Source organism: Sminthopsis crassicaudata, chromosome 3 (assembly GCF_048593235.1).
Source record: "Sminthopsis crassicaudata isolate SCR6 chromosome 3, ASM4859323v1, whole genome shotgun sequence".
NCBI classification, from domain to species: Eukaryota; Metazoa; Chordata; class Mammalia; order Dasyuromorphia; family Dasyuridae; genus Sminthopsis; species Sminthopsis crassicaudata.
The window spans coordinates 615690877-615833640 of record NC_133619.1 but is presented as its reverse complement, the minus strand read 5'-3'; the positions used below and the strand labels follow the sequence as shown (position 1 = coordinate 615833640).

General features: G+C 46.9%; 1 protein-coding gene and 1 long non-coding RNA gene across 2 annotated transcripts; one reads left to right on the top strand and one right to left on the bottom strand.

Moving 5' to 3' along the window:
* Nucleotides 1-46843: 46843 nt before the first annotated feature.
* EPHA2 (EPH receptor A2) lies at nucleotides 46844-88094 on the bottom strand. Its single transcript, XM_074306160.1, has 17 exons — nucleotides 87840-88094; nucleotides 79951-80018; nucleotides 77008-77677; nucleotides 64882-65037; nucleotides 64311-64643; nucleotides 63909-64024; nucleotides 62644-62797; nucleotides 62214-62313; nucleotides 61396-61451; nucleotides 61066-61191; nucleotides 59709-59894; nucleotides 58676-58737; nucleotides 58353-58562; nucleotides 56522-56671; nucleotides 55283-55476; nucleotides 54415-54570; nucleotides 46844-48044 (listed from the first exon to the last, which is right to left on the bottom strand). Exons 1-17 carry the CDS (start codon nucleotides 87937-87939, stop codon nucleotides 47939-47941), a joined length of 2943 nt encoding a protein of 980 aa, XP_074162261.1. The 5' UTR covers nucleotides 87940-88094; the 3' UTR covers nucleotides 46844-47938.
* On the top strand, nucleotides 87215-126807 carry LOC141564096 (uncharacterized). The gene is made up of 3 exons (XR_012488574.1): nucleotides 87215-87400; nucleotides 88678-88789; nucleotides 126691-126807. It is a non-coding gene; the product is annotated as an uncharacterized LOC141564096 (long non-coding RNA).
* The last annotated feature ends 15957 nt before the right edge of the window (nucleotides 126808-142764 follow it).

The following is a 142764-nucleotide window of genomic DNA, read 5'->3' as shown; positions in this document are numbered from 1 at the left end:
TTGTCCAGGGTCACCTAGCTGGTGGTTTGCCATTTCTTGCTCCAGCTCATTTTACAAATGAGTAAACTGAGGCAAACAGAATTAAGTTACTTGTGGGAAACAGGCTCAAAGAGCAAATATTAGGGCTGGGATTTAAACCAAGGTCTCCTTGATCGGAGTCTGGCATTTCTTCCACTAAAACACTGTTATGTTTATGTGAGACCCCTTTGAGGGGGCACCACTTGGAAACTAGATCTGGTCTTTTGGGGCCTATTTGCAGTTTTTGGACACAGTACCCCCTTTCCTATCTCAACGCTTCTGCATTTGCTATCTCCAGCACCTGGATCCCCCTTTTTCCTCACTTGTGCCTGTTAGAATCTCTGACTGACTTCCTACAGGGAACAACTCAAAGCCCCCACATTCTCCATAAGGGGTGGGCTGCTGTCCCTAGATGCTAAGGGCTTCCTCCTCTGAGGTTTGTTCCCACCTGTCTCTCTTATCTCTGACTCTCCCTCTATGTGTATGTGCATCTTGTACATAACTAGTCATTTACACGGTGTCTCCCCAGAGTGATGCTTCTCAAGGACAGGGGCGTAACCTGACACACAGTGCCTCCTAAATGCTCCATCAGATGGCAGAGAACATGCTCTGACTCTGCAGTCCTGACACATTCTGCTTGTGATACAAATCAAGTCACTTGGTCTTGTGGACCCTCGGATTCCACATCTTTAAAATGAAAACTAGATGAAGACTGAGGTATCAACTCAAAGCCTGATGATCTCTGTCTACCTATCTCTGCCTAATGGGGTGGGTGGGAGAGAATAAATACATATGAAATCTTTTTAAATGCTGTTGTTTGGTACTTTGTGACCTCATTTGGGGTTTTCTTGGCAGAGACATTGGAGAGGTTTACCATTTCCTTCTCTAGCTCATTTTACAGAGGGGTAAACTGAGGCAGACAGGGTGAAATGACTTGCCCAGTTACGATTTGAACACAATTACAAAACATTCTTCACACAAAGTCAGAGCTAATAATTGGTTATTGTTCAGTAATTTCAGGCACATCCTATTCTTCCTGACCCCATTTGGGGTTTCCTTGGCAAAGATTATGGAATGGTTTGCCAATTTTTTCCCTCAGCTCATTTTACAGAGGGGGAAACTGAGGCAAACAGGATGAAATGACTTGCCCAGTAACTATTTGAACACAATTACAAAACACTCTTTACACAAAGTCAGAGCTAAATAGTTGGTTGTTGTTCAGTAGTTTCAGTCACGTCCTACTCTTCTTGACTCCATTTGGTGTTTTCTTGGCAAAGATAATGGAATAGTTTGCCATTTTCTTCTCTAGCTCATTTTATAAATAAGGAAACTGAGGCAAACAGGATTAAATGATTTCCCAAGGTCACACAGCAAATGTCTGAGATCCGATCTGAACTCAGGTTTTCCTGACTTCAAGCTGAACTGCACTACCTAGCAGCCCTAAAAACTCTGCTGTTTCTCAACTTTACACAATGACATTATACACATCCACAAAGATAGCCAGCTTCTCAGGAGAGGCTAGGCTCTGGGGCAGGCCATCCAGTGCCCAGACCCAGAAGGAGACATTCCCCTTCCTTATGCTTTCTTTCCAAAGCATATGGGGCAGTAGCCACCCAGGCAACCACCAACATGACTGTGCTGTTTATTAGTAAAGTGAGTTAATTGGTTTTTTTCCTCAATAGTATTTTATTTTTCCAAATTCATGTAAAGATAGTTTTCAACATTCATTTTTGGAAGTCTTTGTGTTTTAAATTTCTCTCCCTTCCTTCCTTACCTTCCCTTTTCCCAAGCAGCAAGCAATCTGATATAGGTCAGACATATACAATACTTTAAAATATATTTCCATATTTGTCATTGTTCAAGAAAAATCAGATCAAAAGGGAAAAAAACCACGAGAAAGCAAAAGCAAAGAAACAAACAAAAAAGATAAGAATATAATGTTTGATCCACTTTCAATCTCCATGCTTCTCTCTCTGGATGAGGGTGGCATTTTCCATTCCACGTCCATTGGAACTGTCTTGAATCACTGCATTGCTAAAAAGAGCCAAGTCTATCACAACTGATCATATATTCTTGCTGTTACTATGTACAATGTTCTCTTCATTCTATTCACCTCAAAGTATGTTAACTGTCAACTGTTAACACCTTTGGGTAGCTAGGTGGTACAAGGAATAAAGTGCTGGGCCTGGAGTAAGGGAGACTCATCTTCCTGAGTTCAAACCCAGCCTCAGATACTTACTAGCTGTGTGACCCTTGGCAAGCCTCAGTTTTCTCATCTGTAAAATGAACACAAGGAAATGCTTGTACTAAGAAAACCCTAAATGGGCCCATAAAAAATTGGAAACAAGCAACAAAATCCCTTGTCTACTGGCATTTCCCTTTCTCTTTGTGTCAGATGCCCCAGGAAGGAGAGTCCATCTCAAAGGAAATTTATAAAAGGAATATCTAATTCAAAATATTCAAAAGGTAGTTGGCAATATGGTACCAGAGCTCAAGAGGGATACTAGTGATGGATAGATAGACAGATAGATAGATAGATAGATAGATAGATAGATAGATAGATAGATAGATAGATAGATCTGGGAATCATTTATCTAAGGAAGATACTCTGAACCCATGGAGCAGGATGAGATCACTAAGCAAAAAAGGAGAAAAGAAGAGCATTAGGAAAGAGTCTTAGGGATATCATAGGCATGGCCTGGATCAAGATCTTGGGCATGTCCCTTGATTTCTGGACTCAGTTTTCTTATCTGTAAAATGTGGATAATATTCATGCTACCTTCCTCACAGGACTGTTATGAGGACAGAATTTTGTGGACCTTAAACCACCTCCAAAATATAAATGACTATATTGCCCACTTGTCCACTTGGCAGTTTTTTACCATCTCCAGAGTTTTCTATGCTAGGGAGGGAAAGAGGAATTTCTGGGAGGTGGGGGAAGAGGCATGGCTAGGAACACGTGGATGAAGGAGACCAGAGAACAGAAAGAAGCATTTTCCTTATTTCCCATCTCCAAAGGAAAGGGTCACAGGATTAGGAGATGTCTTTGGGAAGTAGGAGATAAAAGGTCATCTACCCCCAATGGGCTGGCATATCAAACAGAACTTGTTATTTTCCCATCCTTCTCTCTTTCAAACTTCCTTATTATTGCCAAGGACACCATCTTCCTCCCTGTTTCATAATATCTTTGGTGGAGACCCCTTCTCTACTCACATAGCCCCCACCCAGATCTAGGCTTTCACCTTCTCATGTCTGCACTGCTGGAGCTGCCTCCTAAACAGTCTCCCTATTTTTCCCTATTGCAGTCTATGTCCAGACAGCCTCCAAAGGAATCCTACTAAAGTATAAGTCTGACCAAAACAGCCCTCTTCTTAATAAACTCCAGTGACTCCCCATTACCTCTAGGAATAAACACAAAGTCTCAGTATATAAAGCTGCTGGCTCTTTCCTCCCTTCTCAGTCTTCTTGCATTTAACTCCCTGCTTCATGTTCTACCTCCAGATATTCTTAATGTTCTGTGAAACTAAGCACAATCTTCCTTCTTCTGTTTCTTTGCATCAGAGGTTCTTTATATCTTTCATGCTCTCTTTTTTCCACTTATGACCCATTTTTGCCAGAGAAATTTTTATCTAATCCCGGATATATAGGTATATGAAATAGGAGCACAAATCAAGTATTTACTGACAATAAGTAAATTATAATTTCAGGACCCCCACATTCAGTTGTGAGACTCCATTTTGGGTCACAAGCCACAGTTTACGAAGCTAGGTTCTAGAAGTTCTTATGTCTTTCAAGATTCAACTCAAATGCTATCTCTATAAAAGATCATCTCTGGTCCCTGCTCTGTGACCCTAGGCAGGTCCCTTTGCTTCAATTTTTTCATCTGTAAAATAATCTGGAGAAGGAAATAACAAACTACTACTCTGTCTTTGCCAAGAAAATCCCAAATGGGGTCAGGACAAGTTAACCATGACTGAAAATGACTGAACAACAATGAATTCTGAATGTATCTTATTTGTACCTAGTTATATATCTGTCTTTCCATTAGACTGGGAACTCTTTGAGGGCAAGGACTGTTTCACTGCTTTTTATTTCCCCAGCACTAAACAGAGAGCTTGACATAAAATAAACGATTGATAAAATAAATGCTTGTTAATTGATCAGTTCATGGCAAATAACAAGATCAGGATTTGAATCCCTGTCTCCCAATGTTTTTCCCACTATCTCATGCTTTCCCAGCTGCCTGGATCTAAATTTGGGAGGAAAAGCAGAGAACTGAGCTCAACCTTACAGGAGCCCTACCCTTCCCCTCAACACACCTGGGCAGGTGAGTGAGCACTTAAGCCAAGAGCCACCTCATCATCTGGGTGTGAACAGCAGCTTAGTGAGAAGCTGGCAGATTCTCCCCTCCCCCTCCCCACAGCAGACTCTGCCAGGGAGAGAGGCAGGTGCCCTGGCTTGTTAGAGGAGTTTCTGAAGCCGTCCCCTCTCCCAGCCCATCCCTCAGCTGTGCCCCCCATCAAGCAGGGTGGAGACGGAGGACTGTCGGCAAGGAAGAAGGCTCCAGGCTCGCTTACATACAGGGACACTATCACCCAAAGCCACCCATGACAGGAAGGGCATGCTGGGATTAAAGGAGGAGGGGTCTATAGAGGTGTCATTTTAGTACCCCCTCCTGCCAACCCCAGAGGAAGGGTGATGGAAACCATTAAAAAAAATGATGAGAGGGACAGAGGGTTACATACCTGGAACTGTCTACTAGCCAAGGGCCTCCTGATATGACATCTTAGCCAGGCCACTGCAGGCCCTGAATGACCACCCTCAAATCTCTTTAAACCCATAATAACCCATAATCCCATAGGTTTATGGAATATAAACCTGGGAGGTCCTTAGAACACAGGAGGTCAGAGCTGGGGGGCCCTTAGAACCCAGAATGTCAGAGCTGGGAAGGCCCTTAGAACACAGGATGTCAGAACATAGACTTCTAGTTGAAAGAGACCTTAGAATATCAGAACTGGTGGAATGGGGTAGGGTGGAGAACTTTAGAGCATAGTGAATTATGACATAAAGGTTTGACTTAGAAGGGAACCCTATTCCAAGCTCTGTGTCATAAAGTTCTTTCTAGGGAAGGAAACAGAACCAAAAAGGAAAGATGAGTTCCTTAAGCTATATCTTGAATAGAAGAACTGGGATTTGAAGTCAGGTCTCCTGATCCTAATCTTGTAATTTTTTACCACCACAACCTGTACAAAGCTGACTTGTCGCTTTTCCTCCAAAGTCCTGAGCCCCTCCCCCCCATCCTGAAACAAAGGGGAGAACTCAAAGATTTCTTCCCGTTCTTAGTCCTCTGATCCAGGCCCAGGACTTTGCACACTGTTGCTGCCTAGGTAAGTCAGCCTTGGGGTTGCCTATAGTGAAGTGTCAGGGGCTGTCCTGGGTCAGGTTGTATCCCTGCAAAGCAGAGGCCATGAGGAGGCCAGGGTGACTGCAGTGGATTAAAGGTCACCTCAGGGCTCCCTGGAGCCTAAGTGAGAATGAAGGTGGGACAGAAAGGTCTGGGGTGGGGCCAGAAGGGAGTAGGAATCAGCAACTGGTGTCTAGGCCAGGGTTACACACACACACACTCTCTCTCTCTCTCTCTCTCTCTCTCTCTCTCTCTCTCTCTCTCTCTCTCTCTCTCTCTCCTCTCTCTTCTTTCTCTCTCTCTCTCCTCTCTCTCCTTTCTCTTTCTCTCTCCTCTCTCTCTTCTTTCTCTCTCTCTCTCTCTCTCTCTCTCTCTCTCTCTCTCTCTCTCTCTCTCTCTCTCTCTCTCAAACACACACACACACACACACACACACACACACCATGTTTACCTGTATCTCCTCCACCCACACTTCCATAGCTACCCCCCTCCCCAACCCTTTTCCCTCCAACAGGACCTTACAAGTCCTGCACCCACCCCCATACGGAGCAAACAAGCACAGACACATATATCTCCACAGGATCACATTGGGGTTCCCTGCTACAGAGGCTCCTGGGCACACCTCCATGCCCAAAGGGAGCCTGGGACAATCTGGAGGCTCAGAGGAAAGCCAGGTCCCAGGAGAAGAAGCCCCTCAGAACAAGATCAGGAAAGCTGAGGGAGGCTGGACCAACACCGGGGCCTTGGAGCTGGTTGATGCTGGCATCTCACCTCACAGCTGAAACTGCTTCAAAGCAATCAGCCCGTGGGGCAGTTTGGGAACCCACAGGCCTGCTGGGGTCATGTTAACAGCTTGGTGTGGGAAAAACCTATGAGTGACAGGACTCCTGGGTCCTCTTCTCTTCTCATTCAGGCCCAAGAATTCAGAGCATTCCAGGTACACAGCTGAAAAGACCAGAAGTTCTTTTTAGAGAAGGAAACTAAAGTCCAAGGGAGTTAAATGACTTATCTAGAGTCACTTGGGCAATAAGAATCAGAGGCAGTATTTGAACCCAATTCCTTTGACCCTGGTACCATCATTCTTTCCTTTGTAATGGACTGCCTCAACCCACATTTATAGGACACCTCCTCAGGCCTGATGCTAACCATAGGAGCCACTGCCCACTTTCCTAAAAAAACCTAAGCTTTACAGATAAGGAAACTGAGTCCTAGAATTTAATTTTGAATACCAATATTCTGGCTCTAAATCCAGGGCTCTTGATACTTTAGCCTTCTGCAAATCCCCCTCCCAGGAGGCCACAGATTCCCTTTTCTCTATTCCATTTCCCCCAAGAAAAGTGCCCCGGTGAGACTCATGGACTTTGTGAGAAAGCTTCATCTGGGGACATCAGGGATGGGACCCACGGGTCCTTGCATCCTGCATCCAGACCTCAGGTGACTTTCAAAGGTTGGGCCGAAGTCCAAGATCTCTTTCCGGAACAGCCCCCCTCTCCCCCCACTTTTTCCATCTCTTCCTTGGATTAATTCAGTATCCTCAATCCCCTGAGGACCCAAAGGTACTTGGCTGGGCTCTCAGCCTGTGATAAGTGACAGAAAAGGGGGGTGGAAGGACAGAGAAAATACACATGCAAACTTCTCCCTCCCTCTCCCCCCAGGAAGCAGAGGAAGAGCTTGATAATGGTCCTGTGTGTGCAGAGAGACACCTCATTTCCTAGGAGCCCTGAGGGACGGGTACAACCGTTAACTCCTTCCCAGCCCCTGGGCCCCAGGAAAAGAAGCAGCCAGCCAGACCCCTTCAGGCTCTCCCAGGTTGCAGATGGGGCCCCAAGGAAGCCTGCTTCTAGGCAAGCTCTCCTAGCCTTGTGTGGCAGGAATGGCCAGCTGGCTGAACCAGCATCAGAAAGAAAAGAGAGAGACAGACACAGAGAGACAGTGACAGACAGAGACAGAGACAGAAAGAGACAGAAACAGAGACAGACAAAAGCAGAGGAAGAGACAGAGAAAGAGAGACACAGAAAAACACAGAGAGATAGAGACAGGGACAGACACACAGAGAGACAGAGACAGGGACAGATAGAGACAGAGACAGAGATAGAGAGACAGAGAAAGGAAAAGAGAGAAGAGAGGAAGGAAGGAAGGAAGGAAGGAAGGAAGGAAGGAAGGAAGGAAGGAAGGAAGGAAGGAAGGAAGGAAGGAAGGAAGGAAGGAAGGAAGAAAAAAGAAAGAAAGAAAGAAAGAAAGGAATGGAGGGAGGGAGGAAAGAAGGAAGAAGTCTATGCTGGTTTTCTGATCAAGGAGTCTAGGGACTACCACTCATGGACAAAAGGAACAAATCCCCTCCCTCTCAGTCACTTTGCCTCTGTGTTAAATGGTCGGATTGGATCTGCTCATTTCTTAACTCCTTCTCCCAGACCCCCCATCACAATTGCTTAGATTTCCCATTCACTGATGCCAAATGCAGAAAGCAGGCAGGGTAATCCCATATGATAGATGAGGAAACTGAGAACCAGGAAGAAATGCTTCCTCTAGGTCTCAGAGCAAGCTGTTAGAAAAACCCCAATTATTCATTATAATGAACATCCATTCATTTCTTGCCATGTGCATACCCTGAGCCAAGACAGGAACAGAATAATCCCTGCCTCTGTCCCACAATAGCTAGGTCTCCTATATTGCTTTCCCTAATTATCTTATTTTATCTCCAGAACAATCTTATATGAAATAAATGCTAGCATTATAATTATACGCTCAGACAAGTTAAGTGAACAGGATTGCTCCCATGAATTCCATGGGATTCTAATCCAGGCCTTTACAACTTCAGGTCCAACCCTCTACCCATTATCTAAGCATCTAGGTAATAATGCATTGTACCTGGAGTTAAGACCTGAATTAAAATCCAGCTCCAGACATTTATTAATTGTGTGATCCTGGATAAGTCACTTCACTCTCTTTGCCTCAGTTTCCTCATCTGTAAAATGAGCCAGAGAAGGAAATGGTAAACCACTCCAGTATCTCTGCCAAGAAAACCTCAATGGGGTCACAGTCTGATAAGACTAAAAAAATAAAACCAACTGAACAATGTTATTGTAATCTACAATAACCCAGGTAATCATGGATAATAATCTCTAGGACCCCATACCCATATAGCCAACTGTCCACTTAATGTTCCAAGGAGCTCTCCCAGGTAGTGTGCTCCTGCCCCTCCCTCTTGATTCCATGACCCACATGGTTACCAGTTACTTAACAAAGGACAGGCTCAGTCTTTCTGCCTAAGCCCGTTCATACCCATTTCTTGTGGCTGGTGATTACAGCACAGGCAGTTAATATCTCTAAAGAGATATTGGTTTTCCCACCTTCTGTTAGTAGTCTTTCTCAGTACCTCCCCCTTGTAGTGCCTTCCCTTCTTTGATTGCCTCCCATCTATTCTGAATATGATTGTATGTTAGTCATTTAAGTGTCCTTTCCCTCATTCAAAGGGAAGCCTTTTGAGGGCAGAGACTATTTTTTCTTTAAATCTTTAGTACTTAGCCTAGTGCCTGGCACAGAGCAAGGGCTTAATAAATGCTCTTTGACTTGATATGACTAAGGAGAATTAGGAGGATGGAGACGTCAGAGATGCTAGTGAAGAGCGTTTTTGTGATGGAGAGGAGGAGATGGAAGGGTTCCAACAGAAGAGAAGCGGCGAGGGCAGGATCTGAGCACTGTTTGTTTCTGGGTCCCCCAATGTGTGGTGGCAGCCATTTTAAAAAAACTGGATCAATGTCACTGCAGGAAATTTCTGGCCAAGTCCTCCTCCCAGTGCAAGCAGGGGCCTTCTAGGCCGGAGAACAACCTCCTGCGCTGAGACGTCACCTGAGTGTTCCAGGATCACATAGATAGCTTGGGTCGGAGGCAGAGCTCCCAAATTAGGATCTCCCTGTGCTAGGCTGGCTCAACTTAGACACACAGGCACTTAATGAAAGCTTGTTAAAGGATGCTTATGATGGGGAGGGGGAGAGGAAGAGGAAGAGGAACAGAAGAGAAAGAGGAGGGAAAAAAGGGGGAGGAGGGAAGAAGAGGAGGAGAAGGGGAAGAGGAGAAAGAGGGGGCAGGAGGAGAAGGTAGAGAAGGAGGAGGAGCAGGAAGGAGAAGGAGGAGGAGGAGAAAGAGGATGAGGAGGGGAGGAGGAGGGAGGAGAAGGAAGAAGAAGAGAGAGAAAGAGAAGAAAGAGGAAGGAGAGGAGAAAGAGGAGAGAGAGAAAGAAGAGGAGAAGAAGAGGAGGGGAAAAGGAGAAGGAGGAAGAAGAGGAGGAGAAAGAAAGAAAAGGAGTAGAAGAGAAGGAGGAGGAAGAAGAGGAGGAGGAAAAGGAGGGGAAAAGGAGAAGGAGGAAGAAGAGGAGGAGAAGGAAGATGAGGGAGGAGGAAAGAAGAAAGAGGAGAAAGAGGGGGCAGGAGGAGAAAGAAAGAAGAATAGAAGAGGAGGAGGAAGAAGAGGAGAAATAGAAAAGAAGGAGGAGGAGGAAGAAGAGGAAGAGAAAAAAGAGGAGGAGGAGGAAGAGGAAGAGAAAGAAAAGGGTTAAACTAGTCCCTCCTTCAAACTTCCTCATTTATGTTCCAGCACTGCTATCTTTCCCGTGACTCACAACTTGGTGTGGTCCTCAAGAATTCATTCTCTTCTCTCATCTCCCGTGGCCAAATCTTGTCAATTCTACCTCCACAATCTCCCAAATATCTGTCCCCTTCTCTTAACTACCCCCCCATTTCATCCCTCTCCCCCTGCCATCTACTGGATCGTGCTGGAGCAAGCTCTAATTGGTTCTGGGGAGCCGATTGTTAACATTTAAGTTTCAGCATTTACCTGATAGAAATTGGCAAATGCTACAAACCAAGACTTAATTTATTTTTTGTTAATTGATTAATTTTTTTAAAAAATGTTAATGGTACAGAATAACCTTAAAAGTGTGTCCTGAATACATCCTACCTTCCCCAGATGGTTGTTAAATATTTACCTATATATTTCTCATTACCACCCTAACCCAGGTCTTGAACACTCCTTGCAGTCCCTATGTATTCCTCCTCCTGTCCATCCTGGGTACAGGTCCCAAATCCACACACCTAAAATACAAATCTAACTGTGTCATTACCCAGCTCAAGAAGCTTCAGTGGTTCCCATTTCCTTTTAGGATAAAATATTAACTCTTCTTTTTGGTGTATAGAGTCTCTCTGGCTCAAATTTTGTCTTTTCAGGTTTATATCATCACTGGGAGGGAGCAATAAAGAGGCTGTGGAAAGTTCCCATTGAACTTGGAGTCCTGGAATTCAGATTCTTGCCCTCTCTGCTTCTCAGTATTAGTGTGATCTTGGTCAAGTCATTATACTGCTATGAACCTTAATTTCCCCAAGTGTAAAATGAGAGGTTGGACTAAATGACCCTTCAGTTCCCTTCCATCTTTCAGTCTATGCTCCTTCAATCTCTGCTTCCTTGATTTAAGTTGTTTCAATCACACTAATCTCTACCTGCTGCTGCTTGTCTGGAGGGCTCCACCTTCTGCCTTTCTGCCTCCAATTCTGGCTCTGCTGATTTCTGCCCATGTGACCTTCGACAAATCATGTTTGCCTCTCTGAACCTCAGTTTCCTCATCTGTAAAATGTGATAGAAGGTCAACTAGACCTACAACTCTACTTCTGTAATTCCATAATAAGTGATAGAACACCAATTAACAATAAACAAGCATTTGTTTTCCATTTTTAAATAGTATTTTTTCCATGTGCATGTAAAGACTTTTTAACATTCATTTAAAAAAATTTTAGTTCCAAATTTTCCCCCTCCTTCTCCCTGAAAAGATAAGAAGAATAAATAGGTTATATATGTACAAACATGGAAAACATTTCCATATTAGTCATGTTGTGAAAGAAAAAAAAATGCAAAAAAAGATAAATTAATCAAGCTTTTTTTTTTTTTTTTTTTTTTTAAGAAAAACATTTTACTTAACGAAAATTTCTTCTACTTCCTCCCCCCTTGGAAAAAAAAGAAATGTGAAAAACAAAATCCTTACAGTAAAGATGCATAGTTAAATAAAACAAATCCTCTTTCTCTCCCTACTGGTCTCTTTCTCTGCCTCCCTCCTTCCCTCCTCTCCCTCCTTTCCTCTCTCTCTTTCTCTCTGTCTTTATCTCTCTGTCTCCCTCTCTCTCCCTCCTCTTCCTCCTCCTTCTCCTTCTGTCTCTCTCTGTCTCTGTCTGTCTTCCCCCCCCTCCTTTTTCTCTCTCCTTCCCAGTCACTCTCTCCCTCCCAATTTCTCTCTGCCTCTGTCTCTCTCTGGGTGTTTCTCTCTGTCTCTGTCTCTCTCTCTCTTCCCCCTTCCCTCTCTTTTTCTCTTTAATCCAGAGGAGTTGCTTTTGGAGAGTGGGACTCAGAAATTCCCAAGAAAATCCAAGGTGGCTGCATAGGGATCTCCCCAGACAATTTAGATTTTGAAAAGAGTTGAATGCATGACAGAAGTCAATGCAGATAATAGGACAAATACAATTGTGTGGCAGGTTTAGGGTTAGGGTTTCATTCAGAAAAGTGTTGAGTTCCAACCCTCAGAATGATCTGATGTTGGTTAGGAGAGAAAAGAAATGTTCTTTTTTTTTTTAAAAGCATGTTGGGAAAAGGGGATAGAATGCATGGGATGATAATTACTGTTACCAGAGAGAAGGGTACCCTGCTCAGTCATTATTTTGCTTCTATTTTCTCTGCTAAGAATGATCTTTTTTCCAATAATATATTATTTTTCCAAAAAAATTTAAAGATAGTGTTTGTTCAACGTTCACCTCTGCAAAATCTTGTGTTCTAAATTTTTCTCCCTCTCCACCTCCTCTCCCTCCCTCAGACAGTAAACAATCATGTTCAATTCTTCTAAACATATTTCCACACTCTTCACACTGCACAGGAAAAATCAGATCAAGAGGGAAAAAGCCACAAGAAAGAAAAAAACAAACAATCAAACAAGCAAACAACAACAGAGAGAGAGAGAGAGAGAGAGAGAGAGAGAGAGAGAGAGAGAGAGAGAGAGAGAGAGAGACAGAGACAGAGACAGAGAGAGACAGAGACAGAGAGAGACAGAGACAGAGAGACAGAGACAGAGAGACACAGAGAGAGAGAGAGAGAGAGAGAGAGAGAGAGAGAGAGAGAGAGAGAGAGAGAGAGATGAAAATACTATACTATTCAGCCTCCATAAATCTTTCTCTGAATGTAGATGGCATTTTCTATCCCAAGTCTATTGGAATTGCCTCGAATCACCTCATTGTTGAAAACACCCAAGTTCATCAGACTTGTTCATCACATAATCTTGTTATTGTGTACAATGTTTCTCTTGGTTCTGTTCACCTCACTCAGCATCAATTTATGTTAAATCTTCCCAGGCTTTTCTGAAATCAGCCTGCTCATCGTTTCTTATAGAACAATAATATGCCATTACACCATATACCATAACTTATTCAGCCATTCTCCAACTGGTGGACATCCACCCAATTTCCAGTTCTTCACTACCACAAAAAGGGTTGCTATAACACTTTTGCAGATGAGGGTCCTTTTCCCTCCTTTATGATTTCTTATGTTACAGACACAATAATGGCACTGCTGGGTCAATGGGTATACACAGTTTAACAGCCCTTTGGGCATAGTTCCAGATTGCTTGGATCATTTCACAACTCCACCAACAATGAATCAATGCCCCAGTTTTTCCATATCCTCTCCAACATTTATCATTATTTTTTCCTGTCATCTAAGAATGATCTTTAGACTGGAAAGGACTGGGGGGAAAATGGCTTAAAGGGAGGGGGGCAGCGAGGTGGCACAGTAGATAGAGCACCAACCCTGTAGACAGGAGGAGGATCTGAGTTCAAATGTGACCTCAGACATTTAACACTTCCTAGCTGTGTGATCCTGGGCAAATCACTTAGCCCCAATTGCTTCAGGAAAAAAAAAAAAAAAAAAAAAAAAAGCTAATAACCAAGCTAAAATAAGATAAGATTTTAAGGATTGCAAAGTAATTTGCAAGTATTATCTCATTTTGATCATCATGACAATTCAGGGAGGAAGGTGCTATTATCATCCCCGTTTTATAAGTGAGGAAACTGAAACAGAGACACTGAGTGAGTTGCCTAGGGCTACACAATGAGTGTCAGAATCCAGATTTGAACCCAGTTCTTCCTGACTCCAGGACCAGTGCTCTATCTAATGTAACATCTAATTGCTTTCCTAAAAAGCTTTCCAGTGCCCTTGATGTTTTCAGTTCACCTGGTTCAGGTAAATTGCATCCTAAGATCCATAAAGAATTGTTCTTGTGATAACTGAATCACTGTTAGTGATCTTTGAAAGAGCAGTAAGCACATAAAAGATATGTATGAAGTATTATAGAAGTATGAAGTATTATAGAAGAGTAAACATATTCTGAAAACATCTGAAAAATGGAAGAGAATAGTATCTTCCAAAGAGCTTGAATTTGGTTTCTAGGAAAATTCCAAAATATAGTTTTAAAAGGATGGATTGTAAGCATCTAGAAAAGGAAGATGTTATCACTAGGGGCCAGCATGGCCCCAAGGGAAAAAAAACAAACAAGGAAAACTGGACCAACCCCTATTTCCTTTTTCAATTCGGTGATTAGACCAAAGGAGAGTTTTGGGGAAACCAAAGAAAAGTTTCCAAATAAGTTGTCTTCAAGTTTAACATTTGGCAAAACCTCTCATTATTTTTGTGAGTGATATGCAGAGATGGGTTAGATCCCAGCTTCTTAAAATGTGCTTCATGACCCCATATGGAGTCTCATAATTAAATATGGGGATGGTGAAATTAAGTAAATGTTTGGTTTGTTTACCTCTTTTATAAACTTATTTGAAGTCATATAAACATTTCTTGGATGGAAAAAGGTCATGAGTGGGAAAAGTTTGAGAAGCCCAGGGATAGATAGTAGTACAGTTAGATGGTTTTAAAATTGGTTGAGTGCCCAAATCCAAAGAATATCTATTAATGAGCTTATTCAACTTGGAAGGAGGTCTCTGTTGGAGTACTTCAGGAATCTGTGTTCTTAAACATTCTTTACTAATGACTTGAGTGAAAACATGGACAGAACCCTTATCTACTTTGTAGGAGACAAAAACCTGAGGAAAACCAGAGGGGATAGATAGATAGTGCCGTGACAATTCAAAAATCTCTCTACAGCTTAGAACAATGGGTTAAATAGAATAAGATGAAATTTAATTGGGAGAAATGTCATCTTAAAATGGGATACCAAAAAAAGTCAATTTTTAAAGGTCAAGATGGGAAAAACATGACTACAGTTGTCTAAACTATTTGTCTAAAAACCATCTGGGGATCTAAGTGGACTTCAAGCTCAATAGGTTATCACTAGAATTATCTGATAGGGGGGAAAGACTTTTTTTAAAGAGTCTGGTGATGCATTAAGAATGCAAGGACTCCCAAATTAGGGAAATGATGCTTCTCCTATACTCTGCTTTGATCTGAGAACATCTGAAATATGAACAGCAAAGTATTTAGGAAGTTTGGAGATCTGCTCAAAGGCTTGAGAATATTTAGTCTACGGGAGAGAATTCTTAAGGAAAGAAGCATAGTTATCTCTAAGTATTTGAAGAATTGTCATAGAAAGAAAGGATTACACTTATCTGATGGCCCCAGAGAACAGAATAAGGAGCCACAGGAGAAGAAAGTTGCAGAGAGGCAGATTTAGGCTTGAGGTCAGGAAAGATTTGAAGTTCTCAAGGGAATAAATTCCCTCTGATAATGGTAGGTTCCCACCTTCCCTAGGTCTTGTAGCAAAGTCTGAATCTAAAAGGCCTGTTATAGTAGTCATTTCTAGTCATTTCCAGTCTAGGTGACCTGAGAAGAAAATTACAACTCTGAGATTCTGGGATATTCTCATTTCACTCTGGAAATCTGGAGTTACTTTTATAAAAATCAAATTGGAAGGAGAAGCAACAATGGTGAATTAAGAGTGGCCACCGAGTTGAACTCTCCCAATATCCTCAGCAAGCAACTTTAAAATAATGTCTCAACAGAATTAAGAGAACATTATACATAATTGCAAAATGATGTGATGAATAGTTGTGATGGATTTGGCTCTTCTCAGCAATGTAGTGATTCAAAACAATTCCAGTTGACTCAGGATAGAAAATGTCATCCAATCTAAAGAGAGAAGTATGGAGACTATGGATTGAAGCATAGTATTCTCACCTTTTTTGGATTGTTCTTTTGTTTGCTTTTTCTTTCTTGTGGTTTTTTTTCCCTTTTGGTCCAATTTTTCCCCACATGACAAATATGGAAATATGTTTAAAAGAAAATTCTACAGATTTAATCTATATCAGATTACTTGCTGTCTTGGGGAGGGAGGGAGAAAAATTTGGAACACAAAAATCTTACAAAAATAAATGTTGGAAACTATCTTTATGTGTCTTTGGAAAAATAAAATACTATTGAGGGGAAAATGCCTCAAATCAAATTTTGGAGCAGCGGAGCCAGTTAAAGGTTGGGGTGAGACATTTTTCTGGTCTATGGAAATTTAGGAGATCAGCAGGAGGAAATCAATGGCACTGGGGGTAAAAGCCTGTTCAGAGCCTCACACATTATCACAGCAACAGGGACTATAATAGCAGCAACTTTAAAAGCTTTCAGTCCAAAGATAGTAAGAAGGTCAGGCAACTGGGCAGAAAGACATTAGAGGAGATCTTTTGCTACTACTGGGTAGAGCTGGTTCTGATTGGCAATTCTATAGCTCACACACAGTTCTGGGTCACAGTTAAAAGTGGAGAGGAGCACCAGTAGTCAGTCACCAAGGAACAGGGACCCTGGTTGCAATTCTAAGGCAGAGAGGAGCTCTAGTGCTTGTGGGCCTGGAGTCCTTCCTTGGTAAAGGCCAGAGTGCAAACTGGGAGAACAGTGACCACACTTCTCCCAGGATCACACCATCTTGAAAGCACCCAAAATTTGCAGACTTCTCAGAACTAATTCTGAAAAGAAAAAAAAAAAAAAAAAAAGCAGCATGGAAAAGCCTGAAGTTTGAGTCAGTGCTTGCCCTTCCCCAGGTGAGCAGAACCTAACTTTAACATAAAGCTCAAAATCAATAAATAGGCTAAACAATGAACAAACAACAAGAGCTAATTAGACCATAAAAACTGCTATAGTGGCAAAACTCAGAAGAAAATAGTGTCAAAACAGCTACAAAAAAGCCTCAAAGAAAAAATGTTAATCAGACCAAAATCCAACAAGAATTTCTGGAAGCTTTAAAGAAAGACATAAATTAGAAAAAGAAATTAAAGTATGTAGGAAAATTGTGAAAAGAGAATTAAAAGCTTGGAAAAAGAGTGACAACAAATACTGAACAAAAGAACTACTTAAAAAGCAAAACTGGCCAAGAAGAAAAAGTGGTAGAAAATGTCATTGAAGAAAATAATTCCTTAAAAATTAGAATTGGGTGAGTGGAACCTAATGACTTCATGAAGACATCAAGAAACAAGAAAACACAGTTAAAATAAAAAAGGAAGAAAGTGTAAATTCTCTCACTGAAAAATAAATGACCTGGAAAATAGGCAGACATTTAATTTAAGAATAATTGAACCACCTGAAAGCCATGATCAAAGAAAGTACTTAGACATATTTCAAGAAATTATTAAGGAAAACTGCCTCAATATATTTGATCAAGATGATTAAATAGAAAAAGAACAAATCTTATCTATCATTTCCTGCAAGAGATCTCCAAATGAAAAGCCACAGGAATATTATAATTAAATTTTAGAGCTCCCAAGTTGAAGAGAAAATATTTCAGGCAGAAAAAAAAACAATTCAAATGCTGTGGAGCTACAGTCAGTACCACACAAGATTTAGTGTCTTCCATATTAAAGGAGCAGAGGGCTTGGAATATGATATTCCAGAAGGCAAAGGAGCTAGAATTACAGTCAAGAATTACCTGCCCAGCATATTTAATGAAATAGAAAACTTTCAAGAATTTCTGATGAAATTCAGAATTAAATAGAAATTTGATATTTATATAGAAGACTCAAGAGATACATAAAAACATAAACATGAAAGAGTAACCATAAGGGATTCAATGACGTTACACTGTTTAAACTCCTATCTAGGAAGATGATACATGTAACTCCTAAGAACATTGTTATTATCAAGACAGTTAAAAAGAGTTTACAAAGACAAAGGACTGGGGTGTGAGTCGATTATTTTGGGATTATCTTTCCCAAAAATCAAGTGATAAGAAAGAGAGATACACATGGAGAAGGTGCTAGGGATAGATAGAAACAGGAAATTTGTTTTTTAAAAAAGGCACACAGGGAAGGCACTTTTACAATGGAGAAGATAATGGGGGAAATAGCAGGCAATACTTGTACCTCACTCTCATTGGAATTGGTCCAAAAAGGGAAGACTACACACACACACACACACACACACACACACACACACACACACACACACTCAGTTGTGTATAGAAATGCAACTTACCCAGTAGGAAGGGAAGGGAAGAGAAAAATGTGGCGTCGGGAATGGGAGAAGAGGAGAATGATCAAAAGGATTAAGGGAAGCTTGGGTTAGAAATAAAATAGATTGTTGAGGAAGACAGGAGAGAGAGAGAGAGAGAGAGAGAGAGAGAGAGAGAGAGAGAGAGAGAGAGAGAGAGAGAGAGAGAGAGAAAGTAGGATAGAGGAAAATACACAGTATTCATGACTGAAATTGAATGGGATGAGCTCACTCATAAAATAGAAGCAGAGCAAATTGGATTAGAAATCAGAATTCAAAAATATAGTGTTTATAAAAGACACACTTGAAACAGAAAAACACACATAAAGTTAAAATTAAGGGCTAGAGCAAAATCTAATATGTTTTATTGAAGTAAAAAAAAAAAAAAAGGCAGGGATGGAAATCATGATCTCAGACAAAGCAAAAAAAAAAAAAAAAAGATTTTTTTTCTTTTTTTGCACGGCAATTGACTTTAAGTGACTTACCCAGGGTTATGCTGAGGCTGGATTTAAACTCAAGCTCTCCTGACTCCAGAGTCAGTGGTCTCTCCATTATATCATCTAGCTGCCCCTAAAAATAATTAGGTCTAATCAGTTGTTGTTATTTGTTTATTCATTTTTAGCCAATTTATTGATTTATATTAAAGTTAGGTTCTGCTCACCTGGGGATGGGCAATTATCTCAATTAAAAGAGATAATTAGGGAAACTGCATTATGCTAAAAGGTACCACACATAATAAAGTAATAGCAAAAAAATTTAAAGCAAATTTCTATGACAAAAATCTCACTTCTCAAATATATACTGATTATAGAGCTGAGTCAAATTTATAAAATTTAAGTCATTCCCCAATTGATAAATTGTTAAAGAATATGAACCTGAATTTTTCAGAAGAAATTGAGCGCTATATATAGCCATATGAAAAAATGCTCTGAATTACCATTGATCAGAGAAATGCAAATTAAAACAAGTCTGAGCTACCACTTCATACATATTTAAAATGACAAATATAAAGGAGAGAGAGAGAAAAAAAAAAAGACATTCTGGAAAAGATGAGGGAAAAATAGGTACACTAAAGATATGTTCGTGGAGTTGTGAATTGGTTCAACCATTCTAGAAAACACTTTGGAACCAAGTCCATAGGGCTGTAACAGTGTGCATGTCTGTGGACTCAGCAATTACCACTATTAGGTCTATTTCCTAAAGAAATAGGACCTTTATATATAGAAAATATTTATAGCAATTTCTTTTATTGTGGCAAAGAATAGGAAATCAAGGCGAAATGGCCAGACAAGTTCTGGTATGTTAAAACAATGGAGCATTATTATGTTGGGACAGCTGGGTAGTGCGGTATATAGAGTACATCAAGTGCCAGGCCTGAATTTAGGAAAACCTGAATTCAAATCTGGCCTCCAACACTTACTATGTGACCCTGGACAAGTCACTTCACCCTGTTTGTCTCAATTTCCTCAAATTTAAAATGAACTGGAGAAGTAAATGGCAAACTACTCTAGTGTCTCTGCCAAGAAAACCCTAAATGGGGTCATAGAGAGTCAGACGTGACTAAGAACAACTGAACACTATTTTGTTGTAAGAAATGATGAAGGGATGGTTTCAGAAAAAAAAAACATGGTGATACCTATATGAACTGATGCAAAGTGAAGTGAGAAGAACTGGGAGATCATTTTGCACAGTAACAGCAATGATGATCAACTGGGAAAAAATTTGGCTTTAAAAAAAATTAAAGCCTTTTATTCATAAAGCATATGCAGGGTAATTTTTCCAACAGGATTGTGTAATCCCCTGATGCAAAATTTCCCCTTCTTCCACCCCTTCCCTCTCCCATCCAGCAGGCAGTCCAATACATGCAAAATATGCTGAAATACATGTCAGATCCAATATGTGTATACATTTTCACACAGCCATTCAGTTTCACAAGAAATATCAGATCAAGAAGGAAGAAAAAGAAAAACTGAGAAAAAATAAACAAAATGCAAGCAAATAATAACAGAGTGAGAATGCTATGCTATGTTCCACACTCTGTTCCCATGGTTCTCTCTCTGGGTGCAGATGGCTCTCTTCATCACTGCATAAGTGGAACTGGTCCAAATCATCTCATTGTTGAAGAGAGTTACATCTGTCAGAATTGATCACAGTATAGTCTTCTTGTTGCTATGTATAATGTTCTCTTGGCACTCATTATACTCAGCATCAGCTCATGTAAGTCTCATCAGGACTCTCTGAAATCATCCTGATGATTGTTTTTTATAGAACAATAATCTTCCATCACATTCAGATACCATACCTTATTCAGCCATTCTCCAACTGAGGGGCATCCATTCAATTTCCAATTTCTTGCCACTACAAAAAGGGCTGCCACAAACATTTTTGCACATGTGGGTCCCTTTCCCTCCTTTAGGATCTCTTTGGGATATAATCCCAGGAGAAACATTGCTGGGACAAAAAGTATACACAGTTTGATAACTTTCTGAGCATTGTTCCAAACTGCTCTCCAGAATAGTTGGATCTGTTCACAGTTCTATGAACAATTTATCAGTGTCCCAGTTTTCCCCATCCCTTCCAACATTCATCATTATTTGTTCCTGTCATCTTAGCCAATCTGAAAGGTGTGTAGTGGTATCTCTGAGTTGTCTTGATTTGCATTTCTCTGATTAATAATGACTTGGAGCATCTTTTCATATGGCTAGAAATAGTTTCAATTTCTTCATCTGAAAAGTGCCTGTTCATATCCTTTGACCATTTATCAATTAGAGAATGGCTTGAACTATTACAAATTTAAGTCGGTTTTCTCTATATTTTAGAAATGAGGCCTTTATCAGATCCTTTGTATATAAAAATATTTTCCCATTTTATTGCTTCCCTTCTAATCTTGTCTGCATTAGTTTTGTTTGTACAAAACTTTTTTTAATTTAATATAATCAAAATTATCTATTTTATTATCAATAATCTCTAATTCTTCTTTGGTCACAAATTCCTCCCTCCTCCACAGATCTGAGAGGTAGGTAAACTATCCTATTTTCTAATTTGTTTATAATATCATTCTTTATGTCTAGATCATGAACCCATTTTCACCTTATCTTGGTATACGGTGTTAGGTGTGGGTGTATTCCTACTTTCTGCCATACTAAAAATTTGGCTTTTCTAATTAATACAGTGATCCGAGACAATTTTGAAAATTCATGATAAATATGTGTATATGTGTGTATTTTTATATTATTCACCTCCAGAGAGACAACCTATGAACTCTGAGTGCAGATTGAAATATAATTTTCTCACTTTATTTTTCTTTCTTGTAAAAAATATGGCTAATATGGAAAGAAGTTTTGTGTGATTTCACACGTTTAAATTGATAGCATATTGCTTACCTTCTTAGTGGGTGGGGGAAGAGGTGAGAAGGAGGGAGAAAATTTAGAATTCAAAATTTAAGAGAATATTAAATAATAAGATGAGATGTTAAAAATAGAATTTCAAAAAAGACAAAAATTAAGGTGGTAGGAAGAATGTTGAGCTGCATTAGGATTCCTGTTTGGAATCTTAACAATACCAACAACTTGCTAAGTTGGCCAATTGCTCTCTCGTTGTAAATCTTATTTTCCTTCCAGCTCAAAAATTCTATAATGTCCCTCCCACACTTGGCATTAGGTGTACTAAAGACCCTCCTAGCTCTGACATCCTGTGTTCTAAGACCCCTTCCAACTCTGATATTCTGTGTTCTAAGGACCCTCCCAGTTCTGACATCCTTGGTTCTAAGGCCCTTTCTAACTCTGACATCCTGTGTTCTAAGTAAGGTCCTTTCCAACTCTGATATTCTGTGTTCTAAGGGCTCTCCAAGTTTTGACATTCTATGTTCTAAGGACTTTCCCAGCTCTGATATTGTATTCTAAGGCCTTTTCCAGCTGTGATATTCTGGGTTCTAAGGGTTCTTCCAGAACTAACATTCTGTTATTTAAGGTTAGGGCCATCTCTGATTTTCTATTCTATGGTACCCTATCTGTGCCTACTCCATCATTCTGTGAGTTTGGATTCAGTTAGAGAGGCATAGAGACCAGCTCCACCCATCCTTATTCCTACCCCTCTGCAAGATCCTCCCATTCCACCACCATCAGGACCACTCCCTACTCCAGACCTTTACTAGCCCCCAAACAGCATTCCTACACCTTACAGTTACCCTCCTCCCCACCCCCTTCTAGCCTCCTATCAAGTGGGTCCACCCCAGCCTTTGTTCTGAGTTTCAGGAGGGAAAGGCAAGGGGGCCTGTTATCATGGATAGAGCCCAGAGTGGTTGGAAGAATCAACAATGAGTCAGAGAAGGTGGTTTCGACCCCAATTCGATGACTAATCCAATGGCTTTAAAACTAGGCTTGAAGATCCTAGGTGGGGAAACCCAGAGGTTCCATCATCTCCAGCTCTTTGAACTCCAGGAACTTGGCCAGGGAGCGGCCAGGGAGCATCTTATCTCTACCTTGAACTTAGTCTTGAAGGTCACTTCTTTCTTTCTGGAAGTCTGACTTATACTTGGAAAAGGTGGAACAGGTCACTTGAAAAACAGCCATTTACATTCTTTACTTGCCAAAGAAAGGCAGCCCCTCCCTCCCCTGGTAAGTTAATGACTCTGTGTCTCTAAATGCTGGGCCCGAGAGGACCTGGAATTCTCCAAGTATGGCTAGCAATGAGACTGAAAAAGGTCAGCACGTTAGAGGACCATTTGTTGCTTGGAAAAGGTCTTAAAACACAGAATGCTGACCTGATATGGACAGAAGCACCCAATTTTGGAGCTCAAAGGAACCTCAGAGGTCATCTAGTTTAACCCTTTCTTAGCCAGCATCTTCTCCACAATGTAATTAAAGATCTCCTCACTCAGTGTGTTCCACTTTGGGAGCGTTCTCCTCGTTAGGCAATTTTCTGATATAGATAGATGGATGGATGAATGGATAAATAGATAGCAAGAGAGATGGATCAATTAACAGAAATAGAGAGCTAAATAGATGAGTATATAGATTAATGGATGTATAAATATATGAATAGATAGATAAGATAGGTAGGTGGATGGATGAGTAGATACATGAATAGATGGATGGACATATAGAGAGATGAATGAATGAATACATAGAAAGACAGATGAACCAATGAACAGAAAAAGCCAGAGAAATAGATGGAACAACAAATAAGAGAGAGAAATAGATATATGGCTGGTTGAGTGGATAGACAGACCAACAGACAGTGATAAATAAATGAATAGACAGATAAATGAATAGATGGACAGATGAACCAACAAACAGAAAGATAGATGGATAGATTGATGGATGGATGACCATATATATGAATGGATGAATGGAAATATAGATGGATGGATGGGTGAGTGGAAAGATAGATAGATAAACAGATGGACCAACAAATAGAAAAAGCTTTGATAGATGGGCCAACAATGAGAGGGAGAGAGGGTGAGAGAGAGACAGAGACAGACAGAAAGAGACAGAGAGAAATGGAGAGATACATAGATATATGGCTAGTTGGGTAAATAGATAGATGGATAAACAAAGATAGATGGATCAAAAAACAGAAAGATATAGATAAATGGATGGATAGATGGATTGACACATAATTAGATGGAGGAGAGAAAGAGGAGAAAGAGGGGGAGAGAGGAGAAAGGAAAGAGAAAGAGGGAGAGAGATAGAGACAGAGACAAAGACAGAGACAGAAAGAAGGCATCAGAAGGGGCTAGGCTTCCATGCTGGATGCCAACTCTCCGTAGCCCTAGCTCTCTACAAATAAAATTTAATTAGCTACTTGGCAGCATGAAACAATAATGAACCCTGGTTTGGGAGCTGAGAGACCCATATCTCTGTTAGCTTTATCACTCATTGCTTCTGTGACTTTGAGAAACTCATTGCACCTCCCGGACCTGTTTCCTCAACTTAAAAATGAATGAGTAGATTTTCACCTTTGTTTTCTTGTGGGTTTCCCCCTTTTGTTCTTATTTTTCTTTTCCTAGATGACTCATATGGAAATATGTTGAAAATAGATTGTACATGTATAACCTATATCAGTTTGCTTGCTGTCTCAGGAAGGGGGGAGGTAAAGGAGGGAGGAAGAAAAAATTTGGAACTCAAAATCTTACAAAAATGACTGTTGAAAACCATCTTTACTTGTAGTTTAATATAGTATACTATTAAATTTTAAACTTAAATTTAAAATAAATGAATGAATAGAAGGAACTATTGTGTTCAGTACCTTTGATTTTGTCCGACTTTTCCTGACTCTCTCAGGATTTTTTTTGATTAAGTTGGACCAGTTGCCATTTCTCCAGCTCATTTTATAGATGAGAAAATCGAGCCAAACAGGTTGAGTGATTTGCCCAAGGTCACACAGCTAGTAGGAATCTGAGGCCGGATTTGAACTCAAGAAGGTGAATCTTCCTGACTTCAAGCCTGCCATTTTACTCACTTCAACACTTAGCTACCCTAACATAACCTTTAGATGTCCTCCCAGCTCTGACATTCTCATTCTAAGGACCTCCCAATTCTCATATACAGTGTTCTAAGTTCCTTTTCAACTGTGGCATCCTATGTTCTAAGGATCTCCCATCTCTAACATTATGTGTTTTAAGGACCTTCCAACTCTGACATTCTATGTTCTAAGGACCTCCCAGCTCTAACATTCTGTATTCTAAGGGTCTTTGAGCCTTGACATTCTAGAATTTTCTTATTTTTTCTCAGTTCTAGTTCCATTTCCAGCCTCTGATTCATGGAAATCACCAGGATTATTCCCCATGTCCCTTCATTTCTCTGAGTTTTTCCCTCTATTTCTCTGTCTTTCAGTCATGTGTGTCCCATTTATTCCATGTGTCCGTCAGTCTTTCAGTCTCTTTCTCTGTCCCCCCCTGGACGACTTCTCTCTGTCTCTCTCCCCTGCAGTCTCTTTCTCTTGAAAAGACTGTTTTCATCCCTTTTCCTCCAAGGTTCTGACTGCTTAACCAGAGTACAATCCAGTGGTTTGGATGGTCCCCTAATAATGACCTAACTTCCCCTCTCTTCCTCCTACTCTTCTCCTCCTCTCCCTTCCCCCTCCCTCAGACTGGCCTGAATTTCCCTTAGACTTTGAAATTCTTATAAATCTGGAGTCACCCCCCGCCTTTCATCCATGGCAGACATTCATTGCGGGGTCTGGCCTGTTGGAAAGGCTTTGCTCCAACTCCAGAGAGCCTTGGGAAATGGAGAGGACCTACAGGGAGCTAATGGACATATTGAGGCCCCTGGGAACGAGCTGCCAGCCAGGCATTCTGACTCCCAGTGCTGAGGCCAGGAACAAAAAATTGCTGCCATTTATATCAGGTTTCATGTCCATTAACTCATTTATCCCTCACAGCAACCATAGAGCAGGCGGTTTCAGAGTACTTAAGACTGTTCCAGTGAATTGGCTAGAAGGCTGGCCCACAAGAGCTTGGAGCTCTGAAGCCCCAACAACCATGGTTTGCTTGAAAGAAATCCACACTAAAGAAAAGAGGATGGGATCCATGAGTCCTTTTTAAAAAGGGAAAGAAGGGAACAGAAAGAAGCACAGATCGGCAGGACAGCTCTGAAAACTACAATTGAACTTTGTACTTTTAAAAGGAAAAGAGACCTGCAATTTCATAAACAACCCCCTTTTTAGTTCTATATTGTACATGGAAATGTCCAGTTTATTTGTTGTTTGGAAGGGATGATAGAACACAGAATGTCAGATTTTTTAGAGATCTTAGAACTCAGGATGTCAGAGCTCAGAGGACGCTTAGAACCCAGGATGTAAGAGCTGGGAGGGCCCTTAGAACCCAGGAGGTCAGAGCTGGGAGGGCCCTAGAACCCAGGAGGTCCGAGCTGGGAGGGCCCTTAGAACCCAGGAGGTCAGAGCTGGGAGGGCCCTTAGAACCCAGGAGATCAGAGCTGGGAGGGCCCTTAGAACCCAGGAGGTCAGAGCTGGGAGGGCTCTTAGAACCCGGGAGGTCTGAGCTGGGAGGGCCCTTAGAACCCAGGAGGTCAGAGCTGGGAGGGCCCTTAGAACCCGGGAGGTCAGAGCTGGGAGGGCCCTTAGAACCCAGGAGGTCAGTGCTGGGAGGGCCCTTAGAACCCGGGAGGTAAGGGCTGGGAGGGCCCTTAGAACCCAGGAGGTCAGAGCTGGGAGGGTCCTTAGAACCCAGGATGTCAGAGCTGGGAGGGCCCTTAGAACCCAGGATGTCAGAGCTGGGAGGGCCCTTAGAACCCAGGAAGCCAGAGCTATTCTCTTAGACAGAAAGTCACAGAATTTCACCATTGAATAGAACATCAGAAGCCATCTAATTTAACTACCATCTGAATGAGAATCCTATCTGGGACCCATTAAAGGCCAGGGGACTTGAAGATTTGCAAAGTGCTTTATGTAGAGCATCTCATTCACAATGATCTTATGAGAGGCCAGATGATTAGCTCCAATTTATAGGGGAGGAAACTGAGGACTTGAGGGATTGTATAATTTATTTGTATAACTATTAAGTGATTGGGGCAGGATTAGAACTCAAGGTCTTCTTGATTCTCGGTTCCTCTATTCCCGCTCGGAGCATGAGGCCTCCAAGCTCAGACTGGGTCATTCGGGGGCTCCATGAAGAAGCCCCCCCCACTGCCCCTTTGCCCACCGCTGTCCCCCATGTCGACACTGTCCATCCTAGCCCCCAGCTCTAGGTGGACTCCAGAGACCTCTCCACATCCAATCTCGGCAAGGGGGCAGTGGGGGGGTGAAGCGCCCCCAGATTTGGGGGGGATGGGGGCAGGCCCTCTGCCTTCTAATTTAGATTCCTGGGTTTATGGCAGGAAGCTGAATGTGGAGGCCAACGCTGTAATTAACCCAACTACAGAGGCTGTGGGGAAGGAAGCCTCATGGCTCACTGGGGGAGGAGAGCGGGCTGGCCAGGGATGGGGTATGCTATAATCTCTGGGGAATGCAGGGCCCTCACTGCGGGGTCTCCCCTCCCCCTCCCCGAACCATCACTCCTTTCAACCCAGGCCTAGCGCCCCAAGTCCTGCCCGCATCGCCCACTGGCTTGCCCTCTGCCCCTCCCCCTACATGAAGAAGGGAAGACAAAGGGGGCCCCACATGCCTCTGTGCAATCCACTGAAGAGTGGGGGGATTCCCAGCATGGGGGAGGAAGCTCGCAGAGGTGATGTCTCCCACACCATTGCCCTCCCCTGCCCTCTTGGCCCACCTCCCCTTCCCACTCCCTACTGAGACCCAGATGGAGAGCCCCTCCCCCCATGACTTTTCGCTCTCCTCCATTCAGCAAGAATTAGCAAAGTGCCTACTATGTGCCAGACACCGTCTGTTCCCTCCAGCCTTACTTGGACCCCCATGCTCTCTGTCAGTTTGGACGAGGGGACCCCTGAGGTGTGGCTGCCACTGGGACACATCTTCTCAGCAGCCCTCCCCTCCCCCTTCATTCCTGAGGTGGCTGTCCTGGCCGGCAGCCCATGGCCACAGAGGGCAGGGCCAGCCCCAAGGTCAAGACCAGGTCAGTCAGGCCCAGGCCGGCCTGATCCTGGGGCATCTCCTGTGCTTGCTGTCATCCCAGCTTTGGAGGGTCCGGGTCAGAGCACCCTCCCCCCAAATAAAGAAGGATCCTAGAGCACCTGCAGGGAGCCTGAGAGATCCTCTATGGGGGAGCCGGGAGAGCCAAGTTCAAACCCCCACTGCACCACTGACTCCCTCCCTGGGACTTAGTTTCTTCATCTGTAAAACGACAATCTGAGGTCCCTCCCAGGCCTAAATCTTCTCCCCTCACGAAGCCCCACCTGAGCCAGGAATGTCTTCTTCTAATCTAGCCCTCAATTAAAAGCCTCCAGTGCCGAGAACCGCCTGCCTGCCCTGGCAGACCAAACCACACTGAGGGAGGCTCCATTAGGCCATCGTGACAAACTCCAGGGCGCCCAGAACCTCCCGCCCCCTCTGCCAGAGCAAATGCCCGCCAGTGCCAGGCTCTAGGCTTCCCCGCCAAGCCTTCCTCTCCACAAACAGCCTGCTGTGTGCAGAGGGCAGAACTCCTGACCCATCCAAACGGGCCCCCTCTTCCTCCTCCCATCCCAAGTTAAAGATTGTGGGCCATTCCTAAGATTCCTCCTCATCAGGATTTCAGTTCTATTTTATCATATCCTCCCCAAAGAGATGGCAGATTCCACTCTCATTCCCCTACCCCCACTCAGGCTGAGATGGAAGATTCCAGGGCCCTTTGTCCACTACCCTGCCCAGCCCCAAATTCTAGTCCTCCTTCCCTCTTCCAAGAGATGGACAATTCCAGTCCTTGCTTCCCTCTCCCTCCCTAAGAGATGGACAATTCCAATCCTTCTTCCCCCCCCCCACAAAAGATGGACAATTCCAGTCTTTCCTTCCCCTTCAGGCAGCCCCAAATTCCATTCTTCCCCCCAAGAGGTGGGAGATTCCAGCCCCAGCATTCCAAAATGCCTTAGTCTCTCCAGTTGGCCACCATATCATTGATTTTATTTTTGGATTAGGGGACCAAGGTTTCTCTAGGCATCCCCAACTTATCTTCTCCCAGTGTTAGGCCATTCTAAACCATATCGCCCATACCTTTTAGTGTCCCAACTTTCTGGCCATGGTGGGGTCCCCAGCATCAGAAGAAGCTAATGGGATAAGGGCATTTGCCAAATTCAGGGCATGTAATAGGGAGTGCCTGCGACATTGCTTGAGATGTGGGTCCTCACCTGGAATATCTTGCTCTTTCCCTCCTTGACAGGCTAAGAAGGAAAGGCTTGGAGTGGGGCGCTTCCCAGGGAATATGTGACAAAATTGGGAGTAAGGGCATGAAAGGTTTCTAAATCTCCTGATGGAAGGGATCTTTGGGCCCCATTTTATGCATAGTCCTTGAGCCTGGGAAATGCCCCATGAGCAAGAATGACTGAGAGCTGGCCATCCCTGACACCTGGGATGGAGGCTTTCCAGTTGGGGGTGAATGACATCAAGAGGGAGATCGGAGCCAGAGCAGTCTAGCCCCTGGTCCCCTCCTTTTCCCCATCCTGGCCTGCCAAGTGCTACTTAACTTCCTCCCCCCCAAAAGGCAGGGCTTTGGTATGAATTTCACTTTCCCTGGCAGGGTGCCTGGCCCCATTGGGGGAGCCTGGGCAGGAGGGGTGGGGGGCTGCTCAATTACAGATATAACAAAGCTTCTTTTCTCCCACACCCTGGAATGCAGGGCACCCTCCTCCTGCCCACTCCCCAACCTACCCCCAACCAATCTGATCCTATCTGCTCCCCTGGGGGCAGAGGGACCTATTATTAACCCACTGGGGCCCAGGCTAGGTTCAGCCGGGTGCCATAGAGACCCGGTACCCCAGCAGGAATCTTTTCAGAGTTAACTGTGGCCTCCCTGCCCCCAGCATCACAACTTTATACCTGCTTCTTGGAAGCTCTTGGTTCCCCCCAGCTAATTACTTATCCCCCCCTCCACATGCACACATAAACACACGCCCCTCAAAACCCCTTATTATAGTCACCACCAGCCAGCTCAGCATCCTCCCTGCCGGGAGAGAGTCTTGGAGCTCACGAAAGCTGAGGCATCTTTCATTTTTACTGAACAGAACAATTGGGTCCCAAGAGGGAAAGTTATTTCCCTAAAACCCATATCTTAAGGAACCCCTTCATTTTATAGGCAAGGAAACTGAGGTTTAAGTGACCAAGAGCATACAGGTGGTGAGCATCAAAGGCAGGATTTGAATTCGCTTCCTTTGACTTTATGCCATATCATACCATTGGCCATTAGGAAAGCAAGGAGTAGAATTTCTGCCTCTGGGAGGTACAGTGGATTGAACATTGGCCCTGGAGTCATAGGCCCTGAGTTCAAATATTACCTCATTTTTACTAGCTAAGTGACCCTGAACAAGTGTCTTTTAAAATTTGAATCACAGACACTGGGCTTCTATCTCTGCCTCTTTTCTCATAAAGAACCTAACAGGGAAGAGAAGGCTGAGACAGAGGGGGAAATGAGGTCACTGGGATTGGGTTTGACCCACTCTGGGACAGAGGAATATTTTAAGTCAGAGTTTTAGCCCCATTTAGACGATTTTGCCTGGAGGGGAGACAATGAGCCTCCCCCCAAAACACCAGAAATCCCCCCAAATGCCACCCAGGTATCTGAACCCAAGATGCTCAAATCCTCATCCTATCCCAGCAATCAGTCAGCAGATATTTATCAAATGCCTGTTTGGACCAAGGGAATAAAGCCAGAAGCATCCAGGCAGTGTGGGAGGGGCTCTGCCTTGGAAGTCAGGCCTTCTTCAGTCTCGGTTCTTGAAACCAGCTACTCACCCTTTCCTTGACTCAGTTTCCCCTCCTGGCCCTTTACACTCTAAGGTCCCTTTGAGCTCAGGGATATCTCCCTCTCCCCTCACCTTCCCAATCTTGGCACTTTAAAACCAAGCGCCCTCCCGCCCTAGGGTCCCAGCTCTTCCACACTAGGGCTCCTGGCCAGCAATAGGTCCTGTTCCCAAGATCCCAGCCACACTAAGGCTGCTCTTCCTCTCCTGGGTTTTGGCTCCAAACCCAGAGAAGGGAGGAAGGGAAAGACCGTGGCGTGTCAAGGGAACAGGCTGTGCCTCTGGTGTTTGGACAGGGAGCTGAGTATTTGGGCTTGGAGATGCTCCTGTTGTCATAACTCCCCAGGGAGCAGGCAGGAATCTGACGGCCCCAGGAACTGGGCAAAGGAGACACCGGGGAGGGTTGTTATCTTCCCATCAGGAGGGAGGCAGACCGGAGAATTCCACGAGACCCAGAGGTCCGCCAGCAATGTGGGCAGAGGCAGGCGATGGAGAGGATGGAGGTCTGGGCGACCGAAAGAACAGGCCGACCATATGTTACCAATGGGGAAAACTGGGCAGAATAGCTCAGGGGAGGGCCCACTTCCCAGCTCCCACCCCATTTGGGGATTCAGTGCATAGTCATAGGACTTGCCTCTGATGAGGAAGATCCAAAACCCTGCCCTCTGAGCAGTGGCCCTGAGAATGATCCAGGAGACAGACCCTGGCCTCCAGAGAGCTCCAGGTCCTAGGCTTGGAGGAGCAGCACATACAGAAATATCAGCAATATCTTGGGGGAAGCTAGATGGCACTGGGTTTGAAGTCAGGAGGGACTCAGGTCCGAATCTAGCCTCAGACACTTAACTCTTACTAGCAGTGTGACCCAGGGCAATTGTCTGACACCCCAGTTGTATCAGGAAGGAAGGAAGGAAGGAAGGAAGGAAGGAAGGAAGGAAGGAAGGAAGGAAGGAAGGAAGGAAGGAAGGAAGGAAGGAAGGAAGGAAGGAAGGAAGAAGGAAAAAGAAGGCAATGAAGGGAAGGGGAAAAAAGAAATGAAGGGAGGGAGGGAGGGAGGTAGAAAAGGAGGGACAGAGGGAGGAAAGAACAAAGAAGGAAGGAAGGGAGGGAGGGAGGGAAGGAGAGAGGAAAACAAAATAGAAGAAAGAAAGAAAGAAAGAAAGAAAGAAAGAAAGAAAGAAAGAAAGAAAGAAAGAAAGAAAGAAAGAAAGAAAGAAAGAAAGAAAGAAAGAAAGAAAGAAAGAAAGAAAGATAAAGGAAGAAAGGAAAGAAAGAAGGAAAGAGAAAGAAAGAAAGAAGGAAAGAGAGAGAAAGAAAGAGAGAGAAAGAAAAGGAAGGGAGAAAGAAAGAAAGAGAGAAAGAAAAAAGAAAGAGAGAAAAAAGAAGAAAAAAAGAAAGGAAGGAAGGAAAGAAAGAAAGAAAGAAAGAAAGAAAGAAAGAAAGAAAGAAAGAAAGAAAGAAAGAAAGAGAAAGAAAAAAAGAAAGAGAAAGAAAGAAAGAAAGAAAAGGAAAAAGAAAGAGAAAAAAGAAAGGAAGAAAGAGAGAGACAGACAGACATACAGACAGAGACAGAGACAGAGACAGAGAGACAGAGAGAGACAGAAAGAGAGAGAATGAGAATATTTTTAAGGATAACGAATTACAATACCAGTTAGGAGTTTATCATGGGTGAAGCCTGGGAAGTGACTAGTCCACAACATCTATTTGGAGGTGAATCAGACAATCTTTGTGACCTTAAAATGTCATGTTAAGACATTCCTAGCCAGGCCACTGGGCAACAAAAAGCAGCAGTGGAGTTAAGGACAGAGTCCTTATTAAGCCTCTCCTATGGGCTAACTACCATACAAATATTATTGCAACAGATTCTTACAACAAACCTTGGAAGTCGGTGCTATTATTCTCAACCCCATTTTACCTTTGAGGAAACTGAGGCAAAAATGACTTGTCCAAAGTGACAACTAGGAAGTTTCTGAGGCTGAATTTGACTCAGGTTTTTCTGACTCTACACCCAGTGCTTTATTCATTGCACACCTAGCTGCCAGAGGCTAAGGGAAATCATTTTTAAATGGCTTTGCTGAATCCATAATACATTAAAAAGGGTATGCTTGTGGTCATTAAATCCCAGGTTCTGATTCTAGTTCTGCTAGTAACTTTGACAAGACAGGTCATCCCTTTAGACCTCAGTCTACAAAATGAGGGGAAATTAGGCTATATTCTATGTTCTAAGCTCTCCCCTCCCTGTCCCCAACTCAGACACTCCCTGTTCTGATATTCTGATATTCTCTGTCCTGAGTTTTTTTTTTTTTTTTCCAGTTTTGCCTTCTCTGTTCCAAAGGCCCTCAGAATTTCCCTTTTTCTGGAACCCAGACATTATCTGTCCTACCATTTCTGCCCAGAAAAGGCAAAGGGGGGACATGAACAGCACTTGAAGTTCTTCAGCTGCACTGCTGGGGAAAAAAAGCAGCTGACTCTGGGAGCTCCAAAGACATCTGGGGGGCTGCCGCTGCCCCTGGTTCAACCCATCTTCTGCTAGAAAGACCTGAGCCCCAGGATCCCCTCCCATTCTGCATCCCCTGGGCCTCCTCTCCCCCTCGCAGGGACAATAGTCCAGTCTAGCACGCTCTCATGGGGGCTTTTGCTCAAGTCCACCTTGCTTGGACAGCAGTTCTGCTTCTTGGGAAAAAAAGCAGGTGTCCTGGGGTCCCAGTCGGGCTGCTGGGTCTGCTCATCCCATAAGACACCGCAGCCAGTTCTGAGGCAGAGAGGAGCAGGGGGAGGCAGGGGCCCCTCATTGTGCCTTTCTCCAGCCTGACTGGCTGTTTATGACATCACAGCAGGGGGCACAGTGACGTCATGGGGGTTGCCCATTGTGGCTGCCCAGGGGGAGACTGGAGGCCCAGCTGCCCCTCAGCCCCCAGCCAGAGGCCCCCCACCCCACCCCCACCCCAATCCTATTAACAGTCCGCCTCAGGGACAAAGGGACCCAAGGGCTGGGGACAAAGGGGAAGGAGGTTTATGTTTTAACAGTGTCTGCCCTGAGTCACGCTGGCTGCGGGAGGAGGGGCTCTGGGCCATAGGGGAGAGGCCGAGGGACCGCTCCGAGGTCTTGCATTCCTGAGCCCCAGTCACTCGGCAGAGGCTTTTTATGAGCCAGCCACCAGGGGCTCAACAGCACGCCCACACTTCCAGGGGTGGGGGCGGGGAGCTGGGGCTGAGCCTGGGACCCGGCAAGGGAGGGACCAGCCCCGCTCTCTGCCTCTGTTGGATTAACTAGAGCAACCTTAAAACTATCAGAACAGGATGTCAGAGCTGGGGGGCCCTTAGAACTCAGGAGTCAGAGCTGGGAGAGTTCTTAGAACCCAGGAGGTCAGAGCTGGGGGGCCCTTAGAACCCAGGAGTCAGAGCTGGGAGAGTTCTTAGAACCCAGGATGTCAGAGCTGGGAGGGCCCTTAGAACCCAGGAGTCAGAGCTGGGAGAGTTCTTAGAACCCAGGAGTCAGAGCTGGGAGAGTTCTTAGAACCCAGGAGGTCAGAGCTGGGAGGGCCCTTAGAACCCAGGAGTCAGAGCTGGGAGAGTTCTTAGAACCCAGGAGGTCAGAGCTGGGAGGGTTCTTAGAACCCAGGATGTCAGAGCTGGGAGGGCCCTTAGAACCCAGGAGTCAGAGCTGGGAGAGTTCTTAGAACCCAGGAGGTCAGAGCTGGGAGAGTTCTTAGAACCCAGGATGTCAGAGCTGGGGGGCCCTTAGAACCCAGGAGTCAGAGCTGGGAGAGTTCTTAGAACCCGGGATGTCAGAGCTGGGAGGGTTCTTAGAACCCAGGAGGTCAGAGCTGGGAGAGTTCTTAGAACCCAGGATGTCAGAGCTGGGGGGCCCTTAGAACCCAGGAGTCAGAGCTGGGAGAGTTCTTAGAACCCGGGATGTCAGAGCTGGGAGAGTTCTTAGAACCCAGGAGGTCAGAGCTGGGAGGGTTCTTAGAACCCAGGAGTCAGAGCTGGGAGAGTTCTTAGAACCCAGGATGTCAGAGCTGGGAGGGTTCTTAGAACCCAGGAGGTCAGAGCTGGGAGGGCCCTTAGAACATAGGATTTCAGAGCTGGGAGGGCCCTTAGAACTTGGGATATCAGAGCTGGGAGGGCCCTTAGAACCCAGGAGTCAGAGCTGGGAGAGTTCTTAGAACCCAGGATGTCAGAGCTGGGAGGGTTCTTAGAACCCAGGAGGTCAGAGCTGGGAGGGCCCTTAGAACATAGGATTTCAGAGCTGGGAGGGCCCTTAGAACTTGGGATGTCAGAGCTGGGAGGGCCCTTAGAACCCAGGAGGTCAGAGCTGGGAGGGCCTTTAGAACCCAGGAGGTCAGAGCTGGGAGGGCCTTTAGAACCCAGGAGGTCAGAGCTGGGAGGGCCCTTAGAACCCAGGAGGTCAGAGCTGGGAGGGAGCTTAGAACCCAGGAGGTCAGAGCTGGGAGGATCTTAAGTGTGAGAACTCTCCTTCAGGCCCATCTCCACTGGTCCTGCTCTCCCTCTGGCCCCACTGGCTCTGGAGGGGAAGGTGAGACAGGTGACCTTGCACAGCCTCCCTCACATCAATGCAATCCATGTCCTAGCGTCAGCTCCCTGACGTCACGGTCACTCAGGTTGGAGAACACCTTAGGGACCATCCAACTCTCTCTCTCACTTCCCAGATGTGACAAGTCTAGGCCAGGGAGTCAGCTGGGCCAAGAAGGACGGGAATCCCAGTTCCGACTTCCCCCCAAGCAAGAGCACTCTTCCCACTGCTGGGCCTGCCCCTCCCAGCTCCCTCGGACCCCCCCCCCCCCCTGTCACTTGATCTCCTGAATCTCCCCAGCGCCTGCTCCCACAAATATAAACAAGCGAGCCCTGACCCATCAGCCTTGGGGGCCCTCCCCTCCATCCCCGTGCTCTCGGATTCTTCCTGACAGCGCCCCCCACCCAGCCTCCCCCCGGGGCCCCTCCCGGCCTGCAATCAGCCATTTCCAGGAGCCAGATCAATTTCCTGGTCTGCCTGCACTCACCCCCCCCCCATCTCCCCCCATCCCCAACACGCTCCCAGGGCGGAGATAAGGCTGCTTTTGGGTGCAGGCCTCAGGGAAAAGTGATGAGGGCGGGAAACCTGAGAGCCAGAATAGCAGCTCCTCTCAGGCGTCCCAGCCCCGACGGGCTCCTCCTGCCGAAGGTGATTAGCGCCGATGGCTGGGCCACAGAAAGCCGTCTGCTGGGAGACTCCGTCCCAGGGAGAGGCTCTGGCCCTCTGGGGCTTAAGGTGGAGCGGGCTCCCACCTGCAACTTAAGGTGGAATGCACCGAGCCCTGCGGCCGTGGGCAGGGCTGGAGGCAACTGCACAGTCTAGAACACTAGAACTTGGAGGGACTAAAGCTTAGGCTTGGACAGTTAGAATACAGGGCTAGCATGGGAAAGGCCCTCAGAACACAGGATGGTAGAACTGGAAGGAACGAGAAGGTGAGAACTAGAGAGGAAGCCCCCCGAAGTGGGGGCGGCAGAGCTGGAGGGGCCTTGGAAGGTGCCGCCGCTCTCCGACTCCCTCACGCTCTGGAGAGTTAGTGAGGTCCCTCCCAGGGACTTTCTTGTGCCCAGTGATGGTTTGCTACCTTCCAAATTAGAATAGTAGTGATGGCGGTGGAGGAAGAGCAGCTGTTTGTTGTTCACGCTGAAAGGGAATCGATCACATCCCAACGTTGGGCCAGGGCACGGAGAGACTGTGGCCGAACAGTCTCAGAGCTCAGAAGGCCCCGCCTCAGGTTGGACGTGGCCCATGTGGACATCTGGGATGGAGAGAGCTCTAGATCCGAGCTTTTCACGCTTCCCTCATGCTAATAGTAACATTGCCAGAGCCAAAGAATATGATATTTATAAAGCACTAAGCACAGAGTTACAACACAGTAGGCATTTAATACGTGTTCCTTCCTTCCTTCTTTCCATCCACCCTTTTCTCCCTCCTGCCCTCCCTCCATCTCTTCTTTCCTTTGATTATCCTTTCCCCTTCCTTCCTTCCTTCCTTCCTTCCTTCCTTCCTTCCTTCCTTCCTTCCTTCCTTCCTTCCTTCCTTCCTTCCTTCCTTCCTTCCTTCCTTCCTTCCTTCCTTCCTTCCTTCCTCCTTTTCTCCCTTCCTCCCTTCCTCCTGCCCTCTCTCCTTTCTTTCCTTCCTCCAATCCTTTCTTCTGTTCTTTTTTCCTCCCCGTCTTCCTTCTTTCCTTTCTGTGAAAATAGTTTGGACCTCATAGACCCACTTAAAAGGTATTAGGGAATCCCAGTCAGTCAGTCAATCAATAAACATTTATTGTGTGCCAGGCACTGTCCTAAGTGCTAGGGATAAATGCAAAGACAGGAAAAAGATGGAGTTTATAGTTTATCTAATGGGAGGAGACAATGTGTAAACAACTATATACAAACAAGCTGTATCCGGACAAATTGGAGATATCACTAGAAGGAAGATGATAGCATTCACTGGAATGAGGAAAGACTTCCCATAAAAGATGGAATTCTAGGTGAGACTTGAAGGAAGCCAGCAATTCCAAGAGGGGGAAAGGGGGGAGAATTTCAGCATGGAGGACAGCTAGTGAAATTGCCCAGAGGTATAAGAAGAGGGTGATAAGCAAAGGATGATGGGATGTGGTCTATGAGGGACTTTACAAGCCAAACAGGGGAATTTGGATTGATTTTGGAGGTGATAGGATGTCCTTGGTTTATTGAGTGGGAATGGTGTGAGTGACATCATTACATTGTGCTTTTGGAAGATCAATTTTATCAACTGAGAGGGGAAACCTTCTGACAGCCAGACCAGGACTGGCCAGAAAGTTGTTAAAATAAGTCTGGAGTATAGGATGGCAGTGTGAGGGGAGAAGAGACATGTTTCAAAGTAAAATCAACAAGCCTTAGCAGCAGCTTGGATATTGGGGGGAAGGGGCCCTGAATACTCCAACCCAGAAGTCTAGGCAGGACTTTCCCTTGGGCATTGTGATCCTCTGAAAAGGGTGAGAGTGAGGAGAGTGAGGAGTCCATGATGACTCCTTGGTTTTGAACCTGGATAACTGGGACGGTGGTCATATCCTTTTTTTTTTTTTAATTAAAGATTTTTATTTTTCAAAACATGAGTGTACAATTCTTTAACATTAACCCTTGCAAAGCCTGTGTTCCAATTCCTCCTCCTTCCCCTATACCCTCCCCTAGATGGCAAGTGATCCAATATATGTTAAACATGAAAAAATATATGTTAAGTCCAATATATGGATACATATTTATACACCTATTGGGCTGCACAAGAAAAAAAGAGAAGCAAAATAAAACGCAAGTGAACAGTAACAAAAAGAGTGATAATGCTATGCTGTGAACCACACTCAGTTCCCACAGTCCTCTCTCTGGGTGTAGATGTGGCCATACACTTGATTGAAATAGAGAAATTAGGAAGAGAAGAAGGTTTGGGGGAAAAGACAACAGATTCAGTTGTTGAATTTAAGATGTCCTATTGAGATGCCCAATAAGTAATTGGAAATAAGAGACTGGAGGTTAGCAGAGAGATTAGGTGGGCAGAGTAGATTTGAGAATCATTAGCATAGAGAATAATTGAACTCTGGGAGCTGATGAGATCACCAAGCGAATTAGTATAGAGGGCGCAGAGAAGAGAGAAAAAGAGAGGGAAGGAAAAAAGGAGAGGAGAGAAAGAAGAAAAAAAGAAGAAAAGAGAAAGAAGAGGAAAGGAAAAAAGGAGGGGAGAGAAAGAAGAAAAAAGAAAAGAGAAAGAAGAGGAAAGGAAAAAAGGAGGGGAGAGAAAGAAGAAAAAAAGAAGAAAAGAGAAAGAAGAGGAAAGGAAAAAAGGAGGGGAGAGAAAGAAGAAAAGAGAAAGAAGAGGAAAGGAAAAAGGAGGGGAGAGAAAGAAGAAAAGAGAAAGAAGAGGAAAGGAAAAAAGGAGGGGAGAGAAAGAAGAAGAAAAGAGAAGAGGAAAGGAAAAAAGGAGGGGAGAGAAAGAAGAGGGAAAAAAAGAAAAAAAAGAAAGAAGAGGAAAGGAAAAAAGGAGGGGAGAGAAAGAAGAAAAAAGAAAAGAGAAAGAAGAGGAAAGGAAAAAAGGAGGGGAGAGAAAGAAGAAAAGAGAAAGAAGAGGAAAGGAAAAAAGGAGGGGAGAGAAAGAAGAAAAAAAGAAGAAAAGAGAAAGAAGAGGAAAGGAAAAAAGGAGGGGAGAGAAAGAAGAAAAAAGAAAAGAGAAAGAAGAGGAAAGGAAAAAAGGAGGGGAGAGAAAGAAGAAAAAAAGAAGAAAAGAGAAAGAAGAGGAAAGGGAAAAGGAGGGGAGAGAAAGAAGAAAAGAGAAAGAAGAGGAAAGGAAAAAAGGAGGGGAGAGAAAGAAGAAAAAAAGAAGAAAAGAGAAAGAAGAGGAAAGGAAAAAAGGAGGGGAGAGAAAGAAGAAAAAAGAAAAGAGAAAGAAGAGGAAAGGAAAAAAGGAGGGGAGAGAAAGAAGAAAAAAAGAAGAAAAGAGAAAGAAGAGGAAAGGAAAAAGGAGGGGAGAGAAAGAAGAAAAGAGAAAGAAGAGGAAAGGAAAAAAGGAGGGGAGAGAAAGAAGAAGAAAAGAGAAGAGGAAAGGAAAAAAGGAGGGGAGAGAAAGAAGAGGGAAAAAAAGAAAAAAAAGAAAGAAGAGGAAAGGAAAAAAGGAGGGGAGAGAAAGAAGAGGGGAAAAAAGAAAAAAAAGAAAGAAGAGGAAAGGAGAGAGGAAGAGAAGAAAGAAAGAAAAGGTCGCCTACTACAGGCAGCCTTGTCAAGGACTTAAGCCACAAATGCATGGAGATCTAAGGGAAGATAGCTAATGGAAGTGAATGGATCCAGTGAAGTTTATTTTGCAGATGGAGAATCAAGGGCACACATGTTGGCAATTGGGAAGCAGCCAGTAGACCGGGAGAGACATGAAGACAAATGATGGGGGGAATGGTAGAAGGGCAATTTGCTGGAGGAAACGGGATGGAACGGGATCATTTGTTCAGGTAGAGGGTTCTCCTTCGGATGTGGAATGCCAAGCTGGAAGGACACTAGGAACACAAAACACCATGACTAGAGCGATCTTTAGACCATCGAGCATCAGACCTTCCTAGGATCTCAGAGTAGGAGGGATCCCTGGACATCATCTAATTCCAGCTGCCTCGTTTGGCAGGTGAGGAAGTGCAGGCCCAGGCCCTTTTCCAAGGCTGTGTGGTGGGTCAGTGGTCGAGTCAAGGCTAAAGCACCCTTTTCAGCGGATCACGATGCTCAAGGGAAACTCCTGCCCAGACTTCCAGGTTGGGGCATTCAGGGCCCACATTCCTCTGAGCCCTCTGCTCAGAGATCCCCTTGGGCACCCTGGTGCCAATTCCAGACTAATGCAAGGCGTGGAGCCCATATTCACTTAAAGTATCACTTAACTTCTCTCCAGCCCCCACTCCCTTCATTGATTCAGATTCACTAATTAATTAAAAAAAGAATAATAACACAGTGCCTAATGGGATTGTATTTTAATTGCCAGATCAGGTCCAGAACCGCTGGAGGAGGGAGGGAAGAAGGGAGGGAGGCTGCTAGGAGGACCAGGTTAATTAGCACCTTGGTCTGTAGCAGAAACTTTCATCTGAGGCCATCAAAGGCCCACTGCAGCCCTGAAGCAGAGAGAGGTAGGCAAAGGGTGGGGAGGGGGAGGGGAAGGCTACACCCCATTTTGCAGATGAAGAAACCAAGCTTATGATGAAGAATTCTGCACACCCTGAGCCTTGGCTCCCATGCCTCCCACAGGGGCCTTCCTGCCCTGTGCCATAGAATGGCTTCTCCTCCTGTCAAGATGGCTGGAAAGGCCATTCTGCCCATAGGCCTGTTCCACTTGGCCTTTGATCTAACACATGAATCTCTCTGTTGCCCTCCATTCTTGGGGAGTCCCCCCTTCCTCGGGGCTCAGCACTCTCAGGCCCATGATCCCCTAGATCTGAAGGCAAAGGCCTGAGTTCTTACTCACGCGATCTTGGGCAGGCCTTCCTCAGTTTCCTTCTCTGTAAAAAGAAGGAGTCATAGTAAATGGACTCTAAGGTCCTTAAATCTGTTCCTCCTGGACTCTAATTCTGAGATCATAGATGTAGAGCTGATTTATTTGTTTGTTTGTTTGTTTCTTTACTTATTTGCCTATTTATTTATTTACTTTTATCATTTATTTATTCACTGATTCTATTTATTTTTCACTTATTTATTATTCTATGCCAGGAATTGTGCTAAGTGGGAGAGAGAAGAATCAAAAACAGATCCTGCTCTCAAGGAGCATACGCTCTAGTGGAAAGCTGTAACATGCACATTAATAAATAGGATGCCTACAAGATACAAACTGAGTAGAGGGGAAACTCCTACAAGTCGCTCATCGATCTCCACCAACTTCTCGGTTTACAGTGGAGAAGCTTTAGGTAGGGCGACTTAAACAAGGTCACCCGGTTGATCAGTACCTAGCAGAGCTGGTCAGAACTCTGCTCCCTCATTGCTTTAGGGAGCATTGGCTAAGTCTTTTCCCTTTTGGGTCTGAAGAAGAGGATGTTGGGCCAGATGCTGACTGAGATCCCTCGGTGCTTTGAAGACCGTGACCTGAAGAGAACGTTGGAGGAGGGCCCCATCACTAGCAGCCCCCCCCAGTTCTCTATCTCCCCCCCTCCCCCAGGGCCTGGCTGCTGCCTGTCTCTGGGACCAGCCATGTCAGCAGCAGCAGGCTCCGGTCCTGGCCTCCCGGTGCCCTCTTGGCCCAGATTCCTGTGGGAAGCCGGGCTGGTTGTACAAGTGGTCTGCGCTAATCCCCAGGCCCCAGCCCGCTGATAGGAAACACAGGCTGTCACCCCGGAAGGCCACCAGGGCCCAGCTTAGCAAGCAGGGCCTGGCTTCCCACTAACGGAGAGCCCTGAATCCCGGGCCAGCAGAGCAGGTTTGGAAGCCGTGCCCGAGCTCCCAGCTCCACCCAACTCTACCTCGTGTACACTTGGTTTGACGCCTAATTGGGCTGTGGGCCAAAGCCGGGTTCTGCCAGGCCTGCCCGGTCACACCCTAGCCTGCCGCAGTGACAGGCAAGCCGTGGGGGGCGGAGAAGGCCAGACTGTCTCCCTCCGGCCCCTCTAGTCACTTGGCCATGTGGCAATAACCAAGCTACTCTGTGCCTCAGTTTCCCCACATAAAATGAGAACCACACTTGCTTAGCTTTTGGTAAAAGTGACATTTGAGTTGTCATTAAATTTACAACATAAACCCCAATGCTGTGAAAATAAAGGCAGGCGGGGGTTGGGCTAGGGAGTAACTCAGGTCCCTTCTAACTGCTAGCCTCCTATGACTCATAAGACCATGGAAATAGAGCTGGAAGGTGCCCTCTTCTAGAATCCCGAGTCCAATCGACAGCAGAGGAAACTGGAAAACAGATGGGGTCCTGGTGACCCCCCTTAATGGCCCCATCTCCTGCCATCCTCACCTCCATTCAGAGAGTGGACACCTTGTGGTCTGGGATCAGAGACCCAGCAACTCGCCCAACATGGAACTGTAGATCATTCCAACTTTGTGGGGCACTGTAAGTGATGTCTCCAAGCTGGGCCACGCCAGGTCCCCAGAATCCAGGTCCCAATCCGGCTGAGTATTCAGGGCTTCTGGTCACTGCTGTCCCATCACCCTTAGAGACAGGTCAACAAGGCCCATTGGGAAATGATACAGAGAGAAAGAACGTGACCTTTGGTCCAGTCCTGGTTCCCTCTCTGGGTCTCAGTTTCCCTATCTGTCAAATGAGGAGGTCTCTAAGGCCCCTTCCACTTCTAACAATACTTGTTCACAGGGTAACCCTGCTTTTGAGCGGGTCTAACATGACCCTACTATCTCCTTTATGATATGATAGCAGCGGGCTTCCTTTTAGGTAAACCTTCTCAGAAGCCAGTCAGAAGGCTGGATTTGGGGTCAGAGCATCTGGATTCAGATCCCCATTCTCTATCTGTGTTCGGCCATTTTTCAGTCATCTCCTACTCCTCATGATCCCAGTTGGGGTTTTCTTGGCAGACACAGTAGAGAGGCCTGCCATCCCCTTCTCCAGCTCATTTTACAGATGAGGAAACTGAGGCAGACAGTGTGGCGTGACCAGCACAAGGTCACCCAGCTAGTAAGTGTCTGAGGCTGGATTTGAACTCAGGAAGAGAAATATGCCTAACTCCAAGCCCTGTTTGTTCTATCCTAGTTAACTGTGCGATTTTAGGCATATCATTCAACTTCAAAGAATGGTAAAAGGCACCCTGGTTCTCTGGATTCTCTCAGGAGAATGGGGGAGTCAACCTGCAAGTAACTATGTTTTAAAAAAACACAAACAAAAGCTATAGACAGGATAAATTGGAAATAATCCACAGAAAGAAGCAGTGGAGTTAATGAGGATGGGGAAGGCCTCCTGTAAAAGCAGGATTTTAACTGGGACTTGAAGGAAGCCAGGGAAGTTGGGAAGTAGAAATGAGAAGATGCTAATAATTTTTTTTTTGTAAGAGAAAAAAAGCAAAAAGACCTTCCAAAATTCTGGAGCTTGCTTCTCTTCATGGTTGTGTCAAGTCAACAAGCATTTATTAAGTGTTCGTGCTGGGCTAGGAAAGGTGAAGGGAGCCCTGGTGCATCCCAGAGCATCCCTCTTTTATTTCCCAACAAGAGATCCCCAAAGACCTAGCTATCAGAGACCATGCAACAAGATCAAAGGTCGGAGGCTGCCCTGTCTGGCCCTCAGCTGCCCACTCCCATCACTGGCCTACAATGGGATCAGAATCAAGCCTGAAACCTGCAGCTCTGGGAGCTGGACAAGATCATCCCCTAGGACAAAATGCTAACAACTCTAGCATGGAAAAATCCTTCCCCAGCTGGCTCTCCATTCTGCTCAAATTAACCTAATTTCTCTCTTTATGCAAGAATGCTATCTTCCAGCTCCTTACTTTTGCCCAGGTTGTGCACCCTATTCTTCGAATGCTCTCCAAACTCATCCCACTTGCCAGAATTCCTTAAGGCTCATCCCCCAGAAAAGTAGTTGTTAGGGCTCCATTCCTGGACCTCCTCCCTTGCCCTTCTCAAAACACACATCAAAAATGACTCTACTTATTTTGTATTTAATTGTGGGCAAATTATCTCTTCCCATAGAATGTAAAGACCAAGGTCTCCCACTGCATCCAAGGCCATCTCTAGTTCTGATTTAAATCTGGCCACTGGCCCCAGAAGGTTCTGGAGGGGAAAGTGAGCCCTCCCTCACTTAAGTCCAATTCACTTTCAAGTCAACATTACTTTCCCAATATCATGACCCTCTTTGAGAATGAAGACAAACAACAATTACAGCAGCAAGTCCTTTGTACTGTATTGTTCAGCATTTCATCTGGCCTATAGTAGGTACTTAATAAACATTTTTTAATTGAATTGATTCTCTTCTAAGGAGCCTCAGTTGACCACAGAGAGATGTGTCTATGAATAAGAAGCTGGAAGGAACTTTTAAATGAGGAAAGGGCCTAAGGAGGTGAAGTGACAGGATAACACAGTATCATGGTCAGAATTTGAACCCATATCCTCTGACTCCTGAACCCTTTTTCTTGTTTCTTTTTTATTTTAAAAAAAATTTAAATAATAATATTATTAAATTTTTAATCATTTTATTTTTCCAAACTGATGCAAAGATAGTTTTCAACCTCCATCCTTGCAAAATCTTAGGTTCCAAATTTTTCTCCCCCTTTTCCCCTCCCTAAGACAGCAGTCAGTCCAATATTAAACATATGCAATTCCTCTAAACATATTTCCATATTTGTCATGCTTCACAAGAAAAACCAGATCAAAAGGGAAAAAAAGAGGAGAAAGAAAAAAAAAACCAAGAAAATAACAACAACAACAAAATAGAAAATACTATGTTTTGATCCACATTCAGTCTCCATAGTTCTCTCCCTGGATGAAGGTGGCTCTTTCCAACCCAAATCTATTGGAATGTTTTGAATCATCTCCTTGTTGAAAAGAGCCAAGCCCGTCACAGTTGAACATCACATAATCTTGTTACTGCGTGCAATATTCACTTTCCAGAACCACTTTTGTTTCCACTGTACCATCACCACAGTTTCTTGTTATAAAACACTTATAACACCCTAATGAAGAAGATAGTACTAAGCATTTTCTTTTTTTTCTCTCTATTTTCTTTCTTTAAAATGTTTTTTCTAATTACATGGAAAGATAATTTTTAACATTTACTTACAAAATTTTTTGAGTTGCAAATTCTCTCTCTTCTTCCCCCCTTTTTTATCTATGTCCCTGAGATGGTAAGCAATTTGATGTAGCAAACATTCACTTAAATTTTTTTTCTTTAAAATTATTTAAATTACATGTAAAGACAAATTTTAACATTTATTTGAAAAAAATTTTTGAGTTGTAAATTCTCTCCTTCCTTCTCTCCTTTTCCTCCCACCTCCCTGAGAAGGTAAAGAATTTGATATGGTAAGCATTCACTTTTTGAGGTGGAGTGAACTGAGGCCCCGAGAATGGTGGGAATGCTCCGTGGGATGCCCCTGTGTGGGTGGTGATGGGAACCAATGGAGATGGGATCAAACACAGCCTGTAAAGAAACAACTCCATTTCTCGTGTTAAGAAGGTTATGAAAAAAATCCCACACGGGATGGGTCGGGGAGTAGGCGCCCTGCCCGCCCGGGGCTCTCTCTTTACTTACTTGTACTGGCAGCAATGAGATCATAGCAACACCCATTTTTAGAACCGATTCTGATGTTTACAAAGCACCCTCCTCCTTACCATCCAGCGAGGGGTGATTAAGAAATATTGACCCATTTTACATTGAAGGAAGACTGAGACCCAGAGAACATAGCAGCAAGCAGCACATGCTTGTTATGTGTCAAGACCCTGCAAGAAAAGTGCTTTGGAAAGAAAAAAATACAGGATTTAGAAATGATTATAGGATCATAGAGTTAGGAACTTTGGAAACATTCTAAGTTCATCCTTCTACCTCATTTTACAGATGAAGACTCAGAGAAAAGTAATTTGTCCAAAGTCCCCCAAGTAATGAAATGAACCTAGGACCCCTAACTCTAAATCTCTAACCAAATTGAATTGCATTCACTTGGACTGAGGGGGTTGGATTGGAGGATTCTCACACCGTCTAAATTCCTTGAGCTGAGAGGAGAGAATGGAAGCTGGGAGCTGGTCCCAGTCCCTCTTGGCTTAATGTAGGAGTTTCCCCAAGGGCAGAGACTCCCCAGCATGGGGGAATCAAACAGCTGCCCACAGCTCTCTCTCCTGCCCGCCCTCCATCAAACCGTTCTGGGAATTTGGGCAGCAAGGGGGAACCTGATATAGCACGGAGGGGCTGGTGAGTCTCAGCCAGTCTTAGGGAAGAGTATGGATCGTGTCTCAGAGTAACAAGGACGTTTCGAGGGGTCCTCCCTCAAAACTTTAGGGTTGTAGGGAATGGGACGAAGGGCTTAAGGAGGCTGGGGCCCAAGTGCTAGAGAAAGTCCTTATGAGATCATAAGGTCAAAGCTGGGAGAGATCTCCCATCTGTCCTCCTTTCTTTCTTAATTCGCCAGTTTCCTACTTCAGACCGTTAGCATCTCTAGCCTGTAGCAATGGCTTTTTGTGGGGGGTGGCAGTCAGGTTAAACGGTGTGCCCAGAGTCACACAGCTAATAAATATCTGAGGCTGGATTAACTCGGGTCCTGCTGACTTCCGTGCCCCCAGTGCTCTATCTCCTGTCCCTAGCAATTGCCTTCCTTAGAATCCCCTCCTTCCTTCCATCTATTCTCCACACAACTGCCAAATTAATATCCCTAAAGCCCTGCTTTGGTCCTTCTTGGGCTAAAGAAACCCTCCTGTTTGTAGCATAAAATGCAGACTCCTCCATCTGGCCTTCAAAGCCTCTGGCAGTCTAGCTCGCATCTTACTCTCCTACATGTACTCCTATGATCCAGGTAAACTGGTTCACTTGATGTTTCCACACACGTTATTTCCTGCCTCCAAGCCTTTGCCCGCATGGTTCCCCAAACTTGGAATGCACTCCCTCCTTCCTGTCACCTCTTAAGAGCCCTATCTTTCTTCCAAGATTAGCTCATGTTTCCTCTTACAGGAAACCTATTCTGATCTCCCAAATTGCTGGTATTCTCCACCAGGAAATTACTTAGTATATATCTATATCTATATATAGATCTATGCAAATATATCCCTAGATCTCTCTCTTTTTATAGATATATAGATATTTGTGATTCAGCTTTCCAGCTCCTATTCCCCTTCTCCCCCCAGCTTCTTGAGGACAAGAATTATTTTATCTCTGTATTTTGATCCTCAAGGAAAAGTAGGTGCTTTATAAATTCTTATCAAATGAATGAATGAATTTAGCTCAACACTTCATTTTATGGACAAGGAAGCAGAGACCCAGAGGGATACAACTTGTTCACTTAGGTAACAAAGGGTAGATCAGAGATTGGAACCCAGACTTCCTGAATCCCAAACCACTACTCTCACCCCCCCCCATTCTACTGCCTCCTTGTCTGAGGAGACCCATTTCCAATTTAGATTCCTAGCTAACAAAGACGCCACAGACATATTTGGAAACCAATCGCAACTTTAATCTGATGTAGAAATAATTAATTTCTAACAATAAATATAAAAAATAATAAATTAATGTCACAAAAAAATAACCCATAAAACACCAATCTTTGCAAGATTAACACTGACAGACTAGTGACCATCATTGGGAGGAATGAGGCAGGAGGCCGGAATAAACGGAGAGGGAGGAAGAGGAAGACCCTCCCTCAGAAGTTCATAATGTATGACTGTGCGGGCTGGCCAGGCTGTTTCCTCCCAGACTCAGGAATGTTAGATACAGGACCCCTCCCATCCCACCACTGTCTCACCCCCAGCAGGGTCCCACACGAACACACTCTCTACAAAATACAAAATATATAAAATAAAAATACAACCCAATAAAACCCTCAGAGTCCACGGCCAAACAGTACTTTGGGCTGGAGGATGGGAAAGGGCGGAGTGGGAAGGGATGGTGGAGAAAATGGTGGAGAAACAAGCCGAGGGCGGTTCGGGCCCCCGAGGTGATCTGTCCATCAGACTGGGGTCTGGTCTCCATGGTGTCGTCTGGGTTTTTAATTTTTCAGTCTGGTTCAGGCTCTTTTCTCTTATAAAGAGTGAACAGGAAGAGGGTTCTCTTTTCCCATGGGGATGGTTCCGCCTGGACCAGCAGTTTGAGAAATGCCACATAAGCCGAGGGAATTCTTTCCCCGGAAGGTACGGTTAAGTGCTGGATGCCCATCGTGGATTATGGGACGAGGAGAAGCTTCACCAGGCTGTCAGCCCAGCAGCCATCCGGCCCGGGGTAAGGGCACCATACACCCCCAAGCAAGGGCTGGGGAGGCCCCCCGGGGGCAGCGTCAATGCGGGACTTCAGCTGAGGAAGAGAGCACCGGGGACAAGGTAAGAATGACGCAGGGGCCGGGCCGATGGCTATGGCCTCCCCTTACTTAGCAGCCGGTTTTCCTCCGGGAGGGAGGAGGCCATGGTTTGTTTTAATTCTGAGTTTCTTCAAGTATTTCCCATTTGTCCCATCAGCTGTGGAGGAGAGAAGGGAGCAGAACATCATTCTTCTCGGTCTGGACCCATCCTCCTGTCCCACAACGGGCGGCTCTGCTCAGATGGGGATCCCCACGGCGTTCACCTGCTCCTTAAGACCCAGGAGGCTGTAGGCAATGCGCTTCTGGTGGCCAGGCAGGCGGACCCCGATCCTCTTGATGTCGCTGTGCAGGAGGGAGGGAGAGAGGGAGAGTTAGGGACTGGAGGGAGGGAAGGAGGGAAGGAAGGTTTGGAAGAGAAGGAGAAGAGGGAACTGGAGAGCAAGACGGGGATTCGGGGAGCTGTGGAAGGGAGGCAGAAGTCGGGAGGAGAGGGAGGGAGAGAGGCAGGAGGAGGGACCTGTGGGAGGGAGAGAGGGAGTGTTACGGCACCACCGAGAACCCCAGACCTGTAGAATCAGAGAGACTTTAGAACCCATAATGTCCAAACTGGAAGAGATCTTAGAAGAAAGAATCAAAGTTGGAAAGAATCCTAAAAGAAAGAGTATTTGGAGGTGAAAGGGAACTTAGAACATAGGAGATTAGAGTCAGGAGAGACCTGAGACCATAGAATAGCAGAACTCGGGGTAGGGGTAAGGGTACCTCAAAAAAGAGAATGTCAAAGCTTAGAGGAATTTTGCAATTTAGAATGGAAGAATATGGAAGGGATCTTCGAAATCATATCTTGGAGAGACCTTAGAACATAGAATGATTCATTGGTAAACACCTTAGAACGTGAAATGTCAGAGCTCAGAAGGACCTTACAATTTTAGAATGTTCAATATGGAAGGAACCTTAGAACATAGAATGTTTAACAGGGTAGGGACCTTAGAACATGAAATGTCAGAGCTTAGAGGAACCTTAAATTTAGAATGTTCAATATGAAGGAAATGTAGAACACAGAAAGTCACATTGTGAAGAGACCTTAGAACATAGAACTGGGGAAGGACCTTAGAACATGATATGTCAAAGCTTAGAGGAACCTTAAATTTAGAATGTTCAATATGGAAGGGGACTTAGAACATAGTCAAATCTAGAACATAACATTCTAAGTGGGTGGGACCTTAGGACACAGGCTTCGAAGGATCACTCTTCTATTAGGAAACAGAACTTCAGAGCTTGAAGGGACTGGGGAGCACAGAATATTAGAGATGGACAGGGTTTTCGAATATAAAATGTCAGAACTGGAAGGAAACTTAGAATACCCATTATTCTGTGGTTAGGAAACAGCCCCAGACGGAGGGGCTGGGCTACTTCTACTGTATAACAAATCCAGAGAAACTTGAGGGTGACGGGAGAATCCTTGAGTGGCTGGGATGATTCGTGGCCCAAAGTAGGGGATGCCCATGACTTCAAGGGAGTCGTCCAAGCCCCTTCACCCATCACCGTTCAAGGTGTGGTTTCCCAGAATGAGTCTCCATGTCTCCCCAACTGCCCTCCTTCAATCCAGTGATCTCAGAGCACTTAACAGGAAGAACCAACCTTCCTGGCTTCTCCCCCAGGGTATTTCCTTCTCTTCACTATGCAGGCAGACAGAAGACATAAAGAAATGATTCTCTCTTCCTTCTGTGGAAGATAGCCCAGACTCCCAGAGATACTCAGACTCCCAGGTCTCAGTCTGGAAAACCTAACCTTTCAGGGCAGGTATTCACAAATGATCAAATACTCTACTTGAAAGAGTTTTGCCTTCTCCCAGTGCCCCCCTCTCCCTGTTCCTGCTTCTCCTCTCCCCCATCCTTGTACAAACCTGCCCATGCTCCCCCAAAGGCCCAGAGAGGATTTTTTATTATGGTCTTTGTTACTCTCCCCTGCCGCCACCATCACCCACCAGACCCAAACAGATGAAAACACCCAAGTTTTTATGGGCCCAGTCTCTGGGTTGTTAAAAGAGCTAATTATATGATATTTGCTTCTATTTGCATCTCTTGAGACATGATTTTCCCACAGGCTTTGGGGTGTGCTGAGCGGGGAAAGGCAGAGCCAGACCTCAGGAGTAAAGGTCTGGGGAAAAGGACGGCCTGTCCCCGGAGACTCAATCTCTGCCCTGTCCAGGACTACTGTTGCCCTCCCAGAGACCTCAGAACACTCCTGTCCCGGCTGCAATCATGGCTATTAGAAAGAAATCTGGATAGTGTTCTTTACAGAACCTGGGTCTGGAGGGGGTCCCCACACACAAGGAAATTGATATAAAGGGAGGTCAATTAAGCACTGGAGGTGGGATTTGAACCCCGGTCCTCTGGCTTCAGAGTCAATATACCATACTGACATGCATCAGGTAAGGGGAGCCCGCTTTATCTAACTACAGTGTCTCCCAGTGCCCAGAACAGTGCTTTCTGCACACAATAGGGACTTAATAAGTGCTTGTCTAATTGAATTGAACTTTCTGTTAATGAAATTATAGCATCAGAAACTTAGAACTGGAAGTGACCAAAAGGTCATCTCATCTACCACCCAGAGGGATGTGTGCCTTTGGTCACATAATTGTTCCCTTCCAGACCTCTCCTTCTGTACAATGGACTCTAGATTTTCACCATTAGCTGCCATTCTGGGTTCTAAGATCCCTTCCAGTGCTGCAATTCTTTGTTCTAAGGCCCCTCCCAGCTCTGACCTCCCGGGTTCTAAGGACCCTCCCAGCTCTGACCTCCTGGGTTCTAAGGGCCCTCCCGGCTCTGACCTCCCGGGTTCTAAGGGCTCTCCCCGCTCTGACCTCCTGGGTTCTAAGGCCATATTTTTTTTTAGCTTTGCTATTCTCTGAGAGGATTGTGTGGTGGAGACCAGTAACTATATCTAGATTTTTCTTCCAGAGTGCTCCCCTTCCCCAGCCCACTACACCCACCAATATCCTAAGCACCTCAATACATTTCCTTACATGAAAGCTACTCCTGATTCTCATCCCCATCTTTTTTCAGAGGTAAAAGTGTTCCTGTGGTTAGGCCTCCAACCCAGTTCTAGGAGTCTATCCATCTCTAGGCCCCATCCAGTACTTCCCAGGGAATTAGGTGCCCAATCTAAGTCTACGCCTGCCTCAGTTTCCCTATCCAGAATCTAGATAAGTTTCTGCCTTGTCTTGGCTTGTTATGAAAGAGCTCTTTGATAGGAAGGAAGGAGAATCAAGGGGCTCAGGACTTGCTCAGTTCCCAGTACACTCAGAAGTAGGGAGAAGAGAGCTTGGAAAAATTTCCTGAATTTAATCTAATACTTTCATTTAAAATGATCCCAACCTCATCTAGCCAAGAGATGCTGCCCATGGGAAATCAATGAGCAAAGGGAATCCAGAGCTATTTTGAGATTCTTCACGGAGGGTCCGTTTCCTGTAAACCTTTTTCTGCTGACCCTTGGGATTTTTCCCCTGGGAGGAGGGCCTTGAGGAAGTTTCTCCCTCTCTCACAAACAGGATTTGGAGCGGAAAAAAGAAGGCCCCTGGCGAACATCAGGAGGAAGATACGTACAGAAGGTTGGATCTCAGAGAGTATAGAATAACGGAGCTGGGAGAGATCTTAAAGCATAGAATTTCAGGGCCAGCAGGGGCAGGGGCAGCGGTCTTAGATGTCATTTAATCCAAATCTCTTATTTTAAAATTGCCAGCTCTACCTCATCCAGAGCTCCCTCTCCTTGATCTAATTCTTTGCAATCTCTTTAGCTTGTCTCCTCCCTAGCCCTTCCCCCCAGGCTGTTTCCCACCACAGGCAATCCCTGGGGAAAGAGAGATGAGACCCAAGGAGGGTCTACTTCTAGCTGCCTAGCCAAGATGTCTTAAGTGGCTTTGCTGGGAGTCCCCAGAGAAACCCACAGACCAGCCCAGGTCTAGGGTCCAAGGCTCCACTTCTCCCCTCTGACCTCATCAGCTGGTTCCCAAATCCCTCGTGGGGCCTGTTTTCCAGGCAAGGGGCCTATTCTCACAGAGACCTCTGACCTCCCAGAAATTGGGCTGCTCATATAGTCATTTATTTTTAGAGACACAAAAGGCCTCTAAGGGTGATTTCCCCCCTTCTGGGTGGGTTAGTAGAATTCTCCCCTTACACAGGTCCCACCCTTCAAAGGAAGCTGGCCCCAGGGGGAAGGAGTCTATGCATGGCCCTGTTCCCAAATGCTGGGCCGTGCCATGCCGGGAAAGGTCCCCAATCCTAAAACCAGAGAGAAGGAGGCAGCTCTTCCAAGAGGTCCTGTCAGGGATCCAAACCCTGAAGCTGTCAGGAACCTGGCCAGGGGCTGGTTGGGAAGCTCAGAGGGAAAAGGATCAGAGGATTTAATTTAGAAATGGGACTAGGTAGAGAGAATAAAAGATACAGAGAGACAGAGAGGGACAGAAACAGAGGAGAGAAAGACAGAGAGACAGAGAGACAGAGGGAGGAAAGAGACAGAAAGAGAGAGAGAAAAGGAGAGAAAGAGAGAGAGACACAGAGAGAGAGAGAGAGAGACAGAGGGAGGAAAGAGACAGAAAGAGAGAGAGAAAAGGAGAGAAAGAGAGAGAGAGACACAGAGAGAGAGAGAGACAGAGGGAGGAAAGAGACAGAGAGACACAGAGAGAGAGAGAGAGAGACAGAGGGAGGAAAGAGACAGAAAGAGAGAGAGAAAAGGAGAGAAAGAGAGAGAGAGACAGAGAGAGAGAGACAGAGACAGAGAGAGAGAGCGAGACAGAGACAGAAAGAGAGAGAAAAAAGGAGAGAAAGAGAGAGACAGAGACACAGAGACAGAGAGAGAGACAGAGAGAGAGAGAGAGACAGAGACAGAGACAGAGCGAGACAGAGGGGGTATCTTAATTTTCTAAGAATAAGCTGTGGGCCATTTCAGCTCTAAATCAAAGGGCCAAATATAAAATTTGTGTTTCATAGATTTTGGGAATCTTCTAGTCCAACAAATTCCCATTTTACAGATGAGGAACTCAAGGTGCAGAGAGGACACTTTGCCTAAGAACAGTATCAGTATCAAGGGCAGGATTGGAACCCGAGTCTTATGCTCCCAATTTCAAGATGCAGCCAGTGTGCCCAGCAGACCCAGCCGCCCTCCTCCTCCCTGGTCCCTCTGAGGGGGCAGAAGCCAAGGAAAGAAATGGGGGAGAAGGAAGCCTTTGTTTCCCTGGATGCTCGGAGGGGGCAGGAAGGCAGGGAGGGGCCCGGGATGGGGAGCAGGCATGAAGCCCAGCCTCAAACAACGCAGAAACCAGATGAAGCCGGTTTCCCCAGTCACTGCCTCTGCTCATGGCTCTCCTCCAAGGCTCCTTCGCCTGAACCACTTCCCCTGTGGGCTTGGGCAGCTCTGAGAGGCAGACCGGAGCAGCAGCGGGGAAGAACGCAGGCTTGGAAAGGGGGCAGCTGGGGCTGCACGATTGATCGGCCCCGTGACTGTGGGCAAATGACTTCCCCTCTGGGCTCCTTGGCTTCCTCCTCTGGAAACTACTTGAAAAGCTCTAACCTTCCTTCATGGCCAATATTCCATGTTTTAAGCTCCCTCCCAATCCTGACACCCTGGGTTCTAAGGGCCCTCCCAGCTCTGACCTCCTGGGTTCTAAGGGCCCTCCCAGCTTTGACCTCCTGGGTTCTAAGGGTCCTCCCAGCTCTGACCTCCCGGGTTCTAAGGGCCCTCCCAGCTCTGACATCCTGGGTTCTAGACCCCTCCCAGCTCCAACATCCCGGGTTCTAAGGGCCCTCCCAGCTCTGACCTCCTGGGTTCTAAGGGCCCTCCCAGCTCTGACCTCCTGGGTTCTAAGGGCCCTCCCAGCCCTGACCTCCTGGGTTCTAAGGGCCCTCCCAGCTTTGACCTCCTGGGTTCTAAGGGTCCTCCCAGCTCTGACCTCCTGGGTTCTAAGGGCCCTCCCAGCTCTGACCTCCTGGGTTCTAAGGGCCCTCCCAGCTCTGACATCCTGGGTTCTAGACCCCTCCCAGCTCCAACATCCCGGGTTCTAAGGGCCCTCCCAGCTCTGACCTCCTGGGTTCTAAGGGCCCTCCCAGCTCTGACCTCCCGGGTTCTAAGGGCCCTCCCAGCTCTGACATCCCGAGTTCTAAGGGCCCTCCCAGCTCTGACATCCCAAGTTCTAAGGGCCCTCCCGGCTCTGACATCCCAAGTTCTAAGGGCCCTCCCAGCGCTGACCTCCTGGGTTCTAAGGGCCCTCCCAGCTCTGACCTCCCGGGTTCTAAGGGCCCTCCCAGCTCTGACCTCCCGGGTTCTAAGGGCCCTCCCAGCTCTGACCTCCTGAGTTCTAAGGGCCCTCCCAGCGCTGACCTCCTGGGTTCTAAGACCCCTCCCAGCTCTGACCTCCTGGGTTCTAAGGCCCTCCCAGCTCTGACCTCCTGGGTTCTAAGGTTCCTCCCAGCTCTGACCTCCTGGGTTCTAAGGGCCCTCCCAGCTCTAACATCCTGTGTTCTCAGGGCCCTCCCAGCTCTGACATCCCGGGTTCTAAGGGCCCTCCCAGCTCTGACATCCCGGGTTCCTCCACCCCTCCCAGCTCTCCTATTACATGAGCCTGGAAGCTTCTGTTGGGGTGCCAGGTAACTGGGGCTCCCCCAAAGTTGCCCCTTGATCTCTCCTTCAGGACCCTCGCAGGGGGAGGGACACTCACTCGTTGGTCATCTGCACCACCTTCTCGATGGCGTTGTAGCCCGACGACATGAAGTGCTCTGTGTACTGGTGCATCTTGATGGACTCCAGCCACTCCGACACGGTGCGGAAGGGAATGCCCTCGGAGCCGCTGGTGCTGGGCAGCCGGATGGAGACCCTGGAAGAAATGGCTGTCTGAGGCTGGGGGGCAGAACTGGGGGGGGCAACGGCTTAGGAGGACCGGGGGGACCGCCCCACTGACCATCCTCGGCCGGGCCCTTTGGGGTCGCGGGTCCTCCGCTGGAATGGGGGCTCCTGGAGGACGGGAGCCGTCTCACTTTGAGCTTGGCATCTCCAGCATCGAGCCCAGCACCAAGCATACAGCAGATGCTTTTTGATGAACTGGCAGGGAGTCAGAAGATTTTTCTAGTCCAGACTCCGATATTAATTAACCTGCCTGATGACTTTCTTCTCTCTGAGCCACAGGTGAGTCTATGGTCTAGGGGGTCTGTGAGGTGCCCCTCAGCCCACCCTCCCCCTCCCAGTCTATGGCTGGCACAGGCCTCAGCCCAGCTGGTCTTCAGTGGGAATCCTCATGCCTGCTTGGGCCGCCGGGGATGCCCGCCTTGGGCCCTGTTGTGCGGGCAGCTCCCTGCCATTGCCTTCCCCCGGGAGTTGCTACCCTCCTTGGCACAAGCTGCCCTGGCACAGTCTCTGAGCTCTCACCCTGCTTCCTCCTGCTTGGGAGGAGGGTGCCATAACTCCTTCCTGAGAAGGGGGGCTCGTGGGCCAGGCCCCAAGACCGGCTCATGCCAGCTGCTGGGCAGGGAGTTGGGCAGCCTCTGTGCCCAGGCCACCCTGAGAGTCCTCAGGATCTCCCAGAAGCTCACCTGGGGTCAAAGTCCGCCAGGGTCTTGAGAGACTCGGGGGCCCGGATGAGCTTGTCCAAAATGCTGACGATGTCGGGGAACTTGGGTCTCCGTGCCCGCTCCTGCAGCCAGCACTGCATCATGAGCTGGTAGATGGCTGAGGGGCAGTCCATGGGAGCCGGCAGCCTGAAGCCCTCGTTGATGGCCTTCATGACCTACGGATGATGTCGGCGGGGGGGAGAGGGCACGGCGTGTAAGGGCTTGGTGAGAAACGAGCAAGGCCCAAAGGGGGATCTCCTCCCAGCACAGGTGCAATCCCGTCTCTGGCAACCACTACCTGGTGCCATTGGGTAAAGAATCCCATCTCTCTGGGCCCAGCTTCCTTGGCTGAAAACTGAGAGGCTTAAAACTGAGTGAACACTCCATGTATGTCAGCATTTATGAAGCCCCTGCGGCATGGAAGTCTCTGTACAAAGTCCAAGTTCTGTTCCTCAGCACTGAGAATATGAAGACTAAAGACTGGCCTCGCTCCTTCCCTTAAGGAACTTACAGTCCAAAAGGAAGGATAAGACCCGTGCTCTTTATTACTATAAGCATACATTAAGTGCTTGTTGTATTCAAGACTCCATTCCTTAGTACTAGTGAAGAACAGCCATGAAGAAGCCTCCAGAAGTCAAGGACTATTTCTCTTTTTACCTATAATCTATATCCCTAGTTCTTAAACACACTGCCTGGGACACAGCAAGCACTTAATAAATGCTTGTTGGTTTAATATTTCTTGACTGGAAGGAATGGGATAGAAAAAAAGGTAGAAATAAGGCTGAAAAGGAAAGTTGGAAGAGATTAGGAAGGGCCTCGAACGCCAAGCTGAGCAGTTTTTATTTTGTCTTGCAGACAATAGGGAGCTAGTCAAGATGCTCTTCAAGGTCCTGCTGAATTCAGCAGAGGCTGAGTGGCCGAGTCACACAGACGTTTACTCTAAGACTGATGGGAGGAAGGGATCGCCGCGTGTGGAAAGCACACCTGGCTGGCACTTCGGAGCACTCAGGTTTGAATCGGACCCTGCTCCTCCTCCCTGGAGCCTTCAGACGAAGCAGCCTTCGTTCTCTAGAGCTGTTTCCTCCTCTGGGAGATGAGGAGGCCGGACTAGGTGAGCTGCCTGATCTCTCAATTCCGCATGAACCCCAGAACTTCTCCCAGAGCCTCGGCGGTTGCACCAGGACGCGCTCCCACACTAGCCCCGGGTGTCCGGACACCTACCTCATGGTTGGACAGCTCCCAGTAGGGTCTCTCTCCGTAGCTCATCACCTCCCACATGACGATACCGTAGCTCCACACGTCGCTGGCGGAGGTGAACTTGCGGTAGGAGATGGCCTCCGGGGCTGTCCATCGGATGGGGATCTTCCCTCCCTGCAGAAGAGTCCCAGGGCTCTGTTACCGGACATGGTCACGCCCTCCGCTGAGGAGGGGGCGCGGGTGGGCTGGGAGCAGGGGAGTCAGTTCCCCTTTTGATTTATTTTTCAGTATCCTTTGCCTGGCCCATTTCTACTTCACACATCCATGAATGGGAATGAGAAGTTATAACCCCTTTGCTGCCAAAAGTCGTGTCATATTATGTGTCCTTCAACTCTTGACTCCTCTAGGTTCCAACTGTGAGATAAATGAGTTGGATTCGGTGCCTCTGAGGTTCCTGTTCCATTTCTGACATTCCCCGTGTCCTAAGGGCCCTCCCAGCTCTGACATCCCGGGTTCTAAGGGCCCTCCCAGCTCTGACCTCCCGGGTTCTAAGGGCCCTCCCAGCTCTGACCTCCTGGGTTCTAAGGGCCCTCCCAGCTCTGACATCCCAGGTTCTAAGGACCCTCCCAGCTCTGACATCCCAGGTTCTAAGGGCCCTCCCAGCTCTGACCTCCTGAGTTCTAAGGGCCCTCCCAGCTCTGACCTCCCGGGTTCTAAGGGCCCTCCCAGCTCTGACCTCCTGGGTTCTAAGGGCCCTCCCAGCTCTGACCTCCTGGGTTCTAAGGGCCCTCCCAGCTCTGACATCCCAGGTTCTAAGGACCCTCCCAGCTCTGACATCCCAGGTTCTAAGGGCCCTCCCAGCTCTGACCTCCTGAGTTCTAAGGGCCCTCCCAGCTCTGACATCCCAGGTTCTAAGGGCCCTCCCAGCTCTGACCTCCCGGGTTCTAAGGGCCCTCCTGGGTTCTAAGGGCCCTCCCAGCTCTGACCTCCTGGGTTCTAGGGCCCTCCCAGCTCTGACCTCCTGGGTTCTAAGGGCCCTCCCAGCTCTGACCTACCGGGTTCTAAGGACCCTCCCAGCTCTGACCTCCTGGGTTATAAGGCCTCTCCCAGCTCTGACCTTCTGGGTTCTAAGGGCCCTCCCAGCTCTGACCTACCGGGTTCTAAGGGCCCTCCCAGCTCTGACATCCCGGGTTCTAAGGGCCCTCCCAGCTCTGACCTCCTGGGTTCTAAGGGCCCTCCCAGCTCTGACCTCCTGGGTTCTAAGGGCCCTCCCAGCTCTGACATCCCGGGTTCTAAGGGCCCTCCCAGCTCTGACCTCCTGGGTTCTAAGGGCCCTCCCAGCTCTGGCCTCCTGGGTTCTAAGGGCCCTCCCAGCTCTGACCTCCTGGGTTCTAAGGCCCTCCCAGCTCTGACCTCCTGGGTTCTAAGGCCCCTCCCAGCTCTGACCTCCTGGGTTCTAAGGGCCCTCCCAGCTCTGACCTCCTGGGTTCTAAGGCCCTCCCAGCTCTGACCTCCTGGGTTCTAAGGCCCTCCCAGCTCTTTTTTCCCTTTTATTTATTCCCTTATATTCCCTACATCTCATGGCTTACAGTCAGAAAGATGCAGATTCTAGTTTGTGTCTGAACATCAGTTAACACCTCCCCGTGCCTCAGTTTCTCTGCCCGGCACATCTTCCTCCCAGAAACAGTGTGAGCACAGCACGCGTGGGAAGTTCTTTGAAACCCACACTTTATCCAGCGAGCTGTGCTGTGACGGGCAAACGGCTGCCTGGGCTTTTTGTGACGCGCGCGCTCCGTTAGCCCAGACTGCACGGGCTCCCTCCCACAGAACACCCGGGACTCCCACGCTCACTCACGCTGGTCGTGTAGGTGGCTTCGGGGTCGTCCTCCAGGACCCGGGAGAGCCCGAAGTCGGACACCTTGCACACCAGCTGGCTGTTGACGAGGATGTTGCGGGCGGCCAGGTCGCGGTGCACGTAGTTCATGCTGGCGAGGTACTTCATGCCCGATGCAATGCCCCGTAGCATGCCCACCAGCTGGATGACACAGAACTCGCCGTCCTTCTCCTAGAAGTCCGGAGGTGAGGGTTAGTGTGGAAGGAGGCAAGCGGAGCAGCCCGACCTCCCCCTGCCCTGAACCCGGTATCCTCCCTGACTGTCACCAGGACCCCGCTGCTCACCCGCAGGAATTTGTCCAGTGCACCGTTCTCCATGTATTCTGTTATGATCATCATGGGCTTATCTGTGGCAAAGAAGCAGAGCATCCGCATCGGGATGGGAAAATGGTTAGAGACGTTGAGGCTGAAGTCGGGAAAACCTGAATTTAAATTCAGCCTCGGATGCTTACTTACCCCGTATCCCTCAGTGTCCTTAACTGTCTATTTCCAGTCACATGGGGCTAATTGCCGTCCCTTGGACCCAGGCAACCCCTTCTTGTCTCTTACTATCCTGTACCCAGAATACACCTTTTTTCTGCCCCTTTTCTTCACCTGCCAAATTTTTACCCATCCCTCCAGGCTCATTTCATTCATTCATTTAGGAAACTGAAAAATGTTTACTAAGAACTGATCCTTATTGTCTAAGGGTTAAAGTTCACAAGGTGAGTTTCTGCCATCACAGAGCTGAAAAGCTTCTAAATGGTACAAGGGATAGAATGTTAGACCCGGTATCAGGAAGACTCGAGTTCTAATCTTGCCTTAGACGTTGTCACCTTGTGACTTGGGTAAATCACTTCCCTTTTCTGTGACTCAGTTTCCTCAACTGTAAAATGAATGTTTGGACTTTTGGCCTCTAAGCTCACACGTGATAAATTATCTTTTCTTTGGCCCTTGTGCAGTATTTGGTATCATTTATTTACCATCCATCACAGTCTCTTCCGTTTTATCACTATTTTTAGTGCACATGCATATTTGTGTGGACCACATGCCTTCCGCTAGGTTCTACACCCGTGGGGGCTCCAAGCGAGCTATATTTATGTTTGTATTTTCTTCCAGAAATGTGAGTGAATGAAAAGCAGTTTGGGATTTCAGGGGGGAAAATCCACTGCCTTTGGAGTCAGGGGGCCCGGGTGCGAATTTCTTCCTGGTGAATTATTCTCCGTAGACCCTTCAGCAAGCCCCTCGTCCTCCCTGGGCCTTAGGTCTCTCACACTCCTGAGAGTGAGTGAACGTAGGCATTATTCCCATCCCCCCAGCGAGGCAAGGGGGTACTTACATTTGGAGACCACCCCCTCCAGATGGATGATGTTGTGATGGTTAAACTGGCCCATGATGCTGGCTTCGCTCAGGAAGTCCACACGCTGCTTCTCCGTGTAGCCCGCCTTGAGGGTCTTGATGGCCACAGGAACTTCCTTCTTCCCTGAAGCCTTCAGCGACCCCTTAAAAACCTCCCCAAATTCGCCTGTTGGGGGAAGAGGGGAGGAGAGAACACTGAGTATCCGCAAGCTCTGAGCTGCCCAGAGACGGCCCCCTGGCAGCTGGAACTCTGGATCTAGTACCACCCCCCACCCTTTCTGTCTCTCACTACCTTGTTCAGCCAGATGGAGAAGTAATTAGAGCACTGGATCTGGAGTGAGAAAGAGCCGAGTTCAAATCTCACTTCAGATATTTGCTAGCTATGAGACTGGAAAGTCACTTCACAGCTTTCTTAGTTTGCTCATCTGTAAAATGGGGATAATAACAGCACCTCTTTCTAAGAGTAGTGTGAGATAATATTTGTAAGGCGTTTAGCATGGTGTCAGGCACACAGAAGGTACTATATAAATGTTTATTATTAGCTCGATTATTTTTACTTCTCATCTTTCTGCCTCAGTTTCCTCCTATGTAAAATGGAGATAAAATACATCTCTTTCACAAGTTTATAGCTGTTGCTGTTCTTATTATTATTATTACTATCCCCACTGGGAGAATGGATGGCAGAGTGGAGAAAGCACTGGACCAAGAGTCAAAAGTCCTATGTTCAAGTCCACCTCTGCCATTAACTAAGTTGTATGACTTTTCTGAGCCTCAGTTTCCTAATCTTTAAAATGGGAGGGAGGTAGCCTAGGTGATTTCCAAGGTTCTTTCTAACTCTAAATTCTATAATTATGAAAAGAAAGAGGGAACAGAACAAAGGACATCGCATCAGGAGTAAGAGGAAGAGGTTCAGTTTTCGGCTTCACTATTTGTGAGCAATTTGCATGACCTCCCTGGTCATATGTCAAATGAAAATGTTGATGGAGAATTTCTACGGTCCTTTCACCTCTAGATTTACGATCCTATGAATTTATGAAAATCCTTTCCTATCCCTATGTCCTCCCAGCTTTGATATTCCATGTTCTAAGAGCTCTTCCAGCTCTGACCTCCTGGGTTCTAAGGGCCCTCCTGGCTCTAACATCCTGGGTTCTAAGGGCCCTCCTGGCTCTGACCTCTGGGGTTCTATGTTCTAAGGCCCCTCCCAGCTCTGACCTCCGGGGTTCTAAGGCCCCTCCCAGCTCTGACATCCTGTGCTCCTCCCACTGAGGAGGGTCTCTGGTTAAGGTGGGAGAGAAGGGAGAGCATAAAACAGGACAGAAGGGAGGAGCGTCTTTCACCTGCGCCGATCACTTTCTGCCGAGTGACGCAGGAGGGGTGGATCTCTGTGGTGAATTTCAGCACGGCCTGGTTGGGGTCCTCATAGGTGTGGGGGTCCACATAGGTTTTCAGGGGCTTCAGTTGTTCTGGGGAGGAGAGGAGAGGTACGAATGACTTGATGCTGGGGGGAGATTTCTCTGGCTTGATTCAATGAGGGTCAATCTCATTGGCGAGGGCGCAGGAGGAGGGCAATGGGTGGGTAGGAGGAAGTTGGCCAGAGGAGGCTGGAACTAGAGCGGGCTTTGGGGAAAAGAGCAGAGGGGGATCACAGAAAGGGAGACCTCGCTCACCCGATTTGGAGAAGTACACGTCCTCAGATGACTGCCGGGCTCTCATGTTCCTCCTCCTGAAATTGCAACATTGGCCATTGATGCGGTGTGGCCTAGGGCCCGGCTCAGGGTCCCACCCCCTCCCACCCCCTGCCCTTGGGAGAAGTAGGAGCACGGGGAACCGCCACGTGCCCATTTGGATGCTCAGCACCTTCACTCCTTATGACCCTTTCTTCCTCGCTAAGTGGCCATAATTAAACGCAGAATCATTAGTCCTAATTAGCCTTTCCGGCCCAGGTGAAATGTCCACACGCAGACACTTCAGAAATGATGATGATAAGTTTAATTAACAAGTAGGACGAGCCCTCAGCAGGGCCTCCCTCGCTGGGGAGGCTTCCGTGGCCACCTTGCTCTGGGCACCTCCGGCTTGCTGAGTCATACAGGGGCCTGGGCAGAGGAGGGAAGGAAACTTGTGCCCAAGGTTGGCCGGAGGAGCAAAAAGAAGTGGGAAGGAAGGGGTCCTTAGTACAACCCTTTCATTTTACAGGTGGGGAAACTGAGGCACGGGGCGATTGAGACTTCCCCAAAAGTCACGTAGACTAGAGTAGGATTTGAATCCAGATAATGCTGACTCTACCCTTAGTGCTCTCCCCACTCTACCACACGCTCTCACTCCTGAGCTGTGTGGCCCTGGAAAATAAAACATTTTATGACTAAATCCCCAATTTTTTCTTCTGTCAAATAGGTTTGATAACCCTTGATTACTCCCACAGTAGTACTGGGAAAGAAGTTCTTTGTTAGCCTGGAAACACGGTGTTATTTATCAACATTATCATTACCTTCGGTGAACGAAAAGTCCAGCCAGGGCCAAAGCCAGGAGCAAGATTAAGCCGCCCAACACTCCACCGATCACTGCCATATTGCTTGAACTTTCAGTAGCTTTAGAACAAGGAGGGAAGAGAACAATCCAGAGTGAGGAGGGAAGAAAGGGGGTTTCTGGGAATCGCCCTGCTCTTCCTTGCTAGCCAGTGCACAATGATGGATACCATATCCCTACTCCAGGCAAACATGCTACGGGAGAAGCCTAAAGCACTAGGATTCATTGAGGCGGGTCCTGCTGCCACTCTCCTTCCCATCTGTAAACTGCTAAAATCTCCTGAGACCCAGGGCCAGTTAATGTCTGTTTGCCGGAGTCAAAACTACCATGCTGATGTCCAGAAACCGCCCCCCACCCCCGCCGCCAGTCCCCACTCAGGGCTCCCAACTCACAGAGGGTCTGGAACTCGTGGACTCTGCTGCCTGCCCCCTGGCCCTCCTGGGTCAGGGCCTGGACCTGGACCAGGTAGGTGGTCCCCGGTACCAGGTCATCCAGGGTTATAGCAAAGTCCTCCGTCCGGCGAACATTGTAGCTGTTGGTGTCTTTCTACAGGGGGAGAGAAGGGAAGAAAGGGTTTGGCTGGGCCTCCAGAAAGGCACCGGTCTGTTCCCTGGAGAACCGGGCACCCCCACAGAAGCTGTCCGGAGCCAGAGCACAGAGAGATGCCCTGGGCCCTCCCTGCAATGCTCCCTGTGTCGTTAGACAGAGGATGAGGGGCCTGGGTCAGGAGGTGAGCCCTGCTCCCCGAGACCGCTGGGAGGTCATTAAGTAGGAGTTTAGACACATTGCTCTTGGAGGCTGATTCCCAGAAGGATCATATAACCCTGGGGAGTATAACTATGGGGAGGAGGAAAGAATAGTGGATTGGGACTCAGTCTGGGTTCCGCTCCCCATTGGACTAGTCACAACTAGTGGGATCTTCCCTGTCTGGACATCAGGTTTGTCCTCTGAGAAGTGAGAGAGCAAGACGAGGTAAAATAAAGGCCTTTCCAGAGAGAGACCTCCCAGCTCTGACCTCCTGGTTCTAAGACCCCTTCCCAGCTCTGACCTCCCGGGTTCTAAGGGCCCTCCCAGCTCTGACCTCCTGGGTTCTAAGGCCCTCCCAGCTTCGACCTACTGGGTTCTAAAGGCCCTCCCAGCTCTGACATCCTGGGTTCTAAGGGCTCTCCCAGCTCTGATCTCCTGGGTTCTAAGGGCCCTCCCAGCTCTGACCTCCTGGGTTCTAAGGGCTCTCCCAGCTCTGACATCCTGGGTTCTAAGGGCTCTCCCAGCTCTGATCTCCTGGGTTCTAAGGGCCCTCCAGCTCTGACATCCTGGGTTCTAAGGGCCCTCCCAGCTCTGACCTCCTGGGTTCTAAGGGCCCTCCCAGCTCTGACCTCCTGGGTTCTAAGGGCCCTCCCAGTCCTGACCTCCTGGGTTCTAAGGGCCCTCCCAGCTCTTACATCCCGGGTTCTAAGGGCCCTCCCAGCTCTGACCTCCTGTGTTCTAAGGGCCCTCCCAGCTCTGACCTCCCGGGTTCTAAGGGCCCTCCCAGCTCCCTCCTCGGAACCAGAAGGGGCAGCATCAATCTGGTGCTATCCCATCCAAGGCCTTAGTTCACACCATGGGGTTCCAGGGACTCTGCCCACTGTCCTGGAGGAACCAGGGCTGCAATTACCTTCTTGTGGTAGGTGACCTCATACTTCCAGACCCGGCTCTGCTGCCTCAGAGGGATGCTCCAGGACACGCTGAGGGAGGTTGTGGTTCGGCCGTCCAGCTTCACTTTAGGGGGTTCTGTGTGACACGTGAGTGATAAAGGCCTGAGGATGATGGAAGTGGGGGAGGGGGCAGGACAGGCCCTAACCATGAACCCAGATGGTGACAGTCCCATTTGCAGGGCTCTCTATCAGCCCCCAGTAACTCAGGATCCTCCCCCTGCACTTTTCCCGACCTGCCTCTCACCGCAGGCCCCCAGATCTTTGCCCGCCTTCCACTTGGCCGCCCACCCCAGGGTCCGGCTTTCAGTCCCCCTTGCCAGTCCCTGTCTAGGAGCTGCACCCCCCTGGGGTGGAGCACTTACCCGTCTGGTTGATGCTGACGCTGGCTGTCCGGAAGCTCCGGCTGGTCACGAGGCCCGAGACGCCGTTGCGGGCCTCCACAGCGAAGGTGTAGTTAATGTGGGGCTCCAGGTCACTGACGATCAGGCTGTTGCCGGACAGCCCGTGGGGGGGCTGGGAGTAGCGCACAGTGGGCTCGCAGGGCTGGCACTCTCCGGTCTCAGGCCAGCACTGTTCACACGTGACAGTGTAGGTGATGTCCTCCCGCCCCCCAGTGTCCTGGGGGGGCTTCCAACGAAGTTCTACCTTGGCCCCCAAGCCAATCACAGTGAGGTGGTGAGGGGCAGACGGAGGACCTGGGCACAAAGGCAGGACCCTGACTCAGTTCCAGGCGAGAAAGCTGGAGACTCTGGTCCCAGAGAAACCCATCTGGAGTTTTGTCGGGAAGAACTTTGGGTTCTAGCACTGGCCCAATCTCCCGCTCTTAGAACCCAGGATGTCAGGGCTGGGAGGGCCCTAAAATGTCATTAGAACCTCCTTCCCCTCCCATACTTCAGGCTCCCCCCCCTCACCCCAAAGGTACTGGTAACTTACGGGTACAGGGGCTGGATGGAGGGTCTTCTGCTGCTCGGAAAAAGCCCTCTTCACACTCACAGATTGTGGCCCCCTCGGGGGAAGGCAGGGTGTGCAGGGGGCACTGGCTGCAGAAGCTGTCTGAAGCATCGGGCTTAAAGGAGCCAGGAGAACAGGCTGTGGGAGAAAGCCAGTGGGAAGTTTAGAACTCAGAGCCCTCGCTGGAGCTCACAGGCCCTCCAAACCTCCCGTAGCAGCTGTGAGGTCCCAAAGAGTCTCTCTCTACTTTCTGACCCGCCAGTCCTCGCTGCCCTAAGGCAGCGTGGTGAAGAAGACGTTTGGAGAACTCTAACTTGCCTAATGTGACCTTCTGCCTCAGTTTCCTCAACTGTAAAATGGGGTAATAATTGCACCTCCCTGCTAGGATTGAGGTGAGGATGAAATAATAGTAAACATTTCTTAACACAGGGACTGGTATATAGTAAGTGCTACATAAATGCTTAATCCTTCCCTCCCTGTGACCACCTTGTACCAGAATGGGCAGAACCACCCCTAACTGGTTTCCCATCCTCTCCACCCATGATGTCCCCCACAGGATGCTAGAATAACTGATACTCTTTTTGTTTGTTTTTTGAGGCAATTGTGGGTAAATGACTCGCCCAGGGTCACACAGCCAGGACGTGTTAAGTGTCTGAGGTCGGATTTGAACTCGGGTCCTCCTGAATTCAGGGCTGATGCTCTGACCACTGCACCACCCAGCTGTCCCACCCAATATACTCTTTGCTGGCATCTGAGCAGGAGCTCAGGAGTCTTCAGTGACTACAAGATAAAGTTCAAACCCTGTGACCCATCATTCAAGCCCCATGTCTGCCAAGCCTTATCTCACACAGCTTCTGGGAAAGAACCTGCCACCTCCTAAACTGGTCTTCTTCCTGCCCCTCAGCCCCCAGCCCAGAGCATTAGCACTGCCGGGAGCCTTGGGCAGGCACACTCTCCCATGGAGAAGCCGCCAAGAGAGACTGAAGTGCCTTATCAAGGTCACGCAGATGACCGGCGGCCGAGCCAGAACTCAGACATCCCGCTCCAGGTCCCGTGTTTTTTGATCACTCAGCACAGCCCCAGAGAGCTGGAAGCAGCTGGCCGCTCGCCAAGGCCGTCCACCAAGTGCGGCGGGCGTTCTCTTCCCTTCACCCTCTGACCCATGGGCCCCTCCTCCCCCGCCCACCTCAGAAAGAATCAGGCTCCCCGGCTCTGCTCCGAAATGATGGGTGACTAATAACTACTCTAGCCTCAGTTTCCCTCTCTGTAAATGAGTTCCTTCTAACTTTCAGTGCCAGCTTTTGAATCCCGGGGCCGGCCTGCCAGTTTGGGGCACAGCCAGCTGGTTCCCTGTAGAGGAAACAGGGCCAATCACATCCCTAAAGGTTTCCCCGAGGAGCCCGCTTCCCCGGGGCGCTGGGGATTTCCTTTGCAACCAGGGCAAGGAAGTGGTTCCTTCCTCGCCGAAGGTCCTTTCCTGGAATTCGGAGCAGTCCGGTTTTCTGCACCTGTTTTTTTTGTCTCCCATATTATCCCGCTTTACGGCACCGCCTTCCCCCCCATCCAGCTCCTTCCAAACCCAGCATCCTTTAGTCTCAAAGGCAGACAGCTGCCTCCACACACCGTCCAGCTGAACTCCTGCCCTGGCGGGGTTGGGGGGCGCTTCCTCCAGCAAGTCCTTTCCCCTCCCTGGGGTCAGTTTCCTCATCCATAAAGTAGGAAGACAGTTTGCACTAAATGAAGTCTTAGGGAGAACGCTCTCTCAATCCCATAATCCCACAATTCCTCCTGACAAAGCCACTCTCCCCACAGGCAAAACTTGCTCCCTAGAACCAACCCCCTGAGTTCCACTGTTCCCTTAAAACCATGGTGCAATCTGGGTACAACTCGTGTGTCATTGGAGGGCCTCAAATATCCACAAAAACAGACTTGAGACCAAAGTCAAATTGCTGGTTCATGGCAGAGCTAGACCAGAACCAGGATTCAGTGGCTCCTCCCAGATCTCCCTCTCCCCTTCCTTCCTCCCCTGTTCCTTCCCTCCCTCCTCTCTGTCTCTCTCTCCTTCCCCTCTCTCTGTCTCTCTCTACCACCCCTACCTTTGTCTCTCACAAACATACATACTCCTCTGTCTCCCCATTTCTTTATCCCTCTCTCTCCCTCCCTTCTGTTCTTTCTCTTTCCTTCTTTCTTTCCTTTTTACTTTCTTTCTTTCTTTTTTCTCTTCCTTTTCTTTCTCTCCCCTCCTCCTTCCTTCCTTCCTTCCTTCCTCCACTCTCCTTTTAAATACTATCCAGTCCTCCTCATTTACACATGAAGAAACTGAGGTCCAGAGAATAGATGGAAGAGACTAGCCTATAGGTCACTTGGGTAGACAGGAAGAAGCAAGATTTGAACCCAAATTCTCCTACCACAGATCCCACACCTTTCCTGTTACCTCACCAAGCTTCTTTTTATTCCTTCTTTTGATAAACAAATACAAAAGGAAGGCTCTGTGGCTGGAGGCAGAAGCCAGACCCAGTCCCTGCCCTCAAGGACTTTGCAATCTAGTCCATCTAGTCTTAACCGTTTTTTGCGTCATAGATCCTTTCTCAGAACCATGTTGCTAAATGCATAAAATAAAATCCATAGGATTACAAAGGAAACCAGTTATACCAGAGTACAATTGTCAAAATATGAAAAAAAAAAAAAAAAAAAACCAGGTTCACTGAGCCCTAGGTGAGGATCCTGATCTCGTCTAAGGGGGAGATGATGCCCCATAACCCTCCTGTGCAATATAGCTTGGTTGGTAGATGCAATAGAGAAGCTTCTGTGAGAGCTCTGGTGGAGTGGAAAAGGAGGAGTCAGATGAGGAGACTTTAAGGAATACCACAGTTAAATGTTCTAAGGAGACAATGGAGCCCATGGTTTTGATGAAAGGATCATGGCTGTAGGTTGGGTCCTGAAGAATCTTCTCCAGAGGAATGGGCAAGAGTCTGGCATCCTGCCAGAGACAGAGCCCAATCTATAGCATTTCTCTTCTTCTAGCCTGTGTTTGTCTCTTACTGCCCAAGAACAGTCTTGTACTTCAGTCAGAAGTCTTGGAGGGAGACTCCAAGGAAGGAGGTCAAAGGCTAGTGTGTAAGGGAACCCAGTGTCCCAAGGCTAGGGAACCTACATCCAGCTATCTGAGATAAGTTCCTGATTCCTCAGGTCAAGGACAAGGTCAGGAAGAAGTGGCAGGCCTTTGGGGCACGTAAAGGCAGAGTTCTACCCAGACCCCAGCTGTTCCTCCATCTAAATGGTTTTCTCATTGACTGTGGTCCTCTCGACTCCATCTCCTCAAAGGGAAGGATCATCACTGACTTGAGTTGAAAATGGCTCATCATTACCTGCCTCAACCTATGTGAAGAAAGAAAAGAAGAGAAAAAGAGAAAGAGAAAAAGAGAAAGAGAGTGAAAGGAAGGAAGAGAGAAAGAAAAAGAGAGAGAAAGAGAGAGAAAGAGAAAGAAAGAGAGAAAGAAAGAAAGATAAAGGAAGAAAGAAAGAAAGAAAGAAAGAGAAAGGAAGGGAGGAAGGAAGGGAGGAAGGAAGGAAGGAAGGAAGGAAGGAAGGTAGGAAAGGAAGGAAGGAAGGAAGAAAGAAAAAGAGAGGGAGAAAGAAAAAGAAAGGGAGAAAGAAAGGGGGAGAGAAGGAAGGAAGGAAGGAAGGAAGGAAGGAAGGAAGGAAGGAAGGAAGGAAGGAAGGGAAGGAAGGAAGGAAGGAAGGAAGGAAGGAAGGAAGGAAGGAAGGAAGGAAGGAAGGAAGGAAGGAAGGGAAGGAAGGAAGGAAGGAAGGAAAGGAAGGAAGGAAGGAAGGAAAGGAAGGAAGGAAGGAAGGAAGGAAGGAAGGAAGGAAGGAAGGAAGGAAGGAAGGAAGGAAGGAAGGAAGGAAGGAAGGAAGGAAGGAAGGGAAGGAAGGAAGGAAGGAAGGGAAGGAAGGAAGGAAGGGAAGGAAGGAAGGAAGGAAGGAAGGAAGGAAGGAAGGAAGGAAGGAAGGGAAGGAAGGAAGGAAGGAAGGGAAGGAAGGAAGGAAGGAAGGAAGGAAGGAAGGAAGGAAGGAAGGAAGGAAGGAAGGGAAGGAAGGAAGGAAGGAAGGGAAGGAAGGAAGGAAGGAAGGGAAGGAAGGAAGGAAGGAAGGAAGGGAAGGAAGGAAGGAAGGAAGGGAAGGAAGGAAGGAAGGAAGGGAAGGAAGGAAGGTAAGGAAGGGAAGGAAGGAAGGAAGGAAGGGAAGGAAGGAAGGAAGGAAGGAAGGAAGGAAGGAAGGAAGGAAGGAAGGAAGGAAAGAAGGAAGGAAGGAAGGAAGGAAGGAGGGAAAGGAAGGAGGGAGGGAGAAACATAATGCTAAACTTTGGGCTCAGGGGAAATCAAACCATGGGCTGGCTAAGGTCCTGACTTGCAAGACGAAGCCCTGAATGGACAGACGACCACAGATCTAAGTTCAGATAAACTCCCCCTTCCTTTCCCTGCACTCAAGAGCTAAGAAAATGTCCCAGCTCCTGGTGTCCAGCGGCAGGCAGGGTGGAACAGGAGGGGTGATGAGCCTGCAAGAGCACACTTAGGACAGCTGAGCTTCTCGTGGTCTCAGCTTTCCCGACTTCTGGCTCTCTGGTTGGCAAAGAAGGGAAGCAAAGATCCCACAGCAGGCTGGATGGCTTCCTGCTGAAAATATTTGCACAGTTTGAAAAAATACCAGAGTCCGGCTCCAGCGCCCTTCCTCCACAGCCCCGCTCCCTTTTTCCCTTCTCCTTCTCTGCCCTGACCCATGCCCTTTGCAGAAAAGGACAGGGGCTATCAAGAACAAAAAGTGCCCAATTCCCTGACCCCAGAGACCCGAGTCCTTTGGCTTGCAGTGGGCAGAGCGGCTTCCGCTGGGGATGTGCCGCCCGGGATTGAAAAAGGGGCCTCTGCTCCCTGACAATCTGGCTTCTGGTGTCACTCTCTTGGACGCCCCCTCGCCCGGAGAACCCCCTTCACGGGTGAGGAGCGGAAGCTGGCCGAGGTGACACACAGTGTGGAGTCCAACCTTGGAGAGCCCCTCCCCGCTTTGTCACTGTCCTCCAGAACCCTGAGGCCCAGAACCTCCCTCCTGACCCCCCATGTTACCGAGATCTCAAAGTCTCTTGAGCGCCTCCTCGCTGTGCAGCATGGGACGGGTCAGCCAGCGGACGCTGCCGCCCTCCCCAAGCCCTGTTCCACCCCCCATCCCTGCTGCTGCTGCTCGGTCACGGGATCTGACTTGCTGGAACCCCAGTCGGGGCTTTCTTGGAGCAGTTTGCCATTCCTTCTCCAGCTCATTCTTACACAAGAGAAGCCAAGTTAGAAAGGATAAAGCCAGAGTAAGTATCTGAGGCTGGATTTGAACTCGGGTCTTTTTGACTGGTCTGGCATGCTATCCGCTATGGCGCCACCTAGCTGCCCTCCGTGTCTCATACGTTTGGGATCTCTCTAAACTGGACAAACTCTGGACACAGCTCTGGACCTCATCTTTCTTCTTCTTCTTTTTCCCCCCTGAGACAACTGGGTTAAGTGACTTGCCCAGGGTCCCACAGCTAGGACGTGTTAAGTCTCTGAGCCAGATTTGAACTCGGGTCCTCCTGACTTCAGGGCTGGGGCTCTCTCCACTGCGCCCCCTAGCGGCCCCAGGACCTCCCCTTTCTAATGTACTTATGTAATTGTTGTTCCGTCATGTCTGATTCCTTGTGACCCCCAGGACCAATCATCCTGCAGTCAGCATCGCGCGTTCACACTCAAGTGCATCTGGCTGCAGATTGCTAGTGTGAGAGTCGGGAAGGGCCAGGCTAATCCCACTCTGGCACAGATTAGTGATTGTTTCCACCTTTCAGGGTCCCAGCCAGCTCGCAAAAGTGAGGAGCCCCAGAATGCACTGCTCTTGAGATTTATCTTTGGAGGAAGTTTCCATACTGGGAGCTGTCCCGCTCCGAAATCACCCGAGGAGTCCAACCAGTGCCCCCCTTCCCTGTGCGCTCTGTGCTGGTGTCCTATAACCGTACACGGGGAGCCCCGTCCGACCGGGGACTTACGGAAAGGAAAGGAACGAGTATTTATTAAGCACCTCGTGCGTACCAGGCACTATGCTAAGCATCTTACAGTTATCTCGCTCGATCCCCACAACAATGCTGAGAGTCAGGGCTCGTTACTCTCCTCTTCTTACAAGCGAGCACACTGAGGCAGAGGGGGGCCAAGGGATTGCCCAGGGTTAAGGATCTGAGACCAGATCTGAGCCCAAATGCTCTTAATTGTCCTGCTCTAACCACTGTACCTTTGCACATTGAGGATTTTATTGTGCTTGATTTTCTCTATTTGTTACAAGGTGGAGGAAAGTCTGTATCTTCCTTTAGCACTGAACATAAGGTTCCATATACAAGTAAGTGCTTGTTGTTGAATGAATGAAGGAATGAATGAGTGAATGAATGGACAAATGAATGAATGAATGAATGGATGGATGGACAGGAACTCTGGATCTGGAAGCAGATGGCCCAGATTCGAGTGCTGATCCTGCTTTCTGTCCTTGTGAGTTTAGACAAAGTACCTTCCCTTATGGGGCTTTCATTTGGATTTCTACGAGGCTTTCCAGTTCTAGCATCTTATGTTAGAGTTAGAACGAATTAAACTGGCCCTTCGAGGCCCCGGAAGGGAGGCTCTGACCTTGGATGCTGGGATGGATTCTCAGCCTTCCCAGAAGCTTCGGTGACGGCCCCTCACGCCTGGAGCTGGAGAAGTGTTTTTAGCACATTGACAAAGATGGCAGCCTTGGGCCAGGCTGGGAAGGAAAAGTAGGGCACAGCTGCACCTGGCCTTGCACCCTAGTTTTTCCAGTTTGTCAGATGCCCGCCTCCAAGGTGGCACCGCTGGGTGACTCAGGGGCAGCCACCCTCCCGACTGATGCAAGGCTCTGGGACCCCTCCCATCCGGAGCCACCTCCCAGCCCAGTGGTGGGGTGGTTAAGGTCACAGGGTCAAAGGTTAAAGTGGCAGTTCGCCTCCCAATACCTTCCCCCGGGGAAGCGCTGGACTGTCAGATGAGGTCGGCTTGCCCTGCCGGGCCTGGCTCCCGGCCTAGGAAGAGGGACGCCAGGGATCGGACTTTGTCCCGCCCATGGACGGGCAACAGGCTAATGACCGTAGAGCCACTGCCTTGACAAATAAGGGGCAGACCGATTACTGGAGCTGTGCCATGCTGAAGACCTCCCCCTGCTCTGGAGTATTTGGGGGGGCTGGTAAGGGGTTCCTACCACAGAGCAGGAGTTTAAACTCGTGGCCTTCCCGGCAGGACCCCAGGACAAGAGCCCCTTCAACGCACCTGGGAACTCTCTCCCTGCATTCTTTGACCAGGCCTGGTGAGATAAGGAGGCCGCCCTTCATCTCCGCCCCCGCCTTTATTTTGCTTTTCCTGCCTGGTTTTATCTCCTATTTGCTTTCTCTCCTCTCCTTCCTTCCGCTGGACCCTGAGGACTCACTTATCTCGGAATCACTAAGGGAGCGGTGAACCTGCACGGACCCCGCTGGCCTACAGCACGTGCTCCCTGGACTTCCAGGCTGGCCGAACTCCGTCACCGCGGGGCGAAGCCCCGGAACCCGGGGGCCGCGGAGGAGCTCTGGGCGCCGGGAGACCCGGAGGGGACAAACACTCCCCAAAGCTTCTCCAAGGAACCCCAACTTCACAAAATCAGATGGCATATTTAGAGCTGGCAAGGGGGGGTAAGGGCTGAGGAGCTTCCAGGACCCTAAAAAGGTCTGGTTATGTCTGGTGAACATCCCCCTCAGCGCGGGGAAGGTCGGGAAACAGCTGCTGACTCCAAGTGGAGACATCTCCTAAGGGCTTCTCTACACAAGGCCGTGACCTAAGAGCTCTTCTGGGGGTGGGGGGGGAGAGTGGGGGGGGCAGTAGTAAGTTCTGAGACTGGATGTGAATTCAGGTCTTCTTCCAGTATTTTACCCACTCTGCCACCAGCTGCCCCAGCTAAGAACTCCAGGCGCTAAATTGGCTGCTCAAAATCAAGAGCTCAAAAGTAGCCCAGGGCCCTGACTCCCAGAGAGCACAAGATTTGGATATGCCCTGACCAAAGATAAAAACAATGACTTTTTGAATGGGCTGTGCTGGACTGACCTAGAACAAATAAATCCCTTCACTTTGTCAGGGTTCTGGTCCCTCAATTGTGAAATGTGAGGTTGTTAGGTGAAATGATTTCCAAGTTTCTTCCCAGCTCTGACCTCCCGGGTTCTAAGGGCTCTCCCGGCTCTGACCTCCTGGGTTCTAAGGGCCCTCCCAGCTCTGACATCCTGGGTTCTAAGGGCCCTCCCAGCTCTGACCTCCCGGGTTCTAAGGGTCCTCCCAGCTCTGGCATCCTGGGTTCTAAGGGTCCTCCCAGCTCTGACCTCCCGGGTTCTAAGGGTCCTCCCAGCTCTGACCTCCCGGGTTCTAAGGGCCCTGCCAGCTCTGACCTCCCGGGTTCTAAGGGCTCTCCCGGCTCTGACCTCCCGGGTTCTAAGGGCCCTCCCAGCTCTGACCTCCCGGGTTCTAAGGGCCCTCCCAGCTCTGACATCCCGGGTTCTAAGGGCCCTCCCAGCTCTGACATCCCGGGTTCTAAGGGCCCTCCCAGCTCTGACAATCTACAATTCTACAAAAACAACAATGTCCGTCTCCCAGCCGAGACTGGTGAGGTTTAACTGAGACGTCCACTTGCGTACTCTCCTCAGCCAGACACGAGAGGCTCCGATGTCCCCCGCGGGGGAAGCTGAGGCCCTGTGACTCCGGCACCTTGAGGAACCTTTGCGAGCCCCAGCCCCGGTCCCCTCTCCCATTAGGCCCGAGTACAGTCCGACAGCTGCCGGGCTCTGCCCTCCGAGGAAGGTGCCCGCCTGCCACCTGTTCACCTGCTCCCACCGCCCATTGTGGCGCCATCGCGGCCCTCGGCCGGCCAGGCCCTGCTGATGCCAGCACAGGAAGCAGAGACAGACAGAGCAGCCCCCGGGGAGACATAAAGAGAGCAGGTAGAGTTTCTCCGGTATCTCCCTCATTCCAGCCCCCCATCCATCAAACAAAGCCGCGGGATAGAAGAGCGGGGGGGGGGGGGGGGGCACGAGGGGGTAGCTTGTCATTCCTGACATAGTTGGGAGTTCTCGGGGAGCCCGCCGCCCACAGCCCCACAGAGTACCCGGGGAGGGGCGCAGACCCTGCTCCCTGCCATCCCTCCCAATTAACCCTCTCCGGAGCCTCCCCCAGGCGTCCAAGAGCCCTAGCTGTCTTGCTCTCAAGGTATGGTCCCTAAGGAGAAGAAGCTTCTCCTACAGGTGTGGATGGAGTCAGTGAACAAGGGCAGGCCCGCCCCTCCCCGCCCACTGAGCCCAGGATCCGGAAATGGAAATCTAGTCAATCTGAAATTTTATACATAAGGAAACTGAGGCACAAAGAGAACACAGAGATAAGATCCTGGTCTCTCTACCACACTGAGCTCCTTCAATTTAGATTTAGATAGGGAAGCTCTGCCATTCTACAGATGAGGAAACTGAGGGCTTAGCCCAAGGCTTGGGAGTAAGCGCCTTCCTCACCTAAGGGAGGACCCAGACTAGGGGAAGGGATCGGGGCGGGGAGGGGGAGGCAAAGAGGGGAAGGGAACTGGCAGCAAAGTAAACTATAGCTGGACAGGAAAGGAAAGAGGGCTGGCCCCCATTCACAGCTTCCTCTGCTACTTCCTCAAGGAGGGAGGGAGTTTTCCCTGGCCACGGCCAGCCCCTCAGCCCGTCAGCTCGGCGTTCCCAGCCTCATTTCCCTCCGCAGCCCCCTCTCCCCAGCGCGCCTCCCCCACCGAGCCCGACTTTCCAGGATCTGCCCTCGTGGCCTGGCTGCAGGGCCCGGGCCCTTCTGGAAGGGACAAAGCTTCCGGGGGAGCCTCGGGACTGGAAATAACCCAGGGGTGGGAGCCAGGAAACACCTGGGTCCAGTCTTGGCTCTGCCCCTTTACCTGTGTGACCTCCAGCCAAGCACTTCCCCTGTGGCCCTTAGCCTCCTTCTCAGGCAACTGAAGTGTAATCCCCGGGGCGCTTGGGGCCAGAGAGGAGGGAGGCAGGAGGCGTGACCGGGCCGGAGGGCCCTCCAAGGTGACTGCTGGCACAGAGGGCGCCCGTGGGCCTTCCCGATCCCCCCAGGGTCTGCCCCCAACACACTCACTCACACACACACTCACATACACACACACACACACTCACCCACTCTCTCACACACACACTCATTCACACACACTCACATACACACACACACACACTCACCCACTCTCTCACACACTCACTCTCACACACTCACTCTTACACAGCATGAAAGCACATTCCGAAACCACTCCAGCATCCTTGACCTTCTGTATCCCTTTCTCCAGAGGACCAAGGGAGGGAGAGAGAGGGGGAGCCTTTCCCAGCTGAGCCCTGAACCCCAGCAACCCTTCCCGAGGACCCCAGTGCTTATCTCAGCGCCTGAATCACCAGCCTGTGGAAAGTTCCCCCCCACCCCCACCCCTCACATTCCTCTCCGAGGATGTCATGTGGGGAGCGGCCAGCTTGCCTGGCCCCACTCCCCACCGCCGCCTTCCCTCCCTCCCATCCTCGGCTGCCATTGTCTCAGGCTAGAGGTCGTCCACAGGCTGGCCACTCTGGGGAGGGGATTATGTGTGTGTGTTACTAGGGAGGAAGGGACCCTGCTCCGATTGGAGCAGCTGCTAACAAGGTGCTGGCCAGCTAAAGGAACAGGGAGCAATGTCAGAGGCAGGACCACGTTAATGAATGAGCCTGGGTCAGACCACAAAGTGTAAGAGCTGGGAGGGCCCTTAGAACCTGGGATGTCAGAGCTGGAAGGGTCCTTAGAACCCAGGAGGTCAGAGCTGGGAGGGCCCTTAGAACCCAGGAGGTCAGAGCTGGGAGGGCCCTTAGAACCCAGGAGGTCAGAGCTGGGAGGGCCCTTAGAACCCAGGAGGTCAGAGCTGGGGGGGCCTTAGAACCCAGGAGGTCAGAGCTGGGAGGGCCCTTAGAACCCAGGAGGTCAGAGCTGGGAGGGCCCTTAGAACCCAGGAAGTCAGAGCTGGGAGGGCCCTTAGAACCCAGGAGGTCAGAGCTGGGGGGGCCTTAGAACCCAGGAGGTCAGAGCTGGGAGGGCTCTTAGAACCTGGGATATCAGAGCTGGGAGGGTCCTTAGAACCCAGGAGGTCAGAGCTGGGAGGGCCCTTAGAACCCAGGAAGTCAGAGCTGGGAGGGCCCTTAGAACCCGGGAGGTCAGAGCTGGGAGGGCCCTTAGAACAAAGAGAATCAGAGACAGTGAATGCCAGATTTGGCAAAGGATCCTAAATCACAGAACCTTAGAACTTGGAATACTAGAACAGGGAGAGAGAGACTTCTAGAGATCAGACAATCACAGAAGTCAGGCAGCTGGGTGGTGCAGTGGAGAACTAGGACTAGAGTCCGAATGGAGCCGAGTTCAAATCCAGCCCCAGACACTTACTAGCTATGTGACTCTGAGAAAGTCCCTTAATCTCTGTTTACCTTCATCTACCAGGGGAGGAAATAGCAAACCATTCTAGTATCTTTGCCAAGAAAACCGCAAGGGCAGCACTGGCTGGGCGCCACGGGTCAGGAAGAGCTGGACAGGGCTGAACAAACAAGCAGGCCTTGAGCTCATCCAGTCCCTGAGAGAGCACTGGCCATGCTGCGGTCACATAACTAACAGTTATTAAGTGCCCGCTATTTGCCACGTAAGGAGAATGTGGGGAGTGCGGAGGGCTCTTGGCCACTCTTCAATCTTTTGCTGTTTTGCAGGGGAATCAGGGCAAACATGAGCCAGGAGTCAGCAGGACCTTTGGTCTCAGCTCCCTCACCTACTGGCCACGTGGGCAAGTCACTCCCCTCAATGGGTCTCAGTTTTCTTATCTGTAAAACGGAAAGAACAATCTCCTCTGTGCTTTCAGGCATAGTTTCCCAATATCACAAGGCATTTTTTAAAACTGAAGGATTACCAACCCCCAAGAAAAGGCTGTCATTACGTAAAGCATCTGGGCAGGGGCACAGAGCGGGGCAGAGGGGCTGGCACTCACCCTGGCAGGATTCTTCCACCTTCTCATAGCCCGCCTCGCACATGCACTGCCCAATGGGCACCAGCCACTCCCCATCGACATTACAGTGCATCGTGGGCTCCTCGCCACCTGGCGCCACTGACGCGTGCTCCACACAGGTGCCCCCGACCTTAGCAAGGTTGGCCGAATCAGAGCCGGCAATGGTCTCCGGGAAGCGGGCCAGGTTCTGCAGCATCTCGGGGCATTTCTTGTAGTAGATGCGCACGGAGAGGAGGGCCACACAGGCCCCGATGTCCTGGAAGGCCAGGTAGAAGCCCTTCTGCGTCAGGGGCCCCACTGAGCGCTCCTCCACATTGAGCTTCACGTTGCGGGTCTCAAAGTCGCTGCTGACTGTGATTTCGTCGGGGGCGATGGTGTCGATCTTCTTGAACTGGCGCTTCTGGAAGTTGGTGCCATAATCCACGTCGGACTCGGCGTAGTACAGGTTGAAGGTCTCCTTGCAGGAGCTGGCCCCCCCTGGGAAGCTGTTACAGTCTCGCACGGTGAACTTGAGCTCAATGAAGACCTTTTCGGCTTCGCTGCGGTATATCCAGTTGGTGCGCAGCCAGTTGTCCTGGTCTCCCGACACTACATTGCATACAGAATACATGTAGATGGGCTGGTCGTCCATAATATTCTGCATCAGGTCCCACTGTAAGAGTCAGAAAAGGGAAAATGTCAGAGCTGGGAGGGCCCTTAGAACCCGGGAGGTCAGAGCTGGGAGGGCCCTTAGAACCCGGGATGTCAGAGCTGGGAGGGCCCTTAGAACCCAGGAGGTCAGAGCTGGGAGGGCCCTTAGAACCCAGGAGATCAGAGTGGAGAGGGCCCTTAGAACCCAGGAGGTCAGAGCTGGGAGGGCCCTTAGAACCCAGGATATCAGAGCTGGGAGGGCCCTTAGAACCCAGAAGGTCAGAGCTGGGAGGGCCCTTAGAACCCAGGATATCAGAGCTGGGAGGGCCCTTAGAACCCAGGATATCAGAGCTGGGAGGGCCCTTAGAACCCAGAAGGTCAGAGCTGGGAGGGCCCTTAGAACCCAGGATATCAGAGCTGGGAGGGCCCTTAGAACCCAGAAGGTCAGAGCTGGGAGGGCCCTTAGAACCCAGGAGGTCAGAGCTGGGAGGGCCCTTAGAACCCAGGATATCAGAGCTGGGAGGGCCCTTAGAACCCAGAAGGTCAGAGCTGGGAGGGCCCTTAGAACCCAGGATATCAGAGCTGGGAGGGCCCTTAGAACCCAGGATATCAGAGCTGGGAGGGTCCTTAGAACCCAGGAGGTCAGAGCCGGGAGGGCCCTTAGAACCTAGGATATCAGAGCTGGGAGGGCCCTTAGAACCCAGGATATCAGAGCTGGGAGGGCCCTTAGAACCCAGGATATCAGAGCTGGGAGGGCCCTTAGAACCCAGGAGGTCAGAGCTGGGAGGGCCCTTAGAACCCAGGAGGTCAGAGCTGGGAGGGCCCTTAGAACATGGAATATCACAGTTGGGAGGGCCCTTAGAAGTCAGGCTGTCAGAACTGCCATTGTTATCCCCATTTTATTGATGAGGAAAAGAAACAACTGTCCTGGAGTTCTAAGTAGCTCCACCCTTTTACTCCTAAAACTGCTCTGCCCACCCTCTCCTAGACCACCTTAATGGTGTACAGAGAATCCTTCAAAAGATTTCCCTTCTTATGGAAGCTCCAATGTTGACTCCAGGGGATTGTAGGGATCCCAGAGCTAACCTCGTCTGGGACTCAGTTTCCCCATCTGTAAAAATGACATCTGAATTAGGTGAGCTCAGAGCCCCTTTCTGGATCTATCAATATAACCGGGAAGGACCACAAGTCTCAGCACTCAGGGAGACAGCCCAAGCCTCTGGGAAATTTTTTGGCCCAACCTTGGTGTTTTACAAGTGAAAAGACAGCAGAACCAAAAAAAGGGGGATTTTCCCCCTCTAACTCACTTATACAGTGAATTAATCATCAACATGATACTAGAACCTAGTGATCCTAACTCCTAAGCCAGAGCTGAAGGAATAGATTTAAGAGGTGGAGGGAAAAATGGATGGGAATGACCATTTATTTAGCATGTGATCCCTTTACAAATATTATCAAATTATCTCATTTCATCCATACTACAATACTGGGATCAATACACTACAATATTGCTATACTATACTGGGAGGAAGGTAGTGTTATTAAGGATAATAACTTATTATCCTTACTTTACAGTTGGGGAAACTGAGGCAGAAAGTGGCCATGTGTCTTGCCTGGGATCATATAGCTAGTGTCTATCCACTTCATTCCCTTGTTGCCTTCTTTGAAATTAGAAGAGATATCGAATCCAGCCTGCAGGGGAAGGGAGTGAGGATGGGCTGGGGAATGGGCCACGATCTGGAGGGATGGACACCGATCCAAGCTTTCTGTGCCCAAAGGTCCAGGAAAGCAGCCTGGAATGAGGCTCAGAGAGGAGGAAGTAGCTTTCCTCTGGCAAACAGGGAGGGCGATTGGGGCTGCAGTGGGGTGTCTCCCACTCCCCACTGAAAGGGAAATGTTTAACTCCTGCCTTTCCCTGGGGAAGCGTTCTCAAAAGGCTGGTGGGAGGAGGGTCAGAGACCTCAAAGAGAATGGGCAGGCTCTAGAACATCATGGAAATGTCCATCCTTAAGGCAGCCCCAAAGAAAAGATTTAGCGCTAGGAGAGACTTTTAGAGTCATCTGGCCCTTGGGGAAACTGAGGCCCAAAGATGGGAACTGTCTAGATCAAGGTCACATGTGGGAAACGGCTAACTTAAGTTAGAGGTAGCAAAGTGAGAATCTGACCCCGGATCCAGAACTCTCCCCACCACACCCTGCTCCAGTTTCCCATTCAAGCGCTAGGTCAAAGGGTATGATCCCAGCCTTCACCCCTAGACCCCCCACTCTCCCTTCCCCTCCAGGCCCGGAAACTTACCCCTTTGTTGTAAGGGTGCGTCAGCCAGCCCAATTCGCCTTTAGCCGCAGCAAAATCCAACAGTACCACTGCGGGAGAGAGAAGATGAGAAGCAGAGTGAGCTCCAGGACTCCCTCTGAACCCGGCCCTCCGCCACCTGCCACCTTCCCCACCCCTGCTCCGGAGCCCTAACACCTCCTAATGGATCCAGCTATTTCATTAATATCCCTGGAACGTCTCCCATTATAAAAGCTCGCAGGAACCGTTACCAGAGCTCACAGGGGCCACGGATCCCTGTGGTGCTGTGGGAAAGCCCCTATGGACAACTTTTTAAATGCACAAAATAAAATACCCACGATTACCCCAGAAAATATGCCCACACAGTAAAACTGAAACAAAGATGTCATTTTTGCCCATCCAAGTTCACAAGCTCTATCCCCAGACCCAGGTTAAGAACTCTTGAACTAGAGAAAACAAAGGAGCTTGGGTCATAGATTCTCAGGGGCTGTCTAGAACAGCCATCTCATTTTACATTTAAGGAAACTGAGGCTAAGAGCTGGGATGCTTGGCCAGCAGTCTCAGGGTCAACAAGCTTTAGGGTCCGGTTTCATGGACCTCTCCCAGGGGGCTGGGATGTGGGTGGGGAAGAAGTGGCAGGGTGGGAGTCGAGCCTCCTAGAGAAGGAAAGAAGGGGGCTTTGGAAGCACAAAGCCTCCCCTTCCCCCAACAGCCAACCTGAAGTCAAATCCAGACCCAGCAAGAGTAGGAAGAGCGGCCCAGCGGGAGAGCGGCAGCTGGATGGAGTGGGGGGCGGGGGGAGGGGGCATGTTAAGTGATACCACAGACCTCCCCAGCAGGAGTCCCCAAAGTGGGCCCCTCAACCCAGTCACAAACGCACGGACGGGAGGACTCTGGATGGGCCGGGCCGGCCCCGATGGCCGGGACCCCCACCTGAAGCACGGGCACACTCCCAGCACCCCCAGGGAGCCGGATGTGCCCTCCCGGCTTGGAATACATTCCTGGGCTGTCAAACCGAGCACAGGAGCCCCTCGGGCTGGGGGCACGAAGCCTGGGGCACCCAGGAGGAGAAAGCTCTTAACAGGTGGGAACAATTCCAGGGCTCAGTAGGGCTGTGGCTGGGGGTGGGGTGCAAGAAGGAGGGAGCCTTGCAAACTGATCCTCTCACCGCAGAGAAACCACAAAGGCCCAGAGCAGGAGAGATCAAGCCAAAAGCACGGATGTCCCCCCACCCCACCCCATTACTTCCCTCCCCCTCCGGGGAAGAGACAGCCCCCCCCGGCACAGCTGGCTGGGGCCCCTTCAGCTCACCAGGTCGGGGGAGGCCTTAAACAGCCCCCTTCCCAACTCTGTCTCCCCCTGACTCGTGCTGACCCTTACCATCAATACCTGACTGATTAGAAGGGACCAGGGCTCCGAGAACAAGCAGGGAGGGAGGTGAAACCCTTGTCCCATCACTCCTCTGCTCACCCATGGTCACAGGCTCCCTACTCCTCTGCCTGGCTTTCCAGGCCCTCCACAATCCGTCACCAAGCCCCTTCCAGCTTTATCTTCTGTCCTTCCCCTTCAAGCACTTCACACTCTGGAGAATTGGGCTTCTCAGCCTGTCCTCTCCACAAAATACCCGGGGTCTCTTTGCCTCAGTTTCTCTGCCAGCCCTACACCTCACACCCAGATATTCTCCCTCCACTTATCACTTGTTGAATCCCCCACCAACTGACTCACAGCCTGCCCCCTCCTCCAGGAAGCCTCTCCTGATCCTTGGCTGGCAAGCCCCTTCCCCTAAAGAAGTCATACAGCTCACTCATGGCTTCCTCTCTGATTTGGCCTCCTGGGCTGGGTGCACCACAAACAGCAAGACCAAGAGACCTCATCTCATTTCACTTTGAGATTTCCCCCCACAGACAGCTGGGTGGATCACTGGATAGAGCGCTGGGCCTGGAGGCAGAGTTCAAATCCAGCCTCACTTACCAGCAGTGTGAAATGGCTCAGGATCTGATGGTGAGACCCCGAACAAATCCCTTTACTTGTCACTGCCTCAGACAACTGTTTGAGACTTCAAGGGAAGAAGGGAGGTGAGGAAATAAGAAAAGAAGGGAGGGAGGGAAGGAGGGAAGAGAGGAAGAAATGGAGAGGCAAGGAGTGAGCAAGGAGGAGGGAGGAAAGAAAGGAGGAAGGGAGGGAGAGAGGGAGGAAAGGAAAGAAGGAAGGGAGAGGAAAGGGAGGAAAAAAGGGAAGAGGGGAGGGAGGGAGAAAGGGAGAAGAAAGGAGGAAGAGGAGAGAGAGAAGAAAGGAAGGAAAGGAGGGAGGGAGAGGAAAGGAAGGAAAAAAGGGAAGAGGGGAGGGAGGAAGTCATTAAGTTATTAAGTGCCTACTATGTGGCTGGCACTGTACCAAGAGAAGGAAGCTTGCCAGAGAAGGGGCATAAGAAAGGAGGGAGTAAAGACTCTTACTATGTGTAAGTCACCAGTAAAGTAAATCTCTCCATGGGAGTTCCCAATACTAATCAATAACAAGCCCATCTTTAAAAAACAAAACCAAAAACATTTTCCTAGTGCTGGATGGCACACTAGGTAAGTATACAGTGTACACAGTAGATGTTCAATGCATGTTTATTGAATGGAATAAGACTGAATTGTCTATGGGTGACCCAGGCTGCCCGGGGAAGTGACTAAGCCCTGGGGATATGATGATACAAAGATGGGTGAGGGTGGGGTGGGGTGGGGTTGGGGAGGACTGGGGGAAGGGAGAGTCTAAAGGCTATGACTGGGGGTGAGGGGTTGGGGAGGGAGAGGTTAGCTCTGCTCCGGAAGGAAGCAATGGCTGAGAGCAGGGCAGAGGCCTCAAGGGTCACCCAGGAGGCCTCGGACTAGCCAAGCCTGACCATCTCTCCCAGAGCTCTCTTGGCTCTCTGCCTGACCAGATGCCACACCCACACTCCCAGGACCTAGGTCACCCCTTCCCCCACACCTATCAACCAGTAAAGCCCCAAGAAGTTTCAGCTCCAGGGGCCCCATCTGAAGACAAGGAGTTTGGGTGGGAGGGAAGGGTGGCAGGGAGGGAAGAGGGAGGGAGAGGAGGTGATTTCCATCCCTAAAGGAAGCAAACCTTTGGGATTAAATGGGGAGGTGTGGAGAGCTGCTCTGAAAGCATCCAAGTTGGCCCCACTCAGTAAGCCAGGGGAGGGCCATGATCAAGGGCTTCACTTCCCTGGGGGCTTAGGGAACAGAGAAGGTCCAGGTGCAGAGGGGGTAGGACCCTCCCAGCCCTTAGGCTGAGGGGGCCTAGGCTGGGAAAGAAAACCCATCATAACTGACACAGCCAAGCTTACGGTTTACAAAGTGTTCTCCAAATCTCATCCCATTTAATCCTCCACATCCTCAGGTGAGTAAGGTGGTATTACTCCCAATTTTACAGATGTGGAAACAAAGGCAAAGCAGGGCCTCCGAGATATTAGAACCCGTTTTAAAGATGAGACCCACTGACCAAGCTCATCCAGCTAGTGAGCAGGAGACATTGCATTTGGAGCCCAGAGCTTTGATTTCAAAGCAGAGGAGCTCTTTCCCTCATGGAACAAGGCTCTCGGCAAAGGAAAGGCCTTGTGGGCAAGAGACAGTGAAATCGAGAAGCGATGGATCAATAAGCATTTAATAACAGCTAACACTGCTTTGTGACGGCCGCAAAGCGTTCTCTCTGTTATCTCACAAACAATCCTGAGAAGTGGGGGCTAGTTTTACAGGGAGAAAATTGAGGCTGCCGGAGATTGGGGGATTGGCTCAGTCACAGACCTGAATGAAAGCCCCTGATTTAGGATTTGAACTCAGGACTTCCTAACTCCAGGTAGAAGCTCTAAGTCCTGAGCCACTTAGCACCTCCCACGTGCCACATCCCGCTAAGTAAAAGGGAGACAAAGAAAAGGGGGGTTCAGCTCTGTTATTAGGAAGTAGCTGTATGACCGATCCGCAGTGAATCATTCTCTCTCAATGTCCCTCAGTTTCCTTTTTTGTAAAAGATGGCTATCTAAGGGCTCCTCAGGGCTCCGAATCCTTTAATTATGTCATCTCGGCTGGGACTGGGAAGACACTTTCCCCTGGCCACTTTAGCAACAGTCCCAGAGTCCTGATGAGGGGGACGGCGCAGGGGAAGGGTATCCTGGCTCCTCTTGGCACAGTGGCCAGCCAGAGGAAGGATACGGGCTGCTTAGTTCTGAGAGAGGAAATCCGACGTTGCTCAGGCCCCGGGTCAGAGGCTGCAATGTCCGGCCTGCCAGCAGAGGGAGAGAGATAGGGAGGTGGGGGAGTGTTCAGGGGGAGGGAGGGCCCCACAGGGGAGGATGGTGCGGATTTGCACAGACATGCTCAGGCCTGGAAAATCACAGACCACCCCCCTCCCTCGGAAAGAGAATGTTCTGGCCCAAGAGGAAGGAATCCAGCATTTCTACCCCCCTCCCCTAGAGAGATGAAATTGGAAAAAAAAGGAGGGGGGGAATCTCCCCCTGCAAACTACCCCCCCATCTTCTGGCTGGAAGTTAGAACCGGACTGGTGTTTCCGATCCCTCCTCATCCCATGGAGTGGGTAGGGGAAGAGCGTTCCAAAGGCTAAGTGTTGCCAGGGACCCAGAGGACAAAGTTAATGAGCTGGTGGAGGGGAAAGAACACTGGCTCTAGCAATCAGAGAAGTTAAAATTTCTCATCCGGCTGTTTGCTGCGTGTGTGATCTTAGGTAAGTCATTTCTCTGAACGTCAGTTTACTCCATTGTAAAATGGAGGAAGAAAACTCAGACTGGATGAGTTCTAAAGCCCCTTCCAGGACTAAATCTTGAAAGAGAAAGTTCTGGGGTTAACCACGTCCCCTCAAAGAGGGAAACCATTTAGCCTCTAGAAACCAGCTTCTCTCCTGAGAACAACCCCCCCCATCCTAGGCCAGCTGCCAGAGCTCTCAGGGCCCCAATTTAAATGGTATCTCCTCAAACAACCTGGGGGGAGGGGGGCTCTTCCGTTTGCTGGAAATTCCCTGGAACTAGGAAAAGCCTTAAAAGTCCCGCCTCGGCCTATCCCTCCACAGAGCTTAGAGGAAGGCTTGGTGACCTGTTTTTCACAGGCTCATCCCAGATGCCTGTTCTAAGGAAAGGAGTTCCTTTGGGAGTGAGGACTCCCAGGAACGGGCCTGACAAATAAGAGCTGGCATCTTCCAGGCCATTCCTTGTAGTTTCACAGAGGAAGAAAGAGCTAGGATTTGAACCCAGGTCCTTCAGTGCTTTTGCTCTCTCTTTTTAAAAGATTTCTTTTTTTATTCCATGCATTTGGAATGTTAATAAGAAGATCATGGATTGTAGTCTCTCCTAGGTCTGCCATGTGCTTTCTCTTAGACTTTGCTCTCCCTAAATTTCAGTTTCCCCATCTGTAAAATGGGTCACCTCTCTCTGAGATTGCCTTCATTTTACCAGAAGGGGACTTGAATACCAGAGAGGAGCCGGGCAAGAGACAATCTATCAATCATCGAACTCTCATTAATAAAGGAGTTTGCTAACAGAAACGGAGAAAAGGGGGACCCGGATGCTAGGTTATGGTTTTAATGGAATCCTCATCAGGGAAGGGGAAACCGAGGTCCCAAGCCCATAGAAGAAAAGACTGGGTGCTGAAATTTGGAAATCTGCTGATTTCTGCAGGTGAGAAGATGTGGAAGACTGTTCCCCAAGGGGCTTTCCAGGCAGAAACTGAGTGACAAGCCAGAACCCCTTCTTCAGGCCAGTTCATCATTATGTGAATCCCAACCAGCCTTGGATACTGAAGATGAGAAAAACACCATGCCCACCCCTGCCCATTCCCCAGCCTACCATCTAAAGTCTGAAATCTGGAACGTGGTGGAGTTCAGCCATGAGATCAAGGGAAGCTCTGGTTGAATCATCAGTTCATCCTGAAATACCTTTCTCTCCCAGCCCCCCACCAAGTTGGGTCAGCAGGAAGGGGGGGGGGGAGACCAGGGAGATTTTCCAGCTGTCTTTCCTCTCCAACCACAGACTATGGGGAAGGGCCTACTTGAATCAACTTAGTCACAGGGAGGGGAAGAATGGAGGGGGGGGAATGACTAGGTGGTTCAAACTCTGCCCACCCATTTTTGGGGAAGCCCCCAATTCATTCACACATGCCTTTCCCAAGAAACTCCAAAGAACTCCTAGAAATCCCAAGGAATTCCAGGGATGGAAGAAGGGAAATCCCTCCATAAGGCCAAAGACACTTTTCTTTCAGAAAGATCTTTTCCCTTCAACTGGAGATTTTAAAACCTCAGTCCCACTAAGAGGAAGATGGAAGTCAGTCAATCAGTCAGTCAGCAAACATTTATAAGCACTTGCTATGCTATCCTGGATGGAAATGAAAGCAGAGGGGAGATGGGACTCTCCTCCGTCACCTTCCAGAAGCTGTGAGCTCCACCTTTTCTCAGCCTTAGGATAAGCTCTCCCACCGCTTATCTATTTTTTGCACTTTATCTGCCTCCCTCTCACTTAGCACGTAGTATACACTTAGTAATGCTTATTGACCGATTTTCTGGAACCCTAACCCTCCCTCTCCTCCCTTGTCCCTCGTTCAATTGCCAGGGGGAAAAACAAGTCCTCTCTCAACCTCTCAGTCATTCATTGTGGGTGGAAACGGAGCTCGAGTGGGAAGGGGTGGCTCCCCCAGTTGGAGGCAGGAGAAAGGGAAAAGAAAGCCACACGGTTTTACTCGGAGGAGCAGGTTCCTCTCTTAATCCTAAGGGGGATCCCGTGGAAGTATTCGTCCCCCAGCTCAGGACACGTCACTATGGCAACATTTGCCCCTCGTGAAACGCCGTGGTTCTGAGGTGTCTGAGTTAGAGAGCCGCATCTCCTCTGTCTCTACGAATGAGGAAGATAAGGTTGGGAACCTCGAGGCTGGTCTCCCGGCTCAGGAGCAGACAGCCCAGAAACCCCAGCGGCTGATGGGCTCCGGATTCCATCCCGACTCCCCGCGCAGCCCCTCATGTGACCCGTGGGAAATCTGAAGGCTAGGGCAGGGGGCCGGAACCCCATCCCCGCGTGAGTGGGGCTCCCCACTACAGGCGCCGGGAGGCCGCACCCCCACCAACTGCATTTCAGCGCTCTGAGTCACCCCCTTCCACCGAACCTGAGGCACGGAGACTTCCTGTCCGGCCTCTCACTTCCACACCCCACCTTCAAAAGTTCCAAGGTGACGGGTCCTGCAGTGGGTTGGGGCGGAGCTGGGGGGGGGGGGAGAGGGCATCTAGCAGACTTAGCAATTGGGTTCAAAGTATGGGGAGGGGCGCGGATCCCTCTGGAGAACGGAGCTCACCCACAGCAAGTATTCGGTGGCTGTCAGCTCTCCTTCACACCCCCAAGGGAAAGCCCTGCCCCCCAGAACGGTGCTCCACGACCCCTTCAAGGAGAGGGACCTCCTCCGGCCCGCCACAATGTACGGTGAGAACCCGAGCAGACTGTCGTCTTGCCCGCACCTCCAAGCGACCCTCCAAAACGCCCGTAGGAGAAGATACTGCCCTGCCTCAGTATCCCTGGCTCGGGCCGTGTCCCGCGGCTGCATCACAACCTCGTGGCCTTCGGTCCGGCGGCCGCCTCGCGCCGTCCCCCCTCCCGTCGCCGGCCCCCACCCCACCGCACCTCACCCCACTCTACCCCGCCTGCGAACGCGGCGCATCTGCACCCTCCCCCCAGGACCTGGCGTTCCGGGGACTGGGGGGAGGGGGCCTTCACCCGGGCTCGTCCCGGCTCAGCCCCGGCCCTTCTTCCGAAGCCCCGGCCGGAGACCCACAGGCGCCAGGTCAGTATCCCTAGTGGGAGCGCCTGGAGCAGGTCCCGGGCCGCCCCGCCCGTCCGCCGCCCAAGCCCCCCGCCCGCTCACCTTCTTTGCCCCGCGCCGCAGCCAGCGTGTAGCCCAGGAAGAAGGAGAGAGCGACCAGGGGCGCCCGGGGTCCCCGCACGGTCGTGGCCGCTCGCCTCATCGTCCCGCCGGCCCCGGCGCTGGCTTCTGCCCTTCCCGGCTCCCGCGCTCGCTCCGGAGCGATGGCTCCCCCGGCCCCGGCCCCGCTCCGGCTCCCGGCTCCCGCTCGGGCTGCTGCCGCCCGACTGCTCCCTCCTGCCCACAAGTCCTTAATGGAAGTTTGGTGAGAACTGGGCTCCTGTTCATTCATGCCTCGCGCTGATGTCACCGAAGCCACTCCCTCAGGAATGTCTTTAAAGGGGCAGGACGGCGGGGAGGGGGAGGGGCGGGCGAGGCCCGAGGGAGGGGGAGCGCGCACAGCCGAAAGCCGGCGCGGGAGAAGGGGAAGCCCCGCGGGTTCCTGGCTGGGCGCATCCTCCGACGGACGCCGGCCCCGGCCCCTCCGCACCTGGGACTCAGGAGAACCCTCGGCCGGCCCACCTTCCGCGGGATAGAGGCTTTCACCACGGGGCGGGGGGCTGGGCCCGGCGGGGTCGCCTCCGGGGCTCGGGATCCCCTGGGGCGCCCGCTTCCCGGGCCGCCGCCGGCCTCCGAGACCCCCCATGGGCCCTGCAGCCTGTGGCTCTCTCCCTCCTCCGTTAGACCGCCAGCCCCTTTTACACCTCTTTGCGCGCGTCCCCCGGAGCTTCGCACCGGCCCTAGCAAGGGGCGCCTAATAAACGCTTGGTGAACAAAGCTGAAATGAAAATAAAATAAAATAAAAGCTTCTTGACTTGACGCGAACTTTGGTCTTTCACAGGACTACAGCTTCACAGCCGGAAGTGACTTTAGCGATCCGCGTCCCACGGCTTCATTGCGGATGAGGAAAACGAGGGCCACGGGGGTTAATCGATTTGCCAAAGGTCACAGAGGTAGGGAGGAGTGTTTAGGAGGCAGGGCACCGGTCCATGGGAAGCTGGTGGTTGGGAAGTGAGTGGGAGTCCGGACGATCCTGGCTCCGGCCGCGGCTCTCCCACTAACTCCCCACGGAACCTGTCAGGTCAACAGCCCCTCTGCAGGGCTCAGGTTCCCTTTGTGTGTGGTGTGGGTGCCTGCCAGCACCCCCACCCCCATCCCAAGGTTCCCCACTCTGCCTCAGTTTCCTAATCTGTAAAAGGACTTACAGTACCTTTTCTGGGGCCCTTTTCGTCTCTAAATCTTATGTTCTAATAGTTACAATTTTGAGTTCATAGAACGATTTTCTAAGATTTCTCTAATGTCTCTCAAACTTTAACAAGTCACAGTTACACAGAGCCCTAAATCACTGTGAAGTGCAAGCAGTGTAATTTCTCCCAATTTTACAAAGAACAGGGTTCAAAAGTGAAGTGACCTGCTTACCATGACATTTTTATTAAATGTGGGGGCCTAGATGAGAACTTGGACCTCCTGATGGGGGATGGAAATGGGTAGGGCACTGGGCAGTAGGACAGGAAGTTCTGAGTTCAGATTTTACCTCAGCTCCAAGCTGCGCAACCCAGGCAAGTCATGTAATCCTGTTTGCCTCAGTTTCCTCATCTGTAAATTAATCCTGTTTGCCTCAGTTTCTTCATCTGTAAATTGAGCTGGAGAAGGATCATTTCCATGCTGCTGATTTATTTATCATCTCTGTGCTGCTGATTCTCAGCTGTTCATCTAGGAGAAGGAAATGGCAAACCACTCCAGTGTCTTTGCCAAGAAATCCCCAGTGAAGAGTGGGACATGGCAGAAATGAGAACAGAGGACAAATATTCCTGACTCCAAGGCTAGCAGTCTACCCACTACACCGTAACAGCAGTCTGTGTTCTAGAGTCTACTTTTACATCCTATGTTCTAAGCAGTGGTCCTCAAACTTTTTAAATAGGGGCCAGTTCCCTGTCCCTCAGACTGTGGGAGGGCCGGACTATAGTAAAAACCAAAGCTCACACTCTGTCTCTGCCCCTCAGCCCATTTGCCATAACCTGGAAGGCAGCATAAACGTCCTCGGCCGCATCTGTTCCTCGGGCCGTAGTTTTCAGAACCCCTGGTTCCAAGCATCCTTCCTACTCATGAAGTCATAGATTCAGAGGTCTAGACTTGGAAAAGACCACTGAGAAAACTGAGGCCCAGAGAGGTCCATTGACTTAACCAAACTCTGATCTAAGACCCTCCCAATCCCAAAACTCTGTGATCTATGAGTTGGAGGTTTCTCTTCCTCCTGCCCTTTGTCTCCCCCAGTTGGCCCCTCTAAGTGGCCTCTCCCCAAAGGTGTATCAGACATGATCTCATCCCCCTTCCCAACTGAACCTGCTGGTGCTAAGGGAGAAAAACCTGGAACTGTCCTTTCACCCACTTCTCCCTCCCTCCTGGCCACCCAAGATTCCTCTTGCCCAATTCCCATTTGGCTTCAGCCAGGAATTCTCAGCCAACAACAGCTTTCATCGACCCTCAGCCTCTCAGAGCTGGTTCCTCTCCCCAGGGGCCAAAGGGCCCGGTCTAAAGGCAGAGCTAGGGGGAGCTGGCTTTGATTTTTTAAAAAGAAGGGGAAGGGGAGATAAAAGGGTTTCGAAGATGAGATGGCAGGCTCTGCCCTCTATTGGCCTTTTTTAGACCTCAGTTTCTCCACCTGGAAATTGGATGGAGAGGTTTCCCCTGGAGGTGGGAGGAGAGTTAATGAGCTTTGTGTAGGCAGTGGGATTAAAGCTTTTGCTCAAGATAATTGGAAGGGATCCTTGGTTCCCGTGTGTAGCTTTCTAGGTGTGTGGGAGTTGTACGGAATAGGGGATAAAGATGGACTTATGGGTAGATGGGGGGCAGGGTAGGGAAGGAAGGGAGAATTGCATTAGTGGGTGTATATAGAATCATAAAACTACAGAAGACTAGCAATATTGCCCAACTTCCTCATTTTTTCAAAAGGGAAACTGAGATACTGAGAGGGAAAAATAATGGAAGATGTTCTGACTCCAAAACCAGTGTTGTTGTTTTTGTTGTTTTCCATATAAGGCTCTGTGTGCTGTCCATGGTGTGGGAGGATTCTGTATATATTATATGTTACATGGAAGCCTCTGTATGTATGTGGGCTCTGTGGGCATTCACTGTAGGTTTTGTGGAGGACTCTGGGTAGTGTGTGTGTGTGTGTGTGTGTGTGTGTGAGAGAGAGAGAGAGAGAGAGAGAGAGAGAGAGAGAGAGAGAGAGAGAGAGAGAGAGAGAGAGAGAGAGAGATTGGGAGGGAGAGAGATTTGTTGTAAGCATAGAAATATGTTGGTGTGGGTGAAAGAGCAGCATTTTCTCCATGGATCCTGCATGTGAGACTCAGCATGTGTCTAGCTTATGTTTGCCTTTGTCCATATGTAATGGAGGCAAGCCTTTAGGTACATTTGTGTTTTGTATATGGTTAGTGAAAGGGACATAGCTTGGAGGGACCTACTATGGCACCTAATCCACACCCCTCATTTTTACAGATGGAGAAATTGAGATTCAGAGTAGGGAAGGGACTTACTTGCCCAAGGTCTTATGGGGAATTAGCTTAAGAGTCTGGTCCCACAGCTGTAGCTTTTATAATTATGTTCCCTATTATAATCATGTTCCTGAATTTTTGTATCCAATTAAGAGTAGTGTTAACGGTGGGGGAGAGTTGAATATATTTTGTCTATTTCATATTTACTAACTGGCAACTTGGGCAAGTAAGGGCATCTCTGGGCCTCAGTTTCCCCCAGCTGTGAAATGATGGGGTTTGGCTAGATGGTTGTATAGATAGATTCTAGCTCTAAATGCCATCATACCATGAGCCTTTTACTTACAATATACACTATGTCCCAGAAGCCTTAGTGCCATTTTAAACTATTAAAGCTTAATGTTAGAAAATGATAGTAAAGCCTAAGATGGTACTAAGATTTCTGGGACATTCTGAATAAAACATTGATTCACACAGAGACTTAAATATAGTATGTATGGTTTGTCCCAGATGAACTCTAGAGTTCCTTTATATGCTGACATTCTTTGTTCTAAGGCACCCTATCAGTTCTAATATTCTATGTTCTAAGATCCCTTTCAGTTATTATATTCTATATTTAATAATCAATATTCCAAAGTTCTTCCCAACTGGCATTCTATGTTCTAATATTCCATGTTCTAAGCTCTCTTCCAGTTCTGACAATCTATGTTCTAAAGCCCTTCAAACATAGACATTCTGTATTCTAATAATTTATGTTCTAAAGTCTTCCCCAATGTTGACATTCTTTTTCCTAAGGTTCCTTCCGAGTTCTGACATTCTCTATTATAAAATCCCTTTCTGCACCACCATTCTTTGTTCCTAGGTCTCTTTCAATTCTAGTATTCTGTTTCCTAGCTAACATTTTATATTGTTCTTGCCCTCCACCCATATTAATATCTTATATTCTAAGGTTCCTTCCCATCTCAGAAATTCTGTGCTCTAAGGTGTCTCCCTGCTCTAGGTGACTAAATCCCATAAGCCCTAAGTGTCTGTGAATAGGACTGGCTGACTCCAGTACTATGAGGGGGACAGGGGTATTTCTAGGTTCCCCTGACTCCTATCCACAAAGCTAAGCACAAGCAGACACACCAGCCTCTGACTAACCTAGATCCTTTCCAGCCAAAGCTCAGGGCAACTTGCTTCTAAGAAGGAAAGTTCTGTCAATTGCTCTTTATAAACCATCACAGAAAGGTGGTATTTATAGAGACATAATAAGCCCTAATGAAGATGAAATTACCCTGTAAAGACCTGGAAAGGGCCCTCGGGTCCTGAATGCCATCACAGCCATGGAAACTGAGGAAGACAGGGAAAAAGTCCTAGTCCCATGTTTATTTATACTTCTTAGCAGCCAACATGATGGCAAGCATAGTTCTAGAAAATAGAAGTTATCTCATTGGATAATCCACGCCTTCACCAGCCTTTTCCCTAGAAGCACTGAAGGGATGGAGGAGGGGTGCTAGAGAGAAGTGAAGAAAGGGGGAGGCAAAAAGGGGAAGCTCTGACCTAGAGGACCGGAGTAAGTACATAAGAGAAAAGGACTGCCAGGTAATAATTACAACTTACATTCTTTCTTTTTTTTTTTTAAATAAGTGTTTATTGATACCATTTCTTTGAAGATCACTTAACTCTGCCACTGGATTCTTCTCTGATCCCCTCCTAAGGAGCCATTCCTTATAACAAGTAATATTGAAAAGGAGGAATAAGAAAACAAAGTCAGAAAAAAATAATCAAAATGTCCAAAAAAAAAAGGAGGCTGACATAATATGCAGTGTAATATATCCATGATCTCCTACTTCTAGTTGGTTTGCTGGACCAAAATGACATCACCATGTTAGAGTCGAGTTACAGTGTGTCCCGCTGTGGTTGATGGGACCATTTTGAGCTCCTCGTGCTCTGCCACAGGGCGGACACAAATAGTCCCTATGAACATTTTGGCTCCTTCTCCGACTGGGAATTTCACGTTTCCTTTGGGCTAATTCAATTCTGCTTTGTCCATAGAGCACAGCACCTTCTCTGATGAGATGCTTCATATTTCTATATCTCTCCAGTCAAGAAGCATTTATTGAGCACCTACTCTGTGTCTAGGAGGTAGTCCCTTTACCTGTTTGCCTTAATCCAGTGGAGAAGGAAATGGCAAGCCACTCCGATATCTTTGCCAGGAAAACTCCAAGGAGTGTGGTTGGTGTGTGGTGGTCCACGGAGTCAAAAAGAGCAGTACAGAAGTAAACAAGCAATAATTTTATGCCGGACATTGTGCTAAGTATACAAAAAGGCAAAAGACAGTCCTCCTCCCCATTGAATTTACAGTCTAACGGGGGAGATAACAGGCAAACAAGAATGTACAAACAAGCTATATACAGGATAAATAGAAAATCATCAACGGTGAGAAGGTGCTGGTCTTAAGGGGGATTACGAGAGATTTCCCGTAGAAGTTAGGATTTTACTTGGTACTTGAAGGAAGCCAGAAACAGAGATAAGGAAAGAAAGCACTCTGAGCATGAGGGACATCCAGAAGAAATGTAGCTGTCTCTGGCAAGGAGGTCAGCTTCACTGGATCAAAGAATTAAGGTGGAGAGGGGTTTAAGATGAAAGGAGACTGGAGAGTTGTGGGGAGGAGTCTAGGTCATGAAGAGCTTTGAACAGCAGAGGATTTTTTATTTGATCTTGGAAGTGATAGGGAACCACAGCAGGAGACCAAGTTGGGGAGGGCAAGTTTTCAAAATGCTTTTAAATACAAACTTATTACCTGTGTCATCCTGGGCAAGTCACTACACCCTGTTTGACTCAGTTTCCTCATCTGAAAAATGAGCTGGAGAAAGAAATGGCAAAATTAACTAGCTGTGTGATGCTGGACAAGTCACTTAATCCTACTTGCCTCATTTTCTCATCTGTAAAATGGGCTAGTGAAAGAAATTGCAACCACTCTAGGATTTTTGCCAAGCAAAGCCCAAATGAGATCATGAAGGGTCAGGTATGACTAAAATGACCGAACAACAATAGTAGTGGTATGGTCTTGGTAAAGTCTTTCACTGTCTCTTAAACCTCAGTTTTCTCATCTGTAGAATGAGGACATTATTCTTAATGACCTCTAAGATCCCTTCCAACTCTAGATCTATGACCTAGCCATTGTGCTAGTACTGGAGATAGGAGACAGACTTTGCCCTCAGAGAATTTTGGAGTTGGGACCTAAGAGGTCTTGTAGACCAACTATACCCCATGCTGCTATATCCACTGTAACGTCCCTGACAGGTGAGCATTCTGCACAAATATTCCCCTTCATCGGACAGAGCATTCCTTACCTCCTTGGGCAGCCCATTCCATTGATGAATAGCTCTAATTGTCAGAAAGCTCTTTCTTCAATTAAATTCAACAAGCTTTAATTTTTAAAACAACATTTATTAAATACTAGTGTGTTCCAGGCAACATGCCATAATATGCCAAGTTAAAGCAAACTATCTTTTGTCCTTGAAGAGCTTACGTTATTGCAATATTATATTACATTCATCACACAAAGGAATAAATGCAAAATATATGCTAAGTACCTACAAAGCCATTGGGAGGTACTAACAGAGGGCAAATGAGTATAAAACTCTAGTAGGACCTGGTACTTGAACCATACCTTGAAGAATTGATTCCAAGAGGCAGAAGTGAGAAGGAAGGAAATAGTATTTCTGAAGTACCCACTATGTGCTAGGCACTGTGTTCAGCACTTTATAAATGTCACTTTATTTGATGCTCAGATCAGGCCTGGGATTTGGTGCTGATTTCAAGAGGCAAAAGTGAGAAGGAAGGAAATAGTTTTTCCTGAACACCTACTATGTGCTAGGCACTGTGTTCAGCACTTTATAAATGTCATCTCATTTGATGCTCAGAACAGCCCTGTAGTGGGTGCTAATATCCTGACCACTCTACAGTTGAAAGAATTAATCTAAACTAATCTAAACCACGATTTGAATTCAGGTCTATCCCAACTCCAGGTCTCAGCTCCATCCACTGGGCTGCCAGCTGCGGGTCTGGAAGCAGCTTTAGAAGGGAGAGCACTTCAATTCAGGGGACCATTCTGTCCATAGGAATATCACAACCTGAACCTCCGAAGCTGTAGCTTTCATCTCTCAGCCCTAATTCTGCCAACTGGAACTGCCCAGAACACATCTTCTTCCCCATGAAAGTTCTTCAAGTGTTTATAGACCATGTCACCTTTGTTTCCACTCTTCCAAATCTCCTCTCCGACCCCCAGCCTCCAGGCAGTCAATAAATCATAATCAAACATTTATTAAGCACTTACTATGTGTCAAGCATTGTACTGGGGAGCCAAAGAAAGGCAAAAAAAAAAAAGTCCCCGTCTTCAAGGAGCTTACGTTCTAATGGGAGAGGTCACATACAAATAACTAAGAATATACGGATATGGAAGCAGTGATGGGAAGTCATCTGGCAGGGAAGCAAGAGACTTCAGGGGGCTTGAAGGAAGCCAGGAAAGCCAAGAGGAAGAAACTCCATTATGAGGGAGAGCCTCATGAACAGGTGCCCGGAACAGGCCATGAAAAACAGAGTCAAGTGTTAGAAAGAATGGAAATCCAGTGTATAGGAGGGGACTGTAATTGCAGAATATTGTATATACTATCAGAGGTCATATTGTGGCTTTTGTTTAACTGTTCTACTCCCAATCCCATCACCCCTTAGTTAGTTATTTGACCATGGCCAAGTTGTTTCCTTTTACAGGGTCTCAGTTTCTTCTTCTGTGAAATGGGAATAAGAATACTTGCCCCATCTTCACAGGTTGGAGTGAGCAAAGTGCCTTGTAATATTAGAGTACTAGAAAAATGGGGTCTACGGTTAGTTCAGAGACAGGGAAGGGGGAAGAGGGAGGGGGTTCACATGGAGGGGAGGAGGAAGTCTGAACAGATCTAATTAGGAGGGCCCTCCCTCCCCCATCCCCAGAGGGTGGCAGAAGGCTGAAATGCTTCCTTTCAGGCTCAAACTGATTTCCCCCAGCCCTTTGAAGTGGGTTCCACCCCAATCCTGCCTGTTGAGCTCCTGGGGGTGGGGGAAGGGGGACCCTAGGCTGGGGGCCAGGGAATCATGCCAGGTGGAGCCCAGGCAGAGACTAAGGCTGCCAGTTCACCTGCCATATTCCCATTCTTCCTTCTCACCCTTTCTTCTCCCTTTAATCAACACTCAGAACTCTAGCCCACCGTTCTTCCTCACATCTTCCCATTAGGTTGGACAAATGCCTTTCACTCCTGCCCCTTCTCCTGTCTGTCCTGGGTGGGCTTGGGCCACCTGGTACACACCCTTTTCTTTTCAGCTGAAATTTCTACTCTTGTCTTCCTGAGAGGGGATGCCATACTCATTATGTCCCATCTTTCCCATAGACCCTAAACTTACCCTTCCCACAAATAGAGGAAGTATTACTTCCTTCAAATGGACTGTTCTCCCCACCCCACACTAAGACCTCACTCATTCACATGAAGCCTTGAATTATTGTCAAACAGTTCTGTGTATCTGTCCTTTGTGTTTCTTTTCTTTCATCTTTTAGAAGGCCTTCCACAGAGCTCAGAGGTTCATATTTGATGATCAATACACTTTTATTCATTAAAGAAATAGAGTTCATAAGAACCAGATGCACATTTGAACACGGGGCCTTAGAATCAATATTAGAACTAGGAGAAATTCGAATTGAAAATCTAGAATGTCTAAGTTAGAAGGGAATTCAAAGACCATTTCATTCAATTCCCTCATCTCACACAGCTAGGAAAGCCCTTTCTCTGCCTCAATGTCAACCCCCAATTAGACTACCCCAAAGTAGTACCCTTCCCCTGCTCCCAACACCAGCCAATGCCCGCTCACACTACCCAACTCCACCTAATACCCTCACCATAATAATCAAGGTACCAAGGAGAAGGAAGCCATGTTCCTGAACTGGAGAACCTGAAGAAGAGCCAATCTCAGGTAGAGAAGAGCTTCCTCTGGGCCATGGCCTCTCTAAAACCCCAAAACTTCACTTGTCCAGTTGCCATCTTTAATTTCGTCTCCACTGTCCACGTGATATACATGGATAAAACATAGGAGGAACAAGAGGTACAGAAATACTTGACTCCAGACTCCAAGCCAGATTTGGGTCGTTTTCACTATATAACATAGGACAAGTCACAGTTTCCTCTAGTTTAGGGATAGTTATATCTACCCTGCCTCCCTTAGAGGGCTAAGAAAGCAGTAATAGAAAGCACATTGTGACCATAAAATGCTGTATTAATGTGAACTGTTTTTATTAAGCTATTAAAATTCCCTCAAGTTCTTAATCCTGCCTTCCCTCCCCCACACTGCTGGGAACAGCATCTGGAAACATCTGGATAGATGTACCCCCAATCCCTTGTGCTCTGTACCTTCTCCTTCAGGGAGGAGGATGGGAGAGCTATAAGAGAATGTGAAGGATCTGCTTATGGACAAGTAATGTCCCTTTTCTGGATCTGGATTTCTTTATCTGTAAAGGAGGAAGGGGAGCCTGAGTGAATCTGATTAAGAAGGTCCTTTTTATATATGGGGGAGGAGGACTGAGGTTATGTTTACTAGGGTCCCTTTTAGCTCTAATATGGTCTTTTAAAAATTATTTTTATTAAAGCTTTTTCTTTTTTTAATTAATTAATTTTTATTATAGCTTTTTATTTACAAGATATATACATGGGTAACTTTTCAAGATTGACAATTGAAAAAAAAAAAAGCTTTTTATTTTCATATGGATGGATACTTTTCCAACATTGACTCTTGTGTAGCCTTTGTGATCCAAATTTCCCCTCTTTCCCCCACCCCTTCCCCTAGATGGTAAATAATCCAATGGATGTTATATATATTAAAATCTAATGTGGTCTTAAGAAACTTATGATAATGTAGTATAGAAAAAAGAGGATTGGAGCTTGGAGTCAGGGAGAAGTGGGATTCAGTTCTCCCTCCAATATTAGCTGTGTAATCATTGGCAATCACCCTCTGGTTCTCAGATAACTCATCTATACAATGAGTATAAGACCACCCGTAGCACTGCTTCACTGGATTGTTGGGAGGTTCAAATGACTTAATGAATATGAAGTGTCTTATAAACCTTAAAGTGACACATCACTTTAAATAAATAAGCATTTATTAAGCACCCACTATATGCTAGGTCCTGGGGATACAATGACCAAGAATGAAACAATCCCTATTCTCAGTGAGCAATGAGTTCAGAGATAAACATATACAGTATCAGTATAGAGCTCATAAACATAAATATATACAAAATAATTCAAAACAATTGTCACTGTTACTACAATTTGGCTCCGCCCTCTCTTTCCAGGTTGATTTCTCCCCCTCCCTCACCCTATGTTCTAGTCAAACTGGACCATCTGTTGTTCCCCGTTGAACATTCCATCTGCCATCTCCGTGCTTTTGCCCAGGCCATTGTCAATGTGGACAATGAAGTCCTTCTTCACCTCCACTCCTAGAATCCCTAGTGGCGTTCAAGGCTCGTTCACAGGCCATTTGCTCACATGGGCCTTTAACTGATTTCTCCATTTGTTAATATTGCCTCTGCCCTCATCAGTGAATATATATGTATGTATGTATGTATGCACACCTATATATACACCTATATGTAGAGATATACATATAGGTGTAAGTATATAAATATTTATCGTGTCTCTATTTGTTAAAGATAATATTATAATCTCTATTATTTACTACACATACATAAATAGGCATGTTATTGCCTATATTTTCTTATCTGTTCTATGTAAGTTCTGAGTAGACATAATCTTCCAGAACACTTGAAAACACTGGGATTGTTTATCCTGGAGAAGAAATGACTAAGGGGACCTTGATATCTATTTTCCACTAATTGAAGTGCTTTCATGTGGGAGATTAGACCTGTTCTGCTTGCCCCCAGAAGGCAAAACCAGGAGCAGTGGGTGGAAATCAAAGAGCAGCTAATTTAGGCGTGATTGCAGAAAAAAAAAAAAAAAAAAAAAAAAAAAAAACTTCCTAATAATTCGGAATGTTAGAAGTTGAATGCGCTGCCCTGAAAAGGGCTCTCTCTCACCCGGGGTCACTCAGCAAAGGGTAACTCCTTGGCCTGTGTGTTAGTCAGGTTTGCAGATTTAGGAATGGACTCAATAGACTCCAGGGTCCCTTCCAAATTCTGTGATTCTGCCTAAACACAGGGCCTGATGCAAACAAGCTCTTGAGAAATGCTAGTTGTTTAATTGATATATAAATTGTTCTGGTTCTCTGGCTGCAAGGTTGCAGGGAGGGGGAGGGAGAGAGCCGGGAAGAGCTGGGCTTGTGGATTTCCTGCCAACGAGGAGTCTGATGATCTGACACCTGGGTGCCCTGCCCCGCCTTCCGGTTATCACTTCACACGTCGAGGTGTCTATCCATCAGGAGTCTCCCCTGAGGGCTGCCTTCTCTCCTCCCCCATGGCCCACTCCATAAACACTGGCGGAAGACCCTCATCAGGCAACTAGGGAAACAAGGAACACATATGCACACCATTCTCTGTCTCTCTCTCTGTCTCTCTCTTCTCTGTCTCTCTCTCTCTCCTCTTTCTCTGTCTCTCTGTCTCTCTCTCCTCTTTCTCTGTCTCTCTCTGTCTCTCTCTTCTCTCTCTGTCTCTCCTCTCTCTGTCTGTCTCTCTCTTCTCTGTCTCTCTCTCTCTGTTTCTCTCTCTGTCTCTGTCTCTCTCTGTCTCTCTTTGTCTCTGTCTGTCTGTCTCTCTCTGTCTGTCTCTCTCTCTCTGTCTCTGCCTCTCTTTCTTTCTGTCTGTCTGTCTCTGTCTCTGTCTCTCTCTCTCTCTCTGTCTCTCTGCTCTGTCTCTCTCTCCTCTTTCTCTGTCTCTCTCTCTCTCTGTCTCTCTCTTCTCTCTCTGTCTCTCCTCTCTCTCTGTCTCTGTCTCTCTCTCTGTCTCTGTCTCTCTCTCTCTGTTTGTCTCTGTCTCTGTCTCTCCCTCTCTTTCTTTCTGTCTCTCTCTCTGTCTCTCTCTGTCTCTCTCTCTCTCTCTCTCTCTCTGTCTCTGCCTCTCTTTCTGTCTCTCTGTCTCTCTCTGTCTCTGCCTCTCTTTCTTTCTGTCTCTCTGTCTGTCTCTGTATCTGTCTCTCTCTCTGTCTCTCTCTCTCTCTCTGTCTCTGTCTCTGTCTCTCTCTCTCTCTGTCTCTGTCTCTCTCTCTCTCTCTCTCACTCTCTCTCTCTCTCTCTCTCTCTCTCTCTCTCTCTCTCTCTCTCTCTCTCTCTCTCTCTCACACACACACCCTATGAAATAAAGAACACACTCTCATATTCTAAATAAGGAAATTGAAGCTCCAAGAGAAAATGGCTGGCCCAAGATCACATAGTTAATAAGCCTTAGCATCCGGATTTGAATCCAGGTCTCCCAATTTCAGGTCAGGGCTCTTCTTTCTTTCTATCACTGCCCTAAAGATCTTTCCAGAGAAGCCCTCAGTGGGGGGACTATGATGACCAGTCACACTTGCTAATTCCTGGGGACTGCCTCATTCTCTCAAGGAAACCTTTTCTCCTTCCCCCCTTCCGTTTTGCCTTCTATCCATTCAAGCCTTCTGACAAGTCCTGGTGAGAGAAATGACCAATTCAGATTCCCTTTCCTCCCTCCAATGCCGCCTCTGCCTCCTAGTCTGTTTGCAGTCTCCTGTAGCACAGTAGCTGTCAACCCATCCATCTACTGCCCTCCACCCCCTCCAAGGTCATACCGCTTTCTCAGCTCTTTTATCATTTGTCTATCCATCCATCCACCCATCCATCCATCCATCCATCCACCCATCCATCCATCTGTCCTTACCTCTCTCACACCCCTTTACAATAACAGTCCTTCTCTGTCACCTTCCACTTACTCAAGCAGTTTCACCTCCTGGCCCAGCCCTAACCTATCTGTCCACCCACCCATCCATCCATCTGTCCACTAGTCCATCCATCCAGTCCTTCAGCCACTTGTTCATTCATCGAGCCACCTCTGACCCTCAGTTTTAACTTCCCCGGAGGCCCCCACCGTGACTAATTTCATCTATCTTCCCTCAATCCCCAGGCTTCTTCCTCCACCCCCACACTCCTCTCAGCATTCTCAGGAGACATGGAGCTCACTCACTAGCCCCTTTAGGCAGGAAAGCAATCACAGCTTGACAGGGGCAGTTAACAGTCTTCATCCAGGGAAGGGAAGGCCAGATCTTGGTACCTGTGTGAGTTGTATGGGTAGTCACGGAGACATCTCTGTGCTGGGGTGTATATATGCATCCATGTGTGACTGTGTACATTCACAGTGTTCATGTGTACTCTGTCTCTGCATACATTTGTGTATATCTGTGTCTGTGCACCTGTCTCTATGCATTTATATTTTCCATGTGTGCACTGTATATCCCCTGTATGTCTACGAGTAAATAGATGACTGGTGCATGTCAGTCAATGTTTTTTGCTGTGTGTTTGTGTGTATTTTTTTTGTTAGTGCATTTGCACAGCCATGAGTATGTTACATGTGGGTACCCATGTGCCTGTAAGTATCCATATGGATTTGTGTGCATGTCTGTGTATATCTTTATGTGTGCTTGTGCACATAGTTGCCTCTGTGTGTATATATCCCTGACTTTGTGTTGTATACCCACTTGCATCCAAATGTGGGTGCACTTGCTAGATTGTTGCACCTCTAAGTATCCATATGGATCTGTGTATCCCTATGTGTGCTTGTGCACAGAGTTGCCTGTGTATACATTCCTCACTTTTATTGTATGCCCATGTGGATTAATGTGTGCACTTGCATCCCAATGTGGGAACACTTGCTAGATTGTTGCGCCTGTAAATATCCATATGCATCTGTGTGCATCCCTATGTATGCTTGTGCACAGCGTTGCCTCTGTGTGTATACATCCCTGACTTTGTATTGTATGCCCATGTGGATTAATGTGTGCGCTTGCATCCCAATGTGCGTGCACTTGCTAGATTGTTGAGCTACTGCACACACCTACAGTAGCTTGGCCTATAATCCCCCATGTGGGGCCTGGCACGCTGCCCCAGCGTGTCCCGGGCCAGAGCCTCCCCCAGACGACTGAAGTGTCTTCCAGAACAGGAGGGGATTAGGGCCTGGGCGAGCAGGATCCTACAGGGCCAGCCCTAATCCTAAAACAAAGCGGGGCCAATTAGCGCCTTTAAGGATCACCTCCACTTCCCCTTTCCTGGCTGGCGCTGCCGAATTCCTGGAGCAGCCGCGGGCTCCCAGGCCCAGCTTTGGGGGAGCTGAATGGCTAGGGCTGGGGGGGGGGGAGGAGGGAGCGGGAGCCAAGGGGCCTGGGCTGAGCCTCTTCTAAGCGCCGCTCTTTTTCAGGACCCCCCTCCCCCCATCGCTGAGTCCCAGAATCCCCGAGTGGGAAGGGAGCTCCGGGACCAGTTGGTCCGGCCGGCCCTTTCCATCCCACAATATCCCGGACAAGCCGAGCTCCGGGCTCTGGCTGAAAGCGTCCGGTGAGGGGGAAGCTCCGCCGTGTGACCTTAGGCCAGTAACTGGACCTCCCCGGGGTCTACTTTCCTCCTCACTTAAAGGAGGGGGCTGGCACAGGCGGTCTCCGGGGCCCTCCCGGCTCTAAATCTAAGTGATGAGCTCACTGTTTCCAGAAGCAAATCAGCTAGCCGCACGGCGAGAGTTGTTTTTTCTTTACATGGCACGGCCTTCTGGCTCCCGGAGCCTCCGCCTCCTCCCCCACCCCCCAGCCCGTTCCTGCCCTCTGGGGCCAGGCAGAACAAGACTAATCCCTCCGCCGCGTGACAGACTCCCAAACTCTGACGGGAGGTTTCCCATTCCCTTTCTTCAGGGAGCTTTGCATCCAGGGGCAGCTTTGGGTCCAGAGGGAAGGCTTCCCACCGCCTCTGGGCCAGCCTGGGGACGAGGTAGCTGCGCGCCGGGCCCTGGACTTTACCCAGCAACCCCCGCTCTGGGGACCCGCCACCCAGCTGACCCCCCTGGCACGCGCAGTCACAGATTGGGTTCCAAGATCCAGCTTCGCGGGTCGGGGTTCTAATGCTGGCTCTGCATCATCACCTCACCGCTCTGAGAGGTTCTGGGACTGGATGACGCCATGTCTGGGGGGCTCTCCGATATTAAAATAACAACTTAATTCAACTTTAATAGCACAAAGAATTGGGGACACCTGACTAGGACTTCAAGGCTGATGCTAGTTTACATATATTATCAGGATCTGGGATAGAGATTGGGAAGAGACAGCAGAAGTCATCTTGTTTTTGATAGTACAAATGGGGAAACTGAGGGCTATGGAGGTTGTGACTTACCTCCATAGTACAAATGGGGAAACTGAGGTCCATGGAAGTTGTGACTTACCTCCATAGTACAAATGGGGAAACTGAGGTCCATGGAGGTTCAGTGACTTACCTCCATAGTACAAATGGGGAAACTGAGGCCCATGGAGGTTAATAGTATAACATTTTTTTCCAAAAGGACTTGGACTCTGCCATCTACTAGTTGAATAGCCTTAGTCAAGTCACTTAGCCTCCATAGTACAAATGGGGAAACTAAGGTCCATGTTGGTTAAGTGACTTACCTCGATAGTACAAATGGGGAAACTGAGGGCTATGGAGATTGTGACTTACCTCCATAGTACAAATGGGGAAACTGAGGCCCATGCTGGTTAAGTGACTTACCTCCATAGTACAAATGGGGAAACTGATGCTCATGGAGTGACTTGATTAAGGCCACTCAGCTAGTAGGTGGCACAGCCCAAGTTCTTTTGGAAAAAAAAAAAAAAGTTATACTATTAACTTCCATGGACCTCAGTTTCGTGATTTGTAAAATACAGATAATAATACTTTGGGCATATAAGGTTGTTCTGAGACTCAAATGAGTAACATGAGCTGTAAGAGACTAGAAAAACGTCAGCTCTCAGATACCATCTCCCGAGGAATTCCCTTGTAGGCAAGGCTCATCCTTTTTCAGATCAGTTCTATGTCCAGGTTCATTCTGAAAAAAGAGCCCTAAAGGTTTTTTTGTTTTTGTTTTTTCCCCTAGGGCAGCCTTGGAGTTGGGGTAAGGCCCCCTGTATTTAGTAAGTCAGTCAATAAATATTTATTAAGTATATGCTAAGTGCCAGGCACTGTGCCAAGCATTGAGGTTACAAAAAAAGGAAAAAGAATCTGCTCTGGAGGAAATCACAGCTTAAAAGGGGAGACAACATGCAAATAATGATGTAAAAATAAGCTATATATAGGATAAATGGAAGGTAATTAACAGAGGGAAGGTACTTGAATTAAAAGGAGTTGGGAAAAGCTTCCTGATGAAGGAGGGAGTTTAGTTAGGTCTTAAGGAAGCCGGAAGGCAAGATGAGAGCGAACCAGGGATGGGGGGCAGCCGAGAAAATGCTTGGAAGTGTCTTGTTCATGGAAGAGCAAGGAGGCAGTTGTCACCGGATCCTGGTGGGAAGGCTGATGTGGGAAAGGAAGCACAGAGAAGCAGTGAGGAAGAGAGACCCAGAAGACAACAGAGGCAAAGAATGATCCCAGTAACAACTTTTTTTTTTTTTTTTTTAATCACCCTTTAAAACTTGTAAAGCAAGTCACAAACATCTTAGTGTTTACTGATAACAACCCTATGAGAAGCGGATGCTTTGGGTATCAATATACCATTTTATAGATGTGGACACTGAATCTTACAAACATCTAACAAATGTCAATAGTGATGAGCCCAGAGTTTTGTTGGCTTTAAGTCCAGATCATCTTTCCAAGGAGACCAGACAAGAGAGAGAAGGGGATCAACAATGACAACAATAACAAAATAGAGTAAGAGAAGAAACAAAGATTGAAAGAGTTAGTTAGAGACATGAAAGTGGATGAACGAGATAGTGATAGAGAGAAAGACAGAGAGGGGAAGGAGAAAGTGATAGAGAAATGAGTGAGGGAAGCAAGCAAGAGAAAGAGAAAAGAGGAGATGGGTAGAAAGTTGAGAAAAGAATGTGAGAGAGGGAAGAAGCAAGGAAAGGCAGAAAGGAAGGAAAGGAGGGGAGAAAGAAAGGAGGAAAAGGGGAAGGGAGGAAAGAAGGGAAGGAGGAAGGAGGAGGAAGGAAGGAAGAACAGGGAGGGTAGGAAGGGAGAAGTAAAAAAGGAAGGAAAGATGAGAAAGAGGGAAGGGAGGAAGAAGAGGGAAAGGAGGGGGAAAAGGAAAGGAGAAAAGAGGGGGGAAAGGAAAGGAGGGAGAGAGGGGGAGAAAGGAGGAAGAAAGGGGGAAAGAGGGAGAGAGAGAGGGAGGGAGGGAGGAAGGAAGGAAGGAAGGAAGGAAGGAAGGAAGGAAGGAAGGAAGGAAGGAAGGAAGGAAGGAAGGAAGGAAGGAAGGAAGGAAGGAAGGAAGGAAGGAAGGAAGGAAGGAAGGAAGGAAAGAAGGAAGGAAGGAAGGTAGGTAAAGTATATCAGGTTAACTCTATGAGAGGTGGAGACATTTGAGGGGGGAGGGCAAGGCAGTGAACCAGAATTAATTGGTTCCAGCTGGGGAAAAGCTTTGTAGTGGCTGTTGATCATTATCAGGTCTGTGGGAATAGAAAAGGGGGCTGTTGAAAAGTGATGGGATTGGGGGGGACATGGAAACACTGAAGGGATGATGGTTAGAAAAGCTTCATCCACACCAGCGGTCTGGCTTCCTCCCAGATTCAGGCAGCAATTCTATCCCACTAGCTTTCTGAGCCCTCTCCCTTTTGGGGAACGGATGGTGGGAAAGGGACAAAGGAAGTAGAGGCAGGGGGCTGGGGACGATGACTCCATGAATCACATCTGCTCTTAGAGACCCCATCTTGTGTCAGCTTGGCTTTCCCCAGTATCTTAAACCAATAAGTCGCCAGCATGCTGGGAGGAGAAGGGCTTTTCCACCCCCAACTCTTGCCCTGTGCTCAGTCTAGGCCTCCCTCTGCTTTCCTTCCCCACAGGTGTGGCTTTATCAAGGCCTTGATGGAGGTTTACAGCCACTGGTCTGGCCCTGCTCTCCAACTGGGAACAAACAGCCAAGTGGCCCCAGCACCTTGTAAATTCTGTAATGGGGCCAGTCAGGAAGTGTAGGTCCAGAAACCGGACCCTCAGTTGCCATGGAAGCCATAAGGCCCCCCTACACTCCTCAGCATGTGCACTGAGATGGCTACTCTGTGCTAGAATGTCAGAGATGGAGGGCTAACAGGATCCTAGATTTAGAACTCAAAAAGATCCTGAGGTATAGAGAGGGGTGCTGACTTATAAGCCCGTTGCAAGCAGGGATCATTTCTTCCTTCATATCTATAGCCTCAGTACCTAGCACACTGCCAGTCATACCGTACATGCTTATTTGGAAAACAAAACAAAAACAGAAATGATTACTTGCTCAAGAACCTAGAAAGCAGTACTTGTAAAAAGTGTAATGGTAACTCTGCCCCTCTAACTGGAGAGCAAGTATTCTTTCCATTTTGACCTGCTAGAATGTCAGAGCTAGAACATAAAATCGGCCAGGTATAAATAGCCCATGCCTTTCTTTAGTCCTTGTAGCTAGGGAAATAGACCAGTGGATCGCTTGGGCTCAGGAGTTCTAAGTTGCAGTGAGCTAAGCAAATATTTAGACTAAATCCAGTATCAGTAACCCCATAGGAGTGAGAGCTGAGGAGGGACCGACATGGAGTGGGTTAATCAGTACTGAGATCAGCCATTGGGTTGTTGCATTTCTAGCCTAGGTGAGAGGAGAACCTGACTAAAAAATGAATGAATGAATGAAATCTGAAAGAAACTTTAGGACACAATGTCAGAAATGGGGGGAAAACCCTTAAAACATGGAATATCAGAGTTAAGAGAAAAAAAACACCTTAGAACATAGAATATGAGAGATAGAAGGGCCCATTGAATATTGGATGTTAAAGCTAAAAGGAATTTTAGGACACAGAATGTCAAAAATGGGAAAGAAACCTTAAAACATAGAATATCAGAGTTAAGGGAAAAAAACTTAGAATGTAGAATATCAGAGATAGAAGGGCCCATTTAATATTGGATGTCAAAGCTAAAGGGGATCTTGGAACATAGAACGTCAGAGCTGGGAGGGGCCTTAGAACACAGAATGCCAGAACCAGAAAGAACCCTTAAGAGCATTCAGTCTCCCTCTTTCATTTGGCAAGAGGAAATCCAACACAGAAAAGGAAAATGACTTTCCATAGCAGAGCCAGACAAAGAAACCAGGTACCCTGATTTCAGGCCTAGGGCTCTTTTCAGCACACTAAGTTTGGGCGGGAATAATGCCGTCACAGGAGTAAACCGCCCAGCCTCCTATGACTAAAACATGACAACTGCTTCTTTTCCTGTTACTCTGTCTTTTGCATATTATTCATTTCGTGTCTCAATCTATCTTCTCTTCTGTTCCCTGATCCTCCTAATTCCTTTCTCCTCTTTACCTTCCACATCCTTCCCAACATATAAAGCTCACCTCATTACCAGGAATCCTTCCATGAGTAAGTCCACTGGTCTTTGAGCTCATAGTCCTGACCCAGGAGAGTCAGAGGTTTGTTTCTTTGTTTTATTTTGATCCTGAATAATTCGTTAAATCAACTTTAGCAAATTATGTGTCCATTCGTGGCTCTCTTCAACAATGAGTTGATTCAAATCGGTTCCAATTGTCCAGTAATGAAGAGAGCCATCTACACTCAGAGAGAGGACTATGGGAACTGAGTGTGGACTACAACATAGCATTTTCACTCCTTCTATTGTTGTTTGCTTGTATTTTGTTTTCTTTCTCAGGTTTTTTTTTTCTTTCTAGATCTGATTTTTCTTGCACAGCAAGATAATTGTATAAATATGTATACATATTGGAATTGACATATAATTTAACATATTTAACATGTATTGGACTATCTGACATCTAGGGGAGGGGGTGGGGAAAAGAAGGGAAAATTTTGGAACAGAAGATTTTGTAAAGGTCAATGTTGAAAAAATTACCCATGCATATGTTTTGTAAAGAAAAAGATAAAATAAAAAATTGTGTTCATTTCTCCATCTCCAAAGGGGAGGGTAACCAAAATAATCTCTAAAGTACCTCCTAAAGTTAACATCCCATGTTCTAACATTCTGTTTTCTCATGATGCGTAAGACCCTTCCTAGTTCTAATTTTTTGTGCTCTAGAGTACTTTCCAACTTCAGTGTTCTTTGTTCTAGGGTTCTTCCTGGTCAGCTATTCTATGTTCTAAGCTCCCTCTCAGCTCTGACATTTTATGTTCTAGATCTTTTCCAGCTTTGAACTCTTGTGTTCTAAAGTCCCTCTAAAAACTGTCATTCTATGTCCCAGAATCTTTTAGTTTTGCCATTCTATTTTCTTAGGACCCTCCCAACTCAGACTTTTCACAATTATTTTCTCTGGTTTTATGTCATCTGGAGTTATTTCTATGTGTGTTCTTTCCATCTCTCCCATTAGACGGGGCAATCCCCAAGGTCAGAAAACCTTTCTCCTTCCTCTAACCCTACCATGTTAAGACTAAGGCTGAATCTTGTGGTCACAGAGGTGCTCGGTCCTCAATGACCAACCAACTGGGGCACATACCTGCTGGTCCAAGAGCCAGTCCAGAAAAGGAAAGCCATAGCCATTGGTTTCTCTCCACTTTCTAACCTTCCTGACTTGAGAGCACCAAATTTTGAGTCAATGCACCCAACTTTGATACCTGGGAAATCTTCAGCAAGTCATCCTATCTCGTTGGGTTCCAGTTTCTTTGTCAATAAACTGAACCACTTTATGCTGAATTATTTTGTATTTGTTTGGATATATATCATCTCTGTGACAACATTTCCTGTGGCTTGATCTAATCCTTATATGTCATGACCTCTCCCATGCTGTGTAAGGATCTGCTTCTGAATGCCCACACCTTAGTGGTAAACAGAGCCATAGTTAGGAATGTCTAAGCCCTGGGCAAATTCAACTGGGGGGTGGGGTGGATTGGGGTGTGGAGGGAATGGTACCACAAAGGAATCTTCCTACATTAGGAGCCTAATCAACAGATAGAGGAACTGCTGCTCCTGGGAGGAACAATACTAATATTTATATAGGGCCAACTATTACAATTATTATTTCATTTTATCCTTACAACAACTTTGGGAGAGAACTATTATTACCCCCATTGTACAGATGAAGAAACTGAGACAGAGTTAAGTGATTTGCCTAGAAACATACAGCTACAATAGATCATTGTACACGACATCAATATGGTATGACAATCAATTCTGATGAATGTGACTCTCCAGCAATGAGATTCTCCAGGCCAGTTCCAATGATCTCTACCCAGAGAGAGGACTATGGGAACTGAGTGTGGACCACAACATAGCATTCTCACTCTTTTTGTTGTTGTTCATTTGCGTTTTGTTTTCTTACTCATTTTCTTTCCTTTTTGATCTGATTTTTCTTGTGCAGTAAGAGAATTGTATAAATATGTTTATACATATTGGATTTAACATATATTTTAACATGTTTTAACATATATTGGATTGCTTGCCATCTAGGGAAAGGATGGGGGGAAGGAGGAGAAACATCTGAAACACGAGGCTATGTAAGGGTCAAAGTTGTCAAATTATCCATGCATGTGTTTTGAAAATAAAAAGCTTTATTAAAAAGAAAGAAAGAAAAGAAACATACAGGTAGGAAGTATCAGAGACCAGATATATTAAGTATTTCTGATTCCGGGCTCTGAACTCTATCCACTAGACCACCAAGCAGCCCCTTCACTAAGTAGAAACTACCAGTTGCCTCTTGATTGAATTAACTAGACTAGACTTAAACTTTTTCTCTTTTTGCTCAAGAAATTCTTATGTGAGAGGCAGCTAGGTAGGATAGTAAATAGGGTACTGGTTTAAAGTCAGGAGGAACTGAGTTCAAGTCTAGCCTTAGATACTTATTAGCTATGTGACTCTTGGCAAGTCACTAACCCCCGTTATCTCCAAGAAAGAAAGAAATTTTTAATGACCTTGGATATGTGGATATGTAAAAATAGGTATGCAAATCAAACATTTACTGATAATAAATCATAATTTTTCAACCTCCACATTTAATTACAATATCTCATATGGAGTCATGTCCTACAGTTTAAGAAGCTGGGGACTAGGGGCAGCTAGGTGGCACAGTGGTCATAGCACCAGTCCTGGAGTCAATAAGAGGCTGGGGACTAGACTGTGAGTTCCATAATGGTAATAATAAATAATAACAATGATAGATAGCATTTGTATAGTGCCTGCTGTGAGTCAGGAATTATGCTAAGTGCTTTATAAATATTGCATTTGATCTTCAAAACAATCCTGGAAGGTAAATGTTATTATTGTCCCATTTTACAGATGGGAAAGGGAGGCAGACAAAAGTTAAAGTGGTTTGCCCATGGTCCAAGGCCAGCACTCTGTCTAGCTGCCATAGGTTCCCAAAAGACTCACACAGATGTCTGACAACATAAACGGTCTTGTTTACTAAAAAGCAAAGTTCCTATGTGAAAAGTATAAATTCAAATTTATTTTTCCAGATACATGCAAAGATAGTTTTCAGCATTCACCTTTGCAAAACCCCTTCCCTGTTCGGACCTTCCCTAGACAGCAAGCAATCCAAAATAGGTTAAACATGTGCAATTCTTTTAAACACATTTCCACATTTATCATGCTGCACCGGAAAAATCAGATCAAAAAGGAAAAAAATGAAAAAAAAGCAAAGTGATCCCCACTCAGTCCCCATAGTCCTCTCTCTGGATGCAGATGGCTCTCTCCATCACAAACCTATTGGAATCGGCCTGAATGATCTCATTGTTGGAAACAGCCATGGCGACCAGAGTTGATTATCACATACTCTTGTTGCTGTGTATAACAGTCTCTTGATTCTACTCACTTCGTGTAAGTTCAAATTTAAGTAGAAAAGGAACCTGTTATTTTGGTGGAACTGGAGAATCTCAGATGAAAAACTCCATCTCCTTAGAGGTTAAGGAGCTTGCCCAGGATCCCACACTATTGATATTGTTGTATTGATAGGTCTCAAGATGAGACATGAACCCAGGTGTCCCTGGCTCTGAGGCTGGCTGGCTTATCTACTGTGCGGTCCCACTAATATAAAGAGCCAGATTTGGGAGACTTACCTTCAGCCCCACCCATGTGTCTCTCTTTAGGAGCAAGAAGCCTGGCCTCTGTCCCTGGGGCCTCCATCTCTGATTGAAGCTCCCAGTGTGGGTGAATGGGTGTGTCTTTCCTTAGCTGAACCAGCTCTGCCCACCCTCACCAGGTCATGCCCACCTGAATAGGGTTGGACCTAATGACCTTCATAATTTCTTCCAGTTCTGATGTTCTAGGTTTCCATGGCTCTTGGGGAGGGTCATTGTGGAGAGAGGGGACAAGAGAAATCATATGGAGGAACCTTTGGCTCCATGCTCCTTGCCATGAGGGGGTGTTTGAAGCAGATAGTGCCAGGGGAGTTACATCATTGAAATAGGTGCCAATGTGGCCCTGGGGCAAACCAGGTGCCCATGCCCCGCCTCCTGCCAAGGATACACCCTTACCCTCCCACTAGGATACCCCTTGGAACTTCCAAGTAACCTGGAGCTCACTACTTCTTGGTCTCAGTGTCCTCATGTTAATAATAAGAACAGACATTTTTTCCTTCCTGGGATGGGCAGAGAGAACTTCCTCTTTATCGACCTTCAAACCAATCTGGGCTGAACCTCACATATTCTGCAGTATTTGGTTTTATAGCTCGAAGGGCCCTCTGAAGTCAATTCTCTCATTAATTATTGAAACTAATCCCTGGTTAAGTGACTTGCCCAATGTCACAGTGAATAATGAGCAAAGCTGGTGCTCAAATAATCCTGTGATTCGAAAACTAATATTCCTTCCCAAAGCACAAGTCTGACGGTCACTCATACACTCCTCCTCAGTCAACTTTAGTAGCTCCCAGTTGCCTCCAAAATCAAAAAAGAAATCACCTATTTGGCATTCAAAGCCTTCTATAACCAATCTCCTTCTTACCTTTCCAAGTCTATGAAATATTCCCTATGTAACTTCCTTCCTTGATCTTCCTCAAACTAGACAGTCCATCTTCGACTCCAAGCATTTCCCCTGGGCTCAGAACTCTCTCTTTCCCCATTTCCACCTCCTTGTTTCCTTCAAGTCTTAGCTAAACTCTCACCTTCTACAGAAAATGTTTCCTGACCCCTTAAAGCTAGGGCCTTCCCTCTGGTCCTGTTTATACCTTGTTTGAAGATCTTCATTTGCATGTTATCTCCCCCATTAAGCTGTGAGCTCCTTGAGGATACAATCTTCCTTTAATACAATGTCTGGTATATAGTAAGCACTTAATAAATGCTTATTGACTGTCAGACTATACCATATTACCTAGATGCTACTTAGGAAGCTGAAGAGAGTCACCCTTTGTATGAGTCAAGCAATATTGCCAGTCTATAAACTTCTCAAGGATTACTTACTTCTTTGGATCTCTTTTTTATCTTTGTACCTGTAGTACCTTAGTCATGAGTGTTTGATAATGCTTATTGATTGATGGAATCTTGACCCCTGGTTGGACTATACCCTAGGCCAGGGCTTCTTTTTATTCTGTTTTACTTATTTGTTTGTTTTTAAAGAATAGCTTGTTATGGGCTAGAACTCGGAACTTGAAACAAAGGATTCTTACAAGGTACTAAGTCAGTGGAATTGATAAAAAAAATAATTATCTAATTTACCATGGTTCAGTATGATTGTTCTGACCCTACAAGGAGATGTTATGGGCCAGAACTTGAAACAAGGTACTGAGTGGAATTCAGGAAATAATGGATAAATCTAGTTTAGCATTGATTTAATCCTACAACAAATAATGGTTTCCTAGTGATAGAATGATTCCTCTAGTGAAGGAGACAAGACTTGGAAAGAGACAATAAAGGATTTGAACTCCTGGCTGCATTTGAGGTGATTATTACAATGAATTGAAACGAAGACTGCCTCCAGAAGCACCCCCCCCCAAGAGAACTCTGCTCCCAGAGAACATTACATTTTACAGAAGAATATTCCAATAACTTTTTTTATTTTCAAAATACATAGAAAGATAATTTTCAACACTGACCCTTGCAAAACCTTGTGTTCCAAATTTTCTCCCTTCCTCCCCCTCTCCTTTCCCCTAGATAGCAAGTAATCTAATATGTGTTAAACATGTGCAATTCTTCTATACATATTTCCACATTTATCACACTGGATTTTATATTTGAACAATTTATCTTCTCACGGCCATAAGCAGCTTATGGGAGTATAATATAATCAGAGATACCAGAGGACGAGGAAAAATGAAGTGGTTTCTATGATGAAATGTCTCTATTTCTTGCAACTACTTTCAATAAATTTATGCAAGATTTCAGAACACATACAAGGAAAGTCAGATCAAAAAGAAAAAGAAAAAAAAAAGCAAGCAAACAAGTACAAAAAGAGTGGAAATGCTATGCTGTGACCTACATTCAGTCCCCATGGTCCTCTCTCTGGGTGCAGATGGCTCCCTCCATCACAAGTCTATTAGAATTTTAGTCCAGGGCTTCTTAAACTTTTTCTGCTCTTGACCCCTTTTCTCCATAGAAATATTTACAAGAACCCAGGTACATAGATATATAAAGTAAGTATGCAAATCAAACATTTACTGATAATAAATCATAAGTTGATTTTAAAGCAGTTTTTTGATATATAATTTTTACCATTTATTCCACTCTTGACCCCTTTTCTTCACAGAAATTTTTACAAGATCCCGGGTTCATAGGTATATAAAGTAAGCATACAAATCAAACATTTGCTGATATATCATTTTTACCATTTATTAAAAATGAAAGCAAATTTGCATATAAATAAGGTGTATATGCTTTTTTATTTTTACATAAAAAATTAAATCTTGGTTGAATATTTGATACCTTTCACGGTTGTTAAATTTTTCATGATCCCCATATTCAGTTACAAGATCCCATATGGGGTCTTGAACCTCATTTTAAGACATTCATTCATTATACAACTCTAATTGCTACCTCCCCATTTGTGATAACAGTAGCCCCCACATCTATTGTATCTTAAGGCATAAAAAGGCATTTTTTGGAATGGACTTCATGGGACAAATAGTGCAGACATTTTTCTATTTTACAGGCAAGTACATTTGAGGTCCAGAGGAGGAAAAGAGGCTTACCCAAAGTCTCATAGTTAATAAATGTCACATCCAGGATTTCAATCTGAGCTTTTTAAGTTTTCTTCACCCCACACCTACACCTGTAATAGGTCCATCCTTACTAAGTCAGGCATCCTGGTAAGGTGGAAGAACATGTAATTAAATGACCTAGATTCAAATCCCAGCTCTTCTCCTTACTAGCCAGGCAACCTCTCTGGGTCGTAGTTTATTCATCTATAAAACAAGCCAATTGAATTATTGTTGTTGTTCAGTCACTGAAAATAACTTATTTTTCTTGGCAAAAATACTGCAGTGGCTTACCTTTTTCTTCTCCAGCTCATTTTACAGATGAGAAAACTGAGGCAAGCAGGATTAGGTGACTTGCTCAGGGCCACACAACTAGTAAGTGTCTGAGACCAGATTTGAACTCAGGAAGATGAGTCCTCTTGACCCCAAGCCTGGAGCTTTATCCATTGCTGCACCCAGCTGCTCCAGAGGAGAATTAAATCTCCTTTAAACATCAGATCTAATTCAATCCAATGAGAATTTGTTCAAGGTCAATGATGCACAAGTGCATAAGTAACAAAGATTCAAACAACTCCTTCCATGAAGGGGCTTACATTTTACTTGAGTTGGAGTGGGAGGAGAATACAACATGTAGAAACATGCAGGGAGGACCCTTTTTTCCCCTAATATACTTGGATTTCCACTTTCTGGGGGGGGTGATAACAAGTGTTCATTGCCTGCTTCCAATACAACACACAGAACTTTGGGGAACCTTCTTCCAACCATGAATGACCCAGGGATACATGCTATATGATGTTAAAAATTCTTATTGGCTTAGGAGCTGGTAAGACTGGTGGGCATTATGGCAGGAAAAGGAATAAGCATTTATATAGCACTATCTATGTTCCAGGCACTTTTCTTTTTTTAATTGATTAATTAATTTAATTAATTTTTACAAACATTTTATGCATAGATAATTTTCCAGCATTGACAATTGCAAAACTGTTTGTTCCAACTTTTCCCCTCCTTCCCCCCATCTCTTCCCCCAGATGGCAGGTTGACCAATACATGTTAAATATGTGAAAGTATAAGTTAAATACAATATATGTATACATGGCCAAACAGTTATTTTGCTATACAAAAAGAATCAGACTTTGAAACAGTGTACGATTAACCTGTGAAGGAAATAAAAAGTGCAGGTGGACAAAAATAAAGGGATTGGGAATTCTATGTAATGGTTATTTCGCTGGCTGTAGCTGGTTCAGTTCATTACGGCTCTATTGGAACTTATCTGGTTCATCTCATTGTTGGAGAGGGCCACGTCCGTCAGAATTGATCATCATATAGTATTATTGTTGAAGTATATAATGATCTCCTGGTCCTGCTCATTTCACTCAGCATCAGTTCCTGTCAGTCTCTCCAGGCCTTTCTCCTGTTGGTCATTTCTTACAGAACAATAATATTCCATAATATTCATATACCACAATTTATTCAGCCATTGTCCAGTTGATGGGCATCTACTCAGTTTCCAGTTTCTGGCCACTACACAAAGGGCTGCCACAAACATTCTCGCACACACAGGCCCCTTTCCCTTCTTTAAAATCTCTTTGGGACATAAGCCCAGTAGTAACTGCTGGTTCAAAGGCTATCAGGCACTTTTCTTTTTACCAAATATAATTATATCTGCAACAATAACCTTTCCAAGGCAGATGTTTATCATTGTCCCCATTTTATAATTAAGCAAATTGAGGCAAACAGAAGTGAACTGATTTCACACCGCTAAGTCTCTGAAGGCAGGTTTGACTACAGGCCCGATACACTATCCACTGAGTCACCAGTTACCTCTCACGATGGCTCACAAGAGGCAGAGCTACAGTGGAGAGACCATACCAAAGTGTTCATCTCAGTCTCTCTTTCATAGTAACTTTTGAGGAAGAAAGACTTGCATGAACTGCTGGATGAAGCAACAAGCTGTATTCTCCTCCTCAGCCATCTCACATCCAGGAATGCACGGAAGCCAATTATTTCTTTAGCTGATTCTTCTCTGATCTTAGGTGAACGAGTATCAGGGGCAAAATTGACCGGAATGTAGTCTTGTTTGTTTTGCTTATTTTGTAAGGACTAATTAATGTAATTGATTGATACTAGGAAGAACACACCAGATGGGGGCTCCTGAGAAATAGTGTTAGAAATCACAACCCCTTCGGATTATTCAATGATGGCTTCCTAAGGGGTGAAGGAGCCATTATGAGTGGAGGATCTGGAAAAGTACGCCATGGAGGATGCTCCATTACGATAAGTAACGAGAAGAGAATTGGATGAGGGAGGGACCACCAATAAGTAAGAATAACTAGAAAGACTTCCAAGAGGAATTAATTCTTGGAAGAAGCTAGTGATTCTAAGAGAAAGGAGTGATAAGGGAATATATTTCAGGTAAGGGGATCATCAGCAGTAGAAGATAGAATGCTGAAGTTGGGAGATAATATAATTGGGCTGGATTAGAGTGCATGAAGAAAAGGGATGTGAAATACCCAGTAAGCTTGTAAAGAGATTCAAATACCAAGTTGAGCAATTTCCCTTTTATCCCAGAAGCAATGGGGAAGGTTATTGAGCAGCAGAGTGATAGGGTAAGAGTTGTACTAGGAAGTCATTTTGGCCATCGCATGAACAAGGGGCTAGGAAGGGAAGCTGAAAGTTTAATGAGAAGTCCGTTATGATAATCTAGGCAAAAGGTGATGAGCTGTTCCTTCCAAAGCCTAAACATAGAGCTCATTTCTTTCTAGGTTCTGTGAAACTATCCCGTCCTTCCTATTAGCTCAAAAACTCCAAGAGGGCAGACTCTACTGGTTTTTCATCTCTGTCTCCCCAATGCTTTGAAAACATGTAGCATTTAATAAATATTGAACTTTTTATCGGAATACTTTTTATTAGTTATCCTTTCTTAGTCTTTTTATAGCTTTTTATTGACAAAACATATGCATGGGTAATTTTTCAACATTGACCCTTGCAAAAACTTCTGTTCCAACTTCTCCCCTCCTTCCTTCTACTCCCTCCCCTAGATGGCAGGTAGTCATAGGTATTGAATTTAATTGAATGATAGTTCACCTTTGCCGATTTCTTTACAACCACCTTTTGAGGTATGTAGTTCAGAGAATATTTTGAATTCCTACAGATTAGACTGCTAGAAAATGGTCAAGTTGGAAGCTGAGTCCAAGACTTTTAATTTCAAGATCAGGGCTCTTCCTAATATCACTGGCCTCTAGCCCAGTGACCCCATATTGGCAGTGACAGGGCTCTTTCTACTCTACAACTCTTCTGTGACTTCTTGTCGTCCTTTGAGACTCAGTCTAGGTGCTTTTCCTTTTCTGAGCCCCCCAGGTTTTATTTACTGTTTTCTCCCTCTTCAAATTATTTGTATTTACTGAGTATGTTCTGTATCAACCTTATCCCCATGAGCTCCTTGAAGGCAGAATGGTTTTTTGCTCATTGTTATTTTTGTTTCCCCAAATATAGAGGTCAAAACAGAATGTAGTGGTCTGCACATGGTAGTTAATAAATGTTTGTAGAAATGAATGAATCCAGCTGAACTACAAGACCTCTGAGGAAAGTGGGCACAGAATTGTTCCGATTCAGAGCAGCTGCTGGGAACAGAGGCTGAGATTTTAGCTAGATGCCCTCCTGCAGGCTCCAAGGCTAGCAGCCTATTATTTATTCGCTTATTTATTTATTTACCTATAGTGAATGCTGCAATAATGACTATGGCCCTATCATTTCCCTTAAAGAGTTTACAATCTATCTGGGACTTAAGATAGCGATTCAGCTCATTGTAGCACCCCTTTGGGGCCACTTGCCCAAAGTGAACTCCTTCTAGCAGTTGGGGTCCCCAGAGGGTAGCTATTACTCTCTTTGGGATTCTAAGGAGGTTTTTAGTAGTGTTGCTCATTCATTAGCCTCCATAGGTGAGTGAACCTCAATTACCAAGGAGCATTTACTAAGCAGATGTATTAAGAACAGTTGATACAAAACATTCTTCTTCTCAAAAGACTTAAACTGATGCAAAGTAAAGTGAACAGAATCAGGAGAACGTTGTAAATAGCAACAACAAGATTGTAGGATGACGAATTTAGCTATTCTCAGAAATATGACAATCCAAAACAATCTCAAAAGACTAATAATGAAGCATGCTAGCTCCTTCCTGAGAAAAAAATGATATTGTTTGAATACAAAGTGGAGCATGCTATTTTTCATTTCTTTCCTTTCTTCCCTCTCTCCTTCCATTTCTTCCCTCCCTCCCCTTTTTTCTTTCCTTTTTCTTTTTTTTTCTTTCTTATTATTGAAAAGATATTTCTTTTTTCCTTCCTTCCTCTCTCTCTCTCTCTCTCTCTCTCTCTCTCTCTCTCTCTCTCTCTCTCTCTCTCTCTCTCTCTCTTTCTGTGTGTGTCTCTCTCTCCCTCTCTCTCTCTCTCTCTCTCTCTCTCTCTCTCTCTCTCTCTCTCTCTCTCTCTCTCTCTCTCTCTCTCTCTCTCTTCCTCCCTCTCCTTCCCTCTCCTTCCTTCCTTCCTCCCTCCCTCAACTCCCTCCTCTTTCTTTCTTTCTTTCTTTCTTTCTTTCTTTCTTTCTTTCTTTCTTTCTTTCTTTCTTTCTTTCTTTCTTTCTTTCTTTCTTTCTTTCTTTCTTTCTTTCTTTCTTTCTTCCCTCTCCTTCCTTCTTCCCTCTCCTTCCTTCCTTCCTTCCTTCCTCTCTCCCTCCTTTCTACTTTTCTTTCTTCCTTTCTTTTTTCTTTTATTTGTGTCTGGTTGAACAAAATGATCAACAGAAATGTTTTGCATGATATTACATATATAACCTATATTTATTTGCTCATATCTTGGGAAAGGGGAAAGAGAGGCAGAGAAGAATATAATTTGGCATTCAGAACTTAAAAAAACAAATGTTAAAAACTTGTTTTAACATGTAATTGGGGGAAAGTAAAATATTATATATTACAGAGGAACTAAAAGGAAATCAGTCACATCCAAAAACCAAAACCAAAAACCATTCTCCTTGTATGCACAAGGTCCCCTGAGGAAAGTGGGCTCAAACTTATAGTTAAAAAACCTAATGAGAAATACATATAGAGAACACTTGCGGTGAAGAAATATTTCACAGTTCTTGACTGCTGGAAATTCTTTTCTCCCTTGATGCATACAACTGAACAGGTAGATGTTTAATGATGAACCTTTAAAAATGTATTCAGGAGCCACTTTTAGTTTAATCTGCATTGTTAACATTTTCTCCATCATTTTCTTAAGTCTAGATGATCAACAAAACAATAAATCAATTTCCATTTTGAAGCCTTTGTTAGTTTTTGAGAAATAAAGGCTCACATTGAAAATGTAACATGTGGCTTGAGAGCTCATTTAAAGTGGCTCCAACTTAGCCCTGCCGAGGTTGCTGTTGGGTATAACTCTCTGCTAAGTTCCAAACATCCGTCTTTTACAAGGTACATAGCCTTAGACATTTCTTTCCTCTGGTGGTTATCTTTCTGGGTGTCTCTGTCCATGTTTATCCTCAGTGTGTTCCTCTCTCATCCTGGTTCCAGAACCAAGGGTCTCTGATAACATAATCAGTGAGAGTCTGGAGAACATGAAACTCCCTCAGAACACTCTCTTACCTCTTAGAACTTGCTTCCCTCTGGTACAGGTGGAAGGGTCCACCTCTTCAAGGTGTTCCTTAGAAGTCTTCCACCAAGAGACTGACCTACCATCGAACCTTCTCCTTCATTTAAATGTAATAAACTGGTCAACCTGTTCTCCTTTTGCTCCAATTAAGGATGAAGGAATCAAAAGGTGTAAGCAAATGTTCAGAGTAGGATGCTGTCTGTTGATTGGCTGTCTTCCAGGTCTCTCCTTCATCACTATAATTTCTAATGTTAGTTAAGAGGGGGCAGGATGTATTGTGCTCTGCTGTGTTGGGGTACCTGAAATCTCAGCAGGGGATCCAACCAGTAATCTGGGGAGAACTTCCCCTAAAGTTTTATCCCTAGGACCCAACAGGACACTATGGCCTTCTAAGCATGGGTCCTTGGAGCCTCCAGGTGGAACCACAAAAACACAGCCGAAACTGAACACCAAAGGTACCAGATAGACTTATGCACACGCCTTCCCTTTTCCATATAAAGACCTGAAGTCTACCCATGAAGGGAGCTCAATGACTTCATCGTTCCCTGTTTGTATAAGAGAAACTGAATGTTTTGTGGATAGAACACTGGACCTGACTGAAGTCAAGAAAATTCTCTAGCCTTGGAAATTCAGTAGTTGTGTGACTCTGGGTAAATTGCTTAACCTCTGCCTGCCTCAGTTTCCTCATCTATAAAATGAAGAAAATAATAGAATCTATCTCTCAAAATTATCGTGAGGATAGAAGGAAAGTGCCTCCCAAATCTCAAAGAGCTACATAAATACTAGTTATTGTTATTCTGTTGGAGAATATTCAGCCATGTGCTAGGATATGTGTGTGTACACGTATGTGGGCATGTGTGTGTGTGATTGTATCTCTGGATGCCTATAGGTGTCTGGGCATTAGAGAATGTGGCCATGCATGTGAGTGTACACGTGTGCATGCATGTTTGTTTGTAGAGGACGGGACTCTCCGTCAGTCCAAACCCTATAATAGACCTTCCCTTGTCTCGCCGGGGCTGGTTGAGCAGATGCTTAATGAGTGTTTTCAACAGTGGGTCCAGCGTCACGTCACAGCTAGAAAATGTGACTGATGTGCCCTGAAGCTGACCGCCCCCTCTCTCCCAGCAGCCTTCCTTCTCCCTCTCCCAACCAGGCACTCGGGGGAAACCAGAGCCAGATTCCTGGAGGAAGCGTGTTTGATCTTAACAAGCCTGATTAAGAGTCTTTGAGCTCCTGCCTTCCTTGTCTTTCATTCATTCAATAAGCATTTAGCACATGCTTTTTGGTGCCAGGTACTGTGGTAGGTGCTGGAGATACAAAGACAAGTGACTTGTGCAGAGAGAATTAAATGAAAAAAAAATGGAAAGGAAATTATACGTCCTGGGTGAGGTATTTTGGGGGAATTGGGGAAATTCAGGAGAGGATTCAGGGAGGAAGGGGAACAAGAGTCAAGATTTGAAGTAAGTTAAAAATGATGCAAAGAGGAGTCTAGGACAGATGGCAGGCCCGGCTGTAGAGATTACAGCCTTGCAAGGATATGGAGAGTGGAATGTCACTCATGGAGAACACTGGTGGGCTAGTGTAGTTTGGTGGGCTTGTCGGGTTTAGGAAGAGATGAACTAGGTAGGTTGAAGTCAGGTTAGAAAAAGGCTAGAAGAACAATTTGTATTTGATTTCTGCAGCAAATCCCTGGAACTTTTTTTGAAGGGCATAGCTCTAGAATTTTAGAATTCTAGAATTTAAAACTCTACAATTAAAAAAAACCTTTATGTATATTCTTTCACTAGATCCTACAATAACTCTGGGAAATAGATGATATTTTTATCCCCATTTTCTAGATGGGGAAATTGAGGCAGAGTGGGGCTGTGCCCAGGGTCAAACAGTTAATAAGTATCATAGGCAGGATTCAGACTCAGATCTCTGAGTCCAGCGCTATCTTTTGCTTCATAGAACTCTTTAAGAATATCATTTTAGCAGCAGCCGTCTGTTACTTTAATAATCAGGAGAAGCAGGGCATGGTGACACAAACCTGGTTGGAGAGTTCCTGATGCTAGGGAAGTTAAGATTAGTGAATTACTTGCATTCAGGGGTTCTGAGATGCAGTAGAACTGAATAAAGTCCAGAGACAGTCCAAGCTTAGTTTGGTACCAATAGCATGAGCCCCCCCAAGGGTGGAGGGCCACAAGGAACAGCCAACTAGCTCCACTGGTAAAATAGAACAGGTTAAAGTTTCCATCCTCAAACAAGTTGGGATCAGCCCATGATACCTTCTAATTCTAATGCCTTCCATATTTTAATTATACTAACTTGTCTACTTGTTGTCTCTCCCATTTGATTGTAAGCTGTGTGAGGGCAGGAACTGTCTTTTGCTTTTTGTTGTATTCCCCAGCACTTTGCACAATGCCTGGCATTTAGTAGGTGTTTAATAAATGTTTATTGATTGACTGAGTGGTCCCTTAAGCCCTGTTAAGATAAGGAGTTTAACATATGTAACATGTATTGGTCAACCTGCCATCTGGGGAAAGGGATGGGGGGAAGGAGGGGAAAAGTTGGAGCAGAAGGTTTTGCAAGGGTCAATGCTGGAAAATTACCCATGCATATATCTTGTAAATAAAAAGCTATAATAACAATAAAAAAAGATAAGTAGTTTAGCCTTTCAAAAATAATCCAAATGAAAGGACATGAGAACTTGACCTTGGATGGTAAGTAGAAAGTCGGCAAGAAATGTAAAGATAAAATGGCATATCTTGGCATCTGATAGGATGGTTGGGGGAAGAGGGAAAAGACAAGAACCACTGTGGTTGTGAATGTAGTTGAGCCTCTTTCTCAGAAGAGGGAAGAATCTGGGTATTTTGTTCAGTTGTGATGAATTTGAGGTGTCCTTGGAACGTCCAGTGGGGAATATCCAAGAGGTAAAGGGTGATGTGAGACTAGGTCTTGATCTGTAGACCTGGGAGTCATCACCATAACCATAGATGGATGCAGGGAAATAGATGACATCATTAAGAGAGATAGTATAGATAGAGAAAGAGAGGAGTCTGGGACAGATTCTCGGGAGAAGAATCAGGATATGGATAATGAAAGTCTTCTCTATAAAAGGAGATGAAATGTGATTTGTCAGACCAGGAGGAAAGAGCAGGTGGACAACGGTGCTGATGCAAGCACAGAGGTCAAGAATATTTCAGGAAGACTTGGAAAATCACCTTGGAAAGAGCTGCTGTTGTAGTTACCAGATTGAGGAGTGACAGAACAGGAAGTGGAGGATGCCAGCGAAGATGGTATTCTCTAGGCTTGGAAGGAGAAACAACAGCATGTCCCAACAGTCTTAGTGCGGTTTGAAGCTTTGATTACTTTAGAACTATAAATGCCACAAACTTACCAAAAGCAGTATTTGGAAGGTTAATCATTAAAAATTTAAAAATATTGATATGTTTTCAGCATAACTACTGTCTTGTGCTGCATATTACTCTTGTCAATTTTCAGACTGTGTAAAACAGCGGCTGCTCAGTATCTGAAAGAACAATATTTGTAAATCTAGCTTTAAGATCCTCCCTAGAATGAGGTTTTGAAGCATATACAACAGTATTGATGTGAACCACAAGATAAACACAGATCAGATGACCCATGTGGCCATGGAAGAGAAGCTTCTCTATCTCTCCAATGATCATCTAGAAATTGTAACACATGGGATGTATAATGACTCAGTGCCTCATATTGTTCATTAAAAAAAAAGTATTAGTCAAAATTCACAAAATTAAGTATGAGAAATGTGAATAATTTTTTCCCCTGAGGTAATTGGGATTAAGTGACATGCCCAGGGTCACACAGCTAGGATGTGATTTGAACTCAGGTCCTCCTGACTTTAGGGCTGGTGCTCTAACCATTACATCACCTGGCTGCTCCTGAAATGCGAATAATTAAATTTATGAGGGATTCTTTGCAATTTGTAGCATTTATACTTTTGAAGTTAATAAAGCATCAAATTGCATTGAGACTTTTTGGACGCTATAAGGACTGATTGGGGACTTATGAGTGTTTCCTAGGAATGCTTGAAAATCAATCATGCGCATAGTCATCAGGAAAGCAGCCAGTAGATAGGGAGAGATTTATGACTAGAGAGAAATAGGAAAGAATGACTCAGTGGGCAAATTGCCCAAGAAGACTGAAAGGGTCAAGGATTGCAGCAGAATGGGTAATCTTGATGGGGAGAAGGGCTAGCCACCTCTTTGTTAGAGTCAAGAGCCAAGAAAGAGAGAATGAGGGAGGAATAATGTCGAGTTATGAGATAAGGAATAAAGGAAACGGAGCTGGTGGTAATGGCTTCTATTTCTCAATCAAAAAATGACATGAGAATGAGGAAAAAATGAAAGATTAAAAAGTAGCTATGAGGAGTGCAAAAGCCACCTAGGAGGGGATGGGAAAGATGGCCTCGAAGTGGTGAGGGCCCAGTTGAGATTAAATAATGTAATTTTTTTTTTTTTTTTTTTTTTTTTTTTTTTTTTTTTGCTGAGGCAATTGGGGTTAAGTGACTTGCTCTGGTCACACAGCCAGGAAGTGTTAAGTGTCTAACTTGAACTCAGGTCCTGCTGACTTCAGGGCTGGTGCTCTAACCACTGCACCAATAATGCAAATTTTTTATAGGTCAGATCTGTTTAGTTGTTCAAGTAAGCACCCTGGGGCAAGAATGGCAAAGTTGGGTGGTGGTGGTGATGATCCAGGACTAAAGTGTGAGGAGTGAGAAGTGATTAGGATAGGGGAACAAAGAAAGCATTTGAAAATTGTGGATAGTGCGCGGTTGAACTGATTAACCAGGAGAGATGGGAAAGGGGCAGAAAGTGAAACCAGAGGTTTCCTGGGATGGCACCTCAATGGCATCTTTTTCAGAGGGACTAGGAAATAGAAGGGGATGATATGATGGTATACTTAGAAAACCCCAGAGATTCTAATAAAAAGTTATTAGAAATAATTCACAACTTTAGCAAAGTTGCAGGATACAAAATAAATCCACATAAATCCTCAGCATTTTTATATATCACCAACAAAATGCAACAGCAAGAGATAAACAAAGAGAAATTCCATTCCAAACAAATGTTGAGAGTATAAAGTATTTGGGAATATATCTACTAAAGAAAAATCAGGAATTATATGATCAAAATTACAAAACACTTGCCACAAAAATAAAGTCAGACTTAAATAATTGGAAAGACATTCAGTGCTCTTGGATAGGCCGAGCGAATATAATAAAGAAGACAATACTCCCCAAACTAATCTATTTATTTAGTGCTATACCAATCAGACTCCCAAGAAACTATTTTAATGACCTAGAAAAAATAACAACAAAATTCATATGGAAGAATAAAAGGTCGAGAATTTCAAGGGAATTAATGAAAAAAAAGTCAGGTGAAGGTGGTCTAGGTGTACCTGATCTAAAGCTATATTATATAGCAGCAGTCACCAAAACCATTTGGTATTGGCTAAGAAATAGACCAGTTGATCACTGGAACAGATTAGGTACAAAGGACAAAAAAGGGTACATCTATAGCAATCTAGTGTTTGACAAACTCAGATATCAACATTTGGGATAAAAATTCATTATTTGAAAAAAAATTGTTGGGAAAACTGGAAATTAGTATGGCAGAAATTAGATATGGACCCACACAATGCCATATACCAAGATAAGATCAAAATGGGTCCATGATTTAGGCATAAAGAATGAGATAATAAATAGATTAGAGAAACAGAAAATAGTCTACCTCTCAGACCTGTGGAGGAGGAAGGAATTTATGACAAGAGGAGAACTAGAGATCATTATTGATCACAAAAGAGAAGATTTTGATTACATCAAATTAAAAAGTTTCTGTACAAACAAAACTAATGCAAACAAGATTAGAAGGGAAGTAACAAATTGGGAAAATATTTTTTTAAAGTTAAAGGTTCTGACAAAGGTCTCATTTCCAAAATATATAGAGAACTGACCCTGATTTATAAGAAATCAAACCACTCTCCAATTGATAAATGGTCAAAGGATATGAACAGACAATTCTCAGATGATGAAATTGAAACTATTTCCTCTCATATGAAAGAGTGTTCCAAATCACTACTGATCAGAGAAATACAAATTAAGACAACTCTGAGATACCACTACACACCTGTCAGATTGGCTAAGATAACAGGAACAAATAATGATGAATGTTGGAGGGGATGTGGGAAAACTGGGACACTGATGCATTGTTGGTGGAGTTGTGAAAGAATCCAGCCATTCTGGAGAGCAATCTGGAATTATGCCCAAAAAGTTATCAAACTGTGCATTCCCTTTGATCCAGCAGTGCTACTATTGGGCTTATATCCCAAAGAAATACTAAAGAAGGGAAAGAGACCTGTATGTGCCAGAATGTTTGTGGCAGCTCTTTTCATAGTGGCTAGAAACTGGAAAATGAATGGATGTCCATCAATTGGAGAATGGTTGGGTAAATTATGGTATATGAAGGTTATGGAATATTATTGTTCTATAGGAAATGATGCAGGATGAATACAGAGAGGCTTGGAGAGACTTACATCAACTGATGCTGAGTGAAACGAGCAGAACCAGGAGATCGCTATACACTTCAACAACGATACTGTAGGAAGATGGATTCCGATGGAAGTGGAAATCTTCAACATAAAGAAGATCCAATTCACTTCCAGCTGATCAATGATGGACAGAAACAACTACACCCAGAGAAGGAACACTGGGAAGTGAATGTAAATTGTTAGCATTACTGTCTATCTACCCAGGTTACTTATAGCTTCGGAATCTAATACTTAACGTGCAACAAGAAAATTGGATTTTCACACATATCTAGGTAATACTGTAACACATGTAAAATGTATGGGATTGCCTGTCATCTAGGGGAGGGAGTAGAGGGAGGGAGGGGAAAATTTGGAAAAATGAATACAAGGGATAATGTTATAAAAAATTACTCATGCATATATACTGTCAAAAAAATTTTATAATTATAAAATTAATAAAAAAAGTTAAAAAAGAAGTGAAAGCTAGTGCAAAGCACAGAAAACTTAATGGATATTTTCAAAAAGCCAGAGAAATAAGACACTCATATGTGCATAGATGGCAATTATAAAGTAATACATAGAATATCTCTATAATGGAACTGTTATAAATGGAACTTTGTTTTCTCTTGCATATATGCCCATGCAGAAAGAACTGGGAGTTTCTTTAGCTTAGTAAACTCCCTTTTCTGCAACCTATGTGTAGTAAACCTTAATAAATAACTCCTTAAGAGTTGCTTGAGGGGCAGCTAGGTGGTGCAGTGGATAGAGCACCTTAAGTCAGGAGGACCCGAGTTCAAATTTGGTCTCAGACACTTAACATTTCCTAGATGTGTTATCCTGGGCAAGTCATTTAACCACAATTGCCTCAGCAAAAATAATAATAATAATAAATAAATAAATAAAAATAAATTACTTGAGACACATAAAAGTTAAAAAAAAAAAAAAAAGGAAATAGAAGGCCAGAACTGGTGCTTCTCTTTGAGTCCATCCCTCCTCCAAATTACCCTCTTCCAGAAAAGTCTTCCTAGACTAATCCTTTGTTGTTGTCCATACCATGTGACCCCATTTGGGGTTTTCTTGGCAAAGATACTGGAGTGCTTTATCAGTTCCTTCTCTAGTTTATTCTACAGATGAGGAAACTGAGGCAGACAGAGTTAAGAGACTTGCTCAGGTACACAGCTGGGAAGTATCTGTGGCCACACTCAAACTCAGGTTCTCCTGAGTCTAGCTCTCTCTCCACCTAGCTGCCCCAGACTGGGCCTAGCCTGTTTTCTCATGTGGCCTCCCCGCTGCGACTGACTGTGGGATCCCGTCTGAAAGGTCTCTGGGTGCCTGAAGTCGCTCCCTAGTGTGTATCTGTCTCTCCCAGACTAAAAGCTCCATCAAGGCAGGAATTGGTATTATAGTCTTTGACAAGAGGGAAGTGACTTCCAAGGTCAAGTGAGTAGAAGGTAGTAGAGCCGGTTTTAAACGCAGTGTCTCTGACTCCAAACCCAGTGTTCTTTTTTTCATTATGAAAACCAAAGCTGGCTTCGGGAACAGTCAGCCCCAGTCCCCCAGAGACCTGCAGGGAAGCCACGGCTCCCCTGCTACGCAGCCCGAGAATTCCTTCCTGGAAGAAGAAGAAGGTGGGAGATGGAGGGAACACTGCCAGTTGGGAGAAGAAGAGGAAGGCTGGCTAAGAAAGGGGCCTGCTGCTCTCCCCCACCCCAGATGCTGGGGCTTTCAAACTACAAACAGGCTCTGAATCTCTGTTTTGTCACTTCAACTTGTGTGGTCTAGAGCAAACTGTTTCCCCTCAATGTGCCTCAGTTTCCTCCTCTGTCAAATGGACTGGGATAGAGTTCTCTCAGCTCCCAGTCTATGAGATCCCAGATGCTCTGGGCTTTTAGATTCTGGTCTGCTCCCGGTTGAATCCCTAGTCAAGGAGACCAGCGATGGAAACCCAGCCCTTCTGCCTAGTGGGCAAGGGGACTGTTGTTCCCCCGGTCTCAATGACCTATTGACCCAAGGGGAACTGGATGAGGTCCTATAGCTCTGGGCTCTGGCACCCACGGTCACCAAGTTCCCCAGGGCTCCCTGTGTCTCCTGTGCAGACACCTTGCAGACTTAGACCTCTCCCAGCCCAGTCTCCCAGAGACAAAAGGGCGGGGCCCTCAGGGCAGGGAATATTATGGGGGAGGGACTCCCGGAGAGAAGATCAAAGTCTGGGGAAGAAAGGAAGTCAATACTAATCTAAAGCAAATACAGTTGGGAAAGGAAATGGGGCGGATGACAGAATCTCACTCAACATTCATTCAACAAATATGTCAGCAAGTCCTGGACCTTCCGAGTGGGAGGAGCCTCTGAGCTAAGAGTGCCAGAGACGGACAGGGCCATGGAACGGCCTGCGGGGGCTGGGAGGGGCTCCAGAGATGGACCTTAGAAGGGATATTGGGAAAAGGGAAGGGGAGCCTTAAAACAGCCTGGAACACCACCCTGAATGGCACAATTGGGAGGGCCCTTAGAACTAAAAATGTGAAAATGGGGGCCTTAAAACAAACTGAAAGATCTGGGGGTGCTTAGAACCCTGAATGGCACAGTTGGGAAAGTGCTTAGAACTAAAAATCTGAAAATGGGGGGCCTTAAAACAGACTGAAAGATCTGGGGGTGCTTAGAACCCTGAATGGCACAGTAGGGAAAGTCCTTAGAACTAAAAATGTGAAAATTTGGGGGGGCCTTAAAACAGACTGGAAGATCTAGGGGTGCTTAGAACCCTGAATGGCACAGTTGGGAAAGTGCTTAGAACTAAAAATCTGAAAATGGGGGGCCTTAAAACAGACTGAAAGATCTGGGGGTGCTTAGAACCCTGAATGGCACAGTAGGGAAAGTCCTTAGAACTAAAAATGTGAAAATTTGGGGGGGCCTTAAAACAGACTGAAAGATCTGGGGGTGCTTAGAACCCTGAATGGCACAGTTGGGAAAGTGCTTAGAACTAAAAATCTGAAAATGGGGGGGCCTTAAAACAGACTGAAAGATCTGGGGGTGCTTAGAATCCTGAATGGCACAGTAGGGAAAGTCCTTAGAACTAAAAATGTGAAAATTTGGGGGGGCCTTAAAACAGACTGAAAGATCTGGGGGTGCTTAGAACCCTGAATGGCACAGTTGGGAAAGTGCTTAGAACTAAAAATCTGAAAATGGGGGGGCCTTAAAACAGACTGAAAGATCTGGGGGTGCTTAGAATCCTGAATGGCACAGTAGGGAAAGTCCTTAGAACTAAAAATGTGAAAATTTGGGGGGGCCTTAAAACAGACTGAAAGATCTGGGGGTGCTTAGAACCCTGAATGGCACAGTTGGGAAAGTCCTTAGAACTAAAAATGTGAAAATTGGGGGGGCCTTAAAACAGACTGAAAGATCTGGGGGTGCTTAGAACCCAGGATGTCAGGGCTGGGAGGGCCCTTAGAACCTTCAAACCCTTGGTTGAGGGGAGACAGAAGGAAGACGGGAGGAAGATGGCCTAGGTCTCCACTAAGAAGCAGGAGCCAGGTTTCACCTGCTGACTCAGCACCGGGCCCCAGGCTTTTCCTTCCTAGCAACGGGCAGAGGCCCGGGGGCAAACAGAGCCGGGGGCGGCCACACCCCTGCCGCAGGAATGCGGGCTGCATTCCTCGGGGGTGTGGCGCCCGCTAGGCGGGGGAGGGGCCGGAACGGAAGGGACAGGTAGCTGCCACGGCCGGCTAGCTCAGGAGGGCGGCTGCTGCCATTCGGCCACCTTCTGGCGCTGGGGGCTCGGGAAAGTGGGCACACTGTGACCCAGGGCCCACAGAGCCGAAGCCGCCCGGGCTGGCCCCCCTTCTCACCTGGGGCGGCCTAGGGAGAGCGGCTCACCGAGGGATTCAGAGCCAGGGTCGGGCCCCTCCCCCACTGCCGGCCCAGTGTTCCCTCGCTCCCATGCTGTCACCATATGTAGGCAATTCTTGCTTTGATCCCATTCTGAGGCTCCTGGGAGTGCCTCGTGTCATCTCCGGGAGATGCTGGCTCATCACAGCCTGGGGAACAGGCAGGAAGGCAGAGTGAAAAGCATGCTGGGCCAGGGAAAGGGAGGCCTGGATTCCCACTCCAGGTGCCCCATCAACCTGGGATTCTGGGATCTTGTGAAAGTTACGCTGACTCAGTGGGCTCCCGCTTGTTCTAGAAAATGAGGAAATTAATTTAAATGCTCTCTAGGTCCCTCCCAGCCCTGACCTCCTGGGTTCTAGGGTCCCTCCCAGCTCTGACATCCTGGGTTCTAGGGTCCCTCCCAGCTCTGACATCCTGGGTTCTAAGGGCCCTCCCAGCTCTGACCTCCCGGGTTCTAGGGTCCCTCCCAGCTCTGACATCCTGGGTTCTAAGGGCCCTCCCAGCTCTGACCTCCCGGGTTCTAGGGTCCCTCCCAGCTCTGACATCCTGGGTTCTAAGGGCCCTCCCAGCTCTGACCTCCCGGGTTCTAGGGTCCCTCCCAGCTCTGACATCCTGGGTAATAAGGGCCCTCCCAGCTCTGACCTCCTGGGTTCTAGGGTCCCTCCCAGCTCTGACATCCTGGGTTCTAAGGGCCCTCCCAGCTCTGACCTCCTGGGTTCTAGGGTCCCTCCCGGATCTGACCTCCTGGGTTCTAAGGGCCCTCCCTGCTCTGACCTCCCGGGTTCTAAGGGCCCTCCCGGATCTGACCTCCTGGGTTCTAAGGGCCCTCCCGGATCTGACCTCCCGGGCTCTAAGGGCCCTCCCAGCTCTGACCTCCCAGGTTCTAAGGGCCCTCCAGCTCTGACATCCTGGGTTCTAAGGGCCCTCCCGGATCTGACCTCCTGGGCTCTAAGGGCCCTCCCGGATCTGACCTCCTGGGCTCTAAGGGCCCTCCAGCTCTGACCTCCCGGGTTCTAAGGGCCCTCCCAGCTCTGACATTCTGGGTTCTAAGGGCCCTCCCGGATCTGACCTCCCAGGTTCTAAGGGCCCTCCAGCTCTGACATCCTGGGTTCTAAGGGCCCTCCCAGCTCTGACCTCCTGGGCTCTAAGGGCCCTCCCGGATCTGACCTCCTGGGCTCTAAGGGCCCTCCCAGCTCTGACCTCCCGGGTTCTAAGGGCCCTCCCAGCTCTGACATTCTGGGTTCTAAGGGCCCTCCCGGATCTGACCTCCCGGGTTCTAAGGGCCCTCCTAGCTCTGACCTCCTGGGCTCTAAGGGCCCTCCCAGCTCTGAACTCCCGGGTTCTAAGGGCCCTCCCAGCTCTGACCTCCCGGGTTCTAAGGGCCCTCCCAGCTCTGACCTCCCGGGCTCTAAGGGCCCTCCCAGCTCTGACCTCCCGGGTTCTAAGGGCCCTGCCAGCTCTGACCTCCTGGGCTCTAAGGGCCCTCCCAGCTCTGACCTCCCGGGTTCTAAGGGCCCTCCCAGCTCTGACCTCCCGGGTTCTAAGGGCCCTCCCAGCTCTGACATCCCGGGCTCTAAGGGCCCTCCCAGCTCTGACCTCCCGGGTTCTAAGGGCTCTCCCAGCTCTGACATCCTGGGCTCTAAGGGCCCTCCCAGCTCTGACCTCCTGGGCTCTAAGGGCCCTCTCAGCTCTGATATCCCGGGTTCTAAGGGCCCTCCCAGCTCTAACCTCGTAGGTTCTAAGGGCCCTCCCAGCTCTGACCTCCCGGGTTCTAAGGGCCCTCCCAGCTCTGACCTCCTGAGTTCTAAGGGCCCTCTCAGCTCTGACCTCCTGAGTTCTAAGGGCCCTCCCAGCTCTGACCTCCTGGGTTCTAAGGGCCCTCCCAGCTCTGACCTCCTGGGTTCTAAGAGCCCTCCCAGCTCTGACCTCCTGGGTTCTAAGGACCCTCCCAGCTCTGATATTTTATTCTAGGATTCTTTCCATCTTCATCATTCTGTATCCTAAGATTCTTCCCCCCTACTCTTTCTCTGCTCCTGCCCCAGTTCTAATACCTTAGGTTATAAGGCCTTGTTTAGTCCTGATTCTATGGTCTCTCCTAGCTCTGATATGTTTTAGACTGATATAAAATTAAAATTCTTGTTCTAATATTAAATGTGTATGTGACTCTATGTAGGTAGGAGAGGGCAATGCCACAGGAAGTGGGGATTGAGAACCCATTAAATCCCCCCTTCTCGCCCTAAGTTCCATTTGGTGGTGCTCCCCTCCTCCTTCCCTCCCCCTCCAATCCCAATCCTGGCTTCTCTGCCCTTTGATCTCCCATTTTTCCAGGCCGGCCAGGGCTCTGAATGGGAAGCTTTGAGCTCATGGGGCTTTGGGGACAATGAGAGAAGGCTGAGCCAGCCAGGGCTGCCCCATGGCCCCCTACCATTCATTGCTAAGCCCGGGGATCTAGCTTCCTTTGTGCCATGAACAAAACCCAGGAGATCAGCTGCTCCCAGAGTGGGCTGAGCTGGGCTCCGGAAGGGTTTGGAGGGGGAGGCTTGGCCCCCAGAGAACCCCCAGTCCCCTCCCTTTCTCCACTGAGGCACAGCCATTTTCAGCAGAGCCCAATTCAATAGAGTCCAAAATCTCTCTCTCTCTGTCTCTGTCTCTGTTTCTCTCTGTATCTCTCTTTCACACACACACACACACACACACACACACACACACACACACACACACACACCATTTTAGACAATCCTTGTGCATGTGTTTCTTCAAAAATGTCTTCATTTCCAATGAAGCTTTCAGATAATTCTGATGAAACACTCACAATCTGAAGTGCTCCTGTCCCTGTCCCCAGAAGCACCTGGTCCCAGGACAGTGGCCAAGGATCATGGGGCTGCATCTCACAGAGATCCATGACTGAGGAGCCCAGCCTAAGCCCAGTCTCAGGGTTTGTGAGCCTCCAGCCAGAGGGCACCTCCCAAGCACAGCCCTGTGAGGTCTGGAAGGTGCCTGTGGCAGGAGTTACCCGGCAGGCAGTCCATAAACCGAGTCATGGATTCAAGGGCAGGAATGGCTTCATGAGGATGGGGACAGGGGGTGGAGGGAGATCTATTCTTGCCTAAAATCCTAAGCTTGGGAAGTGGAGGGGGGACATCTCCTTGTGACTTTATAGAGTTCTCTTTTGAGCCTTCAGACCTTCCCCTAGACTCAAGTACTCACAGCAAACCCTTCCCAACACAACCTGCAATGATAGCTTCCTCTCAGATGTCTTATAATGGGCAGAACAAGAGACCGGGCTTTGAATCCAGCTTCACTCCATTATCAGCCACGTGATTTGGGTCGAGTCACCTCTGGGGCCCAGTTTTTCCTCATCTTCAACTCCAAATCTTTATTTGGGGGCACCACAAGCCCAGTATAGGGTTAATGGCACAGAGGTAAAAGTGAGATGTCTTAGGCCAGAGGGTATTTACTCTGCAAATAATTTCCCTTCTGGGAACCTAATTTCCTAATCAGAAAAATGAGAGGATTAGGCTAAATGAGCATTAGGTTTCCCTACTTTCTATGTTCTAAGGTCCTTATAATTGCTGACATCCTGTATTCTAAGTCCCTATAATTTACCCCAGCTCTTACATTCTCTGTTCTAAGGGCCCTCCCAGCTCTGACCTCCTGGGTTCTAAGGGCCCTCCCAGCTCTGACTCCCTGGGTTCTAAGGGCCCTCCCAGCTCTGACATCCCGAGTTCTAAGGGCCTTCCCGGCTCTGACCTCCCGGGTTCTAAGGGCCCTCCCGGCTCTGACTCCCTGGGTTCTAAGGGCCCTCCCGGCTCTGACCTCCTGGGTTCTAAGGGCCCTCCCGGCTCTGACTTCCTGGGTTCTAAGGGCCCTCCCAGCTCTGACCTCCTGGGTTCTAAGGGCCCTCCCAACTCTGACCTCCCGGGTTCTAAGGGCCCTCCCAGCTCTGACCTCCCGGGTTCTAAGGGCCCTCCCAGCTCTGACCTCCCGGGTTCTAAGGACTCTCCCAGCTCTGACCTCCCGGGTTCTAAGGGCCCTCCCAGCTCCAACCTCCTGGGTTCTAAGGGCCCTCCCAGTTCTGACCTCCTGGGTTCTAAGGGCCCTCCCAGCTCTGACCTCCTGGGTTCTAAGGGCCCTCCCAGCTCTGACTCCCTGGGTTCTAATGGCCTTCCCGGCTCTGACCTCCTGGGTTCTAAGGGCCCTCCCAGTTCTGACCTCCCGGGTTCTAAGGGCCCTCCCGGCTCTGACTCCCTGGGTTCTAAGGGCCCTCCCGGCTCTGACTCCCTGGGTTCTAAGGGCCCTCCCGGCTCTGACCTCCCGGGTTCTAAGGGCCCTCCCGGCTCTGACCTCCCGGGTTCTAAGGGCCCTCCCAGCTCTGACCTCCTGGGTTCTAAGGGCCCTCCCAGCTCTGACATCCCAGGTTCTAAGGGCCCTCCCAGCTCTGACCTCCTGGGTTCTAAGGGCCCTCCCAGCTCTGACATCCCAGGTTCTAAGGGCCCTCCCAGCTCTGACATTCTCTGTTCTAAGGGCCCTCCCAGCTCTGACATCCCAGGTTCTAAGGGCCCTCCCAGCTCTGACCTCCTGGGTTCTAAGGGCCCTCCCAGCTCTGACATCCCAGGTTCTAAGGGCCCTCCCAGCTCTGACATTCTCTGTTCTAAGGGCCCTCCCAGCTCTGATACTCTCAGTTCTAAGATTCCTTCTTGCTCTGACATCCTGTGTTCTAGAGTTTCTTCCCTTCTAACTCGCTGAGATCAGGCATGGTCTGTGATGTATTCTAAACAGTTCCATCTGAAGAAGCCATTCCAATCTGAGAGTTTGGTGGGCTGGGGAGCAGATCCATTGTGGCCCCTGAGCTCATTCCAGAGGACTCATCTCCATGAATTGGTTGGATGTGGAAGAGTGGAGTCAGGGCTGTGTCACCTTAGACATGTCTCTTAACTTTTTGGTGCCTTTCAGCAATTCTGAAAGACCAGAAATGCTGAACCGAAATCTGCAACAGGTAGAGGGATTTTCCCGGGTCCAGACTGAAAGAAGATACAGAGTGAAAGACACATATACAAAAGGAGATAAATGGAGACAGAGACATAAGCAGACAGAGACAGAAACAGAGAGGAAGGAGGAGGAGGAGGAGGAGGAGGAGGAGGAGGAGGAGGAGGAGGAAGAGGAAGAGGAAGAGGAGAAATAAGAGAAGAAAAGAAGGGAGAGGAGGAGAACAAGAAGAACAGAGAAGAGGTGAGAGGAAGGAAAAGAGAAGAGAGGAAGAGAAGCCCTCTTTTTTTCAGAATAAATGAATGAATAAATAAAATATGAGCATTTATAAATATAATAATTGCATTTATATAGTGCTTTAAGGCTTTCTTTATATAACTTTTAAAAAGTTGAAACAAATACAAATGAGAAAAGAAAAAATTGTCATATACAGGGCAGAACATGAGAGGATCAACAAAAAACAATTCTTATACTTGTTTTCAAAGGTGCCCAACTTTGCTTTCCCATTAGTTTTCTTTTGTTCTCTCCTGCACACTTTTTACTTTATTTTTCCTCCTCCTACCTCCAGAACCCTAAAAAGGGTCACAATTAATCATGGAAATATATATATATATATATATATATATTTCCATGGTTAATATATATATGCATAGCTAGAAATATACTCATCCATATGCATATGTAATACTATACTTATTTCCACTCATGATCAGTTTCTCTGAAGGTAAACATCTTCCTTCATAGATCCAAGTCTTTCCATATTTCCTAAATCAACCAGCTCATTATTCCCTACACCACACAATATTCCAGTCTAATCACATTCTATCTGAGATTGTTTATGAAAGTTTTCTCCCCAATGTTCTGTATTCCTTCTATTATTGTTTACTTAGGTTTTATTTATGCAAGAAAATTTTAATTTAAAATAATTGAAACTATCCTTTTTATACTTTAACAACATTCTCCCTTATCATAGAGTTTAAGGTCTAATATTGTTGAATCAACTTCCTTAACAACCTTTACCCTAGTTTCTCTGAAGTTCCTGACCTTTTTGTCTTTTTTTTTTCCTAACTCAGTAATTATTTTTAGTATTAAATTGGGGAAACATTAAATAAATAGATTTGTTATATAAAATTGTTATTGCCTACCCATGAACAATAAATATTATTTAAATTATTTAGATTGAGTTTATTTATATAAAAAGTGTTTTATGTTTATGTTCATACGGTTCCTGTGTCTGTGTTGCAGGAATATGCTCATGTATTTTATAGTAAATATTTTAAATTGTTTAAAACAATATTAAATAATATTGCTGACCCACAGTGTAGTTTATTTTTCACTTTTGATTGATCCTATTTTAATTTTAACTTTGAGAAGTTATTATTATTATTATCCCTGCTTTTTATACCAATAAATTCTACTCCTTTAATTTATCCTGCCCTGCCCTTTAATTTATCTTTGTGTGTATCTCTCATTTTTATAATGTTTCCTGAAAGCAACATGTTTCTGACTTCAATTTTAATCTGCTATCCATTTCTATTTTATGGGTAAATTTTTCTCATTCACATTCTAAGCTATCATTACTTGTGTATTTTTCTCCTTCCTATTTTTTTCTTCACTGTCCTTCTCACCCCTTTTACCCTATATCTCCTTACTCCTCTGCTTTATTTCTATTTGCTACCTTTCCTTCCTATTCTTTAATCTAACCATCTCTTGAAAAGTCCCTCCTTTATCCTCTCTCCCCACCCTATTACTTTTCCCTCTTTAAACCATTCCAAGTAACAATAAGGTTCCATAATTTCCTATTATTCCTCTTGCTAGCTAGCTTCTTTTGAATCAACTTTACTTTTCATACCTCATATGTATAAGATAATTACTCCTTTTCATACCTCCCTCTATCCAGTTTTACTGTTATAGAATAATTCCATCATAAGTTCAGCCCAAGCCTTTCTTTCAAACTACTTGAATAATGATTACAATCATCAAAGTATTTTTACATTTACAAAGTAAACAATTTGACCTTATTGAGTCCCTTACAATTGGTCTTTAATGTTTACCTTATATTTCTCCTGGATTCTATAAGTCAAATTTCCCATTAAGTCCTGGAATTTTTTGTCACCAAACTTGAAAGTCTTTCAGTCTATTAAACTTTTGTTGTTGTTGTTGTTGTTGTTGTTGTTGTAGTTGTTGTTGTTGTTTTTACCATTATACTTAACTTTGCTGGGTAAGTTACTCTTAGACATAACTCTAACTCTTTTACGCTACAGAATATAGTATCCCAAGATCTATGGTTCTTCAACATAGTAGCTGCTAGGTCTTGTGTAATCCTTATTGTAGATCCATAATATTTAAATTGTTTCTTTCTTTATGGTTTCCAATATTTTCTTCTTAGCTTGTGACCTTTGAAACTTGGCTATGACATTCCTGTAAGCTTTCCTCCTGTGATCTCTTTCAGGTGGTGATCAGTGAATTTTTTTTCTATTTCTGCTTTGCCATCTTGCTCTAGAACTTCAGGAAAATTTTTCTTAATAATTCCTCATAATTGTGTATCAAGATTCTTTTTTTAATCATAATTTACAGGTAGTCTGACTATTCTGAATTATTTCTCCTTGATCTATTCTCCAGATCAATTGCTTTCCTAATGAAATATTCCACTTTCTCTTCTATTTTTTCATTCTTTTGATTTTGTGTTATGATTTCTTGGTATCTTAGAATGTTATTAGCTTTGCCCTATTCCAGTTTTAAAGGAATGATTTTCTTCCTTAAGTTTTTGATTCTCTATTTCAATTTGGCTGACTTATTTTTTCATCATTTTCTTGATATTCCTGAATTATTCTTATTTTTTTCCTAATTTTCCTCAGTCTTTCTTATTTGGTTTTTAAAGTCCCTTTAAAGCACTCCCAGAAATTATTTTTTGTGTTTGGGACCATTTGATATTTCTAATTGAAAAAGGACTGGCTTTAAAACTATGCATACCCATTGACCCAGCAGTGCCATTACTGGCTCTATATCCCAAGGAAATCATAAAGGAGGGAAAAGGACCCACATGTGCAAAAATGTTTGTAGCAACTCTTTTTGTGTTAGTGAAGAATTGGAAAAAGGAGTGGTTGCCTATCAATTGGGGAATGACTGAGCAAGTTGTGTTACATAAAGGTAATGGAATATTGTTTTATAAAAAATGATGAACAAGCTGATTTTAGAAGGGCCTGGAAAGATTTACATGAGCTGATGCCGAGCGAAATAAGCAGAACAAGGAATACTTTGTACACAATAACAGCAAGATTTTGTGATGATCCACTATGAAAGCTTGGTTCTTCACAATAGTTCAGTGATCCAAAGCACTCCTAATAGACTTTGGACAGAAGATGCCATCTGCAACCAGGAAAAGAACTAAGGAAACTGAAATGTAAACAACACATGCTACATTCACTTATTTTTTTTTTAACCTCTCTCATGGTTTTTCCCTTTTGCTCTGATTTTTCTCTCCCAACATAATTCATAAAACAATATGTATTAAAAATAAAATTTTAAAAATAAATCTAAAAAACCTGGCTTTTTTTTACTTTATCATCGTCATTATCTGAATATGAATCCAGATCTTTTCTCTTCCCATATTAACTATCTATGGTTGGATTCTTTCTTCTTTGCTTCCTTATTTTTATTTACTCATTCATTCATTCATTTGTTTATTTATTTTTAGCAGTTATTAGTGTAAACAAGTTTAGTTCCAAAGTGGGGGGAATGATGCTCCAAATCTCAGGGCCTTCTTACTATTATTCTCTGAGGTCTGTCACTGAGCCCAACCTTAGGATCTCCTCTTCACTCCTAAGGCACGAGCAGTCACACTGTCCTGCAAATATCTTGCTTCCTGCTGTCTCTCAGGTAGTTACAAACTACAGTTGTCCTCTCTGCACCATAAGTAAAACCAGAGATTCTGCTCTCCTGCAAGTGCACTCAGCCACAGGGTCCCTGTCCCTCACTCTTGTACTCACCAATTCTGTGCTAGTTCTTTCCCAAAATAGGTATACTTAGCATCTCTTGACAGTGGAAGGTCCTCCTGTCTTTTCCAACTCACTTACAAGCTCCCCACACTTTCTGCTAAATGAAAGTTCTAAGATTACTATCCAGCTGACCCTGGGGCTTGTTGTTTGAAAGTCTTTGCACTTCACTAAGTGCTCACTGCACTTCACAAATCTCTACCCCTGCAGGTCAGGATTTTCCTGAGTTTTTCTCAAATTGTCCTTGGAGAACAAACACTTTACCCCGTGTTTATTTCTGCTGCTCTGAGGCAATGTTCTGTCTTTCTTTGTGTGGAGAAAATTTGGAGAGTGGAAAGTTTCCTGACCTCTGTCATCTTCCCAGAATTCTTTCTTTCAAGAAGCCTTCTTTCTGTCACCATTCCCACTTCCTTTGGTCTCTCTTCAGAAACAACCCCCTCTCCTGTCAAAAAGTATAATAATAGCAAAAGTATTAGCTGAAAGTTCATAGCACTTTATTCTTAGAGAGATAATTCAATGAATTGAAGTAGGGAACATCCAACAGGTCTGTGGTCATGGAGCTCCAAAAAAGGAAAAGCGCCACCCGACCAGGTACTATGCAACCCACAGGTATGGACTGGAGGGTAGTCGAAAGGGGTTATGATTAGTAGGACCTAACAATCAACTAATCAACAAGCGTTTTCGATCCTTATTGGTACAACTAATGAGACAAAAGCAGAGCAGACCTGCATTGTAAAATCTCAGAATTTTAGGGGTACAAATGCCTCAGAGAGCATTTGACATGTCCTAGAGCAAGCATCATTTCCATAGCACCTCTAATAATAACAATCATTCCCATTTCTGCAGCAGTCTGTGTAGCACCTTTCATTTACTTAGGGCTGAATAGTCAGGAAGTATATGAGTCAGGATTTAGAGTTAGGCTTTCTTTGGGACGCTGGTTCTCTGTGATCCTGGGCAAGTCACTTAACCTGTGCCTGCTTCAGTTGGCTCATCTGTAAAGTGGGATAATAACAGCACGTAGCTCTCACGATTATTGTGAGAATTCAAATGAAATAACAATTTTAAAGCGCTTTGTACAATGTCTGACACATAGTAAGGGCTAAATAAGTGTTGTTGTTGTTGTTATTATTATTATTATTATTATTATTATTATTATTATTATTATTATTATTATATCAGCTAGCTGACAGCCCTGACTTACAGAGACCCCCTCCTCCATTAATAAGGAACTTAGTGCCTCCTGGGGCAACTACTTTGGGAAACCTCTAATTGTTTAGAAGTTTATCCTAATGTCAAACCTGGAATAGAACCTGTCCCCTAACCACCACCCAGAACACACCCCCTTCCCCAAGCACCAAAGCAGGGCCCTTACCCCACCCACAATGCAGGGAGGGGGGAGGCCCAAGGATTCGGGAATCAGGGGTTGGGGACTGGGCTGTCTAGGTGGTTCTGGGGAATTCCGCCCACTCAGGTGATGCCAAGAGCTAAGCTGCCTCCAAGGAGAAAGATTAGAGTGACTGGGGCAGCTAAGCCTGTCTATCCAGGTTGGGACAAGCTCCCATCATTAACCATTTTCCCTGAGAAGCTCTCCTTGTCGCGTTGCCCAGGACACAGGGAAAGCATGGATACCCTGAGGAAGAGCAAGGAGAAAAAGCCACAGTGGATGGGAGCTTCCTAGCCTCCAAGTCACTGAGCAGAGGATGGCAGGAAAGGACCTTAGGGTCCCCTAATGATATAGGGAAGATCCTGGGGTCCTGGAAAGGCTCCTGATCACACAGCTAACAACAGCACAGCTGGAATTTCAACCCAGGTTCCCAAGGCCACTGATGCCAGGATTGACCACCCAGTCTGGATTTACCCAGAAAGCTCTGGGTTAGAGTGAAAGAAGGTAAATGTCTCAGGGAAACTCAGGTCAGGGAGGAGGAAAGACAGGTGACCTGCCAGGACCTGCTCTGCTCAGTTTTTACTATGGTTTCCTGGTTTCCTCCCTGCTCCCTGTCTCTTACTAGTCTGACTCCCTAATTCCCCTCCCTGGTGCCATAAGTGCCCACCCTCCAGCTCTGACAAGCCAAGGGATGGGTCAAGTCAAGCATTTATGAGGTTTAAATAATGACCTGCCCAAAGTCAGGGGGCTGGAAGTTGTGACTGAGTGAAACAACTTTCTTAAAAAACCCCTTCTATTTTGGTTCCTGAGCTCGGATACTTCCCAAAGCCCCCTCCTCTCCTGGTTCCTGGGCTGGAGTACCCCTCAAAATCCCCTCCTATGCTGGTTCCTGGAATGGGATACCATACCTTCCACTTTGGGAGGGCACAAGTAGACTTGGTGTCCTGGATCACTCCAATGTGAGGAAGGCAGGACTGAAACACTGTAGCAGAAAGAACCTTGTATTGAGAGACCGGTGTCTGGGTTGGAACACTATCTCTGCTACTTAGTATTTGTGAACCCATGGGAAATTCCTTCTTTTCCAAGGATCTCAGTGGAAGGACCACCTAGACTAAACAATCTTGAAAATCTCTTCCATGATTTTGTGGAAGGACTGGGGCAGGTTCCATGAGCCCTCGCCCAACAGTTCCATAGTCAGTCCAAAAGACCTCATATTATCCCTGGTTGCTATACTCCACAGAGGCAGTGGGCTCCTCCTGCTCCCAGGGCCAACTACAGGGACAGAGTCACAGAATGTCCAAGTGAGAAGGGGTCATAGAACACTGAAACAGCACGACTTGTGACAAGAACTCTGGAGCTGCAGTCCCAGGGCCCTGGATCAAAACCTGCCTCTGTTCCTTGCCAAAATGCTAATATGCAAGGAACCATCTATGTATCTTACCATCACTGTGAGGGAGCCTCTGAACCTCAGTTTCCAAAATGTGATAGCTGGAAAGGGCCTTGGGAAGCAGATGTAAAATATGAGAGGACTTTAGATAGAAGGAGGAAGGAAGGAAGGAAGGAAGGAAGGAAGGAAGGAAGGAAGGAAGGAAGGAAGGAAGGAAGGAAGGAAGGAAGGAAGGGAAGGAAGGAGGGAAGGAAGGAGGGAAGGAAGGAAGGAAGGAAGGAAGGAAGGAAGGAAGGAAGGAAGGAAGGAAGGAAGGAAGGAAGGAAAGAAGGAAGGAAGGAAAGAAGGAAAGAAGGAAGGAAGGAAGGAAGGAAAGAAGGAAGGAAGGAAGGAAGGAAGGAAGGAA

Bases quoted from the DNA above. Each gene is read 5' to 3' on its own strand.
- EPHA2 (XM_074306160.1), bottom strand. From the start codon at position 87,939: ATGAGGCGAGCGGCCACGACCGTGCGGGGACCCCGGGCGCCCCTGGTC. The intron at 80,019-87,839 runs GTGAGCGGGCGG...TCTCTCCCGCAG, and splicing joins TGCGGCGCGGGGCAAAGAAG to TGGTACTGTTGGATTTTGCT. The intron at 62,314-62,643 runs GTGAGTTGGGAG...CTTGTTCTAAAG, and splicing joins CCACGAGTTCCAGACCCTCT to CTACTGAAAGTTCAAGCAAT.